The sequence below is a fragment of the Pagrus pagrus genome (genome assembly GCF_965226575.1).
Source record: "Pagrus pagrus genome assembly, chromosome: 10".
Taxonomy (NCBI): domain Eukaryota; kingdom Metazoa; phylum Chordata; class Actinopteri; order Spariformes; family Sparidae; genus Pagrus; species Pagrus pagrus.
The window spans coordinates 24,872,524-25,010,182 of NC_140194.1; the positions used below are offsets into that span (position 1 = coordinate 24,872,524).

The 137,659-nt window shown below is 40.5% G+C and overlaps 12 protein-coding genes and 3 long non-coding RNA genes across 19 annotated transcripts in view; 6 read left to right on the plus strand and 9 right to left on the minus strand.

The window, feature by feature from the left end:
- aars1 (alanyl-tRNA synthetase 1) overlaps positions 1-7,786 on the minus strand; it is a 16,622-nt gene extending 8,836 nt beyond the window's left edge. The window contains exons 1-9 of the mRNA XM_084364258.1: positions 7,699-7,786; positions 5,289-5,444; positions 4,920-5,108; positions 4,077-4,222; positions 3,455-3,646; positions 2,167-2,311; positions 1,032-1,177; positions 754-862; positions 389-539 (exon numbers count right to left, since the gene is read on the minus strand). Coding sequence (XP_084220384.1) covers positions 389-539; positions 754-862; positions 1,032-1,177; positions 2,167-2,311; positions 3,455-3,646; positions 4,077-4,222; positions 4,920-5,108; positions 5,289-5,432 — 1,222 coding nt within the window. The 5' untranslated portion in view covers positions 5,433-5,444; positions 7,699-7,786. The remainder of the gene's footprint in view (positions 1-388; positions 540-753; positions 863-1,031; positions 1,178-2,166; positions 2,312-3,454; positions 3,647-4,076; positions 4,223-4,919; positions 5,109-5,288; positions 5,445-7,698) is intronic.
- A 480-nt stretch (positions 7,787-8,266) lies between these two features.
- exosc6 (exosome component 6) lies at positions 8,267-9,946 on the plus strand. Its single transcript, XM_084363507.1, has 2 exons — positions 8,267-8,609; positions 9,239-9,946. Exons 1-2 carry the CDS (start codon positions 8,332-8,334, stop codon positions 9,783-9,785), a joined length of 825 nt encoding a protein of 274 aa, XP_084219633.1. The 5' UTR covers positions 8,267-8,331; the 3' UTR covers positions 9,786-9,946.
- Positions 9,947-16,862: 6,916 nt separating this feature from the next.
- Positions 16,863-25,082, plus strand: LOC311263688 (protein-glutamine gamma-glutamyltransferase 2). Its single transcript, XM_084363950.1, has 15 exons — positions 16,863-16,947; positions 18,109-18,279; positions 19,436-19,666; positions 19,774-19,892; positions 20,253-20,381; positions 20,528-20,705; positions 20,959-21,100; positions 21,216-21,319; positions 21,579-21,721; positions 21,809-21,908; positions 22,043-22,188; positions 22,317-22,446; positions 22,571-22,731; positions 23,987-24,123; positions 24,237-25,082. The coding sequence occupies exons 1-15, from the start codon at positions 16,932-16,934 to the stop codon at positions 24,415-24,417; spliced, it is 2,088 nt and encodes a 695-aa protein (XP_084220076.1). The 5' UTR covers positions 16,863-16,931; the 3' UTR covers positions 24,418-25,082.
- Positions 25,083-26,193: 1,111 nt separating this feature from the next.
- Positions 26,194-36,659, minus strand: LOC311264377 (cyclic nucleotide-gated channel beta-1). Of its 3 annotated transcripts, XM_084365209.1 has the most exons (20): positions 36,257-36,659; positions 35,298-35,478; positions 35,128-35,142; positions 34,206-34,241; positions 33,754-33,852; positions 33,488-33,642; positions 32,294-32,536; positions 31,405-31,613; positions 31,127-31,177; positions 30,926-31,012; positions 30,578-30,642; positions 30,310-30,432; positions 29,952-30,093; positions 29,693-29,852; positions 29,498-29,595; positions 29,211-29,294; positions 28,979-29,097; positions 28,643-28,789; positions 28,201-28,399; positions 26,194-28,051 (listed from the first exon to the last, which is right to left on the minus strand). In XM_084365209.1, the coding sequence occupies exons 1-20, from the start codon at positions 36,573-36,575 to the stop codon at positions 27,779-27,781; spliced, it is 2,805 nt and encodes a 934-aa protein (XP_084221335.1). In that variant the 5' UTR covers positions 36,576-36,659; the 3' UTR covers positions 26,194-27,778. The 3 variants fall into 3 exon arrangements, with proteins under 3 accessions (XP_084221335.1, XP_084221336.1, XP_084221337.1); XM_084365210.1 differs by lacking the exon at positions 34,206-34,241; XM_084365211.1 differs by lacking the exons at positions 34,206-34,241; positions 35,128-35,142.
- A 1,442-nt stretch (positions 36,660-38,101) lies between these two features.
- On the minus strand, positions 38,102-39,744 carry LOC311264378. Its single transcript, XR_014623457.1, has 3 exons — positions 39,509-39,744; positions 38,431-38,498; positions 38,102-38,123 (listed from the first exon to the last, which is right to left on the minus strand). It is a non-coding gene; the product is annotated as an uncharacterized lncRNA (long non-coding RNA).
- A 13,773-nt stretch (positions 39,745-53,517) lies between these two features.
- Positions 53,518-71,112, minus strand: LOC311264039 (matrix metalloproteinase-16-like). The gene is made up of 10 exons (XM_084364570.1): positions 70,208-71,112; positions 67,454-67,602; positions 65,295-65,417; positions 64,883-65,205; positions 64,012-64,173; positions 60,535-60,956; positions 60,195-60,333; positions 58,262-58,412; positions 58,025-58,140; positions 53,518-56,299 (listed from the first exon to the last, which is right to left on the minus strand). Exons 1-10 carry the CDS (start codon positions 70,322-70,324, stop codon positions 55,824-55,826), a joined length of 2,178 nt encoding a protein of 725 aa, XP_084220696.1. The 5' UTR covers positions 70,325-71,112; the 3' UTR covers positions 53,518-55,823.
- Positions 71,113-72,116: 1,004 nt separating this feature from the next.
- Positions 72,117-75,926, minus strand: zpd (zona pellucida glycoprotein d). The gene is made up of 10 exons (XM_084363295.1): positions 75,771-75,926; positions 75,526-75,574; positions 75,341-75,448; positions 74,394-74,602; positions 74,106-74,263; positions 73,724-73,838; positions 73,477-73,604; positions 73,196-73,379; positions 72,385-72,490; positions 72,117-72,291 (listed from the first exon to the last, which is right to left on the minus strand). The coding sequence occupies exons 1-10, from the start codon at positions 75,789-75,791 to the stop codon at positions 72,170-72,172; spliced, it is 1,200 nt and encodes a 399-aa protein (XP_084219421.1). The 5' UTR covers positions 75,792-75,926; the 3' UTR covers positions 72,117-72,169.
- A 3,061-nt stretch (positions 75,927-78,987) lies between these two features.
- On the minus strand, positions 78,988-110,287 carry nup93 (nucleoporin 93). Its single transcript, XM_084365005.1, has 22 exons — positions 110,235-110,287; positions 108,435-108,617; positions 107,583-107,700; positions 95,569-95,631; positions 93,488-93,616; positions 92,501-92,575; positions 91,514-91,606; positions 91,218-91,357; positions 90,911-91,043; positions 90,050-90,207; positions 89,750-89,915; positions 89,467-89,560; positions 85,061-85,252; positions 84,846-84,972; positions 84,636-84,708; positions 84,338-84,382; positions 82,802-82,918; positions 82,556-82,674; positions 82,335-82,452; positions 82,055-82,138; positions 81,810-81,938; positions 78,988-81,357 (listed from the first exon to the last, which is right to left on the minus strand). Exons 2-22 carry the CDS (start codon positions 108,611-108,613, stop codon positions 81,247-81,249), a joined length of 2,463 nt encoding a protein of 820 aa, XP_084221131.1. The 5' UTR covers positions 108,614-108,617; positions 110,235-110,287; the 3' UTR covers positions 78,988-81,246.
- On the plus strand, positions 101,836-105,163 carry LOC311263608. Its single transcript, XR_014623368.1, has 3 exons — positions 101,836-102,244; positions 102,422-102,476; positions 103,432-105,163. It is a non-coding gene; the product is annotated as an uncharacterized lncRNA (long non-coding RNA).
- Positions 110,288-113,863: 3,576 nt separating the features above from the next.
- steep1 (STING1 ER exit protein 1) lies at positions 113,864-114,989 on the minus strand. The gene has a single exon (XM_084364003.1). The coding sequence runs from the start codon at positions 114,834-114,836 to the stop codon at positions 114,159-114,161; it is 678 nt and encodes a 225-aa protein (XP_084220129.1). The 5' UTR covers positions 114,837-114,989; the 3' UTR covers positions 113,864-114,158.
- Positions 114,990-115,817: 828 nt separating this feature from the next.
- On the minus strand, positions 115,818-117,012 carry mt2 (metallothionein 2). Its single transcript, XM_084363762.1, has 3 exons — positions 116,865-117,012; positions 116,680-116,745; positions 115,818-116,058 (listed from the first exon to the last, which is right to left on the minus strand). The coding sequence occupies exons 1-3, from the start codon at positions 116,887-116,889 to the stop codon at positions 115,967-115,969; spliced, it is 183 nt and encodes a 60-aa protein (XP_084219888.1). The 5' UTR covers positions 116,890-117,012; the 3' UTR covers positions 115,818-115,966.
- A 6,297-nt stretch (positions 117,013-123,309) lies between these two features.
- On the plus strand, positions 123,310-128,196 carry LOC311263262 (lathosterol oxidase-like). The gene is made up of 6 exons (XM_084363203.1): positions 123,310-123,531; positions 124,978-125,195; positions 125,829-125,961; positions 126,113-126,213; positions 126,716-126,844; positions 127,079-128,196. The coding sequence occupies exons 2-6, from the start codon at positions 124,986-124,988 to the stop codon at positions 127,346-127,348; spliced, it is 843 nt and encodes a 280-aa protein (XP_084219329.1). The 5' UTR covers positions 123,310-123,531; positions 124,978-124,985; the 3' UTR covers positions 127,349-128,196.
- Positions 128,197-128,296: 100 nt separating this feature from the next.
- Positions 128,297-132,366, minus strand: anapc13 (anaphase promoting complex subunit 13). Of its 2 annotated transcripts, none has more exons than XM_084363204.1 (3): positions 132,286-132,366; positions 129,076-129,256; positions 128,297-128,702 (listed from the first exon to the last, which is right to left on the minus strand). In XM_084363204.1, exons 2-3 carry the CDS (start codon positions 129,172-129,174, stop codon positions 128,577-128,579), a joined length of 225 nt encoding a protein of 74 aa, XP_084219330.1. In that variant the 5' UTR covers positions 129,175-129,256; positions 132,286-132,366; the 3' UTR covers positions 128,297-128,576. The 2 variants fall into 2 exon arrangements, with proteins under 2 accessions (XP_084219330.1, XP_084219331.1); XM_084363205.1 differs by lacking the exon at positions 132,286-132,366 and having other exon boundaries at positions 128,297-128,466; positions 128,555-128,702; positions 129,076-129,453.
- On the plus strand, positions 129,519-130,238 carry LOC311263264. The gene is made up of 3 exons (XR_014623330.1): positions 129,519-129,609; positions 129,715-129,783; positions 130,208-130,238. It is a non-coding gene; the product is annotated as an uncharacterized lncRNA (long non-coding RNA).
- A 20-nt stretch (positions 132,367-132,386) lies between the features above and the next one.
- The window catches only part of rspry1 (ring finger and SPRY domain containing 1), a 15,500-nt gene continuing 10,227 nt past the window's right edge, over positions 132,387-137,659 (plus strand). The window contains exons 1-3 of one of the 2 annotated variants that reach the window (XM_084363202.1): positions 132,387-132,474; positions 133,240-133,864; positions 136,916-136,968. In XM_084363202.1, the coding sequence (XP_084219328.1) occupies positions 133,467-133,864; positions 136,916-136,968 (451 nt within the window). In that variant the 5' untranslated portion in view covers positions 132,387-132,474; positions 133,240-133,466. Of the gene's footprint in view, positions 132,475-132,594; positions 132,734-133,239; positions 133,865-136,915; positions 136,969-137,659 lie in introns of those variants that run through there. The other variant, XM_084363201.1, reaches the window with a different exon arrangement.

A 137,659-nucleotide genomic window follows, 5' to 3' on the forward strand; every position in this document is an offset into this window, starting at 1 on the left:
AACTGAAAAGAGTAAGTGCTGTGGGTGGTGAGCAGTGAAATGAAGTAGAGTAAGGTTTAGAGGATGACTTTTAGATAACTTAATATGCAGATTGATATTTAAATACATATGAAAAACAAAGGTAAAGGTGTTAGCTCGACATGTAAACGGTAAGCAGACTTGCATTTCTATAGCACTTTTCCAGTCTACTGACCGCTCAAAGCGCTTAACAACACTCGTCACCCAGTCACACACACATTCATACACTGATGCAAGGTGCCAACTGCACATCCTGCTCAATCATGCTTCGACATGCAGCCAGGGATTCGAACCAACGACCTTCCGATTGCTGGACGACCCACTCTCACCCAGTGGTGAGTGGTAACGCTTCACACCAAGCGTGTCTCACCTGGGATGATCTTGCAGTCTCCCAGACTCATGATCTTCCTATCGAGGATACGGCGTCCCCTGCTGAGGGTTTTGAGGAATTGCACTTCCTCCTCGTTAATAATGTCTTTCACCATTTCTGGGTCTTTCTTCAACTCTGGGAAGGCATCACCCTGAAGAGTGAGAGTGAAAGAAGACAGGGTGAGAGAAGGATGGGAAGGAGAAGCAGAGAGATGAGATGGGAGAATAGAAAAGTCAAAAGAAGAATAGTAGAGAGGAGATGGAGTGAGAAAGAAACTCAGATGTCACCATTTAAATCACTTGTTGTGAAGTAGATGTAAGAACTTATTATTGTGTTCATTTTTTAAGATTTTTTTTAAATCTCACCAGGGACTCGACCACCACATCCACCAGAGTGGCGAAAAAGCCTTTCTGAGCTTCAAGCTTCTCATGGGAATAACGGACAGCACGACGCAGGATCCTCCTCAACACATAGCTAAACATGGTGGAAACAACAAAACATTATGATGTAGTATAGAACAGTTCAGTGTTGCTCATACACAAAAATTACAGCATTGTGTGCTCCACTGGCTACAGATAGTGTCTACGCTTATATTATTTTAGCTTTGTAATTCCCTCTTTTTTCTTGCTCTAACATGTCTCACCCTCTTCCTGTGTTGTCAGGCCGACCGCCATCTGATAGGGCAATGGTGATGGTGCGGGCGTGGTCAGCGAGCACACGGTAGGCCATGTCAATACCGTCAGCGTCCTCAGCACCTACTTTACCGGTGTAGGGTCGAGCACCTGTACCCTGAAATTAAATAATATTTTAAATGTTTATTAGATCAGTGGCTCCCAACCTTTATTTTTTTCTGATGTATGCCCCCAGCCTTTCATCACCACCACCACCCACCATGCCCAAAATGGTTCAACTGGGTGGTGTTTAAAGGTCTCACTTCAGCAGATATTGTACAGACATTTTTTATACGTGGTAAGGTGATCTTAGAATTATTTTTTGTTAAGGGTAGGTCTCTTTCTGCAGTTGCAGAAATGGTTAATGTTTAAACCATGCATCTAGCTTGCTTGACTTCATGATCATCTGAAATCTGATGATCTTACTCAAGCACATGTTGTTAATATATTATAACAGACTCGGGTCAGTGGGAGGTGTGTCCTACAGTATGCAGAAGACCTACCTAGGCTTAGTCTATTGGATATTGTGACAGTAAATATACTAAAGATCATCCTCACCCATTTCTAATCTTTTTTTCTGTTTATTATCCTCCTAAACACAAAGTGAAGTAGTTATTCTTACTGAATCACAATTTGTTTCTTATTATATTTTTGACACATACGCTTGGTTAGGAATCACAGCATTATATTTATTATGTTTCTTACACCACCTCAGGAGGGGATTTGGACCGCATTGCTGCTGCATAAGTCCATTATGAATATAGCTTTTACCAATACAGCATTTTAACACACAAGTACAATCACACAGCAGAGACCATTGTGGTTACCTTGAACCGTACGATAAAACAGCAAATGATTGGATGGCTGGGTGTTCTACTTCTCTACCAGCAAGAATTATTACAGCTAAAAAATGCAAATTGTCTAATGGCAAAAAACAGACATTGACAAAAAATTGTCAAGGAACCAGATGCTTCAGGCTCTTAAGTAAATTAGTCTGTGACCTCATCAGACCTGCGATATTCTGCATTAAAGTGTACCGGCTTGAAAGTGCAGGAGCTGAAAAGTATGACTTCCATTCAGTTACACAAATCTGGGGTATTTCCGTACCTTCTGAATGGCTTCAAAGTACGGGATGAAGAGGTCAGTGTCATAGTTGGACATCTTGTTCTGCAGGACGGACACCAGGCGCTCCAGACCCATCCCTGTGTCAATGCTCTTCTTAGGCAGAGGCTTCAGCTCAGTCTCAGACTCTCTGCAAAAACAGGATCACATGTTAACTGATCAGTATATGAATGTATGGACTTTTGACAGGTAGACTTGCAGATGGAGCTGGAGTGCATGTGCTGGAAACATGATTTGTTTAGGAGTTTGCCTCTTCAGTTTGTTAAAGGAGGATCGAACAGTTTTGTTTGGTTCAAGTCAAATTTTGGATTATTTTGGATATTCTATTTTTATCACAACATTATTTCTGTCCTGGTCTTCTGCCAATCAAATACAAACATGTCAAACCAGATTAAGGTTTTACACATCCTAGTAAACAGGTTTCTTGTTTCTATTGTAGAGCTCAGATGATGATAAGGTGTGTCCAAATTCCATCAGCTGATCAAAATTTATGGGCAGGCTCATGTCATCACAAAGCCAGTGATCATTTGAACATTCTTTATATAGTCCACTGACCAGGTTACAGGCCTGTATGCAGAGCAAGTTTGTGAGTGTTTTGTTCACCTAACTGATGATCAGAAATAGCAGCAGAAAAATAACTATTCAGTTTCCTTGTAAGAAACATGAGCAAAAACATTTCGAGCAATCGCCTGCATGGAGGCTAAAATCAACTCTATGAACACTTGATTTAGTTTGGTTTTAGGTTTGTCTGTTTGGTTTGAATTGGTTGAGCTGTTGTGTTCCTGCTTCAACTAATAATCACTTATTCCTAATGAGTTCTTCGTGATATCAGAGAACATAAATAGACGCATAAACAGCCAGTAAAACTGCCTGACTTGCCGTGAGTCAGCAGGTCCATGTGACGCTGATGTTGCAGGAAGACAAGAACTGTCCATTGAATTCATTAGCCGTCACTCCATATGCTTTAATGCTTACAGCTCTTTGTTCTTTTGTTTTTAATGACTTGTTTTGCCTCAAAACCATGACCATGAGTTGTTAGCATGAAGGTACAGACAAACACAATGAACCACAAAGATTTAACATTTTACCGACAATGTGGCTGGAGAAATAAATTAACTTCTTTGTTTATTCTGTTACAAATGGTCCACACAATGCTAGAAACAGAGATACAGTAGAAACATCTACCTCAAAAATCGATTAATTAGTGCAGACAGACTGTAGATATAAAATCTTTTAACAGACCCTCATTAGTGTCTCTGTGTTTGTCTGTTACCTGTTGAACTGGATGAACACCAGGTTCCAGATTTCCAGAACATTGGGATCGTCCATGTTCACCAAGTGAGAGGCGTCCCTTCCTCCAATGCGGTCGTAGTGGATCTCACTGCAGGGGCCACAGGGACCGGTGTCTCCCATCTCCCAGAAGTTATCCTTCATGCTGCCGGGGAGGATACGAGCCTCCTCCATCCTAAAGAACGACACATGAGCAGATAGAGAGGATCGAATTACAATCAATTCTATTGGAAGGTAACAATGAGGTTGTGTGAAACTTTGTTTCATGTATGAGGTCTAAAAAGAGGTGGAGTCATGGTGAGGGAGAGAATCTTCTAGGCCGTTGTTGTAGGCAGTGAGGTGGCTCAGTGGGACTGGGGGAGGAGTACGCAGTTCCACAGGAAATGATCACACAACATCACCCAGTTACTTCAAACAGGCCCACACAAACAGTAGACATTCTGCAGCATTCATGCAGAGCTAAAAATACAAGATCTATGACAAAGAGCTGTAAATGATTTGTAAAGGAGGGATCGGGTCCTCCCAGGAGATAAAAAAAAAAAGGAAATCCCAGCGGGCAGTCATTATTAAAAGTTGCTTAGAGAATCCCTTAAGGAAATGCTCACCCTAGGTCGATCCAGATCTGTTTGCACTCCAGGTCGGGCTCCAGGCCTGCTTCAGCGCTACCCCCGAAGTAAGTCACATAAAGACGCTCTATGGGAATTCCAAACTCCTGGGTCAGCAGATCCAAGGCCATCTTACAGGCCAGTTGCTGCAGAGCGAGGTGGGAAGATGAAAAGAGACAGAGAGGACAACAAGCCAGAAGCGTAAGAGAAAGTATCTCCAGTGTGGTGAAGAAAAATAATTGTTTATGATTCTAAATCAATACACAAATCAATTATTGAACATAAATGATGCTAGTTTCTGAATGGTTTCTCCAAACTGAATCAACGTGTCGAACAGGTCAGAAAACACAGACCTACAAACATACATAGCCATCACGTGTGGCTGCCATGTTAGAGGAAAAATAATCCACAGTTAGGATGCATTTCAGATGTAATATTTTCCTGGGGAAGAGATGGCCATTACTTTCAGGCTCCTACTGATAGTTTTTAATTACGATTTTTTTAGTTGATCTGTGACCGCAGAAGTCATATCTGAGTTGTAAAAAAACAAAACAACACACGTAACGTTCTGTATCACCTCAGCACAAAGAAAGTCATCATTTTTAATCACACTAGATCAAGCTTTAACTAACAAAACAACTCACTCAACCACAGTAAGGACAAAAGATTATTGGGGTTTAAGCATCAATCGGATCATTCTGTATATAGATTACCACTTTCTCTTCATATCAAAATAAAGAGCACTACAGCAGATGAAGTAGGGCTAGAACAATAAATCTGCCAGGCCAAAATATCGACCAATATATATATATAAAATTTAGGAAGACAAAAACAGCGTAACACCTTGAAGTAGTCCCCAAAGGACCAGGAGCCCAGCATCTCGAAGAAGGTGTGGTGGTAGACATCTTTACCCACGTCGTCCAGGTCGTTGTGTTTGCCTCCTGCACGAATACACTTTTGGGTGTTGGCAGCACGCTGCAGCCTGGCCATGGGGTGGGACGGATCGATGGTATTGAGGAAGATGGGCTTGAACTAAATGGGATGCACAAGAAGCAAATTTATGAGTTGTGTTCTATTAAAAGTTTGCAACAAGAACCTCATAATTTCAACAGAGTCCAGATGTTGTGAATGTTGGGTATGTCTAAAAGAGCCAGCCTGAAGGACAGAGGTACAGATAGTAGTTGAAGACTTGGAGACACATAGATAGTGTACCTGGTTCATGCCAGCATTGGCGAAAAGCAGTGTGGGGTCATCCAGTGGGATGGTGGCTGACGAGTGGACATACTGGTGCTCATGGCGACGGAAGAAGTCAATGAACTTCTCGCGGATTTGAGCTGCACTCAAAGAGGAGTCCATTCTGAATCAGCTCTTCGAACAAAAACACACAACAGAGGAAATTATAGACTTTAACCATCAAGCATGTTGAAAAGGGCAACTCTAGTGGGTAGTTATGGACATGGAGCGTTTAATTATGCTCCGTGTCCAGTAAAATTGTTGTGACCGTGTCCCAAAGTGACAACATCAACACTGCTATGTAACTTACTAGTACAGCTAACAGCATGGCAAATAAAAAGACAGAGACTAATCTGAACATGGGGTAGCAAGGCCTAGGTATAGGGGCAACATACGGAAGACATACAATTTGGTCTGGTTAAAGAAAACCGTTCTAAAAATTGATTAAAACATCCAAAAAGTTACACTGTTGTTGAAATTTCTTTTATTAAAACCAAAAATGTTGCTTTTTCTCTGTTTGAGTTTATTGTATGTTAATAACTGCAAAGACAAAAGCATATCGAGTGTGGGCTCCCACTGTGCACTTCTTCCTAAATGTGATTCTGAATCTAATGTCAAGATTGGACTGAGCCAGCGCTTACTTCAAGGGATGGGATTTCTGCAGAGCACAGCCTAGGGGAGTTAAAGACTTAGTTGCCTTGTCAAACCAGTCATGTCAGTCAAACCTGGTTGAACTTCCATGTGATAAACAATGACATGAACATGAACATTGGTTGGTGCTCTTCTGTCACAGTGTGGCTTCTGCACCTCCCAGGTTATCTAACAAGGTTACCAGTGGCACTACAAAACAGTTTTTAGATTACCACAGTGAGGAACATTACTACTTAAGTAATTTGGTCTTGTTTTTTTTTTCTCATTTCCATATCCCTTTGTAGCCACCACTCAAGTCAGTTGGTAGGGGGCGTGTCCTGACAAGCTGCCTTCGCAGAGATGCTCTACTCTGTAATTTCCCTTCAACAAATTGGCCGTTGGCTCTTCTCATAAAGCAACACCAACTCAGGAATCCTGTGAGGCAGCTAATGTAAGTCGTGTCACGCTGCAGGGCACTGCTTTTAACGGATTCTGATGGAGCAGTTTCAGAGCTGAATGTGTTCCAACACAGCACTGGTATATTACTTCAGTGCGTCCTCACTGGAACATTCAACCTACAGATGATTTCACTTTTGTCAGGTTCTTTGTATCATTTTATAACACAAAATACAACTTAACAACAGCCATAAGACTTGATAAGCAATCACTTTTTGATGTCACCTGACATTGCATGAAGCAAAATTTAAGCCTTTACATACCCAATTGAGAATAATTTAGGACTTGGTTTGGATAACCATGTGCCATAACTTGGTATCAACGGTAAGTCTTTACCAAAAGGCAGCACAGTTTGATTCCCATCAGTGAATTCATTGTGTTAACTAGCAAAGGAAACCACACAGCTGATGCCTTCAGCTCTCCGGGGCTCAGGAAGCAGACGGTAAACAACCACTGTCCCTATCCTGACTACCAAACCACCCAACTGACAACCAGAGAAAGCAGACTCATGTGGGTAATGGGATGGAAATTTTTAGCCTCTGTGAAGAGTTAAAATAAATAACAGTGTGTCAGAGGAGACTTCATCAGCAAGACAGAAAACAGGATACAATAGCGGCTAGAGTGACAAAGGGGAAATTGTGGGCGAATTGTGCAAATGTAAGGCTGCAAATAAGGACACAAATAAGGAGGACAAGTTGGTCCTTACTTGTTATCACTAAGCTAAGGTGGGTGATAAATGCTGAGATTTATGTCCACTGTATCTAACTGTAAGTTAGTCCGTGGAGCAGGCTGTGTTTTGTCTCCAAAGCTTGGCTAAGTGATTTCTATCATTTGGGGGACTTTTAGTGAGCACAAATAAAGACTTAAATGAGATATATCCGCAGGTCTTAACACTAATGTTACAGTAATTCTCAGAGGGTTAATTTACTTCTCTCATGCTGATTAAAACCAGTTGTCCCATGCCACCTTTAAACCTCTGCTGTAAACAAGCGCACAGGGTATTGGACCATAAAATAGTGGCATTTACATCAACATAGACGACACCATTACTCTCAGCCTGTTTCTAAAAAACAGCTTGTTGCATTATCAGATCGTCAGCTGAGTGTAAACTGCTATGTTGGGCAAAGGCATTAGCTTGACAAGCTGACGTTAGCAAGCTAAATCTTAGCTAGACAGGCTACCTCTATATAGTCAACCTGAGAGAGACATTTTAACACACAGCTCTAACCAAAAGTCTACTTTACTGAATGGTACATTAAACGTTGTTTAGTCTACTATAACCTGAGAAAGTGATAATACTCACAGAAGTCGCTATTCTCGCAGAATGAATCAGTAACAGCTCCCAAACACACTGCTTTAGCCCACGCCGCTCGACCAGAAAGACAGTGCAGAGCTACTGGACACGCCCACGGCAGCCGCCCATTGGTCAGGCCACACCGGTACGTCGACAAATCTTTATCTCTATTGGACAAGCCTACTGTCAATCTTAGCCGAGCCCGCCACATCAGTGGTACCAACTTCCCTGACTCGGCTGATGCAATTGAAAAGACACCGGTGTCACTAGAGATACTTGCCCTGCTTGTTAAAGAAATGTGGTGGAAACATATTCGTCAATAAAAATAAAATTAGATCTTATGTTAATAATAATTTATAGTTGTTATTTGTATTAGTTTGTGTCTTTAGGTTTTAGCCCATTCATTATGAGACGTACAACCAAGTTTGCGATATTTTGTGATTTTGTGACATAATAATCATGATTAAATATTATTGCTCATTACTGCAGCCACACACATATGAGATTTTCTATCTGATGTAGTTTCATGTAATGCCACGCAATAGCGGAATCATTTTCTCTTGTTGTTGTGTTTCCGGCGGACATATTCAGCGGCGGACTAGTTCACACGCTGCTGTTTGGTTCATTACATTTCACTGCACCATGCCGACTGACACCAAACGTGTTCGCGGCCCAGAAGTGTCTCAGAGCCCGTCTCTGTTTCTGTGCGCGCCGGCGGGTGCTCTCCCGTCGCACTGCCCCAGAGCGGACGGTCGGCAGCGGGATCAGGTGGACGTCCGGCCCGTCTTTGTCCGCTGCGGGCTGGTGAGCCAGGCTAAAGGGTCCGCGTACATCGAGGCTGGAAACACCAAGCTGATGTGCTGCGTTTACGGCCCCAGAGAAACCGAGAGGAAAGATGAGACCGACATGAAATGTGGAAGGTATGTAGTGATTTTTTAAATCTATTCATTCAATTTATTTGACTCGTGATTTATTGACAAATGACTGTGTAATTTATGTGACCAGCAGCATGTTAACTCATATTAGCAGGCTTCAGATGGACAACTGTCAGTTGAGTGATCTTCAACTTATTATCAAGATGTGTCAAGACAAACTGAAACATGTAACATAAAACTAAACAACAGGGGTTGAATGGCCAAAATTACATCAGTGGAAACTAGACCAAGTAATAATTATTCACATATTACACATAAATAAACCCTGGTCTGACCAAAGTACTTTTGTTTCTGTCAACTTTAAAGGCCGGTAAGAGCTTCTGGCTGCATTATATTCCAGGTGACATCTTGTCACCACCATTTAAATAAAATAATTGAAAAAACGAATAGAAATATTTTCATTTAAAAGTGGTTATAACCTGTAGCATCTTTACCATGTACTGTTATTTATTATCATTTTGAATCATGTGAGTCTGAACTGGGTTTAGCTGGGTTTGCCCTCAAGTGTCCACATCCCTTCTTCATGTTATCCCCTTGAAGTGAACAATGATGTTTATGTTGCTGTGATGGATACTGTAGAAAGAATACAAAACTGTCTTTCTCTGTCTGTCCAGGTTGACGACTGACATGCGTTTCGCCCCATTTTCCTGCCTGGAGAGGGGCTCCTGGATTCAGGGAAGCCAGGACAAAGATTTCTCCCTGATGCTGCACGAGAGTCTGCAGCCAGCCGTGTGCCTCCACAAATATCCCCGCTCCCAGATCGAGGTCAACGTGATGGTTCTTGAGAACAGCGGCTCAGTTCTGGCCCACGCCGTCACGTGCGCTTCTCTCGCTCTAGCAGATGCAGGGATCGAAATGTATGATCTGGTACTTGGTTGTTCCATTCGCCAGGATGGCACCTCTTACGTGGTTGACCCTACTTACAGAGAGGAAAACAGCTGCAGCTCAGTCAGCAGCGAGAACCAGGGCGGTCTGACTGTGGCGTTCCTCCCCAGCCTGAACCAGATTTCTGGGCTGCAGTCAGATGGAGAAATGGCAGAAGAGACTCTGACAGCTGGGGTTCGGACCTGCATTGAGGGATGCTATAAACTGTACCCAGTCATTCAACAAGCTCTGGCCAGAGCGGTGCGCAAGGCTGCCCCCCCGCCATCAGAGAGCTGAGAGACTCATTAGCCAAAAACTGTTTTTTCATAGTTTTCTAGTTCTGTTTCCAATCCTTACTTTCACAACAAGACCTATTTTTCTATGTTGGCTATAATGTGCTGTAAGTGAAACTTGATAACACAGACTTCTGAATTTTCTTATTAAATAATTTAACAGTGTGCTTTGGGCTTGAAGCTTTTTCTTGACATTGGAGAATTTTACTAACATTGGAAAGGGAAATCAGATTTCTTAGCTGGTATAGTTCCTGAATGTATTGTCATGATGCAACCTACTAAATGCAAAAAAACAAAATAAATTCACTCTTTTTCAAATGGTCAGACTTTATACGAACATCCCAGTTAGATGTACTAACAGGAGGTCTCAACACAGTCGTGCTGTTGCTCTGTCATTAGCTTTGCTGCAGGTTAAGGTTGAAAGCCAGGCCACATTGTCCTGCTGGTTGGGCCAATGCCATCGGGGAGTGCCAGTGCCATGAGGGGGTGTACTTGGTCCACAGCAGTGTGTGGATGGGTGGTGTGTGTCAAGTGGCATCCACATGACTGCCAGGACCCACGGTTACCCTGCAGAACATTGCATTGTAACGAGATAATCAGTGTTATTTGTCCAGTGGTTTTATTGTTTTAGTTGATCAGTGTATGTTGCATCATCATGCTATCACCTCTGATCACACACTGGGCAGGAAAATATCACATAAACAACATTTTGTTTCTATATCTTAATTGATTTTCTCCTAAACATGCTCACATACAACAGACAATATACAGTCGATCATAAATGACCAAAATGGAAGGAGAGGAGCCAGGGAGGATTAGGTTAGGTTAGGTTCCTACTAATGTGCCCTTTAATCTAGAGTTTGAGATACTGAAGTACAAACTTTCGGCCACAGGGTGGCAGTAAATGAAAGATCCTGTTGGTGGCCACAGGATGGCCGCTGTCTGAACATTTTGGTGACCTCGGTGGTGACCTCGGTGGTGACATCCACTGGTGCCCGAGAGTGGATTGATGACCTCATAAGAGTATTTTAGGATACTTTATTCTTATATATCAACTTTCAACTTCACTAAACTTTTCTGTTTTTAATGATCCAACTGTATGATGAATGACATTTGTGTTATATCCGACCTGTTTTTACAGACAGTGTATCCAACACATGTTTATAAAAGAAAGCAGTTGGTTTAATTTGCTTTAAGGTCATGACACTCAAGTGTGTCTTTGGAGCAGGACATGGGAGAAAAGTTTAAACTCAGGGTGAAACACAAACATAAAGCCTGAATGTTCAAGGCTAAAAGCCAATCTTTTATTTGGCTTTATTCCAGTTGAATCCAATGAATCTTGAACTGATTCTGAACTTGCTTGTGTTGCAAGGAAACTAGATACCCCGAAGGAAACTGACGTAGACAGGGCCAAAAGTGCCTTTGTGAGTCATGCTGTTCTTAAAGATGAGGAACAGGAAGACAAGTGGGCAGGAGGAATGGTGGGAGGGGGTATCTATGGATTGTCACGTTGAATCAGACTTCGATGTGTGCCACTCCCAAACAAAATTTGCAAAATTTCCCTAAGGTCATCTTCTGGATTTGTAGTGATAGAAGGACCACAGGAAGCTGTATATTCAGCTGCACCTGGTACTAACGTTTTATTGTAGGAATCTCTACACATAGTCATTACCTTCAGATTCTGCTTCTGGGTGGTACATAATTAAGTATTTAAACTTTAGCACAGTTAGTTGCTGTGAAAGTAATGAAGAGAGTTGCCAGTAATACAATGAAAACTTACATTTTAATGAAGACACGGTCAAACCCAATGTGTGGAAGAATCCAAGACCTCACCATGTGAAGTGACCCTCGGCCAAGTTGTACATGACCCAACATCAACTGCAGTTTAGGATAATGGAGCATTAACCTTTGTTGGCTCTAATAGTGTAAGTTCTGCTTTAGCTTCTGGTTCAGAGAGGGCTCTGAAGTTAAGACCAAAAGGGCAACAACCGAATTTGTCCTTTCTGTCCCTCATCGTGTGTGTGTGCGTGCGTGCGTGCCTGTGTGTGTTAGGAGAAGATGCAGAAAGAGACAAATGAGGTTTATTGCACTTTTAGTCCTTGTTTCATATCGTGTCACTCTTCTGACACTTTGGTGTGATCGGGAGGCTGAGGTCAGCCAAAGACCTCGTTTTCCCGAAACATGACCATCCCAGCATTCCACAGTTCAGTATGATACTGATACACACACTGATTCCAGTCAGACAGATTCACTTCTCCAGAACACATATTTACTCAGCAAAGTGCTCTTCTGCTTTTAATCAGTCAGGGGTTTGTAACAGGACTTGTTTTAACTGGCGTTGCGAGCACAGTTGCATACAGTTGGTGTGGCACACATGGAAAGAAAGACTGTCAAAGATGTGGTCTAACCTGATCCTACACTGTGACAACAGTTGTATAATGTCCTTTGTCTGAGAAAATAAATTCAAATGACTTTACTCTGGCTGGCCTTCCAAGAATCCAAGTCTGAGGTCACGAAGTGGATATCGACAGAAGTGAGAGTTGACTACACGGAGAGGAACATTTAGTTGCCTCTGCTGCATCATATTTGACCCTTATTCTTATGTAAATACAATTCTGAATTGCTGTAATATCAAATGTCCATGCCTAGATGGCCATGGATTGAATTACTGTCAGTGAGAGAATCTAGCTAGCTGACATTTAAATAGAAAATTTGATGTCTGTTCTATGAATGCTGCTTTCACAAAACGTCCACATGACGAGGACCACTGAACGCCTCAGCGAGCACATAAAGGCAGCAGGGTGCAGATGTCGTCTTGATGTGTCTCCTGTTCACAGCAGAAGCAGAAGAGAAGAGACTAAACACGTGAAGGATGTCCTGTAGATGATACAGACATGTCTCATTCACTCAGGACTAAGTTTTCACTGAGCAACCATAATGAAGTCATGTGGATGTGTGTCTTCGGCTTAGTCACTAAGGTATGTATATAGTACTTTATCACTTTATGAGTCTCAGTGAAAGTGTGTGAGTGTGTGTAAATAAAAAAGCTGTCAGTGTACGTCACCATTATAGCACAGTACTGACAATCCTCTGGGCTAATAAATGCCTGTTTACGTGCAGACTGGGTGCTTGGGTGTTTATCATCTGTGCTGTTTATTGTACTGTGCCCATTGTGTGTGTGTCATAGACCTCATTATCATCCTGCTCTGAGCCAGACAATACAGCTGCCATCAACAGCTATCTGTGGGTACTGAGACATGTAACACGATGCAGTCAGCTCTCGAGTCGATCCAAAAGGCCCTATCACCCTCGGCCTACAATCACGCAGTCCAATTCTCAAAAACTCCATGCCTGAATAAACAAGCTGTTCTCAGAGGAAAATACGTTCCCCAGAACACTGTTTGAAGCTAGAAAGGTGGCAGGGTCCGCCACATATAAACAAAGTAAAACAGTATGAAACTGTGTTTTCCTAAATATTCTTTATATATGTTTACTTTCATGTATAATTCTGTCATCCTGATTTTCCATACTTTAATTTTAACATAATCTATTTATACATTGCTTGTATGGTCCAGAGTTTTGGCTTATTTTTGAATGTGGGTCTAAGAGCAGAGCGTGTCATGCTGTACAGATAGTAAAGCTCTTTGTGGCAAATTTGTGATTTGTGATTCTAGGGTATGTAAATCAAATCGACTTGACTAGACTTGGGAAGTACCGGGCACACCAGCAGCCAAACGCTCGCCTGTTCGCCAGGTTGTCGTTACCTTTGTTTGTCTGGCGTTTGGTGTTGGGGAGATGGTGTTGAGAAAGGAAATGGCAGAGTCTGAAATGACATGAGATGTTATTGACTGGAAGGCATGAAAGTCCAGAAGATTATGAGGTTGTTCACATTCTAACAAATCAAAATGTCAATGCTGGAAACCCCTTTTTACAGTATATGTAGACTGAACTTCACATTTTCAGTGTTCTGACTATTGACCTGTATTGTTTATGTAGACATAGAAATGTTGTCACAAACATTTATATCCAAAGTGTAAAAGAATAAATAAAAAATCTCTTAATACCAACACTAAACAGCCTTATGCAATCAATTCAATTCAATTCATCAACATAGTTCTTAACAGGTTAAATGTGAACCAAAACATCCATCTTTTTAAGAATAAAGCCACGAAAAGACACCTGAAGTAAGATCAATAATCATTTGTAAATCTATAAATACAGGAACTTACAGCTACTGACCCTAAAATCACCTTCCCATCTGACTAATCACTCAACTTCCAGCTAAGGCTGGATGAGATGTCATGTCCACTAGAACATTTTAATGCTACGACGTTGTGAAATACCTATTTAACACGCATAAGACCTTACAGCCATTCCAGTGGCCTTGTGAGACTACGGCAGTGCATTGAGCAACACGCCAAAGGTCAGCATACTCACATGCTCACAATGACACTGCCAACATGCTGACATGTACTGTTTGTAAGCATGCTTTCATTTGCTAATTAACACTAAATACAGTACAGCCAAGGTTAGATTTATTTTGTAGAACTGAAAGAGTCCAAATAGACAACAATGCACGGAATGGCTGAGGTTGATGACTGCGACAGCTTCCTTTTATAGTAGAACCATAATTTCTGTTTCGTTTTTTGTGTTTTTCTAGAGTGGAGCCTTGACAAAAGAAGGCTGTTGTACGACAATGGATCAGTAATTTGCACATTTTAAAGATGCTACCCTACGTGGTATGTCTGTTGTTTTTTATTTTTATTTTATTTTTTCTTCTCATTTATTTATGTAAATGTACAGGTATCATTTATTTTGTATATGACGAAAATGAAAAAGAAATTTAAAGGGGCTCTGTGGAACTCAGTGTCCCTAAGCCAGTCATTAGTCGATGTTAGCGGACTCCATTTCTAAACTAACGCAACAGAGAGAGGAACTGTGACGAGGCAATCAAGAACATGCATCACATCCTTTGGACTGTCGTGGAGTCTTTCACATCGAAATCCACAGCAGCATTAAACGATTTAAACTAATCGTCCACAGGCTTGTATAGGCAACCGAGAGACAGGGAAGGTCTTACATTTCATGCCACGTTCCAATCTGCTCACACATGGCCAATAAAAAGTGATTATTACATTTAAATTGCCACATATTATTACATTGAGCCCCTTTAAATGAGAAAAAAAGGTAAAGATGAGGCTGATGTATGGAATGTATTTAATTTTGCAGGTCCAAAGTATTACACTAATTGTAATTATAAACAGTTCATTAAAATCATTAGGATTTATTGATTTGATTTATTTGAGCACCTTCAATGTCTGTACCACATTTTCTGCCAATTTATCCAATAGAAATGAACTTTAAATGACATGCACTGTCTTGGTTCAAAAACAAAAATAAGATCAGATTTGATTAAAAAAGAGGAAACTGTATAGGGCCTGTAATTAAAGAAAACATTGGAATAAGAACTAATAATAAATTGTGGTTATTGTTCATTTTGGCTCTACACTGTGAGTGAAAATTGACTGATGAGCCCATACATGAAAAAAAAGAAAAGAAAGACAGTTGAAAAAAAAAGTCCTTAAACCAGGTAAAGAGGGGATGGTTAAAAAAAGATAGGAATCCATATACCTTTCATTTAACCTCATTCAAACAAACAAAAAAAAAACATTGTTGAGGAGATGAAAATACCTCTCCAGGAGTCATGATGGGTTTCATATGAAACATAGACAGGAGAAATGTACTCCATAAATATGACTGCATACAAAATACCACAAACACATGAACACACTATGAAACACCTACAGGAAAAAAGGACGGAATCATGTATATATTGTATGTTGAATATGCTTTATCTCATCTGCCTTGCTGACCTCTCATGATGAGCATGTTACTGAGTTTTAACAGTTAAGCAATGATGTGAGAAGCTGTTGGAAGTTTGCTAGTTGCTCAAATTTCTCTGGTGTATCAACTTTAACCCACAATTACACAATCACTTTCACAGGAATCCGATAAGAGATAGAGTGACTGGATGTAACTCCACTCCTGACTTCACTCAGTGTCACAACCCTTACAGAAATATGATGACTTCCTAACATACGCAGGAACAGACAGACGCAGTGGCAGCTGGTCAACAGAGGGCGCTAGGGCGAATAAGACTTAGTTTATGATATATTTAAAAGTGTCGCACAAAATGCCAATTTCTAGATAATATTGCTATAACAAGTAGTCTTGGTTAAATGTTTTATTTTGCTCTCCCTGCCTCCTTTTCAAACCAACAGAATCAGACCCAGCTTGAATTCAGACGGGTATGATTGATTTAAAGCATTTACAGAAACGTTTGATGCTAAGGCTGTTTTCAGTCCCAAGGCTTAGTTTGCAACTTGGTTTCAATTTTTAATTTTATCTTGTTGTAATGTTGTGCTTATGGTCTGGTTACGTTTTTACACACACACAAAAAAAATTAAAATATCTGGTTTGTTGCCATAAACACAGCTGGACATACCCCAAGGTCTCCTTAAAAAAATTCCAGTGGTGTCATACGCACAAATGTTGGCCATGTCGTATGTACCCTGCCTTCCCCTCCGCCTCCGGATGTGAAAGTCAGGTAATAAACAATGTGAACTTGATATGACACATTTTGTAGAAAAGTAGAAATAAGGTGCGTAGCACGACAAATACAAATGTGATAGTATCATTGTTTTGCAGAAACCTTAACTGATAACACGTTTTCCTGGCAACTTGGCTATTGTTACTAAAACCAAATCTAGATTTTAAAAAATGCCACCAGCCGCCAGACGTACATGCATGTACACCCTCAACATCCTCCCTTCAACATAAACAGAAACAAAGACCCGAGTGTCTCAGAAGGGATGAGGAACTCACTTTAAACTATCACTCACACTGCAAACACACACACACATGCATACACCCACAAGGTTTTTGGTAAGTGATGTCAGAGGTCACCCAGGGAGGTGAGCTAGAGTGGAGTGTTTTGGGGTGAGTGTGTGTCAGAGAGGTGGGAGGGACAGTGATGTGCTGTATAAATACAGCAGACTGTGATGAACACTGAGCGTGAAGAGAAGTGTACAGACACTTAAGGACACTGGGAGCAACACTTTAACAGACTTTGATAGGAAGAAGATCTGCGATGGCCAGCTACAAGGGTAAGTGATCTATCTATCTATCTATCTATCTATCTATCTATCTATCTATGGATCTATCTATCTATCTATCTATCTGTCTATCTGTCTGTCTGTCTGTCCGTCTGTCTATATGTGTATTATCTACATCTCTTGTCTCCCTTTCTTTCTGTATCCCATATTACAGTCTATATGGGAGATTATGATCTGTGTAAAAAATATGCTGATGTACGACTCGACACTTGGGTGTGATATGACCCATCCTGATTCCAGCAACAAGCACAAGCTGCAAGCAACCAGCTAAAACAGGGATCAGGCAGGCCAGAGGAGGCTACATTAGAACACAAAGGAGTTGAATCATTCCTTTTTTTTCTTTTCAAAAACATTTAGATTCACTACCTTAGCATATTTATTAAATGTAATTTTAAGTTTTCACTTTCATGCACATCATTTTGTAGGGAGTTAGATGAGAAGGTGCCTCATGTCCAGTGTTGTAAAAAGTACCCAAAAGTCATACTTAAAATACTTTAAAAAAGTAAAGATATCGTGTTAAAATGATATTCAGCATTTTTCTGATGTCCATAATCAGTGTTGTTGTTTTTGTTTTTTTATCTGAATGCCGCTAAAATAATCAAAAAAGATGCTACTTTGGCTCAAGTTAAATATAGTGGCTGAAAATGGACAAAATTACTACAAATAGTAAAGTACAAGTACCTCAAAATTGTCCTTACATTCCATCAATGTTCATGTCTGAATGGTAAATATAAAGTTACAGTAAGGAAGCAGTTAGCTTAGCTTAGCATAATGACCAGAAACAAAGGGAAACACCAACCGTCCAACAGTAACAAAATCTGACTAATGACTACAGCAACTCTGAAGCTCTCTTAACACTAAGCTAAGCTAAGCTAACTGTCTCCTAGCTTTATATTTACTGTGCAAAGAAGTTCTTGATCTTCTCATCTAACTCAAGGCAAGAAAGCAAATAAGAGCATTTCCCAAGATCTTAAACCCTTCCTTCAAAGAGCGCTATGTATTGAAGACAACAACTTACTCAAGTTCATCTTGTGACTTGTGATCACAATACAACTCTGTCCAAATGTTATGACGCAGGTGAAACTCCATCATCATTGACGATAGATTTCTTGCAGACTGATTGTTGAACGTTGTCTCTGCTGATCCTGACAGGTTTGATTGTTGATGTGAATGGGAGAAGTCATGAAAACAACTTGGCTCACCGCACCAGGGAGATTGATCGGGAGCGCCTGATCGTCCGCAGAGGTCAACCCTTCTCCATCACTTTGCAGTGCTCTGACTCTCTGCCGCCCAAACACCACCTGGAGCTGGTCCTGCACCTCGGTGAGTACAGACTGACTTGGAATATATGTGCAGCGTCAAGTATTTAGCCCGATAGTGCTCTGATGCAATTTTGCTATGCTAATGCAATGTTAATGTTTTCACCATTGTGTACCATTACACACTGCTCAATTTTGTCTATGTGCTCATTCACAAAATGACTAAAGTCTGTTGGTCCTGGAAAGTCCTGTAGTGCCTCCCAGAGGTGAGGAGGGCAAACAGTCTATGGCCAGTGGACACTGCCTGCACTGGTCACCCTCAATGGCAGGGAGTGTAAAATGGGTGATATATTTAGCAGTTTTTACCACCCTCTGCAGTGCTTTCTGTTCCGACACTAGCTATTTTTTACAAGGTTTACAAGCTAATAAGGCTGCAACCAACACTTCTACACAGGGAATATGTAGCCTATATGTTCTCGCTCGCAAGTACAATACATGGCCAACAAGCTGTCTTGGTTGTGTGCTATATTCAGAGTTAAACTGTGGATATGCTACATCGTTGCCTTCGTTCATCATATTGAAGGAACATCTCTCCCAGTACAATGGTGTGGCTCACTGATGTCTTTTCATTTGTTTTTTGGACAACACTGAAGATCTATGGCACACAGGAATAAGATATAGAAGTAGAATAGATAGAAAAAAAACTTTATTGTCTACCTTTTGTGTGCAAAAGGCAAAACTTTGTCTTTGCTTGCATGAACGTATCACATTCAAAACATTACACATTAAAACACACAGAAACACACATACTGATTAAGAGATATTATTGCAACAAGGACAAGCAATTTTCTATTTTCTATTGTTTTGATTTCATGTTCAAGTTTGATTGCTTGGTAGTTACTTGCCACTTGTTAAAAGGATCCGTTGGGATTTGCTGACAGAAATAATATACTGTCACCGGCCTTCTTTAATGATTTAATGATGAAAAACAACAACAGATTTTGCAAGACAACCATCTACCTGGCTAAGACTCTCAAGGGTGTAGACAGATATACTGAGCCCCATAAAAATAACATTGTTTCTCCGTTCGCAAGCTGGTAAAAAATCTTTTCACAGCGGCACTTACCTTTTCTTTATTCTAAGACATCATAGTGATTTCAACTATATTTTGTGATGCTGACTCGATGTATTGATATTCAAACCTTTTTATGTTTCTTCAGGTAAGAGAGACGAGGTGGTGATCAAGGTTCAGAAGGAACATGGGGCCAGAGACAAGTGGTGGTTTAACCAGCAGGGAGCGCAGGATGAAATACTGCTGACTCTGCACAGCCCAGCGGACACTGTCATTGGCCACTACCGTCTGGCTGTGTTGGTGATGTCACCAGATGGTCACATCGTAGAGAGGGCAGACAAAATTAGCTTTCACATGCTCTTCAACCCGTGGTGCAGAGGTAAAACAAAAAGCCAGCTGGATACACTCCATGCTTCTGCTTCCTGTGAATGTGTCACTCAGTGTTCTGTGTGTTTGTCTCTGTGTGTGTGTGTGTGTGTGTACCAGATGATATGGTTTACCTCCCTGATGAGAGTAAGCTCCAGGAGTATGTCATGAATGAAGATGGAGTGATTTACATGGGGACCTGGGATTACATCAGAAATATACCCTGGAATTATGGACAGGTAACTCTCTCACACACATACACACACAAACACACACACAAATTGTGTGAACCTGTTGAGTATGTCGGTGTCTGTCAGGCCAGTAGGTGGCCTGTGTGAATAGTCACAGCAGTGTGACGGTGGAGACTCGAGGGCTTCAGCTGATTGTCGGACGGAGGAAACTTGTGGACGTGAGGTGTCAGAATGTAACCAACCACACAAACAAGGGCTTGTTCCTTCACAGCTCGCTGAGAGAGCAGAGGGGAAGACAAACAGAGATATGGCAGCAGATAGACACACACACATCCACACTGCCTCTCCAACCTTTTGTCTTCCTTGTTCCTGTCTCATGTGTCCTCTCCCTGTGTGTCTCTCCCTCAGTTTGAGGACTATGTGATGGACATCTGTTTTGAAGTCTTGGACAACTCCCCGGCTGCCTTGAAAAACTCAGAGATGGACATTGAGCACAGATCAGACCCTGTCTATGTCGGCAGGACAATCACTGCAATGGTGACGAGCTCTTCTACGCTCTGCTATTTTTCTCATTCAAATGTCACAAACAAATTATGCCAACATACAATCCTGCACATACACATGTCATGCAATGATTCACAGCTGGGAAGATGCGTCCTTGACTTGTCTTCTCCATCTTCTAGGTGAACTCTAACGGTGACAGGGGTGTGTTGACTGGTCGCTGGCAGGAGCCGTACACTGATGGGGTCGCACCGTATCGATGGACCGGCAGCGTGCCGATCCTCCAACAGTGGAGCAAGGCCGGGGCGAGGCCGGTCAAATATGGCCAGTGCTGGGTGTTTGCTGCCGTCGCCTGCACAGGTTAGTATAATAGTATAGTATAATAGTTCATAGGATAAGGAAAAACTGTACAAGGCATGTTTTTAAAGGAATAGCTCAACATTTTGGGACCTTATGGTGGGCCAACTTCGGGCCACAGGGTTGGGTGGCCCTGCTCTTAAACCTTAGGATCAGCAGACTAAAGCCAAAGCCACATTTTAAAAAGGAAAGGAAGGAAGAAAGGAACGGAAACACAGGGATGATTGTGTCAGTCTGATGAGTGTTATCTACACAGTGCTGCGCTGCCTGGGAATCCCAACACGCACCATCACCAACTTCGCTTCAGCCCACGATGTCGATGGCAACCTCTCAATAGACATCCTGGTGAATGAGAGACTGGAGAGCTTGGACACTAGACAGAGAAGTGACAGTAGCTGGTATGAACACACACAAAGACACACACACACACACACAGATTAAGAATGAGATTAAGTAGAAGACATTACACCACCTAATGTAATGAGATATATCTTCCTCTCCCCATGATTATAGGAACTTCCACTGTTGGGTTGAATCCTGGATGAGCAGAGAGGATCTCCCTGAAGGAAATGATGGCTGGCAGGTTTTGGATCCCACCCCTCAAGAACTGAGTGATGGTACATTCTTAATTTTTAAATCTCTTTAGCCACCTCTCTCAAGACAAGACTCACTCCATCCATTGATTGTCATCTTTCATTACTATAAGCTGTTCTGAGGACAGCCATTGGAATCATATTATCGTGACATATTAGATTCAAAGCTTGGTGTTTCCTATCAGCCTGATATTTAAACTGAATTCAAACATCAGCTTCTTATTTCTGTGTCACCGCTTTAATGATATTTTAAAGAAGATGACAATACATTTTTGCTCTCCAGGTGAGTTTTGCTGTGGTCCGTGTCCAGTGGCGGCCATCAAGGAGGGAAATCTGGGCGTGAAGTACGACGCCCCCTTTGTATTCGCTGAGGTGAACGCTGACACCATCTACTGGATGGTCCAAAAAGATGGCCAACGACGGAAGGTGAACAACCTATTTTTTTAAAGGACTTTCATGTTTGCTGAAGTGAAACAGCAGTGGTGACAATGACAATTGCTGTTATTGTCACAGATCACAGAGGACCATGCTAGTGTGGGGAAGAACATCAGCACAAAAAGCGTTTACGGCAACAGCAGAGAAGATGTCACTCTGCACTACAAATATCCTGAAGGTAAGTTCAAGGAGTAGAAAGAATATGAAAGATTAATTCACAAGAAATCATACGGCTGTATAATATCTGCTCATGGTCATCTGTTCGGACTCGTGCTGAGGGTAAGTTGTCATGGAACTACTTCTTCTCCACAGGCTCCGAGAAGGAGCGGGAAGTGTACAAGAAGGCGGGACGCCGGGTCACAGAGCCATCCAACGAGATCGCAGAACAAGGAAAACTTCAGCTGTCAATCAAGCATGCGCAGCCTGTATTTGGGACAGACTTTGATGTGATTGTTGAGGTATGTATTCACACAGAGTGTAGACTGCTGTTGCGTGGGTGTAGATTGATTTTTTTATTTTGTATTTTGCTTGGTTTGAATATATTCAGTGAATTGAGGTATGAATGATGAATCCATTCTGTCCACAGGTGAAGAATGAAGGAGGCAGAGACACTCATGCTCAGCTGACCATGCTGGCCATGGCAGTAACTTACAACTCTCTCCATCGGGGGGAGTGCCAGAGAAAAACAATCAGTGTGACTGTGCCCGCTCACAAAGGTTAGTGACTCAAATAGCAGCAGGACTTATCTATTATGATGTACCATTTTTCCTGTTTAATACTGTGTGTGTGTGTGTGTGTGTGTGTGTGTGTGTGTGTGTGTGTGTGTGTGTGTGTGTTCAGCCCACAAGGAGGTTATGCGTCTGCACTACGACGACTATGTCAGGTGTGTCTCTGAGCATCATCTGATCAGGGTGAAAGCACTCTTAGACGCTCCAGGGGAGAACGAGCCCATCATGACCGTGGCCAACATCCCCCTGAGCACGCCTGAACTCCTCGTACAGGTGAGTGCTCACTGAGCAGAGTCACATACTTCGATAGTGGGACAGCTTTGGTTCATTTGGGCTGTCTAAGGCAGGTGACTGATTGGAAAGGAAACTATGAACAGGTTGATGCCAGTTAAAATGAGGTGTTACTGGAGCTCAATAGGAGACTAGCACACAACTGCTGCCAAGAATTTGACTGCAGCAGAAACATCCCAAACATCATTCTTGGAGATTGTTGCCCCAGAATTTAAAGGACCTGTGTGTAGGATTTAGGAGAATCAGCAGAAATTGTGTTTTCAATAGTGTATATTCACCTCCAACTTAGAAAAGCTGTCTTTGTCAAGACTAGAGAAACCAAACACCGGCTTTATATAAGGCCTTTCGCATTTTTTAAGCAGTTTTAAGCAGCCACCACAGGGGATGGTGACGCAAGGGGTTGCAATCTGCAATCACACCACTAGATGCCACATCCTTCACACTGAATCATTAAGAAACTCACAGACTCAACAGTCAAAGAAAAATTAAACCTGCAATTAAAAATCACCACAGTGTCCTGTTTTGATATAAATGATCCGAATTTTGTTTTCTAAAATACGGAAGCCTTGCATTCATACATTTTATTTCCTCTGTTTTCCCGTGATAACGAGTTAATTTCATTTGTTTTCTCGAGATCTCGAGTTATTATCTCGAAATAACAACTGCTGTTTTCCCAGGATAACGGGATAATTTTCTCGAGATCCTGAGAAAACAAAACTTTGTTTTCCCGAGATAACGGGATAATTTTCTCGAGATCTTTTCTCAAGGACTTTTTAGTCCTAAGAACTTATTTTCAAGACGCTAAATGTTTCCTTTAGCCTCTTGTTGTGCGGGCTTCCACCACGGTCCAAAGACTGGTGAAGATAAGGCGAATTAGTCCGCTGACATATGAAAAGGGATGGCTGTTTTTATACCACATGACTATAAAACAGAGATGACACCATAAAATGAGCAGTTGAAGCAAAGCAGATTCAAAACCCTCAAAATGCTGGACTTTATTGCAGAGATTGACTGTGAAATGACGATGATGCAGATTTTTAAGAATGGTGGCTGAATTAAAATGCTCAACCAATCAGAGAATATCAGCACTGCAAGCCGCACCCCCCAAATCTGCCTACTTTGGGAAAGTTCTTCCCCCAAGCAGGGACTTTTTGTTTTGGGTCTCGAGCTGTCCTTTACTGTGATTAGTACCCTTATATAGTCCAGTCATACAAAGAGTTGTCTCCTCTTTCTCCAGGTGCCTGGGAAGGCTGTTATATGGGAACCACTGACAGCCTACGTCTCCTTCACCAATCCTCTGCCAGTTCCTCTGAAGGATGGCGTTTTCACTTTGGAGGGTGCTGGCCTGCTGTCCGCCACTCAGATCCATGTTAAGTAAGTAATGAGTCAGTTAGAAGCCCTGAAGCTTGATGGATCAGAGGTCGGTTTATGGTGGGACTTCAACAACACAATGTAATAAAACTCTGTCTCTCTCTCCTTCTCTTCAGTGGTGCTGTAGCTCCAGGTGGGAAAGTGTCTGCCAAGCTCTCTTTCTCCCCCATGCGCACCGGAGTGAGGAAGCTCCTGGTGGACTTTGACTCTGACAGACTGAAGGACGTGAAGGGAGTTGCCACCATGGTTGTACACAAGAAATACAGATCTCTAATTACTGGACTTCACACAGACTAAAATAGACATATCTTATATTATGTGATTTTGTGACATTTCCTAGATGTGAGGTGGAGGTGGATGTATGAGGTAGATGATATCAACCGCTCAGTGTTATAACAGTTTATAATGCAAATAAGTTCCACTTAAATGATACTGTAGCTATGTCCACGGAGAAAATTCTTGACACAGTATTAGTTTGATTACCTTAAAGCCTTAAAGCCACTGTATGTCAGATGTGAACTTGTTTGTCTTTGCATTAAAACCTGACACATGTTGCTCACATAGAAATGCACAGAAGCACAACAGGTGACGGCCTCTAGATGGAAAATATGTGTGTTTTGTTTCTCTGTTTTATTGCCAAATTCAAGATGCTTCCTTCTGTCTTCATTCCAAATGACTGCTGGTTTTTATACCCTGATTATTAAATGAAAGCCACCCAGGCCCTGGTTCATGAGGTGCACGTTTAAAAACATTATACTTTATGCTGTACCTGCTGATGTATGTTTCGTGACTTTGTGACCTTTTTGCACTGTTTTGGATCCCATTTAAGTCCAAATGTGATTGGAGGAAACTATTTTTTCATTCTATTTAATCCTTATATTTATGCATTTATATGATAATTCTGTATTTGAGCTAATATGAAACATATGTATGGTATGCTTTCAATAAAAATATTTTTTTCACAAGTATTTATTTGATCTGACATGTTATTAACACTGATGTCTGTGCTAGGCTGTTGGTTGGCTATCAGCAACATTATTTCATATTGTACAGAGCAAAGTATCCTACTGAGGCATTCATACTTTCGGTTAAACAAAAGAAAATGAAAATGAGCTGTCAACAAACATAAGATTTCTTGAGTATGCTGGTCCTCAGTGGACTTCCACGATGGTTGAAAGGACATTTATTGCCTTTGCAGAGACTGAAAGCGACATACAGAGCTATGCTGACTTTATAGTGGGAAATGAAGACCTCAATGTCTTCATCACATATTGTCAGACCCCATGATTTATTACAGTTTTGTAATAAAGATGAAGATGTGCACAGCTGAATTGGAAAAGTCAAATATCTGAAAGCTGAAAACAATTTCCTGAATAACTGGAAAATAATTGGAAAAAAATCTGAAGCAACTTTGATCTGAATCACTTGTGTGGAGACCTGATGAGTGAACTCCATCACACATTGAGCTCAGCAGTGATTCAGTGGCTGGGCTCCCAAACTACGACAGAGAAAACATGAGAGAGAAACAAAAATAAGAAAGGATTGATTTCTATTCACGTTCGCTTCCCACTGGTCACTGTGTGTATGTGTCTGTTACACCACCTCCTGCTTGAGTGTCTGCCATCTCTCTGTCTTCCACTCTGCCCTCTCAGCGAGCTGTGAAGGGACAAGCCCTTGTTTGTGTGGTTTAGTTACATTCTGACACCTCCCGTCCACAAGTTTCCTCCATCCAACATACAGATTTCCTGATGCAGCCGAAGCCCTCGAGTCTCCGTTGTCACACTGCTGTGACAATTCGCACAGGCCACTTACTGGCCTGACAGACACTGACATACTCAACCCATTCACATACTGCGTGTGTGTGGATGTGTCTGTTTGTTTTTGACACAGGCTACTTTCGTGGACAAATTTCAGATTTGTCCAATTGGGGGATTGGGGTCCGAAGTTATGTTAAAGGTTAGGGTATATCTGCGTGCTTTCTGGTTTGGTTTTTGCTGTTTTGATTTGTGGTTTACACTTTGTAGTTTGTCATGTTGTTTGTCAGGCTTTTTGTACTTAAATAGTCGTTTCAGGTCAGACATGACAGTCATTTATTCAAACAAAATCCACAAAAGACAGCTACATCAGTGACAAACTCCAATTTAAGGACATTATTTTACACATTCATTTGTTTAGGGTCTCCATCATAAACACTCATCTCTCTGCCCTTACTACACACACACACACACACGCAAACACACACACACACACAGACACACACACACACACACACACACACACACACACACACACACACACACACACAGACACACAGACACAAACAACATTGATAATCCTTTCTACAGATTGTCTGGCAGTATGGTTAGCTGGTATATGGGTCAATCATCTGAGGCTGTATTAATAAATAAAACGTCTATACAAAAAATTATAATTATTACATCATAGCTGAGTCTTAAACACATTTACAGTACAAATTAAACAGTAAGCATTATTATATTGTATTCACATGTCATAATGGTATACATTAATAGGAAAATGAAAATGTGATTCTTCTAAAAAAACAAAACAAATATATTTACATTGTTGTACAAAACAAACATACAAGAAAACATAATCATGAAACATGTCAACTATAGCTGTAAAATATGTAAAGCAATGGTTTCACACATATTGAAGGATAAATAATTAAGATAGTGATGAGCGATAAATTGATCGATGATGTATACAGTATGTATTAGCATGTAAAATGCAGTATTGAGGTAATAAGAGGCTAGATGATGTTTGAGCTTGCTATGCTTAAAGTTATGATGGTCAAAGACAGACTGAAAATCTATATAAAGTAATCTCAGATGACCTGCCAACATTTATTTGTAACACAAAGTCTGTACTGTTTTTCAAACATCAGCAATGCAAGATCACACCAACACAAGACAATGGTAAATGACAAAACTTATAAGGCAAATTGTGGTTTTAAGTTTTACAAAAGAATCTGCACAGAGTTAGCAGACAACAACAGCAAAAACATGTTTGTATGTTTTAGAAAGACAAGAAGTTCAGTTTTGTAGAAATGACTATGTGCCATCCCACGCAGAATTCAATCATCATCACAGCTACACTGAATTCAGTCATGTGAACTCAGTGTAGATGATGTAAAAATGAATTCTGAAGAGGTAACCAGGTGAGGGATGGCTTGCTCCTACATAAGATTATCTAATATTGAGAATAATAAAGATGGGTGGAGGCTGAGAGAACACTGCAAAGCAATGGGAGAACATAATGAACAGAATGAGTCTGTACTTGTACTTACGACTCCATATTGAGAAAAAACAGGGACAGAGAGGGACGCCCACAAGGTGTAAAGGTTCTAATGCAAAACACAGCTCATCCTACAGCAGCTAATGCACCATCGACGACATTTGACACCAAAGTGACAAAATACACCGGGTTTTTATATTACGACTGCACAGCATAATGTAGACGTCATGGGTCAGATTGTAATACAGTACTAACTTGATATTTTTGCATTGAAGCCATTCCACACACTTTTTGTAAATGTTCAATTACAGCACCTCCTCTCTCTTTCACTCCACCATTCTGTCAATTTACAGCAGATATACTCGTCATTTTTTTCCTCCTTCCCTTGTCCTTTAAAGACTTATCACAACGTCTTCTCCTTCCTATTCCCACCTTTGCTTCCATCCACCTCACTGGCACCCTCCTCGCTTCGGTTTATGGCGAGAATCTCGTCTTCGTCGCCATGGCACTGCGAAGGAGAGTGAGGCCTCACTGAGTTGTTGTTGTTGTTGCGGCAATGGGAAGCAGAGCGAAACGTCGCAGAGCTGGCAGACATGGGTGACGGCGTGTCTGCGTCTCTGTCAGGTCCGGAGCTGGAGGTGGGAGATGGAGGAGGCAGGGAGGAGGAGATGGAGGGCTGGAAGAGAAGAGAAGAGAAGAGAAGAGAAGAGAAGAGAAGAGAAGAGAAGAGAAGAGAAGAGAAGAGAAGATATTAACCGTTTTTTTGTCACTGCCACATGTGCACCTGTTTCTTCTTTAGTTTGCTCAGGTTTTCACTCTGTTTACCTGTAACGAGATACTGGACTTGTTGGTCTTCTCTTTGACTTTAGCCAGAGCTCCTTTAAGTCCAGACGATCTCTCTGTCATCTCCAGGGCTGCTCTCAGCAGTCTCGGGGTCTCCGCCCTAACAGGGGCTGGCGGGACCTGAGGGGGATTTTTAGCCTCTTCTTTGGGTTCAGGTTTCTTTCCCTTAGCAAGCATCTTTCTGTGGTGGAGACAGTAACTTCTATCAGCCTCAAGCAAGAATGACAGGCAGACAAAGCAGCAAAGCTATTGTATAAGTTAATTTTTCATCCGTATTTTTACTGTCCCACAGCAGAGAAATAGTTTGGAAAGTCGTACATCACTTATACAGTGCAGATACAGAGCAGAGAGTACAGTGACGGTCAGAGTGTTGTTATGGTTCCAATATAATGATTTTTGATGTGTAGTGCCAGTGATGTCCAACCTGGCCTTCTTGCGGAGCAGTTTCTTGGACTCGGGATAGTGGACCAGGATCTCATTCAGGTCTTTCTTGTCCAGGATGAAGAGATTGGCAAAGCCATGCGCAATCACATTTGCTGTGCGCCTGTTAACCCCGCCTACTGCAAGCAAACTGCCAATCAGAGAGATCAGTCAGTCAGGATGCTTAATGCAAAATTACAATAAGACATGGTAAACTTGCAGCTCCTTTAATTGTCGCTAATTTTTCTTTTTTTTTAAACTTTTCTTTTTTTTGGCTTTATAACTGAAAGAAGTATAACCTATGACAGAAATACTTTACATTGTTACAGAGACTCTTTACCTGATCTCTCCAAAGACTGATCCTGCTCTGAGAGTGACAAACACCGTCTTTCCATCAGGTCCTCCAACCACCTGCACCTCCCCTGCCTTTATGATGTACATCTCCCGACCCACCTCGCCCTGAGAAAGACAGAAGAGGCAGGTAACGAGAGGGAGCAGGGTGGGAAAAACTGAAAGCACGCACAGTTGTCTTTTACGAATAAGATACAGGCAAGTTTGCATATGGTATATACCTTTTTGCAGACATAATCCCCGGGCAGGTAAACAACAGAGCGTAGGCTTTTCAGCATGTCAAAGATCATCTGTCTGTCACAACCCTGTCAAGAGGGAGGACAAAAAAATACTAGAAAGCAGTGTTTCTAAAACTGTTGATCTCTTATTGATCTCTATATGGTTTTAATTCAGATCAGATACTCATTGAACAGTGTCAGACTTCCTGCACTGTATGTTTAAGAATACTGTATCAGTCTCTATCATGTAAACTGTGCTATTATTTTCATGTGTTTTAAGGAATCCCTACCTGAAAGAGAGGGACTTTGCTGACAATGGAGTAGTTGACATCTATAGCAATGTCCAGACGCATTTTATCTGGCAACTGAGTCAGCAGCTCCTGCTCATCTGGAAGTCAAACAATATGAGGTACAGTGTGAGTAGAAGGTCAGATGTGTAATACATATGGTATTAACATGCACACGTCACAGAATGCTCTCCTTACCCAGCATGCCTTGTGATTGCCAGGTGTAGTTGTACCAGGTTTTGACACGGTTCTGGACGTCTTTGGGGATTCGATAGGAGGACATGTATTTAATCGTGTTGTCCATACATGTGCGGTAGTAAGTCTGACCAGCTGTGGCTGCACCGACCACGTCACGCATCTGAGAGACAGTAAAACATTACGTTTGTTAATCCAAACACCATCTTTACACAAAGAGATGTGGAAAGCATGAATGTCAGAATTACATTTATATACATACCTGTCCAATCATGATAGAGAAGGCAAAGACTCCAACAAAGTAGTTGATAAGTTGGAAGACAATCTCAAACAGGGTGGTGGGGTCCGGCAGACCACCAATGGTGATGAGGGTCTTCACCGCAAAGTAGTAACAGCGAATGTAACTAAGCAGAGACAAAGTAAGGAGGCATGAGAAAAAAGCAGACCAAGGAAACTGCTCTAAAGTTTAGTGTGACGGAAGGAGTAGAAAATAATAATAAATACAAAAATAAATTACAAAAACATTATTTTAACTGCTGTGTACAAGTCAGCCACCTTTAAACTCGGTCCTTTTTTTTGAAAACTAAAAAAAATAGCGTTTGTGTGTTTATCACACCAACCTGTTGCCCTCGCCATTGTACACCCATTTTGTTGATCCTAGTCCATTGAAGGCAGAGCCCCAGTAGTACAAACAGGCGTTGCAGTGGAGACAGTAAAGAAGATAGGTGGTCGTACGTATCACCCTGAGAGACAGAGTGACACATTTGCATACATTTTTGTCATAGTGTAGCGTCTCAAAGAAGGAAGACAAAGTGAGAAGAAGGACAAAAGGAGACAGAAGAGAGAATTCTATGCAGCACAGGAAGATGCCATCAAGTTGTAGCTGACCTGTAGATGTAGGCTTTGGTTAAGATGGCCTCGAGACGGTCGTTGAACTCAAAGAAGGAGTTGATCTGCGGAGGCATTGAAAGAGAACAAATAAAATCATTCTAATATCTCAATAATTGACATCTGAATTTTCTAAATTGATACATGGAGCTTTGGAAATTAAGTTATCTTGTACAAGCATCATGCTTTGTGATGCTGTATTCGATATTGTCAGTGTAACTTTGTTTGTGGCTCATTAAATTTGACACACATTCTTGCTAAAAAAAAAAGTGGAAGGATTAATAGTGTGTTGGTTGCCAGAATGCTGATACTGTAACAAGCTGTAATGGATTAAGTAGTTAACCTCACCTTCAGTAGTCTGGGTAAGCGAAGCAGAGGGTTGACGCCAGTTTTAAAATAGAAGAGCTCCAGGGGAACAAGGCTGGCTACATCAAACTGAAAACCAGAAAGGGACCACCTCAATGACAAAATTGCTTAGATGATTGACTCAATGATTAAGATTTGATGCCCAGGAAAGAAGAATATACTTAATCATCTCTAGCTACTTACTCTGAAGCGTTTGGTTTTCATGTAGTTCTTTCTCATTTCTTTTTTGTCACACTGTAATAAAAACAAAACAACTGTAGCTATGACACATGAGCCTGGCAAGTAGATCTTAACATACAGTATACTAATGTAATAAATGTCATTTCAGCTGATAATAATTACAGTATAAAACAGTGTTTCCTGTGATTTCAGCAGCCTACATCCCATGACAAAAGAATTTCTGTGATTCCTACCACAAGATAGAGCTCAATCACACTAATGGCTTCCAGTGTCCCACTCACCACTATGTCCCCTCCGCGGATAAACTGCAGCCGCGGCTGGAAGATGCTGATGTCCAGGATGTAAATGAGGTCGCACAGGTAGTCGATCAGCAGCCAGTAGTAAATATTGTCTGGAGTCTGGTAGGGAAAGGCCCAGCGCACTGGGATGAACCACACGTTCCAGTTCCATGCCAGAGAGACCAATAACATCCACAGCACGTACATCAAGTCTGGGGAAAGACACAAAGGTGAGAGGGTGAAGGGAGATGAAGAAATGAAGTGAGCTGAGTAGAAAGTAAGACGGGACTGAAATCAATTAGTATTTACAGATCAAGTGATGACAGCTAAGCACAAACTACCATTATATGCTGTTAGCTAGAGAATGGATTAATGGATTAAGCAGGATCTAATCTGTATTATTGAGCAAAATTTGCATCATTTGGAACACAGTTTTGTGCTAAAGGAGAAAGAATGCATGCCAGAAAATGGACTTGCTCACAAAATCCTCATGAATGTGAAGTGAAGGGAAGAGAAAAGGGTAATGACACATAATCAGGAGACAGGTAACTGTATTGTGACAGGTTAGTACAGTAGATTCACCATTACCTAAACCTCCCAATTCCACATCGCATTCTTATCACATATAAACACAATAAGTCAAATTTATTTCTTCAGTGTTAAGTATCCCTGCAGGAGAGTATTAAACAGCTCATTAAAAGAGTTTCTCATGCAGCCAAAATCTGTTTTAATTTTCAAAATGTGGTCAGAACTATGGCTGAAAAATTAAGAGCCTTCAGATAAGACTCATGCTGATTGCCATTAATTGCTGAGAAGTTTAAGTAAAGCAGATTCTACTGTTCAGTATGGGAATATTGTTGGAGGCAGTGGGTGTACTCGGCTGGGTTCTCACTGGTGAAGGGGTCGATGCTGGCAGGGAAGCGGTAGTGCATACAGGCTCGTATCCATCGGGGAGTTTTCACCTTGCTGTGGCGTCCAGACTGCTCCTCCTCTGCCCCACTTTCCATTCCTCCTCCTCCTCCTCCTCCTCCTCCTCCACCTCCTCCTGCTCCTCCTGATGGACCTGCTTGTGCTTCTCCCTCGTCCACTGGCTGAGCTGCAGGAGCGGGCTGAGGAGCTGAAGCCTGAGGAGGAGCTGAAGGGCAGCGAGAGGAGAAGCAGCAGAAGGTCAGAAGAACACATTTTGAAAACACACCAGCCCAAATTTACTAAAGGTTAAGAAAATGTGCTATAAAGGGTACAATGGTGTTAGCCTTGGCAGGTTAGTCCTATAGCTGAATAATGCAGTTAGTCCTTGTAGTAGGTGGGTGGTGGTGTGTAGTGGTCTTTTGAAGAACTTTTCTGTGCCACAAATGAATTCATTTGCAGACATTTCTTGATGATATCAACAAAATCTCTTGGCTCAATGTATTAAAACAGCACAGTTCTTGTGAAATTAGAATATAGGTTTTTATCCCAAAAAGTCACTAACAATAAATGTGCTGAGGGTCTTGATGTACTAATGTAGAGGAAGTGCCAAACACTTTCTACACTGCATCTAACCTTGTGCTGAACGCATCAATGATTTTTTATGGATCACTTCAATACATTTTCAGGAGCTTGTAAACTTCAGCGTGCAGACAACCATACTTCCCTTTTTAAACAGTATGGTGCTGATTTGTTCTGCATCCATACCCAATTTGGATGTGCACACTGTGGAAAACTAAATGCGTATGTGTGAATGAGGGACGCTGGTGGTACATCTATAGGGACGAAGGTAGGATAGTTGGGAGGCTGAACCCTAGAGAGAAGCTACTACTACTACCTCTCACCTCTCAGTGGGCAGTTTCATGTTTCATGTGTCATCTAGCTTTTTGTGTGTAGATGGCACACAGGGTGTGGGTATGACTTTAATGAGTAGACCATGAGTTAGACCAGTAGACATTTTCTTGACTGGACAAGGCTGATTCTTAATCTGAAAATAAAAAATATACTAAAACACACAGCTACTACAATCTACAAAGACTATCGTTCATTTATTTCTGACAGGTTTCAGGCTGATGTACCAGCTCAGTGTCTGTTTGTGTGTGTATGTGTAGAGACTCACAAGGAATAACGCTGTCTTCATCTGAGCTGTCAGGGTCAATGAGTTTCTCCTTAGCCTTCTCGGTTCTCTCTTTAAACATCCGGACCAGCTCCTGAAGACGCTCGTTGACCACTGTACTGGTCTGACTAGCTGAAGACGCTGGACGCTCTTTAAGTCTTTGAAAAAATGCCAGTGTATTATTACATGCCAACAGCTAAATAACAGTACTCAAACTTTCTTTCACTTCATTTGGTGTGTGTTTGTTTGTGTGTGTGTACAGTGCTCACATGTCATCGGTGCTGTGCAGGCTGGACTGGCTGGGCCAGGCTCTGACAGGGATGTTTGCTTCATCATCATCATCCTCACTTTGGGAGTGCAGCCTTCTACTGTTAAAGTTAAGTAGACACAGCAACGTCAATGGTTCAAATTTCAGACGGTGCACACAGTTCTTCTAAAATCCACTGTGATGTGGCTTAACTGTACATCTTGTACGTCAGTTTTTAGTTATTCCTTAAAAATGACAAATGTTTTAATGTATTTATGATTGTGATTAATGAGCACTGAAAATTATGTTTTAATGAGTGAATGAGCAAAGACTGGTGAATTCAAATGGGTTAATGAATGGTGAAGGATATTATGAATGAAAGGAAATATTGACTCGTCAGCACGATGTGTGGATACGGAGATAGATGTATATTAGATGAGTCAATACAGTATTAATAAAGGTCAGATATCTTACATCTTTGTCCAGATAGTCCTACGGTTCCTTCCACTACTGTTGTGGATGGTGAGAGCAGGGTTTAAAGTGTGTGTTGGTGTGTGTTTATGTGAGAGGGACAGGGAGAGACAGGGTTTACGTGTGTGCCAGGAAAAGCAAGATATTAATCCAAGAAACTGATAACAAGTGAAGATAGGCGAGAAGTGCAAGATTGCGATGCATCTGTTTATTGACTTTTGCCACGTTATGACAATATCCATACAGCAGCCAAAAGCAATAAAAAAGCCATGCAAAAGTGAACAGTTCGTTCAAAACAGAACACCACAACACAGAAGAAGAATCACTCAACAACTATTCATACAACAAACTGTCTGTGTTCTGCATAAGCACTATGTGCTGGTTTGCTTGTGTGGGTCATTTTGGCAGCAAATTGGATGGAAATTAACATTTTTCTAAGCAGCACAGTCTTTGCAGGACACTGAAATACAGACAGACCAACATATTGCTTCTACTAACTGTGATGTACAGCAGACAGCAGAGGGCAGCAGATCCATTTCAAACAGCACAAAACAGAGGTTTGTGAAGAGTTTCACTCCAAAATGATACATTTAATGATCCACTAAAAACCATTAAACAAAACTCTGTCAATGTAATTTATTGCATATTATTAAGAAAAGTTTTGAAATTTATAATCAATATATATTGTGTTTTGCTAGCTGTCAACGTTAAATTTGATCTCATTTTGGAAGAAACCACTCCACCAACAACTTGCACCTTGACCTAACCCACATACTGCATCGTAATATTACTTTCTCTCTTGTGAAATGCTTTACCATGGGTGCATATAAGCTGTGCATATGTACCGTTTCACCAGAGAGAAAGAATAATCATTGTTGACAGAAAATTTAAAGCACAACCCAAACGATCCATGCAGCTTCCTTACTCTTTATCTCCTTTACTGTAGATGAAAAGCATGAGTGGAGAGAAACAGACATAAAAAAAATTTAATGGACACCCAGTTAAACTGGAGTTTTTACTTATTTTAATAATTAATTAATACCACTACTTATTCAATGGCAGAATACATAAACTAATCGTGCTAGTATTTCTCACCTTTGACGACCTCCTGAAGGGGTCACAGGGACAGTTAGGGTTGTAAGTTTGGGGTCCTGTGGGGTTAGGATTTGGGGAACATTGCTCTGTCCCTCCCCTCCACCTCCTCTCCCTCCTTTCTCATGATCTGAGTCGACATCCTCTACATTGACGGCCGGACGAAGGCTTAGGCTTGAGCTGTCTGGAGACGTAAAAAGGCACAAAATATCTGTTGATTAATGAAGAACATCACAGATGATGTGGATGTGTTGGGACAAATGGAGCTGCAGTACAACACACAGCAAGGGGCAAAGCAGGTCACAGATAAGTTAAGCAGGGCAGGACATTGAGAGGGGGAAGAAGATTTGGCGGCATGTGCATCGGGCTAATGCAGGAGGATGCACAAGTAAACCAGGCCATGTATATGAGTGCCCTGAAAGCTGAGAGGACTGGCCTTCTCATCTGGCAAGCTGGTCAGTCTGGCTAAACTGGTGCACTGACATACTTACATACATTAGAGTATCTTCCAGTAACTTTTATCTTTTAAAAAACTTCCTTAATCATGTTTTTCCTTGACAAATTATCAGAATAGTTTGAGAATGTGTATTTACTGCTTTTTCTTACTCGGTAAACGAATGAGCTGTCTGTATCTGAACTTATATCTGAGCTTATATGAGAAATTACAGAAGAGACAACACATACACAGAAATCTACGGTCACAACACTGAACTGCTACTGTTTTTTCCTGACAGTGTGCTCAGGATCCTGAACATACTGTCAGATGTTTGGCAATGACATCTGAACTCAGTTGATTATTTACTGCTTGAAAATGTCTTTATCTATGATTATTTGTTTGCAATCAGCTGCTCTTTTATTTTAGTTTATCCTGATGCCACACATTATGAGACAACTGTCTAATCAATTTGACTGAGTTCAGGTTTCTGCAATGAATTTCACAATCTCCACCGCTGCAAATTCACCTGCCCGTCTTATTGCTGGAATGTCTGAGTCGTCTTCAATGAAGAACGCCGGGTTAGAGAGACCTGACAGCTGGCGGGAAAGTGAGTTGAGCTGCTTTGAAGGGGGGCTGACAATAGGCGGCAGGCGTGGATAGGATGGCACATTTGGCAGTTCGAGGGCGCTGCCGTTGGGGGAGGATGGAGACGGGGAGCGGGACCGGAGCTGAGGATGGTGAGCAGGAGGGAGAGGGGAGTGTCGGATGAGCCGATTGAGCTCTAAATCTTGCTGATTCTTGTCTTTCTGCTGTTTTTGCTGTTGTTGTTGTTGTTTCTTAGGCATCTTGAGGCATAAGGCTGTTGAGGCGGTTCTGGACGTTAAGGAAGTACTGCTGCGTCCGGCTGGGAAACTGGGAGAGCTTCTGTGGGATGTTTGAAAAGCTCTGGGAAAGACTGGACAGACTGGGGCCAACTGATCCGTCAGAGCTTTTGGGCAGCAACTCAGTCAGAGTTTGGGCGATATTTCGTGGGACCTGCGTGAGTCTGATCTGGGAGAGCTCTTGGCGCAATTCAGGTGGTAGGGAGGGTAGGTACTTGGTAACGTCAGAGAGCTGGGTGGGTAGCTTAGGCATGGAGGGTATTTTGGGAGTGGAGATGCCGTTTTCTTTGAAGAATGCGTTGATGTTGCCGAAGCACTCTGAGGTGTGCGGAATGCGCATCAGGCAGCTCTTTAATGCATCACAGCTGACTGGAGCTATAGAGGAGACAGATGTATAGGCAGATTCACAGTCAGGCAGAATATAAGCAAGGTGGGAGATGGCTTCAGTAGATAGTCAAACAGCAGTGTGATCAGTCTGAATGGTGATTGAACTTCTTGATCAAGGACTTCAGCCACCAGGAAACATAGTAGGAGACATTTCAGTGCAAATCATGTCAATATATAATTTAAATATGTACTGCTTAGTATTTCTGGTGCCAACTAATGAGGGTAGTTGACTGGCACCTGGTTGACTAATCATTCACACCCCTCGATGACAGACAGTGACTCTAATAGACATAAATTATTAGATTTAAATCAAACATAGTTGCAGTTGTCTGCATGTCAATGTAACTGGCACATAGAATCTGTAATGAAATATTTACCTGTGGAAAAAAAACAAACATAACAAATGGAATATTACATACTTCCACAGTCGTCCCCAGTGGCTTCCTCCTCCTACAAAAAACACAAATAATATGTATCAGTGGCCAGGGGTTGGTGAGGATAGGATATGGCATACTATGTAGATTGGGTTAGAAATTAGTCATTAATTGATTAGTTGTCAGCTATTAAATTAATCACCCACTAATATGATAATGGATTAATTGGTTTAAGTAATTTTTTTTAATTACTCAGATCAAAATTCTCTGATTCAAGCTTAATAAATGGGAATATTTCCTAGTTTCTGTACTTCCCTATGACAGTAAACTAAACATCATTGAGTTTGGGACAGAACAACATTTAAATACATCATCTTGGGATCTTGGAAACACTGATCAACATTTTTGACAGACCTAACAACTAATCAATTAATCAAGAAAATAATCCACAGATAATTAGTTGCAGCCCTATGTGAAACTTTCATCACAGTGTATGTTCAACCCATGGACATTACTTTTTCAGATGTTTTGTCAGCGTTGGGGCTTTGACCGTCTTTCTCAGATTTCTGTGGCTGCTGGGTTATAGGCTCTGCTTCTGGACTGGCTTCCTTGGTCTCCGGCTCTGGCTCTGGCTCTGGCTCTGGCTCTGGCTCAGGTTCTGATTCAGGCTCTGGCTCCGCTGGCTTAACTGGTTCAGGACTTGGAGGTGGAGAGGGCGAGGTCTGCTGTGGCTCTGCTTCCTCCTTTGCATCTAGATTTTTTTTAAATTATACGTTTCATGAAATTTAAACATTAGCATACCCAAAAGTCATAAACATATATTTGCCTGATATGGATGATACAGATGTTACAGAAATATATGACAATGGATAAGATTGAGTGGTTTAAAAAACTAGAAATATTACAAAGAGTTTGCTCTTGGGCTATACTGTAGCATGTTATGCCATCTACTTTTGGTACCTTTTCCAGCTACAATCTCTTTCTAGGGGATGGTACTGTCAATTCAAAAGAAATGAAAAACTGCAACATGTGTGCATTGGTGTTGTCTTGATCTCTACCTGGTTCCTCAACAATAGATTCCTCAGTCACGACCTTCACTTCCTCCTCAGCAAGACTCTGTTCCTCTCTGCAGGACAGAACAGGTCACAAAACAATTCATGTATCCGACTGAGTAGCGGTGTGTGGGTCTCCACATAAGGCACACTGTTTGGTTGGCTCAATATTACTTGGTCCATATTAAAAGAATACAACAGTTAGGATAGACATGCTGGTATTTTTAGAGAAAATTACCCTAATACAGGGCTTACATTGTACCCTTCAAGGATTTTGGAATGTAAAGTCAATATTTACAAATACAGACATTTTCTTAGGCATTTAGACAGGACTAATGAGTGTCTATGTGTGCGTGGGCTTATCAGATGTAGTTTGCACCCTCTGGAAATTGTGATTTGACTGTATTTGTTCAGGCTAGAAACACATTAATGCTGTTTTGAGAGTAAAGATGGTAACAGGATATGGCTAACTTTTAAAAGTGTATTTAAACTGCCAGCTAAAAACTATGATACAGGTGATAATGTAAAGTTGGGCTGCAAGGCCTGTGGTGGCTGCACATTAAATAATATGAGAATTATTTACATTTAATTTTAAGGTAGAATTTCCTTGGTTTTTAGCGCTGTGTATCTGCGATATGGTAATGCAGCACACAGGTTTATGTCCCTGTGTGGATACACAGATATGATGTCAATGACACTGTATTATATAGACTGCACGAGAAACGTTATAGAATGAAAATTAGGACTATTTTTTGATAAAAAAATTCCTCTCTCGCATATTATTAACTGAATGAAAACAAAACACAGGTTAAATTACTCTAGACATATTTCACTTCATACTGGAAATTGTGGAAGCATGAACTTTACTCAGTGTTGGCTAACGAGCTTAGCAGTGTTTTCTCTCTGCTTTTAGCATAAAACTACTCTTTCGGACGGTGACCACCTGTAGCTGACAAGCTTATGTAACACTCTGTTTACACCAGAATAGTAATTAAGATAGGGTTAAATAAAAGACAAAAACCTCATCCATTCATGACATGTATTAGTCTGTTACCTAACCATGATGTGTACACAACATACTCACTTTCTCTGCGTGCGTTAACCGTTAACAGCCCCGACAGAAAATGTCCACGAGCGTCGAGACACGACAACTAACACGAACTCGGGCTGTGAGGTCGTTTAAAAGCCAAATTATGACAATATGTTAATTGTAGAAAAACAGCTGGGAAAATATTCCATTACATCTCCGTCCATCATTTTCCCTGCGAAACAGCAGCAGGTGCTCACTGTTTAGGGAAACGGTTAAGGAGGAGGGGGAGGGGGGAGGCTGTTTCCAAGGCAAGCTGTGGTTGCTATGGCACAGCAGTGATGCTGAGGCAGCGCGCGGCGAAGATCACATAACGAGACCCCGCGGGATTTGGGACCTGACAACCCGGACCAGCACGAGACCGTCTCCTCAGTGATGGCAAGTAACTATGGACATTTTCCTGAGTAGCCTACTGTCCTGTAAGTTAAGTTACTTTTACTTTACTTCTGCTTTCCAGTCTACTGTAATAGTTATACTCCATCACATTTCAGGTAAATAGCCTAAAAAATACTGTACTTTTTACTCCTTTGGATTAATCTGATGAAGTTACTTTGCATATTCGGATTTAACCTTTGATGAAAAGAGTTCATCAAAGGTGACACATTATTAAAGATTAAACTACCACACTCCAATACAGCTCCAATACAACAATAATATGATTCTGTGTGTATGTATGGGTGTGTATGTAAATATATTTATATATAATATGTGATGATTTATTAATTTTACAAATAGTATATCGAATTTTTTGTAGTTAGATGGGAGCGTACAAAGGTACACAGGTTCAGGAATGGAAGTAAATTGATTATGATTAATTACTGAGTTGTGGAGAAAGGATAGGATTAAATAAGTGTATACTTCCTGCTCCTCTTCGAGCATGTCAATGCTTGTTAATGGAATATACTGTAACATGCTTTTCATCTTATTATGCCTATTTGTGTAACTAATTTAACTTTTTGTTTTGTTTTGTTTTCACATGAATTTGCATTCATTCATTCATTCATTCATTCATTCATTCATTCTCTGAAAAGGGCCATATTGCTGACAATAGTTTTTATAATGATTAATGGTTTGTTTTTTTCTTTTGCTTGTAATTAAGCATATTTTGCATTGTGATATTGCTGCACTGTAAAATAATTTCCATCCAATCTTTCATCACCTGGTATTTCATTAACATTTGATTATCAGTTCAACACAGTGCTTGAGACAGTGACAATTTGGAAATGTAATCTTGAAATAGATCAGTAATTATAGTTTGTTAGTTAAGTTTTAAAAAAAATCAATATAAACACCATTGGCACAGAAATGGAGCAGTGTAGAGTAGCACCCATTTTTGCATTCTTACTGTGTGACTTCACTTTGGTCCACCACTTGGCTCTCATCTTCTTGTGGTGCCGGCAGCCTGGTTCATAGTGAACACGCAGTGTCACATCACTTGGTAGTGATGCTCCCATTGCCAAAATGCCAAAACACACGCACACACACATACACACACGCACACACACACACACACTTTCTGTCTCTAACTCTGATTGAACACAAGGTCTTACTCTGCTACAGGCTCCTCCAGCAGTTCTTGACTCCCCAGTGAGAGTTTGATGGACTGTCCCTCACTCGCCATCTGTCTAATGGCCATCTCAGCTGTCTGCCTGGCCACCTCCTCAGCCATACGGGCCATCTCCAGGCGCTCCTGCATGAGACTGAAGAGAGACAGGACACACTGATATCACTGTGCTGTGAGGTAATTGTTTGTAATTTCTGGATGTGACAGGAGTCTTCTTCCTTTCGATTACAATGCTAAAACAAGTCAATTTAGCCTTGTCACTATGTTTGGACCACTGTGTATACTAACCCTAACCCAACTGAGTAAACTCAGATTGCTCTTTAATAAAACTGCATAGACAGAAAAACTATAAGGTCATAATGTCAGACTTTGATGTTTTAACTAAGACTTATTTTGGACTCTGGTCAACTTATTCCATAAGTTGCATAGGATGAATATAACTGATGATGCTTTGAGAGAGCTCTTAAATATTTTAATGTGGATATTTTACAATTGTATATGTTTGCATCATTTGTTATTGAAATGCATGTCTGTTGGCTTCACTGGAAAAAATAGTATGGTTAGTCAGAGTCAAAGTGTTGTGGACGTTTTCAAATTAATTTAATAAATACTCTAAACTGACTTGCATATTTGAATTACTATTTGATATGATAGGGAGTATTTACATCCATTTTCTTCAAATGGAAGTGACTTTAGGGAGAAATATTACTGTATGCTCATTTTCAAGTTCGTAATTTTATTTTGGGTTACTACTAGTATAGGTTTACATGCTCTGATGCTCAAAAAACACATCAGTTTTCTCATACTTTCCAGCACTGCAGCACTGTATTTCCCCTTTGTCTGAAAGACGTCTTTCAGATGGAGGCGGAATACCCAGTCTCCTCTGATTGGTCAGCCCACACATGCCTGAGCCAGCACCGCTAACAACAACAGAGCAGCTGTGCTAAATCAATTCTTACGTGCCAAACAAGCCGCAAGAATTATGCAAATGTAGACATGGTGATGTAGTGTGATGTCATAAAGTCACAGAATTAAAGGCGGGACTATTGATAAGGTGATTCAGGAGCAGTGTTTTCTGTGGGAGAGAGGAGCTTCTGTTGGTGCAGACTTTGACCTTGTTAACCTTTCAAAATCTTTTCATGCACAAGAACCTACAGTATATGAAACAGTGAAGGAAAGGGAAAAAAACAAAAAATATGTCTCCTTTAAAAGTGGCTAATAATTGAGCCTCTGACCTCCTCCATCCTCTTGTTTCCTCTTACCGTTCCTCCATGGTAGCCAAAGCTACATCTTCTGCCTCCCTTTTGATGCTCTCAATGAATGGCGTCCAGCGGCCCGTCTGGGTCTCAGCATCCTCTTGAGACATTTTTGTCCCACTGTCTGACTGTTCTGCTTGTGGGTTGGTATCACTGCACGTCTCAGACTGCAGTGAATTAAACTGCTGTGAGGCTTCCTGCTGTTGGTTTGCTGTTGGTGGAGTCGGTGGTGGGGATGGTGGTGCTGCTTTAGATTGATGTTCATGCTTCCTCGTGCCCTCGTTGTCTGAGTCCACGTCTTCTAGTACCATGTCAGGTTTGAGTTTGACTGAAACTACAAGGGGTGATATGTGTGTTAGATGCAAGAGATGTGGTTGACCTTGGACATGTTGGTGATATGTAAACAGGTATACAGCTTTGACACAAGTTTCTTCATCAGAGGTTTGTCTCATGTCGAAGATTTTTGAGAAGTGGAAATCATCCACAACAGTTTTCAGTTATTAAATGGAACTTTATGTGAAAGATGTATGCAGATAATGGAAGGTGTCCCAAATGGGAAAGGATGCTTTCAGATCTGAAGGGTCTTGCGGAGCACTTCTACATATGTGAAAAACTTAGTATAAAGCTGTTTGTGTCTCCTCCAGTGATGTGACTCAGTTGCTAAGATGTATTGTGGGTAATGTAGGCACCAGGTTTTGAAAAGGAAGAAGAATGTGTTTATTAAAAAAAAAGTGATATCTGGCTCTGTTGTATTGATTTTGATAATTTGTTTTCAAACTGCCCATAATGAGGCTAACAATGTGTGCAATGCAAACCAGTGGACTGCCTTTCAAAACCTGGTGCCTACATTATCCACAATGCATTTTAGACCTCACTAGAGGCGATTTATCAGATTACATACAGCTTCCTCTGGAGCCACAAAAGGGATTATACTACTTTTTTCACATATTCAGTCGTACACCCCAAGACCCGTAAACAGAAACGTGGGTATTGGGTAGGTTATTGATAAGAACACCACATAAATAATTTCACACAGAATCTTTATTATTCCTGCAGTATCCTCACATTACAGTATGAAATGATATGTTCTACCATCTTGTCTCTGTGACAGTCAACATGTTTTTAATATGAGCAAAGTATTTGGTTGTTTCAAATCAAGTCAAACCCTCTGAAACAACAGTACACCACATCCCTGGGCCACATTTCACAGTTCAAGGCTCTAAACATAGATCAAGTGGATCAAAACAAGCCTTAGAGTGCACTAAATTGAGGTTAAACAAACAAAATGCGAAAGGAATAATCTTGCATTTGTGTTGTTAAACCTCAATTAAACCTGTGGAAAAGCTTTCACCAACTGGAACATGATCAAGACCCAAAATGACCTCAACTTAACAGATTCTTAAAGAGTAGGACCTATGCATGAAAAATAATAGACTGCTTTTATTAAGTACAGATAGAGTTTTACTTTATCCGTAAACAATTCAGTAATGAACGAGCATAGCTGCCATTTAATTATCATTTCCAGATTTCTGTGAATTGGGACACAAAGATTTGACATTTTATGCTAAAATGCTTATAAACAGAGACAGTTGTGTTTATATGAAACTCCTTTCTTTATATCTCCTTCTGCTCTTTTTCTGGATATGAAAATGGCAACATGAATATGAAGTATACATTGCCATAGGTTAAAGCACAATAGTGTAACAGAATAACATCCTGTCTGCAAATATTTATGTCTCGCACCTACAGGAATTTCAAATAAATGGCAATTACTGTGTCACACAGGAAATGTGCAAATTAATATCACAAATACTGAAGACAAAACACATCTAATTAGCTTTATGATATACAGTACATCTTTTAGTTGTATTTCAGTGCACACATCATAAGTTGCAATACATTCATATGAAACTGTATTGAGTACAGTACGGTGAGCTTATATCTACATTCTTGTAGTATTTTAGAGCTGCCTGATTTCTGTGCTGAGCTGCAGGTTGCACAGCACCTGTAGTACAATATGTCTGTTGGTATCTCTCTCTCTGTCTGCCTGTTTGTGTGTGTGTGGGAATCGGAGCGTCCCCCAGTCGTCTCCTCCTGCTGTTTAAGGGGCTCGCAGCGCCTTCCCCCCTGAAACAGAAGGAGAAGAGGGACTGAGTTAGGCTCCGACCGTCCGACCAAAACACCTCTTCAAAAACTATGGGGGGAAGAACAAGAGGGTGCTTCAACAGAAAACACATAGACAGCACTTTTCAAATATTACACAGATCCACTGGAGTTATCCATTGTTATTAAAGAGGTGTTTTTTGTTATTTGAAGGCTTTACTCTCTGGTGACTTAACACTTATGATGTACTATAGGTCCACTTGATTGAACTGTGAATTGTGGCACTCAGGAACAATGGTACTGTCAAGGAAACAGCACGTAGAGGGTTTTCTTTAACTACACGAAGGTATAATTAAATGAATAACACCTAAACTCACCTTTCTTTAGAACTTCAGCTGCAGCCTGAGAGCAAAAATAAAGAAAGGAAGGAAGAAAGAAAGAACAGTTGTATAAGTTGCATTGCTCTCACTATAGTCATGGAAAAGTTATACTGGCAATACTAGAAAAGATGGATGGTAAAGGAAAGGTTGACAAATTTAAAGACCAGAAGAGGGGAGGGAAGAAAGAAACATTCATTTATTCCCAAAAGTTACCTCAGCATCATCTTTGGGTGGGATGGCTGGCTGAGGAACCTTCAGGCCCAGTCCTGACATGAACCAGCCGACCACACTGTCAACAGACAAAATAATGAACTGTTTGCTCTGAAGACCTTAGATACAAGTACTTGTGCTTACAATTATAAATGTAATTTCAATAAAAAATCTAAAGTGTTGAAGACATCTTGGTTGTCAATGTACAGTTAAAAGATGGATGGAGGTAATCTTAAGCCGATTAAGACTCATTGGGTATACTGTGTGGATCAGTTCCTTTTCATGGAAGATATTTCATCACAATATGAAAAGAACAGATGTAAATAACTGGATTAAACATTGCTGAATCCTGAATCCAACTCGTGTATGCGGTTTACTGGCACATAAAATTCATATTTTTCCCATAGAGATTATTAAAGTGTCGTTTTACCTTTTAGCTTGTCTTGGTAAAAGCGAATGACTTGCTCTAATTGAAAAGGACAGTGATTGAAAACGTACCCTGAGGCCTTGCTGTCAGTATCCAGTGAGATGCCACTGAGAGATTCAGGTGGTGGAGACAAAACTGGAAAGAAAGACGTGAAGTTCAGCGTAAAAAAGTATTCATCCAAGAAAGTCAAAATATGTCCTCGCAGTAATGGGGACTTTAAGTCTTAAAGGTTTCAAAGTGGTAATTTATGAGTTGTGACTGTTGATGCCAGTGTATGTAGGTTCGTGCTCCTGCCCACTGGTGTGGACAAAGACACTTTTGTGTGTGTGTGTTCATACTTTTGTCCAGAGAGGAGCGGGAGGACTTGGGTGATGGTTCTATTGGTACGGCACCAGGGGGGACCGGCTGAGGGACCATATGCTTTAGCCAGTTCACCACGCTGCAGCAGGAAAAAAAAGAAAGGTCAGCCCCTCACATGTTTATAGGTGTTTTAACTACCCGTGCTGATGTGTGTGTAGTCATGTGTGGTTCATACTCACTTGGGAGGAAATTGATGGGACGCACTCTCTACCTCCGACACCTCATCTTCTGATTCCAGCTCCACCACAGGGATGTGTGGGAGGGGATCATAATCTGGACAGACCAATCAGAGAAAGATCAGCTAAACTGCTCATATTTAATCATTAATTGAAACATAATTTCTTGTGAAAAGGCAAAGCATACCCGGCATTGTTGCAACTTCATATACCTACAGGAGAAAATACATAAAAGGGCATTTAAAGTCAAGCAAACAGAGGATGGCTATAAGTTTCTTACTTAAGTAGTGTAACAAATCAGGGAATTATAGTTGTATCATCAATGAATGAGTATTCAGGATATGTGATATCTGAAACTTTGTATCCATTATGTCAACGTGAGCCCCATGGAGGTTAATGATTTGTTTGTCCATCAGCTCCACACCATATAGGCCACATGTGTGTCTCTCCATGTAAGACATTACTGAGGTCAGGGGGGATATAAATGAGTCTCACTGGAGCAATAAACCTCACATCCCACATGGGCCCCTTTTATGTCCATGCCTACAGTACGGCATGCAGACTAAAAGTTCAGACAACGAGGGCTTCAAGTGGGGCCATTATGGGCAAATGTTCATTTCATACAATAATGTATGGACTGAAAATTGATCAATCCTTAAAGGTGCAACATGTAAGAATTTTTTTAAAACATTCAAAACTTGTGTTGCAGATATTCCTTGAAGTTAGCATGCTAACCAGCTAGCCCCTAGCCAGTTTGTACCTCAAGACTTGATAGTCTGATAGTAATCAATGGCAACTTTCTCCGAGCTTCAGCCAATATGATGTCTACCTAAACCGAGCTAACTAGCTAATGAAAGAGACATTAAGCAGCATTCAGCAGTTACTCTGGTGATATGCTGCCCCCTATTTGTTTGGAGTATGAATTGAACAGGTGGCCAATTCTTACATATAGCACCTTTTGATATAAATATTTTAATATATTACTTTTGGTAATGTGACAGTGATGTTACAGTGAGCTTCATGCGTTGCGTGCAGAAATCACAGAGTATTTCAATCATCTTGTGTATCGCTGCAGCCGTGAGGCCTCCAAGAGGGTTGAATAGCAACAAAGCTATTGGAGGGCTTTAACCTGGCTAAGCCCCCTGTAGGTTCCTTTATAAGCTTAATCCTTACACATGATTAGTATTATAAACCTGCGGGGCAGTATTAAGTTGTTTGAGTCAAATGTCACCTAATAACATAAACCATGGTTTCGATTACCTGTGGCTGACTGAAGACCCTGCTTTGATCATATTGGAGATGCTGTTCCTCGATGTTTACATATAATAGGATTATTTATATGTCAAATAAGTTTTAGCTTTTGTTCTGATGCACTAATTTTGTGGATGTTGTTCATCTGTATGACTAAATGTCCTTGTGTCTCACCTCAGTGTGTTCCTCAACGTCGTTAGACTCTTTGTACTTATCATCGGGCTGAGGCAACACCTTGGTCAGACCCTGAGTGACCCAGCCTATCACTCCAGAACTAGGGGAGAAAAACATTGAATTTGACTTTGAGGAATGCATTTAGCAATATCTATTTTTATCTTTATCTTTTTTTATACTGTACCTTTCTCCATCCTCCCCTGACTGCTGGACGGAAAAGAAAAGAAGCAAGAACGTTGAGAGGCCAAAAAAGTCTACTGCAAACTTGGTAAAGCTGCTTTTAAATTCATCGAGACAAAACAACAGTTAAAAGTTTATACAAGCCAAATATTATTTAGTTTATCAGTCTGATCCCTTGATTGAGCAGGCTGCGTGTCTACTCGAACACTGATACACTCACCCTGGTGTCAGCCCTGCTAAGGCGAGGGGAGCCAGCAGGTTGAGGCATGGCGCTGACAAACCCATTAGACAGCCAGCCTAGAACTCCAGTCTGGGCCTGACTGTAGAGGAGGTGAAAAAAAGATGGTAAGATGTCAGTATGTCGACACACACACACTACTTGTACTTAGAAACTAGTGGACAGAGAGGTTTACCTGTCCTCTGAAGCCTCATCTGTGTTTTTCAGCGGAGGACTCTTCACTGTGGGATGAGACAAAAACCAAAAACACCCATGTTTTACATGAATTCTCACACAGACAACTGGTATAAAACAAGTAGAAATTAATCCTCACCGTCTCTGCTTTTGTTGTGGTCCTATAAGGTCAGAAAGACAAGAGACAGAAAAGAGTGAGGAAAACATCAGAAATGACACTGTATGTGTGCTGGTGTATGTGTGTTTTTGTGTTTTTGTGTTTTTGTGTTTGTTGTCGTACAGTAGCAGAGGCCTTCCCAGCTCCATCTGTCCCAGAGGTTTCAGGGGGTTGGGGGACCACTTTCACCACCCAGTTAAACATCCTGCTGAACAAACACACAAACATAATCGTCAGCCTCTGAAAAAGCCCTTCATCAAACATTGTTGGTAATATTGATGATAATGATGGTAACTCGTAATAATGCAGCCACTTCATCTGTCGGACAGAGAGTCCTCAACTGGAGCCAACGAGGCTGATTAAGCTTTCTTGCCTGACCAAAATTGACTATTTTTTCCTGTAGATCTTCAAAGCTGTCTATAGACACACTTACAAACTTTTATAGAGGCAGGTAGTGCTTGAAATATGGATTAGAAAATCTTTGTGTCATTAATTTAAACATCAGTCAGGTTGTTGTTGAGGATCTTATTAATTTGTTTCCAGTGCGTAACGTGGACAAACCCTTTTAAATCCACCAATTAACCTAAAGAAGAGATAGAAATCAGGTTCCTGTCTTTAACGCAAGCTCTCGCTCAGGAGTCAAAAGTCAGAGGAGACTCAAAAGGCAAAGGGCCGGAGGTTAACCTCATTCAGGCTGCAGTGCACCATAAGCTGCTTTACCAACAGCTTCCTCAGGTGACAGAAGGTTAAATCAGTGAAATCAGTCACAAATGTGCAGAAAGAGGACATTTTGCCTGGTCCAGCACACTGGTTCGAGACTGAGTTTTAGAGAGCCAGCAGGAGGGCCACCTAATCTCAGATGTGCGTTATATCCGTCATGACAGACAGTTTATCAGCCTGTTGAGATAATCCACTTCGGTTCAGTAACAGGGGGAAAAGTGGCTCACTGAACCTGCAAGATGTCCCGCTAATTGACCGCAGCAGACAAGTCGGGGGCAACCAGGACGGCTGTCCTAGCTGTCGTGACAGGTGATTTCTACATGTTAAAATCCCCTGAGAGCATAATCACTTTCAGTCAAGAGTTTCTTTTCCTAAAAAGTTCAGTGTCTTTCATTTTATGCACTGCTTCCTGGAACATTATAAAACCTATCTGGGCATGAAAAAAAGTTTTCCATATCTTTGTTGACTTCCCCATGGCAACAAGTAAGGTCTGCATCGTGGATCTACTGTATGACAAGAGCGAAGGTGACATCTACTGGATATAAAATCCACACCCCTTTTATCCCTTCCATCCCTCTTCTCTCACATAATCTCAGTTTTGTAGTTTTGGATTAAATCGTGAAGCTCTACCATGTAACTAATCCACAGCCTTCCTCGCTGCGTAAGGGCCCAGATCAACTCCTGACATTTGCCCTCATCACACCAGAGCATTCTCAGCCATCAGAAGAGCAGAAATCAGAGGAGGATACCCCATAGATGTTCTTCTTTGTCGACTGATTGTGTTTGTAATTCAGACTCTGCAGTGCGGGCTTTGATAAAAGCAAACCAGAAGCTCTAAAGAAACATCTAATTACAGCAACACCAATGTTTCAGCTCACTCACCTCTAATCAGCAGTTTGACCAACCAAGTTATTTGTATGTTAAATAATGCATCTTTCTACCCCTGTGCAAAATAACTAAAACATATTTCCCTTACCTGCGTGTCTACAGGTGGCTCTGCATGCCGGTGGCGTAGAGGTATCCAGAGTGCGGCACGGCCAGCACAGGTCTGCTGGGATTGCCACAGCGGCTGCCTCGGGCTAACTGGATTAACAAGCACCACCTGAAGGTCAAGGCACAATCCTGGACCGTGAGCCACCACAGATTAGCAGCAAAGAAACGTATCATCAGGTGATCATCCCTTTGTAACCTATAAACTAATATGACCCCCCAAAAGCAACAAGCAACAGGGGGTGATTTTCACCTCACAGAACTACAGCCTTCAGGGGTTCGTGATAGAAAGTGCACTTTTTTCACCAGTTGCAGACTACAACTATTAAGATATAGTATGAGATGAAAAAATACTATTAAACATATTTGCACATCTGGATAATGAATTTGGGTTTGTATTAAACACGTAAAACATATTTTCTGAAAGAATAGAACTTTTTTCACCTCAAAAGGGAGATCATTTGTTTTTACAATTCAAGTAAAGTAAAAAAAAAAAAATGCATATTTTCAAAGCATTTATCTCTTTTGCACTATATTCACAATGCATTTGGTGTATGGTACAGCTAGAGACCCCTACTCTCTCCTCCACCTTGTCATCTCTGTCCTTATTATCTCCTATCCCATCCTCATTACAGTTTTATCCCCAGCAAGTGACGCAGGGCCTCTACTGACTAACCAGCGATGAGCTATATAAAGTCCAAAGTCAACCTTTTGACTGTATGGTCATGGACAGTCAGGGGGAGATGGTAAAGCTTATTAGTCAGCCTCAGGGTCTGGCCAGGAGTCTGACAATCTACTTCCTGTCTTGTTCCTACAGCTGCACGAAGGCCACAGCTCTAAAAAAAAAAAAAGAAAAGAAAAGAAAAATGTCCTGTTCTGGGCGGTTTTATTCACTTGCTGTAGAGCCTTCCTGTCCTGGGCCGTGCACGGACCATGCCAGTTTGTGATGTTTCCAGTCAGGATGATTTCTATTGCTATTTTTCTATTTTCAATTTCTTTTTGAATCAGGAGGATATCATTGTTGTACAGTTAGAACAGGAGGGGGCTGAGCACACAGCCCTGGAGGCCTCCGATGTTGAATCATTAAGACTAGACACAGCAGATTCAAGCCCAGGACCTTCTTGCTGTGAGGCAGCACACTGTTGCATATTTTACTTGATGATGGCATTGGATCCAAAGATAAGGAATCAACAATGTTCTTACAATTACAGTCAATACAATCGATGGCGATAGACCGACCATTAATCATCTTCTTACATTTCTTTCTCTTCTCACCCTTTGGAGGGGCATGATCTATAGGTTGGGAACCACTGGACTAAACTATCAAACTGTATTTAAAAAAGTGGTCAAAACTCAACTTTGGCCAGCTACAATAATATCTGTGCACAATCTAATAATGTAATAAAATAATGTGTCAGTCACAGGGTACATTTTCCCACATAATCAGTACTTTTGATATTTAATATAAGTATTTTACTTATGTAGGAATTTGAGTACAGAGCTTTTTCTTGTAACAGAGTATTCCTACATTGTTATTGGCTATTTATAATTCAGAATTCTTCTTCCACAACATTTTAACAGTGAACATGGAGGAAGAGAGGTGATAGGTTGGATTAAAGATAGACAATCAGTATGGGAAAAAAAGAAAGGAGAACACAAGATCAGGATGGTTAGAGGAGAGAAAACATGGCATGATGCCTGAGAGTGATTAGCAAAGGACTGTCCTCGTTAACTGACCGACTGGTAAACAGGACGTGGCACATTTGTTGCTATGGGTTGTACTGTAACAATGACATAGCAACTGTGGTGGATTTTCATGGGAATCCAACCTGTGAAAGCATCAGTCATGATAAATTGTACATGTGGACATACGTTTGACAGACAGCAGGTTCTCAGTGAGCCACAAACAGGAAGACAGAAAATTCAGGTGAGGAGATCACACCACATCAAGTGAGGCCTGTTGTTGTTTTAAAGAAAGGGAACAACAGAACAATTTATGGTGCTGACGAACCAGGAGGCATTCGGCAGATCCCATTATCAGCTCAGTAGGGGATAAGCTGGGAGAACAGGCTGATGACACAGATCCTTGCCTCTTGGCTGGAATATGGCAGCATCATAGTGGCCTCAATCCTAATTGAACATCTGGATAATGACACATGGGACAGTTTGGGCAAAGGGGAGATGAGCAAACTGACAAGGGTCTTTCATTTTGGGGAAACTTTGTAGGAAATCATCTTTTTGGTCATACAATCCATTTTTGGTTGAGTGAATTCATATTTAATTTAATTTCAAAGAACAATTGGTTTAATTGGTGTAAGGAGAAAGAGATTGAGGAAAAAGGAAGAAAAACAGAGAGAGACGATGAAAGAGGTGAAAGAGAAAGCGGCTGCAGAGGTAAAGCCAGTGGATGATCTGTGATGGAAGATAATCCTGATTAACTCTGACATAAAGACGTGCAGCAAGGTGCTCACACTCACTCACTGAGGACCTCGTGTGCACACATTAACACACTCTTACATACATTATCTGTTTATCTGGTGGGAAAAGTACCCAGATTCTTTACTTAAGTAAAAGCACTACCTGTAATACTACAATGTAAAAGTGATCCATTACAAGTAAAGTTGTTTTTAATCAAACTTTTACTTGCTTTACTTTAGTTTATCATTAGTGCATTGGTGTCATTTACACCGGGGGCACTGGGGACATGTCTCCACCACCTTTGCCAATTTTGTCCCCATCCCTTTTTAAAATCAGAATCAGAAGCATAATTTGTTTGAGGATGTACTAAAAAGTAGCTTGCACCAAGAAATGTTAACCAATGACAATGCTTTGCTCTCCATCAGCACCTACTGAAACTAGCTGCTGCTGATTCTGGTGCCAAATTATGGCAAAAATTGAACCCAGGATCTAACATGTACAGTACACCATGAACTAAATACACGTTTCTAAATATATGAATTAATTGTGTGGAATTTTAACTTAAAAAAATAATATCAATGAATTGAGTTTGTTTCATAGATAGGAATAATCTCATCTAACCTGCTCATGTCCTCACATGTGAATATTTACATATTGGCTCATTAACTCTGGTGGCAGCAGAAAACAGCATCGAAACAACAAGGCAGTTTAACGAAACATCTAAAGATAAGATTTATTATCTTTAACTGGCGTTTTTAATGATATATTGTTTCTACAGTGATGTTGGTCTGGTTTGATTGCCATGGTGTTGCAACTATGGATGTGATGCATATGGATGACTGCTATTAACGTTGTTGTGTACGTTTATATTGCTAACATGCACAGTGTTAGCAATATAACAGTACTTTCATAATGTCTACTCTATAGTAGGCGAGGCCCTTTTGATGTACCATTATTCCCAATTTAATTTTCAATGGTGATGTCATATGATCCCCTCATTACATTGCAAGTCACATATGTTAAAGACTATTTAAACAATATTGTTTCATCTGAGCTGATGTCTCCATATTTTTCATATTGTGCTGTGTAGTATATTACTTTTTAACATTTTAGAAGCAATGATTCCCTCTTGTGGCCAAAGGTAGAATAATCTCCTTGAACTCATGTTCACTCATGTGCAGCAGGTTAAAACTGTAAAGTCACAAACTGCAGCAAAGAAGACTTGTGTTGCTTTTACCTGTGAGTTTTATTGTGAAATCCTTAACGTACTCTACACAGGAGTGCAAAGGCCTTACAGAACATGCCCTGCATGCATCAACATCATCATAAAAATCTACTGCTGTTGTTACAGAAAACCTGAAGAAACAAAATTTACAAAACTACAAATGATAAGAAGTGTAAAAAAGAAGAAAAGAAACACATTTTTAAGAACGTTCCCTCATGCTATTTATACTAAAAAAAACAATGCCCCCCAAATATTCACAGAAAAAAGGCACAAGGAAAAGGCACATACCTAAAACAAATGGTAATGGTTGCAGCATGTGAATAGTGGTTTTACACAGACAGATGGACACAAAGACAGGATCATTTTCTGCATATGTTTCTCTGTGTTAAGCATCTTTTACACGCTTGAGCTAACTTTCCAGAGGAGTGGAGAGGAAAATTAATACATTTGGGAGCACAGATGTGGGGTAAATACAGCAATGAAACAAAAAAAACAACAGAAAGACAGACTAGGAATGTAAAAACAAAGGGAAAAGAGAAGAGAAAGATAGAGGAGGGAGGGAGGAAAGAGGGGGTCGCAGAGGAAGTCATCTCCAGCTCATGACAATGAGCTGAGGGAAAACAAGAAAACTTGAAAAGGAAGAGTGGACTTATCCTGATCTAGGTCAGTAGGCACAACGCCAGCGTTGCCCCTCCCCGAAATCCTTCCCCTCTCTTTCCCTCGCTCCTCCTTTCCAACAGAAAACTGGAGAGGAAAAGCAGGCAGAGCCCTCCCCTCCTCAATCTGTGCCTACCCCGGTTTCTTTCTCTTTCTCCCCCTCTTCATCTCATTTCCCCTCTCTCCTTACTCTCCAGTTTTTTATTCCTCCTCCTTTTTGCATTTTTTCCCCAACTCCCCTCCTCCCCCCTCCTCATGCCTGACACTACTAAATCAGCAGCATGTGGGCTTAATGGAAACCAGACCCTGACCCATTCCTCTCTCGCCTGCAGGATTCTCCCCTCGTACACTTAATTAGCTTTCTTTAGCTTTAGCATGAGAAAAGAAGAGGAGACAGAGAAAGACACTGCTGCTATAGTTTTAGTCTTAACAAGCTGAGTTTAGATGGACAGGATTTGTAAAATGTCACCCTTTTTCTCAAGTTAAATGTGAATAAATCCCCCTCCCTCTTCTTGTATTTCATCCCAGCCCTGGCACCAGTCGTATATCAATATGTCTCCAATGGGACTGTGTTTTTAGTGGTGCAGTCTGAACAGTTTATCGTGGCTGCGGTGGGAGGAGGGGAGGCTGGAGCCCGTGTGTCTGTGTGCAAAAACTCTATGTGCCTTTGTTTGGGTAAGTGGTCTCTATGCGTTGGTGTGTGTGGACATGCACAAATGAATCCAGCTAGGTTTTTTCTTTTTCTTTTTTTTAGATCATGTGACGGTGCATGCGTGTGTGAGAAGGGGCAAGACATAATAGGCTCGGTGGGAGACTGGTGGTCATGGACGCACACAGCTGTCTGACATTCCTGCGCTGGTCGGAGGACGAGCTTCTTCTGCTAGTGTGTGTTTTAAAAGCAGAGGGAGTTGTGCTTTATATGACTACACACACACACACACACACACACACACACGCACACACAAGCACACGCACAAACACACACAGACATCTGCAGTGAAGCCACCTCAGCAAAACTGAGACAACAATAAACAATCAAAAGTGCAAATTATCTGTTCTAAACAACGGAAAATGATTGGTTAAGGCACCGTAGTCAAACATATGGAAGACTTCATATTTATGTATTTCTATATTTGTTTTCATAGCTATAAGCACTCATGTTTGTGTCTATCTACAATGTGTGTGCTACTGTATCATGTATGTGCATTATCGACTTTTCTGCATTTCTACTACAAATAAATCACCTGTCCCTCCTTAGTACAATTAGAATTGATAGAAACGGTCATTCCTAGTGTCTTCAACACAACACATTTGGTGGCTGAAGGATCTTTTTTTTTAAATGTGATTGAATTAATGTGATTCTTTGAGGAAAAAGAGGTACTTTTTCAGACATTTGGAAGGCACAAAACGAGGCACAGGAGAGGGAAACTGTAGCTCCACAGGCACCGGCTTTACCACTTTTGCATTATTTCACATGAGCAATAAAAGTTCTCACAATGAACAGGGGCCAAAAACGGTGACTCATCCTCGACTTTCTCAGACTAGTGCTGTGTCGAAGCTTCTTTCCACCGCGCCATAAGTAAAATTTGTGACGCCAACGACTATACCAGACAAACGATGAATACCCGTTCTATCTCTTCTAATTCTGCGCCTCACACCCAGTCCTGCAACGAACGTTTGCAGTGCACCAAGGCCCTCGGTGTCTCTTTGTTCTGCAGAGTCCTGAGGATGGCGTAGATTAGGACGAGGATGCACAGGATGAGCACCAGAGGGACGGTCACCATTATCAGGGTCATGACCTTTGATTCATTGTCGGCCACCGTCACCACCACGTTCACCTCTTTGTCGTCCTCCTCGTCCTCTGTGCTGTCAGGCTTAGAGCTTGGGTCCTCTGCTGGGTTTTTGTCCTGGCCCCTGTCCGGCTCTTTGTGCTCATCTTCGCCTCGGTCTGAAGGATTCACTGGTTTGTCTTTTGGTTCCTGGTCAATGTCTGGGTCAGGTTTAGGGTCAGGGACTCCCACACAGCCCATGAAGTCCTTCAGGATGGAGCGAGGATAGCCTTTGTCTGCCTCTGTCCTGTGGTTGTCAAACCTCCAGTAACTTTTGCCCTTGTAGAAATAGGTGTAGGCTGCATGAGAGGAAGATAAGAGAGATTTAAGTCAGCCAGCTCATGTGAAATGGATTTTCAGCACAGTACGCACAGTGTTGATATTTGGTGGCTAAGCTCTGACCTTGTCACAGGACATTTCAAGCTTTTGGGAATCTACTTGTTCACTTTCTTGCTGAAAGTCAGATGAGAGCACTGATACCACTCTCATATTTGTGCAGTAAATGTGACGCTGCAGGCAAGCAGCAGGCTAACTTAGCTTAGCATAAAGACTGGAAACGGGGAAGCACCTAGCCAAGCTCTGCCTACAGGTAACAACACAATCCATACTGGTCTGTTTTTACACTTCGGTAATGTAGGTGAAGCTGAATTAACATTTAGTGTCTCTTTGGTTTAATTCATACAAACACCGATGGATGGAGCCGATCTAGCTGTTTCCCCTGTGTCTGGACATGATGCTTACCTGATATGCAACTGGCTGTTGCCTTTAAAGTAATAGTTGAACATTTTGGGAACTACACTCATTAACTTTATAGCTAAGAGCTATGATGAGAAGACTGATATCACTCTCATACGCATCAGGAAACAACTAGCCTGGCTCTGCCTGAAGACAACAACAAAATACTGTTCTGTTGATACATTTCGGTTTTTGTACAAATCAAACAAACAAGCCTAGCTGTTCCCCCTGTTTCCAGTCTTAATGTTAACCTAACATGCAGCTGGCTGTAGTCAATAGTAATAGTTCAACATTTTGGGAACTGGGCTTATTCACTTTCTTGAATTAACTGTACAGACATGAGAGCGGTATAGATCTTCTCATCTAAATCTCGGCAAGAAAGTGAAAAAAATGTATTGCCCAATGTCGAACTAGTTGTTCGAAGCTTTTGGAGAGGTAGCGTTAGTCTAACACAGCAAAGATTGGCTGCCTTCAGTTAATGATTCTTTCAGTGCTTCAGCCAAATTCGATTAACATACGTACAATTAATCTACAACTTGTCATTTCATTGTAAATGCTGCCTCATCAACTTCATCATTTGTCTCGACAAGGTGAATCTCAGTTTAATTTTTGTGCAAACAGAAAGCAGACTCAGGAATGTTTCTTAAGGGACCAGTCTAGCCTCTCTCCAACACTTTTCAGGGCCAGGGCTGACCCTGATAATACCAGACTGCACATAAAATGTGTCAATATCTTCATAAAAAGTAATAAATCAACAAGACATGTTGCTTACATGCACTAAGATTTGGCAATGGGATGTGAATATAACCACATGCAGTCGTCCTGGGGTAAAATTCTGGGTGCAAATGCAGCTTTGGAGAGGAAACCAGGCTTGCAGAGACATTAGAGCAGTTTGGGTGGAGATGAGAATGGACTGTTAGAGTGCATTTAGAGCTGCTCTGCCACAAATCTAATTTCCAAAGGAAGGACGGGCCAACCCTCAAACCAGAGCTCTCATTCCTCCCTCCTCTCCCTCTCTCCCTCTCATCCCCTCACCCTTCTCTGCTCTACTTGTTCCAGCCTAACCAGTCTCAAATGCATTTTTTTCCCTCCCTGTCTCTTACACACCCCATTTCACCCATCTAACCTTTCGTTCTTTCTGTCCCTCCACCTCTCCTCTCTCATGCTGTTCTCCTGCTTTCAACACTGTATGTACAGCTTTGGGTGTCTGTTCTGATTCCAGTTTAACAGGAGCTGCTCCCTTGCTCCAAATAAAGGCTGTATTTACTCTATTTAAGGTCATTATTTACCTCCATCATCACTGAGGAAGGCTCCTTTGGGTGAGTCAGGGATCCTGCCCCATCTTGTGTTCGGCTTTGGGAAGTCGCGGTCTGTAGTGCGGGTCTCCTCGCTGTATCGCCAGTATCTGCACAAAGACAATCAGATGTATAATGATGTGAAAACACCTTCATTTATATATTGACAATATTTTTAACGTGTGCAAATTTTGCAGAATGTATCTCTGTGTTTGTTTGGATATATGGTACCTGTCTCCAGAGAAGAAGTATGTATATCCATTGGGCTCCCACCAGATTGCTGTGTCAATCTTATGTGCAGGGACTCCGTGTCCATACTCATGTAAGGGCTGTGGGTATCCCGGCAGGACATCAGCCTCCCTGAACACCCAGTATCTATCATCTGCAGGGACAAAAGGATATGCATTTTTCTAGTGAGATAGTGCCTTACAGAAAAACAACATGAATTTCTCATGTTTTCCATATGTATCCATATGCATCATATAGAGCACATGTAGAAATGATGGTAACATGTGGTACCATAATTTCACATGCATTCCCATAGGCTTCACATGTGGTCTCATAGGTTTCACATAGGACTACATGGGTTTCACATTAAATCCCGGTTTCAGATGTGGTCAAAAAGGCTTCACATTGGCATTTGTATGGATTTAACATGGGAATTTACACATGATTCACATATCGTACCATAAAAAAGTTTAAATACAATATGTGCAAAGTACATATTTCACATGTGATTTTAACATGTTTTCATGCGTGCAGAATCACATGCACAGGTGAAATGTGGTTTTCTGTATGGGGTTACACCTACAACACAATCTTCAAGCGTAGGTATGGTTTGTTACTAGGCTAAGAGAGAGGAAATGTAAGCGAAAACTAATGAGTGAGAGAAGGGAGAAAAAGCTGTGGCATACAGAGAAAAAGGGGATGGCCAGAACATATGGCAAATGTCATTGAGTTTATTCTCTCAAGAAGAAAAGTGGAAAGGACAGGCAAGGTAGAAATGGTAGGCATGACACTTATTTTCCAAGATTTCCTCATGTGAGAGCCAATTTCTTCTCTAACCCTAACCTTTGGGCACACTTTTCAAACACTTTCCACCGCGACTGCCAGGGACTGCTGCATTGTGACATACTAGACCGAACTGTAACAGCTAAGTTGGTGCACTGGGGCGTTTAATAATCAGTGCACACTTTGAAATTCAAATATTTTCACCAATTGTTTTGTCTCCTGCAGCAGTTAAATCATTTCGGATTCATATGGCCAACATTTTGGCAGGTTTAAATGCATACAGAACGCTTTACTGTGCAGCTCGTCTTACAGCCATCACTCTCAGTGACGTGAACACAAAGCAGGAATAATGACAACAGACATCAACAAATAACAGGAATCTTCTGTGTATGTGAATTCGAGTTAATCTATGATCACAAGCTCTGAAAATCCTGAAAATGCACAACAAATCACCACAGGGCCTGCTTGTAAAAGTGAAACCTCTGCAGCTGTGTAAATCTGGAGCAGTGCACTGCAGAGAAGGCTGATGCAATCCTCCACCTCTCTCATGAGGCCTTTTGGGGCTCAGCTGGAGCTGAGTCTTACTGGGCCAGCAACAGCTGCCTCATTCAAGACACTCAATGAACTCAGCAACACACTCAAACTCTGTGATGCAGTTATACATACATGCAATGACACAGAAAATCAATTCTCTCAACAGACGAGTCAGAAAGTTTTAACAGTGAATCATTTGGCTGGAGGAGTTTCTTTCTTGTTCACATTACTTCTAGTGTTTCAAATATTTATGTGCGTGAGTGTGTCTGCCAGATTCGGAGAGTTATAGCTGTGTTGAATTATTACCATATCCTTGTAAATCACATCGTGTGGAGGGAAAACGCGCTGAGTTTGCACGGTTTCTTTTCATTCTGACCAGTTCGAATCGGATTCCTTTTGCATTTGGATTACACTCAACAGCTCCACGTTGGGAAAAATAGAAGAAAGAAACCCTGTGGAAACGAGCCAGCCTTTTGTTGTGCCCTTAAGTAAGTACAAAAGCTCTGCTCAGCATTCAACAAGGTTTTGACATGACACAGTGCGCAGCCTGCTCAGCATGTGGACACTGCGTTAGCAAACATCTACCGGTTTTTATTGGTCATAAATGGCCTTGACATACCTTTAAAGAAGACAAATTTGCCATCGTGGCGCTCGTAGGCTGCATCGATGTCACTGGGCAGGCCGATCCAGAAGACGGATATCGGCATGGGGTAGTTGTCCAAGACCCGGTTCCTCCGCACACGCCAGAACCAGCGACCCTGCACAAGCAAGCAAAATAATGTTTATCTTTGATCTAAATTATTTATTGTTCACTTCCCCCTGCATGACTCAAATGTTTTTTTGACTAACATTGCTGTAAAAACACCAGTGACACACTCCTTGATTTACAACATGAAGAGTTCACAGATGTCCAATCCAAAGTAAACCCTTGAATTAAACACTGTGTCTTTACTTCTCACCTTGAAAACAAACATCTCCCCCCTCAGCATTGTCACCGTGTCAAAGTCCCCGTCACAGATATTTGGGGGCTGGTTGTGGGGCACCTTAGGAGGTCGGGGAGGAGCAGGGGGCTTAGGGGGAGGCGGAGGAGGGGGCGCCTCTTTCCTGATGTGCGGGGTGACAGGTTCTGGTTCAGGCTTGGAGTTGGTGGTAGTCGAGGTGGGGAGGACGGGAGGTGATGTAGGGCTGGGGTTTGGCTCCGGCTGAGCTGGGGGATGCAGGTCACTGTCGGTTGGGTTGGGTGATTCGGGCGGGGGGTCGGTGGGAGAAGTGGAGGTGGGTTCAACTTCAGGATGAGAAGCGGAGGTTGGGGAGTCATCGTCGGGTTCGTTGTCAGGGGCGAGAGGAGGAGTTGGTGAAGCCTCAGTGATGAGAGGAGGACCTGAGAAGGAAAAGATGAAGCATTCGGCTTTAGAACAAAACAAAGAGAAATTTTCCTGAACTGAAATAAATTCCTATTTTCTGCCTGTGTGGCATTACACATCAATAACCTCCTTTATACTCTCCTCCTCCTTTCCCCTCACAATGTCTTCTCTAATTCTCCCTCACACAAAGAAATGCAATTTTCCATTTTGACCAGCAGCTATAAGCTCATTTGCTGTACAGCTCTCTGGAAATAAAATCAGCCCTGCTGGTTGCTAAGAGGACAAAACACACAGATACAGCAATTATGTAACATGTATGACAGCTGATGGCCTTGAAGACATATTGAGTTACACTGAGCCAGAAATACTCCCAGGAAATCATGCAGGCTGATGTTGGCCAGTGAATCAGCTATCTGTATGTGGGGAAATTCAGCATCTGCAGCATTTTAACCTGCATAGTCTACAGACAGTGACGGTAAACAAGTCTTTGTTTGCTTCCCAGGCTCTGCATTTTGTGCATTGTCTTGAAAAATTACCACTGTCCTGACTTTCATGGTGTCTCTGATACTGTTTAAAGTTTTGTAACCAGTTTATCAGGCAGTTTCTCAAATCTGTATTTGATTGTGTGTCTTACTTTGTTTTCACACATGCTTTCACTCTTCTTAGTTTACTGTGTACTGTGTTTTAGCCTTGGAAAGCTCACTAGCTGATGCCTGTTATTCAGCTATTTTTATCACAAGACAAAAAGGGGACTGTTACCAGCTGCTCAGAGTCGAATTGTATCCGTGAAAGGGACACCCTTTCAAAATTAAAGCCCCCGTACTTTGGCAGGCAGTTCTGTTAATATAACAAAATTACAGTCCGAGCTTAAAGCTGCATTAATCGATTCGTTTTTGTCACTTGGAGGCAGCAGAACAAGTTGTAAACACGACACTGTTATACAGTATTATCAACTTATGAAGTCATGACATGTTAGCCAATGGTTGACTTTTTACATCACCAACAGACATGGAGCAATATCAGCATTCATTTAGAGACGTGTTTCTGGCCACATATTGACTGTAAGTGCAATAATCACTCTAATCTCTTTAGAGCTCTGTTTTGGTCTCCACCAACTCCTGAGGAAAAATATGTGACTATATAGTTGCTAACGGTTTACTTGGCTAATGAGCAGGTAGCATATAGTGGAGTATTAGAGCTTGTTAGCTGAAAACAGCTGCTTCATATGGCCAAAAAAAAGGTTGATGAGCTTAAAACAAAACAGTAAAGTTGCTGGCTGTAAAACCAAAACAAAGTGACACCTTTCACACTATTAGTCATTTGATGTGCTCATATAAAATATTGATTAGCGCAGCTTTAAAGTAAAGTGGTTTATATCTTTAAATCCTTTAAAATCTTCCTTTTTGTTAGATGCTTAAGGTAATATTGTACTTACATATCAAGTATTCAGACACTAGGAATTACTTATATATACTTATATATCATTTCACAGGTTAGTTAAGTTTGTAATACAACAAATTGCCTTTTACAGCAAATTTCTAAGTAAGTCATAAATGCTCCACTTGGCAGGAATTGAGCCTGTTGATGTTACTGGTAAGACTCTGCAGCTAAATAACTGAGTGATAAGTCAACAGATGAGTAGCTGATGAGGACAAATTGAGCTGAGAGACTGCCGGTCTCTTGCATAAATCCTCTACTAAGGAACCCAAATGTTTATTCCAACCAATACAGTTTATGCCGTGTTCGTCTCTATTTAAACTCTTCAGGTCCTTTTCCTCATCTAATCAGAGCTTTTGTCGAACACAATCCTTCAGATCTGTTTAATTAAGCAAACTACTGTATATTTCCAGTCAAACATTTACCTTACAGTATATACGGCAGAAAACTGACTCGATTTTTTGCATCTGGTTTGCCAAAACTGTAGTCTTGCTCTGGTGCAGAGGTCTAGTGTAGGCGTATCAATAGGCCAGAGTTGTGTGGGTATGGAAAGATTTGGGGTTTGCTGGGAGAGCTCAAACCATGGACGACATTCTCAAACTGAATCTGATTTTTTATTGGTGCCATGATGTGACCAGGACAAAACAATGGACAGTAAAGAGATGCATGAAGAAAGGAAAACTGGAGCCTTTTGTCTAAAGCAAAATAAAAACATAAATCATTCATATAATGTAAATAACGTCTATAGTAATTCTAGGTCTGCAGTTTAAGAGACAACTGAGTGTTTTGTGCTGTAATTAGTTCACCACAGTAGAAACACACCAGCACGTACATGCAATACTCTAATACACACACGAGCTCTTTCACTTATCAACATGCGCACACACACACATACACAAACAAAGATGTCATCTGTCAATTAACAATGCCGTCCATTCATGCATGAATGGACGGCATCCTGCAGTTTTGAGCGAGGTCTCACTGGTGTGTGTGCGTGGTTGGATGTGCATGTGTCAGTGCACATGCACAAAGCTTTTTTTACAAGGCTTTCTTGTCTTCTTCGATGCAGCTCCAGATAGGATATGAGTGTGATATTCAAACTCCAAATTTTGGTTGACATTCTGCACTTTAGCCGCAGTGATTTCAGAGCCAACGTAGTCTGATATAACAAGCCAAAACATGCAAAATATGAAGATCACTGTTTGGTTTGTGTCCTCTTGGTTGTAGATCCAGTTCAGATGTTAATCATATAGACAAAGCCAAGTATAGACATTGGCTAAAGACAAATCTGCTGTTTTTCAGTATCAGTCTTTCATCTTAACCGAAGCTTAGCTTAGCTTGCTTTGTTAGCAGTGTTCAAAGTGAAAAGTGTAATTTGAAGGTAGCTCCAAAACTATACGGAGCAGCATCACTATTTACTGCTGTTCACCACAAGTTTCCCCACAATGTATTTGGAAAGTGCTGTTTCATTAGAGAATACAGTTAACATAAAACCTGTCTGTGCAAACTCATTCCAGTTCTACCATTTAGTTTGCATCATGGCTTTTTCACATATTTTCGCATTTACACGGACCTATGACACAGATAATTAGCAGATCATTGCAATTAAATGAGTCACAGAGTCTCAAGCCTTACCATATATGTACTGAATTCCTTTGATGTCATCCTCATGTAGTGAGAAGTTGTGTGTGTGGATGTACTGGTAGAAGGGAGCCATTATGGCACTGGGGTTATCCGAGTGCTCCAGGCCCAAAGCATGACCAAGCTCATGGACCGCAACCAGGAAGAGGTCCACACCTGCAACACAGACAGAGATACACATACAGTAGGTATAGCAAAATATTCAACTTCCATCATACATTTGTGTGAAACAGCAAGCAACAAAGAAACGTTATGGTCATACATATACGATTAATTGCAATTTACATTAAAAATACATGTTTATTTGAGGAAGTGCAAACTGAAAAAAGAAGCATAAAAACACAGTCAACTATCTTCAGCAGCGGCAACTGAAACACCACTCAACGAATTCTCTTTCATCTGTGGCTTCTGTGCAGCTACCAGCATCAGTGGCTTCCTCCTCAAGACATTGTTAATTAAAACTTGAGAAAAGTAGTCCCTAAACTCAGACAAACATTACAAGTGATCACACAGTTCTTGATACATACTACATTAACCATGCAACACTCGCCTAAATGGATCAAAGAGGCATCATGTAGCGTTATCAATTAATAATTTATGTCCAGTGTGATACTGATAATGTTGCTGTACAACTTGAAACATTACTGAAACACACGATGTAAGTTGTTCCATTTTTCAAATCATGATGACAACACAACGATGGTGTTTACTGAGCCCAAGCAGAGGAAAACATTTTAATTAATTCAAGCTAATAAATTATTTCAACAAGCTAATCAGCTGTTTGATTTATTATCTAGCTTGCTGTGACACTAATAGATCTAAAGGGCTCAATTCCCAGTAGAATAAGAATAATTAACCCACAAACCTGCTGGGTTATGGTTCTCCAGTGTCCATGGCTCATCAGCATCAAAGTGTGTATCCCCACCTATTCCTGGGCCGGGGTAGTATGCGTGGGCCAGCGACCCCCCCTCGCCATCAAACAGTGACATATCACCATGGAAGCCGGAGGCAAACAACAGCAGGATGTCAGCGAGCTCGGCCTGGCTGCTGTTGATGTTGACATTGTTTACAGCAGGTAACTCCTCAAAGGTGAGCGGCGTGACCCGTCTCCACACATCAAAGGCCTGGCGGATGGCATCGAACGTCAACTCCTCACCCAGCGATGAGGGGATGTGTTGGTTCATTATGCTGGAGCCAGAAAAGAAAGTGTATCAGAGCTGGTTTGTTAAACATTCTGCTCTACTGTTGTCCTGTTTTTACATGTCAGTGCTGTAAACCTGTAGGTGATGTGGTCTTTGTCCCACTGCTGTCCAGTGAGAGCGTAGCGTTTCTTCCTCACGCCATCCTCCATGTCCATCGGTTTCCTGTCTGGGAGGCCACAGCGAGGTCGACGCATGGCCCTACACACACACACGCACATGGCACACACATACAGCACATTATGCACTGTGACTTCTATTCTTTAGTCTTGTCTCTTTTAAACCTATTCTATTTTAGCTTTTTTTTGTATTGTATGTATTTTGTATGCCCCTGTAAAGCACTTTGAGTTGCCTTGTGTCTGAATTGTGCTACACAAATACATACAATACAAATAAACTTGCCTTGCATTGCCTTGCCTATAAACCGTTAGCTGTAAAAATGGCCCCATAATTCTACAAAATGCAGCTTGCACAGGTTGGTTAATGATTTCATGACCATCAACACAACCTATATAATGTCGTTTCTTTGTGTTTTGTTTGGAGAGACTCAAACCATGCAGCATATAGTACTCAACACCCTTTTCCTGGACCAATCCCTGAAAACTGAAAAGGATTAAACCACAAAGAAACTTAAGTTACTGCATCACGGTTGTATGCCTCCATGCACCAGTCAAGTGTTGTTCCAGAGCCGTTGAATAATGGCCAGAACATTGTTGCAGAATATTATGATGTCATAGTGCAATTAACCTCTGACCTTTTGGATATCAAATATAATAACTTCATCATTTGACATTAGTATGTCAATGGCCAAAAATGTGTTTTGTGAGGTCGCAGTGACCTTGACCTCTGACCTTTGGTCACCAAATTCTTATCAGTTCATCCCTGAGTCATAGTGGACATTTGTACCAAATTTGAAGCAATTCTCTCATTGTGTTTCTGAGATATCATGTTCACAAAAAAGGGATGGATAGAAATAAATACACGCGATTGATATCACTCTCAGATCTACCGTGAATTCATCATCAGCCACATCATTAAACCCGCCTGCCTAACCCTGAATATTGTGTAGGTCCCGCTCGTGGCACCACAACAGCTCTGACCTGTCGAGGCATGGGCACTGGACCTCCAGGGCTGTCCTGAGGCGTTAGTGGATCCTTTGAATCCTGTGGGTTGTCAGTAGGCCCTCCATGGACCAGATTTGTTCTGGCACATCTCATGGATGATTAACCGTAAAGGGATCTGGGTAGTTTGGAGGCCAGATCCATGGCTTGAGCTCTTTGCTCAGGAATGGCCGAAGAAATGTGTTTTTTTTCAGTGTGGCAGTGTGCAGTGTCCTGGGATGTACGTGGTCTGCAGCAGTGTTTGGGTGGGTGGTGTGTGTCAAGTGGCATCCACATTAATGCCAGCAGAACATTGCATTGTAACGAGATGATCGATGTTATTCATTTCACCTGTTTCATTGTTGTGGCTGATCTGTGTATGAGGCTGCAGCCAGAAGCTGCTCATCTTAGCACAACTGCTGGAAACAAGGGGAAAAAAGCTAGCATGGCTCTGTCCAAAGTCTGTCAAAGTGTCATTTTTGAAAGATTTTACCTGTTAATTAGTGAGAAGTTAGTGAGCAGATTTAGCAAAAAAGCCAGGCTAGCTGTTTGTTTCCCCCTTTTTCCTGGCTTAATGCTGAGCAAAGCAAATTGGCACACTAAACTGGTATCAAACTTCAGCAAGAGAGGGTATTTCCCAAACTGTTCCATTAACCTTAATACATATGGTATATTCTGAAAACAAAGGCCTAAAACAATGAATCAAGGTCATAGCTGAATATAAGGATATGACGGAATATCCTGACTGGCCTCATTAGTAAGGATGTGATATAAGCAAATGAAACTGTAATTCAAACCATATTGCCATAAAACACTAAGATTTCAGTTTCAGAAGCCACTGGTAATATTATTGTGTGATGGGGAAAACCCAGTCCTGTGGGACAAATTGCTTCATGATGCTCGGGTGTTGCGGTTTATTACCCAGAATTCTCACATGACAGAATTTTGTGGCCATCTGTAATTCCCTCTCTACCATAAAATGCATAAACATAAACTTAAACAAAAGAAAAAAAAAATCCTTACATGCTTTATAACATCCCACAACATCCCTGGATTCAGTCTGTGGTCACTGCACACAAATACTATGTACTGCTGCACGTCTGTGAGACAACCGTCCCGCTAAACAATAGAGCTTACGTGACAGTGGCAGGGTCCATCTCTCCAGTCACTTCCAGGCCGTAGAAGCGCTGCATGTCACTGATGGCTTTGGACAGAATCTGAGACGACTGCATGGTGGACATCTGCCTGCTCGCCTGAGACAGGTAGCCGAACTTGCGGAGCCATGCCTGTCGAGGACAAGTCAGCTTTGCTTAGTCTACCTTGCTGAACACATGTTTTTGTGTGTGTAATGCATGGTGCACATATGTGTATGACAGATAAAACTGAGAGAGGCACAGTCATACTAATCCGGGAACAAGCCACTGTCTAATGATTAGAGAGAGCATCTGAGGAGTTAAAAGAAAAGAGAAAGTAGAGATAGAAACCAGATGGCTTCCATTAACATTACGACATTCCTGCTCTCTCATTCCTGCGCCTTCTCCCCACTGACAGCCAGGATGAGGAGAGGAGAGGAAGAACTGCAAACAGGAACACTTTAAAGGACAATAATTAAACTGAACACCACTACTGTTGTACACAAGATAAACAGAAAACTCTCCATATGTGTACTTCAAATGATAGTAAATGGCCATCTGGCTCACGGTCTGGTGACACATGGCGAATTCCCCGTCTTTGTTTCATGTTTACTGACAGTGAAATTGAGCATGTGGAGCCACGTAGCCAGGCAAACAGGCCGAAAGATCCTGGGGGAAAAAACTCTGTTAACTTTGAAGTTCTGCCCTTTAAAAAGCCTTAGTGGTTCAAAAACAACACCACAGGGCCCCCCCTCACACAGCTGGATCATGGGACTTATACCTTCATGCATGTACAGAATGAACACAGGCCAGGGGCAAAACACACACACACACACACACACATACTCATCATGTGTGCACACACTCAGAGAAAAGAGATTCTTAGAGATAATTTCTGCATAGCATGACAAGTCTCAACTAATGTAATGTTAGAGTGGGCTTATACACATCAGTGCCTAAAGAGCATGAAAGAAGAGAAACAAAATGTCTTACACGACAGGGCTGTAGGATGAAGCTGATAATCAGTAACATGATATTCTGACATCATTATATATATCAAGATATGGAAAATGTGCTAAAATTACTTAAGAAGAATAACACTGGTGCTTAATATGATTAACTGTGTTCCACTATTATGTAGTGAAACTGACAAGGCTCTTCACACATGTACATGAAAACCTTCAGTGTGCCATATATAAGAGTTTTAGTGATAGAAATTTAAAATCAACTAAAATTGTCACCGTGAAGAAAGAACAGTTTTGACATTATGACGTCTCTATATTGTGTAGCAGAGCTACCTATTGAAGCAAGCATGCTAACTAGCTAGCCCCGCTCCACAGTCTCCCAGTGCTCCACGCACCCACTCAGGACTTCTAGCTAATGTTAGCTACAGTTGCCACCTATTTGTTCTGAGAACGAATTGGACAGGTGATCAATTCTTACATATTGGACCTTTAAAAATGTTATTTTGTTAATTCTTTGAAGACAGTCAGCTCATAATAATGATAACTTCCCTATTAAGCATTAGCAAGCAGATAATAGACACTTAATAACACACTATAATGCAGTTTAAAGCATTTTATGTGGTAATTGTATTTGTCAACCGTTATCACTTCCATCTCTCTGTAATAAGTGTATACACAGTTAATGAATGACTATCAAATTTTATGATATCCACGTTAACAAATCCTTACGGTATAGTATTAAGCATTAATTAAAGCTGCTGTAGGCCTTATTTTCATATTAAAGTGTTTGGTCAGTAACCAATGTCTCCCAAAAAGACTTTTTCTCATATCCCTGCCCACGTTGTCCAATCAGGACTGAGAACTCCACACGGAGCGTAGAAAAACCCTTGAAGAAAAGAAAGAGGCAAATTGAGCCGCCTTGAAACAAAGAAAAGAGTCATGAAAGTGTGGTGAAGTAGTGAAGAGGGAGGGGAACAGACAGAAAGTTAGCCAAAATGACAACGATGCTTACAGCAGCTTTAACTGTACATGTACAATCAGTCACAGGCTTTAAGCAAGTGTTTATTATACAGTTGCAGCTGTTTATAACACTTTACAACTAAAATTTCAGCAAATTGAATTTGCTCCGTTATCAAGAGTGAATAACAAGTATTGAAGCTGTTATAAACTATAAGTACATATGTTATATTGTTTGCTATATGTTGTCGATCAGTCATTATGTTTATAGCCCAGTTATTGATGACGCATAATTACAATTAACACATTAAAAATACTCAAAATGTCCTTATATCAGCTTACAACTATGTTGTTCTGTATCATAAACAGCTTATTCATTGTTTTTATTCTGCTTATAAATTATACTCTATCAATGTGTAACACAACTATGAAAGGTGTGTAAAGTGTACATAATTAAAGTTATCATACGATCACATAAGTCCATAAACACAAATTATTTTTCAACCCGATAGATAGATAGATAGATAGATAGATAGATAGATGTCCCATGTGTGCAGCACGTGTGCAGGGTTGTTGTTATTTGGAAAAAGGTCAAAGGGTCACATGACATCCTTGCAGTATAAACAGCCCACCTGATGCTTTGATGTCTCAACAAAACAAATATGAAGATTTTAACTTATAACGTGCTTATAAAGAGCATAATCTCTACAATGAGGAAAATCCTGTTTGCAGTCTGGACAATTTTAAATCAATATTAAGACAGTTATGACAACTGTACATTCATAGTATTCAAAGTATTTAAGAAACACCTAAATGGAAGACAGACGTGACTGTACCTCAGCACTGAAGCTTTCTTCCTCTGGGACATCTGTGCTGCACAGGATGAGGGAGAATAAGGACGATACAGTGATGATGATGTGAGTCCAGAGTTGTTTAGATGCCTTCTTCTTCATGATGTGCGGCTGCTTGTGGTCCCCAGTTGGGAGCAATGGAGTTAATAGAGTGATGAAGAGGACAGAAAACAACCAAACAAGTTCCTCCAGCAGGCAGGACAACAGGACAAAGTGCTGTAAGATTTATCCTCTTCTGCTCCGCTGTCATTCAATCACAAACCTCCGCAACAAGTGAGCTATCTGCTCTTTTTTGGAGTTGGCGCTTCAGAAACATCGAAACAACAACAAAGTATATCACGCAAATAAAAAGGTGCGTTTACGAACCTCGGAAAAAACACGGATCAATAGGAAACTAGTCCATTCCTGGTGGCAGGCAGTCCGATTCGACCAGACAAAGCAGCCTCATGGCTCATCCAAGTGTTCATGCAGCAGAGTTTCTTTCATGCACACAGCTAACACTGTAGCCAGCAGGCACATGAACTAGACCTTGCCCCCTTCACGACGTCCACAATGGCTGATCAGCAGCACAGTAACAAGACCCGCAACAAGTCTGCTGACACTTTCTGCAAACACAGCGTGCGTGCACGGGAATTAACGCATTAAAAAGTGCCTCCAAGTTTGTCAACTCACTGCAAAAATATTGCTCACGAAAAACTAACTGTTTAAAACTCAAGTGCGAGGCTATCACATTTCACCTGAGCTGCTTTTCCCCCAGTGGACCTCTTTTAGCTTTTAACTCGCACTGGAAACGCGCTGTGCAAATATTTGTAAAGCCGCCATCAAGCAGCTGTGTATCTGATAAAAGATTTCTAATGATTTCTTATGAAAGACAGAGGCCCTCCTCCTCCCTCCTCATCCAGCAGACCTACATCAGAGGGTCAGGAGAGGCAGCGGTCAGTGCGCCACCTGCTGTTTATACACGAAAACTACAGTTTGAGCTGCTGGTCCTCATGGGGATTGTGGCAGGTAGTGGCACTCCTGTGGTAGCCTGCAGACAGGGCCACCAGGAGGATCCATGCTTTGCTGAATTGCTGGTCTAGTTTCATTTCTAAAGCCTGTAAAATTTTGAAAATAAATATTGATTTGAGGCTCACATCTCCATCTAAATTGAATTTAAAAGTCTGTCTTGTAAGCCTGTCTGGGCTGAGTATCTATTGAGCTTAGATATTACATTACTATCAGGAAACATGCCGCCCTCAGAGTAGATTTTTGTTGTTGCACATTGTTTAGTCCATCTAAAGGACATTACGTTTTAGCAGTATTTGGTTGTGTGTGTTTTCCAGTATTACATCGTGAAGGTCAATTTGGTAATTAAAAAATTTAAAGTAATCTCTGTTTGAAGTTGAAATTAGCTACGCGGTCTCCTTTAGGTTTAATCTCAGTGTTCAGGAATGGGGTTACTTTCATTATTGTGCGATAGAGTACCATTTCTAGTAGCAAATAAAACACAGTGAAGAAGTTAACATTCAGACCTCCACAGAATTTTTAGTGGCGGATACAACTTTAACCTTTGCAGTGTTTTCATCCTTTTCCTGGGGGCCCCGCCCTGCACGTTTTAGATGTTTCCCTGCCCCAACACGAGGCCCCCGGGACCAGGATTGAAGAAAACTGACCCAAACCATGATCTTTGAATCTTTAAACATCCTGAAGAAAATGTTTTGAGTTATTTGCTGAACAAATGTAGCTAGAATTTCAAGGAATAGCATTATTATGTTTGACATAAAACTTGAATTCTGCACTAACCTTAACTCTGTTGGTCACATTTTTGCCCAGTTTCAAACTTATTAATCTTGCTCTGACACAAAACTTGTTTAGGGAATCATTTATCAGGACAGGAATAAAAAAAGATGGATGCTTTTTAAAGTTTTATTAAAGCTGCCATTGCCAACAGCAGCAATATTACTGTCAATGTTCCTCGGTGTGTGTGAGCCTCCTGCTGCCTGCCTTGGCCACAGTGATGAGGATGATGAGGAAGAAGCACACGGTCCAGACGGCTGCTACAGGCAACACCACCGCCGTCAGCATGCCTGAAACAAAGGCCAAACACATAATCATGGTATTCGCATTCAATACAAGGGAAAACTATCGCTTCCAACAGTGATAGAGAAACAGGAGCTTACTGGATTGAGGTCTGTCGGGCATTTCGATCCTGATGGGTCCGTACGAAAGGAGGCCCTGGGCGGGGTATGCTCTCACTGCTTCTCTCTTACTGATTGAATTACAGTTCTGTACATAACATGAAAGTCAAGACAATAAGACAATTCATCTTATAAAAGATATGGGTAAGTAGGTATTTTGTTCACTTTCATTGTATTTTCTTGGGTTACTGCTAAAATAAGTAATAACTTTAATGCCCAGAAAACACAGTTTTCTCATACTGTCCAGTGCAGCAGCACTGTATTCCCCCTTTGTCTGAAATGCTCTATTTTAGCTCCTGTCTCTTTAAGCCCCCACCCTCCTGAATACCCAGTCTGCTCTAATTGGTCAGCTCACTCATGCCTGAGCCAGTACCACTTACAAAAAACAGAGCAGCTGTGCAGAATGAATTGTAAAGTGCCAAACTAGCTGCTAGGTATAAATTGTGCAAACGTGTGACACAGTGATGTATTGTGATGTCATAAAGTCACAGAATTAAAGGCGGGACTACTGACAAGGTTTTTCAGGAGTAGCTTTTTTTGTGGGAGAGAGGAGGTTTTGTTTGTTGGGACTTGATGGAGAAAAAGGCCAAACACCTATATAAAACACTGAAGGTGTGTGTGTGTGTGTGTGTGTGTGTGTGTGTGTGTGTGTGTGTGTCTGTGTGTCTGTGTGTGTGTGTGTAAGTGTGTAAAGGCATAATAGGTCTCCTTTAAGACCAACATATAATCAAATATGAGACCTAATCTCATTAGCTTTTTAAGACTATCAAGTATGGCAGTAAGATGAGCTCACCGGCGTGCAGGACTGGTGGTCGTCTGGCTCACACAGCTGCACAGTGCAGTGCAGATAGAGGTGGTTAGGCTCTGCTGTGAAGCGAAACATTTCAAAGCTGTAGCGAATGGTGGAACTTTCTCCGTTACGGCCAGACTGTCCTGCGCTCACATTAAGAAAAGAAACAGTTTGGTCCTTCACACACCTGGATAAAGAGATTAAAATGAGGAATAGGAATGAAAAGAGTGGAGATTAAATCTAAAAAAGGACAAAACTATCGAGATAACGAGAGCAGTTCTGACCCGTTCTGAAGCAGAGTGTGAGACGATACGTCCGTAGTGTTCGGCTGAGAGGTCTGCGTGGCCCAACACTCATTAATGCGGAGCAGGAAGAAATCTGCTGGCTCTGTGACCGTCACCTCCACATACACCTGGACACATTTTCAACAAGCTATTTTTTTAACTTTTTTTTACAGTGTTTGACAAGATACAAACCAAAGTACTAATTTCATCCATATTTGGTGAAACCCGTCAATGAATGTTGGCCTACCATGTTTCGGAGTTCAATGGTGGGGGCAGTACTGTAGGCTTCGGTGTAGGATCGATCTGTGTACAACATCATCTGTATCTCTGCCTCAAGGTCATCCACACGCATCACAGTCTCGCTGTCCATGAACACAGAAGAGCCAAGAGCACATTTTAAACACCATTTAAAGCAGCAATTTCAATCCGTACTAAATACTAAATGTTTTCAGATTGCAGCATACAGTAAAATTCAAGTGTCAGGAGGCCTAAAGGGTTTAGGAAAAACCCCTCAAAAGAAACTCATTTGGGAATCCTTGTCATAGAAACCAGTACATTTTTTACATACATTACATGAAATGCTGTTAAAATACAGGTGATATTCTTTAAGTATCTAGGCCAGTGCTTACCTGGAAAAGGGGACGACTGGGAAAGGCAAGCTGACTCTCCTGATGTATGGAAAGACGCATGTGTAGTCCAGCCTAATGACTGGATTTCTGATGATGTTTCCAGTAACCTGAGGGTCTGACAGTAGACTCAGGGAGTATTTGATGTGGGTAAAGTTTTTCTAATGAAGGGGGGAAAAAAACAAAACACTGTTGACAAGGATAGCTGTTAAAATGTCTGTCCCTTTCTGCACTGAACAACAGTAACAGGTTTGTGCTGGGCCTTTCAAGTACATAGTGCTCCTCTTGTACCTCCAGTGGCTTGCCTCCACATGTTAGGTATCGGTCTTTAGATGTTCTGGAAACGTAGTACGGCACACCGCTGAAGACCGCTCTCTGAGCACGGCATGATTTGTTGGGCAAGTGTAGGGACTCCAGCGGCACATGGTGATACTTGAAGAAATCTTCTAGCACTGTAATTGCTATGTAGTTTCTGTCGCACACAACTTTGATGTCTGCATCTGTAAAGAACAAAAAAAATAAGCAAGCACTGGAACTGAACCGACACTCGAGTTTTAGCTGATAACATACACATGAACCCTTTAGACCTCAAAAATAGGGATGAGTACTTGGAACCAAAGCTGGGAGTGGGGGTCCTCCCCAAGAACAATCTAAGTTTCAGTCTTTGTTTCCTGCATTCTGGGGATTTTTAAAGAATGAACACTGAAACAGCATGTTCATATTAAATACTTTTGATTGTATTCATCATTTATTTATTTTTTGCCCCTGCCCTTTACAGTCTGTGCACGCCACTTCCCTCTGTAAACTTGAGGATTTCTTTCTCTTCTCCAACTGTTTGTCTGTTTGTCACTCACTGAGGAGGATGAGGCACAACTAATAAAAAATAACCCTGATGATGTCATCATGGTTACGTATCATCTTATTTCTTGGGTTGGGGGATTAAAGTGTACAGTATGACAGAAAGCCTATGTTACAAACTGAGGGCAAGAACTTTTAAAAATGTGAACATTGAGGTTCAAATAAAACAATGCTACTGGTTGAATTATGGGAAGTGTAGGATGTACAGTAATGTTTCTGGAGCCTGAAAAAAATCACATATCTGGACGCATCAATTTTGACCATTCAATTAGATGAATGGTGATTCACAACCCTTATTGTGACAGATAAATACTTAAAAACAACAGGCAGAGTGAATTATAAGAGATAAAAAGATAATACTGAATGAAAAATGTGCCTACTTTTGTCACATTGGTCACCATAATATCCCATGGTACACTTGCAGCTCCTGTGGTGTTTAGCCAGGAGACATGTTGTGCTGTTAGTGCAGTGCTCCACACTGCAGATTCCTACAGTGAAGAAATGACTCGTAAAACTTCAAAAAGCCACAACGTGTAACATTTTTATACCAAGTGGACATCTTTACCCTCAACACGGTGCCATGAGAAGCCCAGGAGAAGCAGGACGACGCTCAGCTGGTTTGAAGAATGAACATTTTTACTTAAACTGTTGTTACAACAAGTCTTCATATATTTATTTACAGCCTAGCCTAGCTCACGGACCTATGACCTAGCTAGGCTACATCTTCAGTTTAGCCTGGCCTCTCTGAACTACCGGGGCTGTCTCACATTAAGGATAAATAATGCTCTTTAAATCTTTATCCACACCCACCTTGAAGTCGATTAAGTTCATTGCTGCACTTGTTTTACGTCAAACAACAACATATAAATGTAGTTATAATTGTATTTTCAGTCAGACAGGATGCTCTCCTCTGTTGTCGTCGTTTTCAACACCTGCTGCTTTGATTATGAACACCTGTCGTCTGGGCCCGTGTTGACCATTTTCTCCAAGAGGACTTTTAAGGTCATTTATATGGTTTATATAAAAGTTTATTTTTTATATCAACCAACAGTTAATGGTTTTTATTGGTGAATTTAAACTATTTCAGCTATATACGAAAAACTATTGTAAAAGTCATCACATTGACACTGTGCAGTACGATTAAATGGGAGGACATTGAATGTCTCTAATACAGCCTTTACTGAATTGATGACAGTGGTGAGTTCACTGACCTTTTTTCCCCCCCCAATCCTCTCACCTAAATGTTTTCTTTCTTTTTTGTTAAACTTTTATTGAAAAGAGAATAGTTTACAAAGAATTCAGGTAAATTAAACAGCGACATAAGGACACCAAACAAGGAGAATACAAATAAATATATGTATAAAACATAAGATGAAAAGATGACGATTAAAAAGAGAAAAAAGAAGTAAGGAGGCAGACAGATGGGTAAAATATACAGATCAATATAGACATCATCAGACGGAGGTTTCAGGGTGAAAGGTTTCACGTATTCATAATTAAATGTAATATATTAATTTAAGGGATTGAAGTTGTGAGTTTGGTTCTGAAAGAAAAAGTGAATGTTTGGGAAGTGATCTAGAGAATTTCTGTTAGTGAATAAAAATGTTGCATTCAGAATGATGAAGGTGCCATGTTGCCATGTTACATCACTAGGTTTTACTTAGAATAAAAAATAAAATGTCATGGGGTCTCCACCAGGTGTCACTATTGTCAACACAAAGGGCATTCAGTGCTTTTGAAAGTTTACTCCATCACCACTTAACAGTATGTGAATCAGCACTACAGTCAAACCTGAGTACCAGGAATTGTGAAGCTTACATCGACAAATCAATACCCAACCTGATTGGAAAATATCTAAGATGACTCCTTTTGGATCGCACATCAAATAAAGAAAGATTTTGGTATAAAAGAAAAAAAGAAATCAGATTTTCAGTGTCAGCAGGTCAAAACAGTGGGATGCTCTGCCATAATGCGTCTGTGGTAGGAATCTAGTGTCTCAAGGGAAAGTCATAAATGGGTCACTGCGTTTCCTACGGTGAGAACTCGGCACACCCGCAGGCCGGACCCCATATTCTCAGACGATTGGGTGCAGACCATCTGTTTGTGATGGGAGAAATCACAGCCAGAACGAGTTGTTGATGAGGGAGGCTCCATGATTGATGGGGCAGGTTTGCAGCACTTCATCTCTGGTGGCAGATCAGATTGCCTGAGAATATAATGAATGTTGTAAATGTTTCTTTTCTGTCTATGATGCCTCCTCTCTCAAGTCAGCAGCCTCCTTATATGATGGTTGTTCATGGTAAAAAATTAAAATGGTCTAAATGTTAACAACAGGGTGTCTGTAGTTAACCTGAACAAATGCATCACCTACAGGATAACAGTTTAACAATAACAGTTTTTCAATGATCTCCTTGACTGAATAAATTATTTCACAAAAAATAATTTATAAATTTAATGAAAAGTCAAACTACAGAGCATTTTAGGCTTGTATGAAAGCTCTACACTGTACCAAGGTTAACATGTTGGCTGATATAAATTGGACTTTAAGCACCATTTAAATGGCATCTCAACGTTTGTTGCACTGAAAGCATTAATATGTGAGGATGGGATCTGAAAGGCAACAGCCTCAAGGACACTGCAGTGCACAAACCATCCAACCGCAGTCCTCCTACACTGGACAGCATCGCAATGCGTATCTTGTATAGATGATGATTTTAACATGAATCTACATTGGCCTTTAGAGACAATTATTCAGATCATCAAAACTGGGACTTAGCTGTTTTTCCTATAGAAGGAAGTACATTCAGATATGATGTTCTACTAATGAGAAGAGTCACAAATCATGGTTTCTCTCTGTTTTTACAAAGTATTTGTTTCGCACAGTCTTTTAACAATGTCTTTTAACAAAGACAGGAAGTTTAGTGAACTTAAAGGTCCAGAATTTAGTATTTAGGAATCTGTCACTACCTGATGTGAGTAGCTGCCTGATCTGAGTATGCACAAACGTGTTACGTATGTTCAGTTGAAATGAATTGAATTGAATTGAAATCAATTCAATTCAATTCAATTCAGTGGGGCCATATTGACAGGGGAATTATAGGAATATTGCAGAGGCATAGAAGTACAATTTGTCCAGATATTTTATCAGCACACAATATATGAAGATAGAAGAATATGCTTTGCTATAACAGGCAACCAGGCACCACCATCCAAAATAATAATTCGCAAATATAATCATAATAATAAACTAATTTTACAAGATTTGTTTTTACTGCGGGTCGGGTATTAACAGGATCTATTAATTATGAATAAAATATTCATAATAATAGGTTTTATTAGCATATAATCCCCTGAAACGTTCTGTTTACGTTACCCCTTTTATACCTACAGAGGGGCAGGTCGTCCTTGACAGAATCCGCCATGTTTCTACCACAGCCCTGAATGGAGAAAACTAAACAGACTGTAGAGGGGGCCTTTCGTGTTTTCAACAATGCCAGATGCACTAAAACCTACACACTAGACCTTTAAGAGAGATCATTTTTATCAAGCATTTAAAATGCATGTAACATGACAACATAATGATATGTTAGAGCCTGATGGTTGCTCCACCGTACTGGATGTTGCAGTTGTTATATTTCGTACCAGTCAGCTCTAGATTAGAATTTAAAATGCAATATTTCAATTTGCTTAAAATCTACCGTCTGTTTGAAAGCATCCCATTATTGACAACAAATGCATGTGGTGAAGAGGGTCTCTGTTCATACACCCCACATGGAGACTCCACTATCTGTGGATTTAGTGGATTAGCATATCAAACAGTTAAATCAAACAATCGAAACCTCAAGACACATTTTTTTGGCCTTGCTCTTACCCAGTGAGTTTTACTTTACTGATCGTGAAGTTCAATTTCTTTTGATGCCTAAGTGTTTCTCTTTGAAATTAAAATAAGATGTACATTATTATTTCACTGTGCTGCTACAACCTCAAGTTCACACAACCAAACAACAGAACAAATCTAAAGAGCAAATATTGGTAATATTATTTATTAACAGAGAAAGCGTAAGAAAGATTTTAGAAGTCTGTAGAGGCAGGTTTATAAAATGCATCAGTGTTTACACTGTAAATGTTTGCTTGAACAGGAAAAATGCATTTAATTCAGTCTACATACAGTGTGTGGAGGTGACATCTGAGTAAACTTACATGAGTCCAAATCATGAAATGGGGGAGGGAATGAAATTGATGTTATGAAAGGATGGAAAACCATAAAGTCATCACAGAACAGATTCACATTCATGTTAAATACAATTCTTGCATCATGTCCCTCAGCAGCATCATGATCTTGTTTTTTGTCTCGTCGGCAGTGGTGCGGTGCCACCCTGGTGTTGTGAAATAGCCGGGTAATAGGAGGTGTCTGTCATCGGCCTGATTCACAACACCAGCTGCAGCACACACACCTGAGAGGAACGTCTTCTGTTGCTCGATGTATTAAAACACACAAACACAAAAAACCAATAGAGATGTAAAGACAGATAATATCATTTACTAAAGCCTGCAGACTTGCTCACCAAATTGTGAGTGGTCTATTAGCATCTGATTTTATCTAATCTGATATAATTTATATGCCAGGTGATTCTCAGATCGCCAGGCATATTATTTAGTGTTGGAGAGCAGTTGTGTGTCTCTGCTCCCAACACTGGGTAGGAGTACAACAGCATGGATCCCATAGTACTTGGCTCAGCTCTGTCCGTGGCCGTGGATGAACCCAACATCTCTGCAGTTATGTGGAGCAGCCAAGACAGAATGAGCCTCCATCTGTGTTCTCTCAGGCCAGACTGAAGGACAGAGAGTGTGGGCCACAAATTTAGCAGAGGGGATGGTGGGTGATCGTTGCTGAAGATTTGCATGTGCTCGGCGGCAAGCAAACCTCAGCTGAAGTCAGTTTTTTGCCGCTAAAACAAGATTTTCTCTCACTCCTTTAAACAGCAAATGGCGAAATAGGATTAGGATGAATAGGATTTTAACAAGAGGAATGTGTTGTAGTTTAGGTTGAAAAAACATCTCCCTTCCGTTACCCAAGAAATCAACCCTCTGATACAGACAGAAATATCCCTCCAGTCCTGTAGTCGGGTGCAAGCCAACCGACCATCTGCCAGGGGACAAGACGTGTCACAGATACTGCACTACAGCCTGTGGAAACAACATGGCTACTTCCTGGATCAGTAGTAGTAGACAGTAATTTGTCCATTTTAAACCAAGGGGAATTGAAATATCTAAAACTGACCATCCTCAATTACATTTCATCAAGACAATATTGACAGTTTGCTGCGTGCACTATATTGAACCCGATGTTCCAGCTAGCCTGCAGCTTCTCTTTAAAAAATGATATGCCCAGTGGCTCACTCCTCTGATCTAACAATTAAACTGCTCACTGTCCCTGTGCACATGTTTATGAATAATCAAACAGTTTTTTTTTTCAAACCAGCTGTACTCTCATTATTGTGTCAGTTGTGATTTGATTATCATTTCACATCATAAATTAAGACAGACATTATGGGGGACAGTGTTGCTGTAAAGTTCAAATCTATTAGTTCATATGATGTATTGGAAGGTATGACCAAGTCAAAATGTAACACCTTGTTATGAGAGCATTCATAAGAAGCTCACTCTGAGGACTCCAGTGTGAAGCAGCACATCATCCTTCTAGTTCGTTAATGACTAATAAGTTCAAAGGGTGGAATACCTTTAACCAACAATGCAACAACCTGGACTGAAAAAACAAGCTCGAAAAGCTGCAGGAAAATGTGATTAAAAGTAAAACTGACGCTATCACTTTCCAAATTAAAATTGGAAATTGACAGAACATTGAACTGAAGTTTCATAGCAGATGGAGGCCTGCTGTGTTGTCCTGTCACTTTTGTCTTATAATTAAAATCAAAGGATCTGCACATGCAACAATAACCATGAAAACATAATGGATTTTTTAAAGTGAGGCTAAATGAAAAAGTAATGAACATTAAATGATTCAAAATAAAAAGACAACTGAAAAGTAAACTTATTTTTTTATTCCAAATCATCAAAGATACAAATATGAAACAACAAAATGGAGAAAAAACAAAACAGAACAAAAACAACAGACTGACAATGAAGGGAAACTCAAATGTATGAGGATGTATCTGTTAACGCAATGATGAACGTATTCTATACACAACAAAACAGTAAGTGTGTGAGAATATGACTGTGTGTGTGTGTGTGTGTGTGTGTGTGTGTGTGTGTGTGTGCTGGCGTCTCAGTTCATTAGTAATTCCATCTGCACCAGTCTTGCGTTAGTATCCCCGGCCATGTTGTAGGGAATCATACCAGCGAAGGTGATGAGGGCTCTGGCCTGGCTGCGGAGTTGCTGTTCAAAGAAGGAGAAGAAGACGTGTACAGCATTTACATTTGTTGCAGTGTTTTTAATATTCTTAGTTAAATAAAATCAAACCACTACAACTGAATTGTAATGTGTGTAATCAGCATGTGTGATATTATGATTTAAGCTTATAACACATATACTTATATCAGTGTCCTGTATGTTTGCCAAAAAAATTGCAGCGAATAATGTGAAAAATGTGTCACATTACATGTTTTCTCCTTCATATTACACTGTCAAGCTAATTTTTCAGTTTAACATCGCGCATTTTATACAAATTATGCGTACAATTCTTGAATAACTAAACTGAAGTGATCTTTATCAAAATTCTTTGTTATGCAATGTCAGGGTTAGAGGTTACATTGCGAGTAACTCAAAAAAAGTATCACTATAGGTATCATGACATTCCAGTAGCTATTGTTCTGTAAATCACTTCTCACCATGTCTCTGTCTTCTATGGTCCTCTGCGGTCGCCCTGGTGTCCCTGCTGGTGCCCCCTTCAGGCGTTTGTGCTGGGTGAACAGGATGTTCATGGTTGCCAACAGCACTTCAGATAGGTTGTGGCGCACCTGGGGACACAGAGGAGATTTACTACATCTACACTTTTAGAAAGATTTCAAGAATAACACCTCGTACATTGAGATAGAGTGAAAGCCCCCTCTGAGTGTTCAGATCTTAATCTTACCTCATCACTGAAGTTTCTGAAAGCAGCCACTCTCTCCTCCACGCTGTCCTGACTAAGAGGAAGAAGCTTCAAACGCTCCATCACCTGATAGAGAAACACAGAGGGACGACATTAACAGAGGAGCTTCACTCCAAAAAAGTAATTGTATTTTCACAAAATATGACTTTCTATAGATTTATTCTTGACGAGTCAAGGACATTTAAATTACTGCACTACACGTACAACACTGCGGAACAATTTCACACATCACCCCTGTCTCTATTATCAGAGCTGTACTCACATCGTAGGCTCTGTCAACGTGACCTGCATGATACTCATCAAAGAATGTTGTCAGGTCTAACAGCAGGTAGAAAGTACTATCGACTGACTTCTCTCCTGCTATGCCATGAGAGCGATACCTGCAGTGGGAAAAGGAAATGATTCGGTTTAAAGCATTTATATGATGCTTGTGATTAGATTTTAAATTGTGCATGGTTTGTGTGCGTGTGTGTGTGTCCTTACCTCTCAGCAATAGCCACTGCAGTGTTTTTTAGCCTCTCCTTGTTGGACTGAGGAGCGCTGGCCTGGGCAATGACTGGACTTAAAAGCCTGTTCATCAACTCCAACACCTTATCTGGGTTCTACACAGACAAATAGATATGAAGAGGCAGAAAACTGAATACCAACAGCTTTGCACAAATACCGTAATGAAATAAATGCATGTAATGAAATATGGATGCAGAGATCACTAAGGAAAGGGTTGCTCACCTTGGCAAGCTCATAGAGTTTGACTGCCTCCTCAAACAGGCCTTTGTTCTCTGCTTCAAGAGCCACTTTACTTATGATAGCTCTGGTGTCCCCGGCAAACTTGTCTATGACTCCAGGCTAAAGGTAGGAGAAAGAGAGGGGATCAGAGTGAGACTTGTGCAGTTGAGCAGTTGTGATGGGAGAGCAAAGGGTGACTATCAAAACATGAGCAATGTCAAGCGATGTGAGGAACCCTGGTTTAAGTTCCCAGGTTTGATTTCAGCTGAAGATGCCATCCCCGTCACTGTCTCCTCATGTTTCCTGTCTGTATCTCTACTGTTAAATATCACATAAGAGCTAAAAGCTAAATAAGTTAAAGAAAATCCAGACACCTGAGTTCTCATTATCAATGAAAATTAATCTGCTGTATATAAGGCCTGAACGATTAGAAAGTTAAAACTAACATCACTTTGATGTCCAGAAATGGTCGTGGAAATTCTGCATTACCAAAGCAGTAATAATGTGTACCTTTAGGCTCCAAAGGCCAACAAAAAACACCAATTAAACAAACAAAAAAGTAGCACTGCTACATTTAATCTTACGTAAAGTAGCAGCACCAGAATGGCCTGTGTGAAATTTTTGGCTAATCAAAACCTCTCAGGGGCTGGCCTAAATTGCTCTTGCTTGATTACAGACTCTTTTCAGATTTCTCTTATCAGATGATTTTGCAATTATGCTTTATTCTCTCCTTAGAACTTTAATTCTTACACACCCATCACAGCACAGAGACCTGTATTACCAATATTCTTCTGATTCTGACCAAATGTGAATGCTGGTATTGTAAAACTGGGTTGGACTTCCCAGTCAGGTTCTGATTAGTTTCAAGTCTGAACTACATGCCCTTTGGTATGAGCACACAGAAAGGTCTCCTGTACAGTATATTTCTTGTAGGAAATGATGTTTGAGTTGACAGCTAACTGCTGTGTGTTGTGTAGTGTAATGTAGTGTAGTGTTGTACATAACAATCTTGTACTGTAATATGTAATCCCCTCAAATAGTCAGTATGTAAAGCAAGATAAACCTTGAATGCAATATATTAATTAAACGTGTCATTAGCTCGGTAGTTAATAAAGTGCAGTGCAACCCACAGTCGGATTCTGACAACACAGTTAGCACAGTGGGTGGGATGAAACATACAGTGATGAGAATGTGAGGGGGATAAAAGACCCTCAAACATCACATCGTTCAGAGTGCTGCAGGCACTGTAAAAATTGTCAAGAAACTTTGGAAGCAAAGGCAACAATGAAGAAGAGTAAAGAGCTTTTTGATACATGACAGTGGAACAATGTCAAAACATGTAGAAGATGTTTCTGTCCTTGTCTGACTGACTGAAACTCCCACATAGACCAAAAAAACGAGTGACAGAAGAAAAATGTAAAGCAGAGAAGGAAGAAGAGAGGCATGGCAAGAGAGCAGGTGAGAGGCAAAAGCGTGTAACAGAAACACAACAAGCACAGAGGAGATAAGAGGGGGAGATCAAAGACACAATCTTCCCACCTTCCTACTGCCGTCCTTCTCTAATCTCCCCAGCAGCATGTCGAACTGGAAAAGAGACAAAAAACCATCCTCAAAAAACATGTTAAGGATACACTGTAATAGCAGTGGAGTAGGTACACCGGTATTGCATGTCATGCAAACCAGGATGACAGCCCTAAAATAGATCCTTCATTATGAAATCATCATATTCAGTTTTATCTTTCTTTTGTGGTGATGTTTAACTACATTGTATTATATAATGAACTCTGTTAAGGCATTGTATATGTATTGTATTTCTGTATAAATGTGGGTCACTCACCTCTCGACTCTCAATAACCAGTTCACTGACACAACGCATGAACATGTTTTCTCCCTGGCTGTCTTTCTCATTGCTGCATTAAAAACAAACAGTGGGAATTAAAGACGGATGCATTATGGTGAATATCACTTAATATTAACAATAGCTGAATCTGAATCATCATATTTCTCACACATGCTCCTATCTGTATTACCGTTTGAATGTACTTACCGTAGGAAGTAGAAGTACTGCAGGGCTTCCCGAGGGTCAGTTGACTCAAACTTGCGAGTGTACAACATGAGCAGACGGATAAAGTTAAGACGACGCACCATGGGAGGGTCACCAGGCTCCTGACTCACTACAGAGAACAGATGAAGACATTTTGTTACACTAATTTTTTTTTTTTTTTAAGTGTCTGCACCAAACTATAAAATTATCAGACTCACAGAGTTGAGCGCTTTGGCCAGACGACTTCAGCAACAGCCGTAGCTCGTACAGGACCAACGCCACGTGCACAGCATGACTCCGAAGTCTCTCGACACGAAACAGGAACGCCACCGCTGCCTCAAACTGAGCTGTCAGGAACAACACCTGGAAATACAGGAAGGGCTGCTGACTCGCAGAGAAGTGGGACTCTCCTGTGGGGAAGAAAGGGAGAGAGGGTAATGGTTAAAAATGTCTATTAACACTTAAGGTTTTGAAGTATTTTGATATAACTTAAAGGTCCCTTATTATGCTAATTTTTAGGTTAATTCTTTTATTTTCGATGTCGACTTGAAAATGCTTGAATGCTTTAATGTTCAAAATAACATTTTGTTCTAGTGCCTGTCCCTTCAAGGCCCCCATTCAAGAAAAGCCCAGCTCGCCCTGATCGGTCAGCACTCACAGACCTGAGCAGGCACCACCCACCATGTTTTCATATCAGCTCTGCCAGTGTCTTTTCAAACATGGCTTGGCTGGGGGCATGGCTGAAGGCTAAAACATTATAGAAGTCGTGATGGCTTGTTGAAAAGCACGGAATCTGAATATGGACTATTTTAATACTTACACAGTATTTATATAGTACCTAGACTTGGTTTCTTTAAAGAAAAAAGACATGGAAATCTCACTTTCAACAACATGAGACCTTTAAACCTGCATGTAATGTCAAGAGGAAAGAAGTAACACCTCTAGTGTCAGATGTGTTCCCACACATTTCACTTGTGAGAGTCATTTGAGACTCTGATGTCCCATCTTGCTCCTCTTTGACTACCAGTTTAAAGATTTATCATGTTCTTTTGAATAATTGAGAAACTGAAACTGCAGTTTTAAATGTTACTGTCAGAAAGTAACTAACAACAGAACTCCCCTTTCTGTATGAAAGAGAAAGGAAAGAGTTTGATTAGTCACAGGGAAAAAAGAACTGACACTGAAAATTAGTTTTCTGCATTCAACTCTTTCCTTACTTAGTGCAGCCAAAACTGCACTCTGCAACAAATTTGATATTCATTTCTGTAAATATTCAATACTTTGCCTAAAGGATAGTTGACACATTTTTGCATGTATCTTTTAATAGGGCGAGTGGAGGGGTGACAGGAAATAAGTCGTGGGGGAGAAAGGCTGACTTTCAAGAAGGGTCATCAGCTGGACTCAAACTTGGGACATTGCCTTAACATGATCAGCATCTTACAACCAGCATCAAGAGAAATCTTTCTACGCTGTGACAATCATCAAGCTCTAATGTCTGTGTGAAACACTAATATGTTGACTAACATTCCCACCATACATATAACTATACAGTCTTTATTTCAGTGTTAAAATTAGGCTGTGTTAATTCAGGTTTTCCTTTAGTACAAATACATCTGTACAGAGTCAAAAAAGCAAATAACAACATGCCAACAACATAAAGGAGCTCACCAAACACCAGCTCCTCCTAAATTGATTAACAAATCTTATGGCAGCAGGCCAATATTCAAGTGTTGCACCGACAGAGCAGACAAACTGAGACACTAAACTAAAATACTAAAACATCCTCAAAACAATCTAGGAAATTAAAAACTTGAACAACTCACTTAAAGTGTTACTGTTGTATGAACATGAACAGCACATTAGACACACAGCACTAGTTGGGTTGTGGTTTGTAATAAAACTCATTTAAAATGGCCCTACACACCCACATGGCGTTTTCAGTGTACTAATGTAATTTCTCTCACCATCAAAGTCACAAAACAAAGTTCAAAGGAGGGCGAGAAAGAGAGAGAGAGGAGGAAGCTGTCAATCAAGCGCAGTCTGTACACAATACACAATCCTGAGCTGACGCCTAATTAAGGAAAATAACTGAAATCACCTGTGTGGGTGTTTGACTATCTGACAGTTACTATAGAAACCCTTCTTATGTCATAATGGAATTGATTTTAATTTATTACACGGTAACAGCCAGTTTAACTCTGGGCCTTGACCTGCCACGTCAACGTTTGACAGTTGCTTTGTAACCTAATATTTAACAATTTTGAAACAATTTTGTCAAGTGCAGGTACTTAGTCATCAAGTTTACTTTTTAATTATGTTCCTTAATCCTCTTGCTTGCTGAAAGTTTGAAGAGTAGAACAGAGTGGACCATGTCAGCCATTTTATAGCCTTATCTCAGACTTACAGCACTTTAGTTCAAAAAGCGTAAGCGCATGAGAGATGAATAGAGAGGGAGCGAGCGATGAAGAGAAGAAAAAGGACGAAGGAGGAGAGATAAGAGTGTGGGTGTGAGGGATGAGGGCTGCAGCAGAGTGTGCAAACAAGAAATGAGAAAGAACAAAATGCACATACAAGGAGACAAATCAGTGGGAGGAAAGAGGAAAAACAGCGGTGCAGGTGTAAGGAAGAAGAGGATAACAGGAGAGGACAGAGATGCAGCCAGTGAAGGACAGAGAAACAGAGAACAGACGAGGCCGGCAAGCGCTGGCAGTATGTGAGGGAAATGAAGAGAGGGCTTTGGGCTTTACGTCCCGCTGTGAAGCAAGATGGAGGACAACAAGGAACACTTTGCCAGACAACCGAGGGAGCCGAGTGGCATGGAGAAAACAGAATGAGGCTTCAGGCTGTACTTCCCACCAAGCAGAGGGAGTGGGAAATGGGAGAGGGTGAGGGCTACTGAGAGAGGAAAGGAGTTCAGTCTTATCTGAGTGGAGCAGGATCGGCCCGTGGAGAAGGCAGCACCCAGGGGAGCAAACTGCACTTTGCCTAATGCCCTTACACTCCCCCCTTTTTTTTTTTTTTTTTAAATCAAGTGGCGTGTGGTTGTTTGAGAAGGTTGTTTTATTTTGAAACGATTTTGGGGGAGAAATCAAAGTCAAAGTCTGATGGATCATGGCTTCAATTGTGTTATTTGTGATTTAGAGGACTGCAATGACATGTTTCTTCTAATGTGGCAGGGCTGTTTTTGGCAATTTTTTAAAATGCAGTGATCAACACGGTGTGCAGAAGTAAAAACATTGAGTGCAGGATTTGAACCTCTTCCTCAAGCTCTTTTTTTCCAGCTTCCACAAACCTACTTCTGTCACTTTTCTTCTGCACAACTCCATGTCCAACACCAGAAATACCTTCAAGGAGAGACTATTCAAAAGTAAGCTTCTTGTCCCCTCTTGTAATTTGACTGCTTTGAGAAATCAGGCACAATGAATTCTTGAAGAGCGATCACGGAAGCAGGAGGACGTGTGGTCTGATGACGCACCGGACGACCTAGTTTGTTTCAAGCATGCTGAACTCGTACGTTTTTTATTCATTCTCCATAACCAGAGTTTGGGCTGCAGCTGTTGCATTTTACTTCATTGAAGGTCATTGGAGACCATGTTGGAAGCGTTATCCAATTTTCTGCAGAGGCAGCAGGTGACAGACAGTTGTTACACTTCCAAGCAAATCAACTCTCTTGGCAGAATCATAAGGACAAAAGATGAGACGCTGTGTTGCTTTTCTACAGAGTTAAAAATACATTTTTAAACAAATTCTGGCTCAATTTTCAAGAACTTTTGTTTATTGACTTCTATGACAAAGTGTCATGAATTTGCTAGTGCTTTTGGCTGGCTTGTTGTCCATAGCAAACGTTGCAGAGGCTCAAGGGTACTGTAGTGATGGAGCTGTTCACTGCTGTGAAGGCAAAAAAGTGATCATAGCGGTTTGCTATAGTAGTTGAATAATTCTTGTCTATTAAGGAAAATTGAGATTATCATCCAAAGTAAACTTCAGTCGGGAAAATGACCTTCAGATGCTGAACGCTCCTTTTCCTATTACATTCTCAATTTAATCATTTATTAAATTTTTTAAAAGGAGGCTTATCATACATCTTTTATCTGCAGCCTCCTTTGAGTCTGACGTTTCACACTTTTAGCAATATCAGGAGAACAAGAGTTTTGTATGGATATTGATAGCATAGTTAAATAGACAACAAGTTTACAGTGTACAGCTGAGAATGTCTAACACTGGGAATAGGGTAAAAGTTTAAATATAGAAGAAGAATAAAAGTTAGAAAACATGATGCAAGCAAATCAGGTTATGAGCCATAATGCCGCTGATCTACATGAAAAACTGTTTCTCCGTCACTGTCCATATAAAACTCAGCGTTTCAGTTGCATAAGAGTATTGGTAGACTAATGCCATATACACACGCAGAAGGTCACTGTTTCTTTAAAGACAAAAGCTAATAAAAACTTAGTGATGCACTGCTCTCATTCCCAAACAATGTACAGATATGGTCGTAGTCCTATTGCAGTCAATGGCACATGAGGCAGTGAGCCAAATGTTACCCAAAGAAAGTCTGTTCCAAAGGGTTTGCACATAGCACAGCGGCTTCTCAAGTATGACGGAGGAAAGGCTAGTTTCATACCATAGTCCTCCAGCAGCTGTTTCTGTAGCTGTGGCAGGGTCAGTCTGTCCTGAGGAGAGCTGCTGCCGTCATCATCAAAACACACCTGGTTCAACTGTAGGGACAAAACACAGCGCACACAACAAACAAACAAAGTTGGTTCAAACGAAGACTGCTTTATAAAAACAACATAAGACAGTTAATGGCATGTACAAATCCACAGATGACCTTTGGTCAGTAAGCTAATGCTTGCACTTCACAAAATAAAGCAAAAAGAAAAACAGCAAAATGAAGCAGTTTGTACCTTAAGCCAGAGATAGTCTTCAGTCTTGTCTGCCACCTCTCCATGGTTATCGCTGATGTCACATTTCCCGATCAGGCAGTAGACGGCTCTCTTGTAGGGGTCGGCGCTGTTCCGCAGCACTCTGCGGTAGTGGAGGCGAAGCTTGTTCTCTGAAGTAGGAGAAAGGCTGCAGTGCAGGGATCAACACAGATGGAAGGAGAAAGGAGAATAGAGAAAGCTTACAATACAGTTTGAAATTCCTTCACCTATGTAGTTATCTCAACATATAGCTGAGGGTTAGCTGAGCTGAGCTGGTCTCACCGTCTGTCAGGGCTGTTCATGTATTCCTGAAACCAGGTCTTGAAGTCTCCCAGCTGATGTTGCACCCTGTTCACAACCTGCATGGCTGCATTCAGATCTCCACAACGCAGACAGTAGTATATCACAGCCCAAACCGGGTGGCCCTCTATCTCACCATCCTGTACCACACAGACATTTGTTACAGTGGTGACTATCTTTCATTTACTCATTTCTTAGTTTTCAGCATGAATTTTAAATAAAGATTCTGTCCACATAGTGTGCTCTGGGCTGTGCGTGACCAGGATTATGATGTCGGTTACACAATTTACACAATTACCGGCCTCAACAGGGGTTCAGCAAGAAAATGCAAGCAACTATGCTTTGGTAAACCACATGACCATGTCATAAAAAAACCTTCCATTCAATCTGACTTTTCCAGCAGCTGTAAATCAGTCACTGAGGTTTTCAACATGGTGGATCAAAAACTGTGCTACAGTCTGCTGTTGATTTCTGTTCTTTGCCCATTGTAATGTTCTCTGTAATCTGTGTACACGTGTCTGTTGATAACACAATGATCAGCCTATAAATAAGCCCTGAGCAGAGTTTTCTTAGATTAAGGTAGAGGAAAATATTGTCTCATTGTTTTTTTACCTGAACATAACTGAAACCTTTTCGAATAAACTCATCATGTAACAGTCCCTGGTAGCAAATATCAGTGAGCTGGATATGAATGTAGATTATGATACTGATATTTGGCAGCCTCGGGCATGTTCACAATCTGACATCTGGTAGCTTTCTATTGGCAGGTTTATCAAAAATGAGATAAAAGACATTCTGTATACTTGTAATAAGAAAAGCATTCAAAATGTGTGTGAGTATTACCTGCATGCCAGGCAGAGGCCCTGGTAGTTTAATGTTGAGGAAGCTGCGGACTAGTTGGTACGTTCCCGGCACTCCTCCTAGTTGGGCCTGATGGAGGTTCCCAAACACCGTCACCATGGTGTAGTTTTTATAACTGGGAGAGAGGTGATAAACAAACACACATACAAATTGAGTCCAACATCATGCTGCAGTTCAGCTTAAATTTAGACAGTGGGTCCACTGCTAACTTAGGTACACTAAAAGCTTGACCTATCCACAAACAGGGCTGACCACGGTACTTAAGAAAAACAAAAACGAGCAGACTCACCTGTTCTCAAGGAAGCTGAGTGCCTGGCGCACAAAGGCCATTTGCATTTCAACAGAGGTGCGACTTTTGAGAGTGTCTTTGGCGGGAACGAGCAACACATCTGTCATCTGCTTCACCATCAGCCACATGTCCGAAACATTCTGGAGAAGAGAGGGAAGGTAACAGCCAGTTACATTTAGATGCGTCAAGAGAAAACAGAATCATACTATCTGTGGAAGTAAAGCCAACCTATATGCTTGCAGAGGACAAAATGATTAAATGAGGATAGCAGAATTTAAAAAAAACAATGTTCTTACCTTGTCATCCAGGCTTTCTGCTACAGAAGCACACAAGTCTCCTAGATTGGGCTGAATGTGACCATTTACTATCTTCTCATTGAAAATGTAAATCTGGAGGAGGTGTTAAAAGGTGGGAAAGACAAAAAAGAAAAAATATTACATTTGTAAATTGTCAAATGCTCAATTTCCTATAGATGCAAATGAATGTTAATAAGGAAACTGAACTCTGCCTACATCTCCATCCTCAGTTTTAAAAGTAGAATAAATTGTTATGACCATCGAGTGAAGTGGTTCACAACAAAAAACAAGAAAAAAAGAATCAAAATGTTCAAAAGGTCATCAAAGAGAATGACAAAAACAAGACAAATGACACCACACGCAATGTGTCGACACATGGTCTAAGGAGAAAGCCACGTTTGAAGCACTGCGTCATGTAGCAGATCAGAGACTCACAAACAGACAAAGAGAAGGTCAGACAGGATGAGGAGGGATGGTAGAGAGACATAGGGGCAGAGTGAGAGAGAGAATTACCCAGAATACCCCTCTACCACCCAATCAATCAATATGTTTGATCTGCCACTTCCTGCCTTGCTGTGACCCCATTTCAACTGAATGATCTTAACAAGCGCATCACAAACAGAATCTGACTGCAGTCCAGTCAAAGTTTAGACATCTGTGTTCAACTCATTTTAACTAAGGTCAATTCAAGAGGTTTTCTTTAGATTTACTGTAACTATCAACAAAAGAAGTGACAAAAAACAATACAGATATGTTTGCAGTAATTGAGAAACAATAAAATACAATTGGCAAATATACCAATATCAGATTTCAGAACTACATGTCTGACTTTGCTCCCCAGAGGTAGAAAAAAAGAAAAAAGACACTGAGACGAATGGGCTGAACGATCTTTTAATATAAAAGATATAAATTAAAAACGAATGTATCTGTGTGCCATTAGCTGGAGTTTCTATGTACATCAAAATGATTGGACTGATGGTGACTCACCTGTCGTCCATAGGCCACCTCCACACTGTCCAACGCACTTCTTCCTGGAGCTGTCACCTCACTCACAAAGCTGGGCTACAATAAAGAAAGAGGACATAATAAATGCACTACATAGAAGAAGCAACTTCTAATGGGAACTTTAGGAAGAAACAACAGGCACGCCAATCATGTGTCAATTGTCACCAATCTGACATCATCAATAAGCATATTCAATGAATCCTCTTTTTCAAACAGAATATTTCAAACCCAGAGAGAAGGACAACCTGTCCAGTGTTCACATGCCTGTTGCCCAATGCATGCTGGGACAGGCTCCCACAGGATGACACACAGGATGAAAGTCTTTCCCTTTACTCAGGGAGAAGATAAAAATAGTACCTATGAGTCTCAGATGAAACAGTTATTCTGGTTAGTTTAGAAGTAGACGACCACAAGTACACAGTGTCAGGAAAATCAGCTTGAGAATTTTGAGACTTGCTTTTATGTAGACATATTGAGTCCAAGAAGTTAAAATATCTTACAATATAGACATTTTTGTGTGATGGTGTGACCAAATTAAGTGGAGAAGAAATGGTGCTGTTGCTGGACTATTTAATATCAAGGTCAATATTATTTGTTAAATTCACTATGCTGTAGACACACAGACAAGGATGTAGGCTTGTAAACCAGTAAAAAAAAAAAAAAAAAAGACCAAAATTAAACATTGCACACACTGCTGTACTGTTGTCTAACAGTAGTAGTAAAACATAAGGAGGACTTGAGCAGGGCTAAATCGACGAGGAGGTGAATTCTACCACCTCAAATTAGCCAACGTACTGATATAACACACTCTCAACAACGTCCATTAAATCAATCTCGAGCATTAAACCTCAATATATCCAGAATATAAGTATACTCAAAATGAGCTTTCCTGTAAGATAAACATGTTGTCTAATGTGTTTAGAAGCCTGATACAGTTTGTCTTACTCGATAAAGACACAAGGCCCGTACCTCCACATCTTGACTGAAGTCCAGTGCGTCCTCTCCTGCTCCGAGTAGCGTATGCAAAACTCTCTGCTTCACCTGCTCCCACTGGACCAGCATGGACTCACGGTGGTACTCTTCAGCTAACAGGAATGTCTGAAACATAAAATTGGAATACATAATTCTACTCATCATATTACAGCACATAGATTAGGACATCCTTTACATTTTGCATGTGTGAATATAGCATGCAAATAACTCACGACAGACTAAGAATGATATTTTAAATGCTGTGCCTTGATGACAGCAGCAGGTTTGACTCTGAAGACACACTAACGACTCACATTCTAGATGGTACTACATGTACTTTCTATGTTTTTGGAGGTACTGAAATGTCCCTTTCTCTGTGCCCTAGACACACACATACACACACACACATACACACAGAATATTTTGACAGATATAGAGATTGCGATATGATTCACAATTAGTGATATTACCATTTTTGCATCACAATTTTTATTTTCAGAGAAAATATACTAATAAATCATGATAATGTGACATTAGTTGGGGTTTTTACTAAACAAACATGTTCTCTTACATCTGGAGAACAAGAGTTGCAGGCCAGGGCATCTCTGCATTACTATAGTGCTTCATTATAAAGCTGTTGTGTCACACATTTTACCTTCAAAAAAATTGCAGTTTCAGTATTTGGATATTGCAACTAGCCATACTGCGATGATGATTATATTCCGAATTCAGCTCTACAGCATGCAGAAACTTTAAAGTACATTATGTAAATTGGCCTTACCTAGGACACACACACACACGCAAACACCGGATTTAGCAGCAGAACCCTGTCAAGATTGTACTGCTCTGCCAGGACACAGTGCAGTCTATTTTAACTCTCCACAGAGACTTAAAGTGAGATAATGGGAACGTGAGATAATTGAATCTTCCACTCTCCAGCTCAGGGAGATACGAATGTGGACTAGAGGCAGAACTAGAGCTACAACTGGGTTTACTTGACTTGGTTAACTTGGTCACTGCCAGAATGTCGAAGTGTTTACATTTAACATTTCTGAGTTGCATTGTTGCAACTGGATAACAACTATGATAGATTCGAGACAGTGCTGTACAGAAATAAGTCCCAAAGATAAATTTGAGTTCATATTTAAAACGGTGTCTGCACTACATGCATAGTTTGTCTACCAGAGAGAGCTGAACTGGTTTATTCTTGTAACCGTAAAATTCACGCTCAATACTCTTTACCACCATTCTTGAACAATCATATTTATGGGTTTCCTATCAACAGTCTTTGAATGTTATGAGTTTATCACATAACATTTCATTTGTCTCTCTCTCAAATAACAGTATCAGAATCTGCCTTAAAAATCCAGAGTTGACAGTGGTAAACAGGTTTTAAATCTAAATGAGATCATATTCATGTCAAGTGATGGCTGTGAGACCGAAGAGCTCAGACTAAATGTCATTTAACAGCCCAATAGCACACATTTCATGCAATTTAAAAAGTATAGCAGTCAGACAGAAATCTAAAGAACATCTCTAACATCCGCTTTCTTTTTAATCTTCAGTGCATTTGAGTTTTTTCCACCCTTGCACGCAGGTCCTTTTTTCCCTCTCTCAGGGAGCAGAGATAGATAATGGGACCGGCAGCTAATTAAACGCAGGGCCTATTAGCTGCGCACATCAGGGAAGCCATTTCAAAACCATTCCCTAAAGGTTCACACCAGAAGGACTTTTAGATCACAGCAAGTAGAAATTAAGAAAAAAAAAAAGGTTTTTAAGTGTTCCTGTATTGTGATGGGCTTATGCTCATACACTGTGCAGTGCTGAAACTCCTCTGATTCTGTAAAAGAAAAAATGAGGCAAACAAAGAACCACCACCACTGTCTGTGATTATGGAGTCTAACTAATAACTGCATCTTGCCCTTTTAAAAAGAATGAAAAATTATGAAAATATTACTGCCATGTGAGTTTTGTAAGCCTGTCTGAATCTAGGGGTGCCTTTGTACTGGTTTGGTATGTCATCCATCTGTAACTCTTCCTAGACCCGGGAAGCAATCAGACACTGGACAGATACTGACCCTGCGGCGAGACTCCTCAATGGCTGACAGGAGGGCGTTGTCCCTCTCGTTCTTCAAGAAGCCCTGTGGACAGGGAAGAGACAGACGGACAACAAACAGAGGGAGAGGATGAGACACAGAGAGAAAAACAAGAACAGAAAGCAGGAGATATTAGCTCAAAATAAAAGCTCAAAACAAAATGAGGAAGAGATAAACTGTATGCAGAGAGTTCTAGGAGGACAGATTTAGCAGCCGCGCCATAATGTCCTCTATGGGAGATAGAGGCTGCTTCTCAATTTTCCATTTAATTTGTTCTGCCCTTCCTAGACATGTGAAGTTCCATACACCGTCAGGATTAGTCAAACCTATAGTCGCTGTTTCAAACAGGCATATAGGCAGGCCAGAGGGGTGACCATGCTTTTCATGCGCCATTTTGAGACAGCTGTCGGCTTAGCCTCCATTTTGGTCTCATCTCAAGATGGCTGCCCGTGCATACATACATACATCCCCCTCCTCTGACCCTTGCTATGAAAGTGGTAATTATTCACATCCTACTCAACTTACAGTAAAACTACTTATGTTATACACGAGATCTGAGCTATGAAATGAGTAAGTGGTGCTTATGTAACAGCTGGAGTGTGCAGGAGAGAACACGACAGCACGCTTCAGAAGGAAAGTGAGCGAACGCAGACGTGCATAGGAGACAGACATCTTGAGGAAAAATCAAAATGGCGGCAACGCTGTAGTCACTTTGGTACTGTCCTCTTAAAGCAAACACAAGAGCTTTACAGTGCCATAAAAACTGTCTAAACAAACTGATCGATTGACCTTTTTTACTTGATCATCAAGACCACAACATATCAAACAAAACTGCCAAGTAGCCATTACAATTTTTAAGAGACCTTGTTTATGTTTTAATTACTTATTTAGTTTCATCAACAGGACTGCAACTAATGACTACTGTAATTATTAAAGGATCTGCTCACTCTTTTTCAATTAATCAAATTAAGACAATATGTACAATAAAAATGAGCAACACAATTTCTGTACATCTAGGTCTTCAAATGGCTTGCTTTGTCCGACCAACATGATAAAATAATAGTTTATCAGTCAACAATCATCAAAATTTTCATTTCCTCACTATCATCTTATAGTTTAATATTTCAGAGCTAACTAACCACATATAGATGTTAACAACTGAAAACCAAAAAACTTAAAAAACATTACCAGAAAATGTTGCTTTAAAAAAGTTCATTAGTTAGCTGTTAGAAAAAGGAAATGTACTATAAATTATTTAACAGATCATAAAATAATCTGTAAAATGGGTAAATGCCACGACTTTTACAACGACTTTTATGACATATTGCAAAATTGAGGAGATAAACTGAACACACATCTACAATAGCTTTGATCTTTGTCAGCTTTGTTTACTTGACTTGAAAATATATCTGCTTCTTGTTATGCAAGAAACCCCAGAGGTAGGCTTCTAAAATTTTATACAACAGCCCTTCTAACTCTGACATCATAGTCTCTTAAGTTACTGGAAAGTTGTTCCCCCTGTCATATAATAGCAATTTAGTTCATCGATGACATTCTGGCAGCATCTGTCTTCATTTGAGTTCATTCTCCCCTTTGCTTCTCTACTCCACCCATCTCTCCTCTCTCATCTCCTGTCTTATGTCCCTATTGCTGCACCTGCACACTGCTTCTCCTACTTCAGTCTCATTTTCTCTCCTCCCTCACTTTCTGAGCTCTGCCTGTCACTGCATTCATTGTGTCTTGTGACAAATAAGAGCAAAATTGGATATGTTGAAACCAAAACACAACTGAGTAACTGATAATTTACACTGCATTGAAAACTAAACGTTACCAATGCTATAAAATTGTAAAGACCATCTATGATCTGTCTGGGCCAACTGACCTGGCCTTTATTTTTTATCACATCAATATGCAGCTAGGAGCTATTCTTAAACTGGAGTTCCAGCTGAAGCTGATGGAATAATGAAGCTTTTATAGATGCTGATCTAAAAACCATGGTGCTTTCCAGGGAAATAATATTTTGCAATAGCAGGACTGATGAACAGAATATTGATAATGAGTGATGTGTTGTTCTGTGTTTTAATTCACTTGAATCCTCACATGAATAGACAAGCTGGCTAGCAATGTGTTTTTAATTCTGTCTTTATAAAATGTGATCTGATGATTTTCTTTCTCAGCAATGAATTCATCAGTCAAAGTATAGTAGCCTGGATGTGACATACAAAACCAACTCTGATATTCCACTGTGGAAAATGGGGTTGCGGTGTATTCTGCTGCTGCAAGGTGTGTGGCTTTACATAGAGAATAACTGATGGTTGATCTGATCTCATACTGCACTGTATTGTGGGTTTTAATTTAAATTCCCAGCTGCAGCAAAAACTGTTTCTTTCATGAAAAACTTCTTGTCCGAACACAACGTTAGTTTATTTGGGAACTGCTGACATCATGGCAGAAATCAGAAGTGTCTTAATGTTTTTCAGTCGGATGGCGTGACATTATCTGGCATTATGAAGGCTCAAACTAAAAGGTCCAACTTGGTCTTGGTAAAATATTTAGTACTATTAGTCAATTTGAATCAATTAAGGATGGAAGTTTCTCTCTCCCCCTTTAACCCTCTCATCCAATCCTCATTCCTAGTTTCTCTCAGCCCACTCCCTCCCTCTCTTTTTCTTTCTCCATCTCACTTTTTGTTCCCAGGAGAGGCTGAGAATAGGTCTATATTTAACCACTCTAACCAGAGGAGAGCTCAGGTCAACGCTCACTGGAGAGCTGCACTGGAAAAGCAAGAGAATAGAGTAAAAAGTTGTAACAGAGGCTTATGGTATATATCTCAACAAGAGAACATTACTGATGAATAGTTATTCAGTAAACTGGAGGAGAAAAAGATTAGACTTGACCAGATGATACTGAAACATGCACTTTCCACAAAGCATCTAAAGCAATGGTGGCACATTGGGTAACTCTAGATAACTCGCCTCAGCATTTTTGCTTCAAATGAAGTCCAACAGTAGTCAAAGATTTTTCATTGCTGTCATTTTGTTGCCTGTTGCCAGCTGCACTTGTACTGCCAACGGCTTTGCCGATACAACATTTTTTGTGCCAAATGTAAATTGACAAGTAAGCCAACAGCTGTGGCCAAAATTCCCATTTGTCTGAGATTTGAATGCTTTTCACTTTCACAAGAACTAGCATTTTTGCTTCAAAATGTTTGCTGGATCTTACATTTAGCAAAAATGAACAAAAAATTTTTTGTCACTTCGTCACAAAAAAAAAAACAACAACTTAATTTTATTGTCTTTTTTGCCTGTTACAAACCCTTAAAGATTGTGGTAAATGAGGAATAAGTAAAACAATGAAGAAGCTAACCGGTTTTAATAAATTCTAGGAAGATTTAGAAGCTTTAATCAAAGAAAGGTGCAACATCATTGCTGCTAACGTCACAATTGCTGTGTAATTTTGAGAAGCACTAAACAGCTGATGTTTAGTCTGAGACACTCTGTACCCAACCTCTCAGACGATGCTTCAATTCCTCCTTGCATTCATTACCAAATGGTAAAAATAAACATAGAATAACGAAAATGCGTCATAAGAGCCATGATGACAAATTCAGACCATCAAAAAAGGACATTTTAGCAGAAGTCAAATGTAGTCTTATCACTTTCAACGATGAATTCAGTGCTGGGCAGCAGGTCTATCATCTAAAGATGTACATTTTCCGTTGCCCCACCCCTGTATTGTGTGTACTGTGTAGTATTGTGTCTCCTCTGAGATCTGCAACCCACTGCGAACACCCACAGCTCACTGGCCAGACAGCCCAGAAGCTTCTATAGAAACAGGAACACAGCCACAGACAAGAATTTCATAATTACAGATCAATCAGGAAATACTCTATTACTAATATGTGCGTCGAGAAATAAAAGCTGAACTGGTTAAAAGAAGGTAGAACCGAGGGCTATTCTACCTTCAACTGAAAATATAACTGTGGAAGTTTCAATCTTTGTCTCTCATATCTGCTAAAATGTGCATATTACGAAACATAAGCGGACAGCTGACTGCGTCTATAAAAACACACTGCAAGTCATCAGACAAGCATGACCAAATTGTAGGATCTCGCATCAAGCAATCCTTTAGATCTAATGTATTTGGTGAGTGTGTGTGTCTCTCTCTCTTTGAATACGCATGTTAACATGCACGCATGTGCTCATTCTCTGTGCCGGCACACACAGGCCCTCATTCTATTAGCCTTGGTCAAGATAGTCACACTGTCTGCACCTGAATGCAGTTTTACAGTATGTTCGGGGAGATTAGCAAGTCTGATTTTTCACTCTTTTGATCCGGCTTCATGCTTATTACACACACGCTATTAGATGTGGTGTAGGGATAGATAGTCTGGAGGAATTTAAAGGCTAAATAAGGACACAGTAAAAGAGCAGTTAGAGGGGAGATAAAGAGCGAGAGCCTTGCTTGCTGTGCCAGTCATCGTGGATGGAAGAGAGGGAGGCTTTCTGTCCTCATTTGCCATGACACAATGAGCGGACCAGTGCCTGTGTGGTGTGTGTGTGTGTGTGTGTGTGTGTGTGTGTGTGTGTGTGTGTGTGTGTGTGTGTGTGTGTGTGTGTGTGTGTGTGAGAAACCCCACCCTTCACTCCTCCACTTCCTGTATAGCAAGAGTATATATGTAAAGTATTACAGCATATACACACATACATGTGAATATATTATGTTGAAAGTGATGTTTGCATCTATTCATTAACAAAAATTCTATTAAGTCGTCATCATCATCATCATCTCCATAGGCGCCATACAGTCACAAACAATGTAGCACAATCAGACAAGAGATGGAGAGAGACAGAGAGGTGACAAAAAAGTGTGGCAGACAAAGCACATGCCTGTCTGTGAGTGTGTGAATGTGTGTGTATTAGTGCATAGGTAATACTCACTCATGCTGTGCGCCTGTCTGCCTGCTTGGCAGATGGACTGACAGATGAAAAAGACAAGAAAGAGTAAAAAATTGCTTTTCATTTCTTTGTCTGTGCCCAGGTATCTGGGCAGTGACAGCCCAGGAGACAGGCATCAGCCCTCCGCCTCTCCATCCCTCTGTATCGCTGTGCCAGGGCAGCAGCAGTGGCCGCCATGCTGGGGCGTGTTCCCTGTGCCCTTTTCGAGCCGGCATGGCGGTGTACTTGCAGCCTTTCCCCGTTCGAAAGCAGGCCAGTGACTCTTGTGCATGAGCTGGAGTACGAAGTGGAAGTGCCACATCAAGACTCATTGGAGGTGGTTTTATTGTCGGAGGGCCGTACCAACTGAGCACTCAGACACAGGGGGGATCCACGAGAAGGAACTATGGATTCATATAGAATATCAGTTCCTACCATCAGCTGACACCCCCCCTCCCTCAGCCCTCATCCTCTCTCTCTCTCTCTCTCTCTCTCTCTCTCCCTCCTTCACTTCATCCCAGCATCTCTGGCGCCCTCCTCCTCCTCCCTCAGCCAGTCCCACTCATTTTCTTCCTTTTTTATCCATCTATGCATCCTTCCTTTCTTCCCTCCCTCTCTCCTCCCTCCCTCAGCTCAATGCAATTATACTAATGGATTTTTTCCCCCTCGGTTGATGGCTTCCGACATCCTGTCTTGAAATGAGGCTAATCATGCTCTTAAGGGTCATGTTTAGTTAATGAAGGGTTTGGGAGGCACATGTGGGTGGAGGAGGAGGCAGGGGGGGCATTCCTATATGCTGTCTGACTATCACAGTACACACAAAGCAGGCGTGTAAAAGCACACACCTACACTTCTAGTCTTGTGCACATGGCACACACTCATTCACACACAGGCACATGATCGCTGCATTCATAAGAGCAGGCCAACACAGACAGGATGAAAATGCATGCACCCACGTGCAGCCAAATCTACGCTAGACACACACATTCATTCATAAGCACACGGAGAGACACTGCATACGCCAGCAATCGATCGCGACTGACACAGATACAGGCGTGCAAACATAGCACAAGGAGCCTGTGCACGACACACATACACACACATCGTGTGAAGCTATGTCAGTAGTGTTCGTCTATCTCAGCAGATGCTCTGGGCTTAGCCAACTGCATCCACTGAACGCATGCCATCACTGCTGAGGGATGTGTGTGTGTGTGTGTGTGTGTGTGTGTGTGTGTGTGTGTGTGTGTGTGTGTGTGTGTCTATGTATGTAAGGAGTTGGGGAGGGCAGAAGAAGAGAAAGGTAGGGGGAAAGAGGATGTAAATGGGAGAGCAAGGAAAAGAGGAAAAATCAGAGGAAAGAGAGGAATGAAGGTAAAGTGAAAGAGAAAAGAGGAGTAAGCATAAGGACCAGCTGAAAAAGGGTGAGGTGAGGAGAGAGAGAGAGCCAGAGCTCTGGCAGAGAAAGACAGTGAAAAGTGATACGAGGACACGGACAGAAAAAATTGCAGCCGGTCGCCATTTTTCTACCAGCACTGCTCTCCGCCTTCCACTTCTACAGTTACATTTTTCCTCTCCATTTTTTACATTTGATTGCTCTTTTCTCTATATTTTTATTTGGCATGCTCCTTTGTTCAACACTGAAAAAAATGGATAACCCTGAAGCGCTGAACACCGACTGACTGTGATTCATCCCTGACGATTACCAACACACAGAACATACGGTACAAATGCAAAAAACGACAAGTGCATTGAACAATGATTTAGCCTATTTGTAAAGACATATAATATGTGGCAACAGCTGTGAGCAATCCTTTACACAGATGTCTTGGTAGCAAACAGATTTTTTGTTGAATCGCAGAGAGATTTGTTAAGATACTTGCTTTTTATTACATTTTCAGATTCCTGCTGGGACTTGGTGTACTTCAGTCTAAACCCCCATTTCCATCCAAGGAGGCAAGTGTACTGCAGATAAGAACCATCTATCAATCACATCCAAATGAAACCCAACCCTATATGGCATACTGTCAAACAGTAGTGCAAAGACGATGAGGGAGAAGAGCCTGATAATCATATCAGTATATGCAAAAATACTGACTAGTTGTTGTCTATCCATTTATACTACTTTGTAATGTTAATTAATACAACATAAATCGGCACCATCCATCATATTTACAAAAATCCCATAACATTAAGTCATAATGTAACACTAAGCATCATAATCATTCTGGCTAGCCACAGGGGTGCACAATTAAATATACAATTGTATCACAGTACTGAGGGAACAAATGATAATATACATTTTCTAAAGTATTGGCTGAAAGAAATCATCATGGAATTTACTCATCTTCTCCGTCTACATTTGTGTAGAAAATTTAAATATCTGAAGGGGTGAGACATCACTGGATCCGCGTTCAACTGTGCACTCAGTAAAATAAGATGAAAACCTAAATTAGCAAAGCAAATCCATGGTTAAACTGAAGACACTGCCCTCTGGACATGCAGTCAGTACATAACTAGCTACTCCCACATCCATAAAGCCATAAATCTAGGGCTCTTTGTCTATATAGCCTTCTATACTAAGATCCCCACTAATTTGCGTTCAGCTATACATACAGACACATCATTTACACACCAATTACCACAGTATGTGTGAGTGTGTGTTACACACAGAAACCGCAGAGGCGCGCATCAGCTCACTCATGCGAAACACATACACACATACTGACAGCATGTTTGCATTTTCACTGCGCCCTGTCTGTCAACCTCCAGTAGTCCCATGGCCTTGCATCATTTAAAGCACAATTCAGCCATTAAAATATTTTTTGCATTATTCCAATGAATTTAGGCAGTTCGATAATACTGCTGCATTTCATAAAGCTGAGAGTCCCTGCTGTCATTTCCTCAACAGACATACCCTGGAGCTGCAACATACTGATGTCAAGGCTTTCTGTAGTCCAGTTTAAATGGGGAGACAGTGACACATATGGAGCTCAGGGAAATGCAGCAACTTCCCTGAACCAGGGAAGAAGAAGGAGATGAGAGAGAGCAATAAAGGGAAGCAGTACAAGGTGGAAGAAAAAGGTAAAGACAGGATACAGATCCTTGTTGAATCATTACAAAGTGAAGAAATGTTATGGATTATGCATTGTTATTTATATGAACATCACCAATTAATAAATGCTTAAACCACATCAGTAAAGAGTAACTTAATGTTACAGAGAGTACTGTACTGATTAAGCATTGCACATCTGTTATATTGTCAGACTCATGATGGACTCATTATAAAAAAATAGTTATAATCGATGCAACAGATCCTGAGATATTGTGTTTTTAATTCCACAATTCGCCTTCCTTGTCGATACCTGGCACCCACAAGAGATTTAGGTGTGTCATGCTAATGGAGGCTTATGTAGCCTCGAGCTGCTAGCCTCAAGCAGAGATAAAGAGCAGGCTGCTGAGGTCTAGTAATATAAACTCACTTTCTAACTCCACAAGCTCCACATTTTTTCATTTTCTATTATGAATAGTCTTTACCTTCAGAATTACACACTCTGTAATATAAGAAATTGTACAGTAGACATGAACTGATATCACTCCTGAACACAGAAAAGGTTCAAGAATCTGTACTACTGCTTCATGAAATACAAGGGTTTGATTCAAGACTTCTGGAGAACACTTTTGCAGTTTTTCATTTTTATCTGGGTACCATCCAACTAATGTTTATCTGTAAGATACAGGAGGTCAATTCCCTTTGAAATCTTACATTTAACCACTGGGCCAATGCCTATACAGTGCTATAAATCTTGCAGCATGTAAGGCAGAGTATCCAACAGCGCCTCTTTTTACTGAAAATGAGGCTGCCATCTGACCTACACGTCAAACCCTGTATTTTGTTGCTGTCTTGTAATAGCTCAGCACCACTTAACATCTTTTCTCCTAGTGTACTTGTTGACGTAAAGTGACGGCAACTCTCCCAACAGGATGCTAAATGGAGACCTGTAGGAGGAATAAAGTGGGTTGCATTGTGTCTCGTTGTTGATCAGAACTTGGCTTGCTTTTCTTTTAGTGGTCTTACTTTCAAACAGAATTCACCACAAGCTACGGGCCTCCCGAGTCTGATTCATTTTTTGGTTCCATGTCAACACCCAATTAGCTTAAAGTCACAATTAGTCACAGTTTGAGTCAACTGTTTGTATATGATCTCATGATCTTCATTAAAAAAGAATTCCCAAAGTGCCAGCAGCGAGCTCATTCAAGGACTTACTCACCTCTGTTTTGGCCAGCTTGGTTCAACTCCAGTGTTATTTTTGAGGACATAGTTTGTGATGTTGCAAGTCATTTTGAATATTTTTGTTCTTCCAGAAAAAACTGGAAATAATCTTTAGTATAATTCAGTCCAAGTACAGCATCACAACATGTTAACTTTGTCTAAGGTTCAAGATATGGTTAGGACAAACAGTGGATTTTATTAATGAAATGCAGATGTGCTGGAGATGTTGGAAGCTTTGTCATATTATGCAATTAGTCAATGACCCTGTTTGTATCAGAACTACATTTTGGTTCACCAGACAATTTTCTCGTGTTTGTGGCTGAATGAAAAAGCCAATAAGAAGGCAATGCTGTTGTCTTTTAATTTTCATTCAAATAAAATATATTGTATATGGGCTTTAAGATAAATGCCAATGCAATGCTAGTTTCTCAGCTGACTTTCCTTTTATTCTGACCACCTTCCTGGAATGTGTTTGTTCAAATGGAGCTGTGGTTTTGTCTGAGAAAGAGCAGAGGAATTTTTCTAAAATGTTTGTAATGTGCTGTCTTCTTTGAAACCAATAAGGAGAAAGCGCAAGAGCGGAGAGGGAGTGTATGAGTGTGTATTCACGAGAGAGAGAAGCTAAGTGCTCTTCCAGTCATTCAATCAATCAGTCAAACCCACCCAGCCCAGCATACATCCGGCTGACCAAGAAGAATGAAAGAGAGTATAATTTGTTAATGTCAAATAATGGAAGGTGGACAGCAATAGAGGAAGCAAAAGAGAAATGTATAAATAGATACATAGAATATCAGGAGATATATAAGAAAGAGTAAAAGAAGGTGTGGACACCAGCATTAAGCTGGTGTCCCATCTATGGCCCTATCCTATAAGGGACTTAAGGCAGAGTGTTGTATGCTTTACAGACTGTGAAGCCCCTTGAGGTGAATTAGTGATTTGTGACACTGGGCTATGTAAATAAAATTGAATTGACTTCACTTGGCTGAATAGGTCCGAGAGAACAGAGGGAAGAGATGATTGAAGAGATATTAACAGGGGATTAAGCAGGGTCAAAAAGAGGGATAATTGACAGAGAAAGAGATGGATTTCAGTCAACTGCAGCAACTTCTCTGAATCAGAGAAAGAGGTGGAGTAGGTAGAAGCGGAGATAGGGTAAAGAAAAGCAGTATCAAGTGGAAGGAAAAGGTAAAGCTGGGATACGGATTAGAGTTTGACCGATTAATTGGTTTGGCTGATTAATTGGCAATGAAAGGACCTTTTACAAACTGTTGGTATTGACAAAGCCTGGCTCCAGTAGTGGCTGCAAAGCCTCTACCAGTTACACAGGGACATACATCACTGTTTCGCATGGAGGCACCATACACAAGTTTCATTGTTTACCTGAGATTATTTATCTTTAAATGAGAGTTAACTTTATATAAGATAGCTTTAATTGTAAATTATAAGCGGGATAATGTTGTTGGTTACAGTATAGCATTATAATGCATTAGACTGAAGGTAACCGCAACTCTGCCAAAAGCATGCACTCCCTTTTTTTTCTCATTTCTTAAATGCAAGCCAACAACACAACTATGAGCCAACTGCCAGAAGTGTTCATTTGGGGGTCAGTTTTTTCTGAAGCTTTATGTAGGCATGTGATACACTCCTGATAACTGTCTTAACAACTGTTGAAGATCACATTAAATGGTACTCTCTAACCCTTCCTGTTTCCACAGAAGCTATCAGCTGTTTCCTGCTCGCTATTATATCAGCCTTTACAAATCCACTATGAGTCTACCTCTAATATAGATCCTTGTTGACTTGTTACCAAGAGGAGCATTGTAAGGGATTACGCAGTGTTAGACAAATTAATGAAGGCTTTAACCATTTCAGTAACACAATGTTTAAAGAGTACTGCACTGAACTTCTATAACATTGTTGGGTCGAGTTTGTTAAAAAGGCATCAGATTCAATGCAGAAGAAACAGAGATATCATCTTTAATTCCATTATTTCTTATTGCAGAAACCTAGTGCCCATTTTACTCACAATGCAACTTTGCTGCCAACAGTTCAGTTAATGGGTCTTTTATACCACTGGCAGCTAACATAGCCTCAAGCTACTAGCCTGAAGCAGAGATGAGGAATGGGATACAGAGGTCTAGTTGGTATAACTGTACAGCTACAGCTCAGCATGACAAACTGAACTGAACTGAACTGAACTGAACTGAACTGAAGCAGAGTGAAAGGGGGTCACTGTGACCTGCTCATCAGTACATCTTCCTTTCTAACCTTTCTTCATGGTCAACAAATCAACTGCTGTTATTTTTCCATAGGACCAATTAACTCGCTGAGGTGTTTGTGAGTATGTCTGTTACCGCTTGAACCTCCAACGCTGCCAGCCCCTTGTGACAAACTTCAGACTTTTAGACATTTTTTTGAGAACTCTTTGCAGGGAACTTTCATCATCCAGATTTTATCAGCAGAATTTATCATCTGAAGCTAATTTGCATTACTGTGCGCTGGTCTAAGAAATTATTTTACTTCTTCATTGTTATCTGGTTAAAGTAATCTTTCTGCAAGCCAATCTTTAAACTATGACTGTTCAGCCAAACACAGTTTGAACACAGAGAAAAACTGATCACTTTCAAATGTTATAATACCTGAAACTATATAATTTGGACTCTTTTTTTGGGGGGATTTCAAACAAAACACACACTGATGAATCCAATGTGCTGAAACAACCTATGTAAGCGCCCGGGACTGCAAAACTAGCAACTCGCCGGACTCACAGCTCAGTAGGTCATTCATACCTGTATGTCAGTATCCTTGACCGGCTCCAGCGGCTCAAAAGTGGTGGCAGCACTTAGACTTTCCAACCGCTGAGAAATGTGGAAGATGTCTAAACCTCTGGAACCAAGGAGGATTGACCTAAGAGAAAGACGGAGAGGGGGTGAGAATGAATGAATATAACTGAGACTGATAATGAACTGTAGTTTTTTTTATCAAGCACTAGAGGGCACAAGAGGCTTTGCTACTATATCTTTCCACTGGTTAAAGATCACATCAAGTAGGCTCCAAACAAATTACACGGCTTCACGTCAAGACATTTATAAAGAAAAATAAACAAATAATTAAAAAAATGTTTGAGAGTTATAAAAAACTGAATCTGTAAAAATGACTTCCCAAACAACATTCACACTTTTATTCAGTGCTGTTGCATTTTACATTTCATCAACAATTTGGATAGTCGATTGTTCTAAATACAACATTATCCATGTCTGCTTTAAGATTATAAATATTATCTGTTAAATGTTATAATAAAAAGGTGTGATTTTCAGACATGCTCAAAAGAAGCCAGGACAACTATGTACAGGTGTCACAAATATTTGGGTTTTGAGGGTTAGAAGAGGGTTACTCATTCAGGAAAGCATCCTTTCAGCTGGCCTTGAATAACAACCCTTGATCAAAAGCAAATATTAACATAACTATCAGTTATTTCCAGAAAAAAGGGGCAAATCAAAGGGTCAGGTAAGGAGAATGTAAAATGACTTTACATCTTAAAGAAGCAGATGGATTTGTATTACAGTCTGTATAGGTTCTGTATCGGGCACTATACAGGAACATACTGGAGTAACAAATTCTTCATTAGACATATTCCTTACGCTTTAACATCAGCAGCATCTTGAGAGGTGCGGGTCAGGGTGCGGGATCGAAGCCTTTCCCCCGCCTGCTGGATCTCCTGGAGGTTCCTCTCAACATGCGGCAGCTCTGACACTGCTTCCGTCTCAGCAGCTAGCTGCTCTGCCTGCTGCAGCAGCTCCCCGAAGCCCTCTGCATCCATACCTCTAGACAAGGAGAGGAAGAGTGTTTAAAGGAGTAAAAACAGGCAATGTATTGGGATAACATACAGCTGGGAGATATGGCAAACAGTACAAGTGAGGTCTGTACATGGTTGGACAGTGATGCAGTCTTTGTGTTCCACCACATTCAATTTACCATGAAACAATTACTATGAGATTAAAACACAACCTTTTAGCTTCAATTTGAGGGCAGTCATGGTCATAATTGTGATAAACATTGTTTATGGATACTACCCCAAACTCTAAGGGACTGTAGGGAGTAATTGGATGATTGGCTTAGCAAAAGGTCCAACAGTAGATAGGTTTGATAATTGTATTTAGAGAAGAAATAAATGTGAGACAAAGCCAGAATATTACGCAAAACTATAACTATAAACACCCTGCCACAACAGAAATTTGCTGCCATCACTTCTCCCACGTCAGCTTTTTCTTTAATACTTCATAATTAAAGATGGCTGCTGTACAGGCCTGGCAGAGCATCACCATGGAATATACTGAGTGTCAGCTGATGTATGTGGGTTGTACATTTCAATAAAGGATTGGGCAATATATCGATATTATATCGTCACTGCGATATGAAACTACATATTGTCATATCATTATGTTGTGATATGGCATAAGTGTTGTCTTTTCGTGGTGTTAAAGGCTGCAATACAGTAAAAGTGATGTCATTTTCTAAACCTTCCAGGCTGTTCTTCTTGTTTTAATACTTGCCCTTACCCATTTATTCATTACATCTCAATCATTCTCATTATGTTAATATTTTGTGGAAGCACCAATAGTCATCCCTATAATATTGCCCCAATTTCAATAGAGAGGTATTTGGTCAAAAATACCAGGACCTTTGATATTGTCGCCCAGTTCTAGATTTTACAAAGTGCTTTTGAGGAGATTTCAACATATCATATTTATAATGTGTATTGCAATATACAAAAAAATCACAATCACAGAGCCCTACATTAATCAGTCATTAACTGAATAACTCAGCAGCAAGGATCTATAACCATGTAAACAACCTCATATTCAAACTACAAGGCAGTACTTTAACCATGGTCACAGCTGAATTTCAAATCAAGTTTTACATCTTTATACAGTCTATGACTTGACCACTGCCATGAACCTTCACATTTGAAAGTATAGTGTAGGAAACATCCAAACTGTGAAGAAACTATATGTAGCCTCGAGTTTGAAGGACATACAGGTACCAAAACATCTTTTGACAGATCACATAAACAAAGTGACACCTGCAGCGCGCGCATGGACTTTGGTGGTTGTCATTTAGCTTAGCGTTAGCACAATGCTAGCACCTAGGCTAACTAGTTTAGAAACTCGCTTTACTCGTGTTAACAACAACAGTCAGGTAATTTCAGTTGTTGAGAAGAGCCAACCAGATTTCAAAGCTACAAATATGATGACAAACTCGTGTTTAGAAAGTTAAAGCTTTGTTAGTATGCTACCTTAGTTAGCTTTATGTCAAAATGAATGGCGCTCAACTGTTAGCCAGCAGGCTAAGCGGCTAACGGTCTCGCATGCAGCCAGTTGTGTCGTCTTAATCATCCTAATATTTGATTGAACACTGTTGCAGGCTGACACGTTTCATACCTGTTGTGTGGGACAGATGAAAGTAGGGTCCTGTCTGTATTCTGTATGTCTGTTTACAGTTACTGTCTCTTATTAATTTTTTCTCAGCAGTGGTACAACATGCAGGAAAGTATATTATTTGCCCCGGCACTTCTGGAGTCGATGCTGATTGGACGATACCCGGAAATCACACTTCTTCGCCTTCTTCAAGATGAGACTAACCCCGCTGCTCTGTCAGCTGGACTGGAGGACTTTGACAACAGCAAGCTGTGAACTTGCTTAAAGGGTAACTCCACCAATTTTACACATTAAAGTGTGTTTACAGTTAACTGCATATATGAAAAGGGAAGTGTGAAGCCCTTGGTGGCTCCAAAAGAAGCTGCATGTAATCAGTGATGTCACTCTAGTTGCATTCTGGGTAACAAAGGTACCAGAATTTGAAAAGCAGTCCACTGCTCAATATTGCACTCCTATAAGACTGTTGAACAACATGGACGGTTTAAAAACAGATGATCCAAAATGGTGATACAGCAGAACCAGAGGTATCACCATTTTTATGCCACGCATTATTATTCTCAGAACCGGGTTCCTTCATTACCTACAGTTTAGCCACTGAGTCACATCACTGGAAGCACTTTATCAGAATCCTTTCTGTTTCCCCTGAAGCCACAAAATGCTTTACAGGCAGTTACTCATGATACAGTCTAGGCTACTTAAACGCTGACATGGGACAAAGAATTTCTTGTTTCATTTTCTTTTTATTGTTAATGGGCCTTTAGTATGTGATAGTTGTAAATGGGAAAAAGAGATGACAGGTTCTTAGATTAGCGTTAGGAAATCAACGCCACTTTTTCAGATAAAATAGGTCTTACCTTCAATAATGAGGCTTGGCAGCAGCATGACTTAAAGCACAGGACTAATATTTGTAATCATGTAACACAATTCCTCCCACCTCTATGCCTGCTCAATATGCACAGGGCTGAAGGCAGGAAAAATCACTTCATTTGCAAGGTTGAAATATGCATTCATATTCACAGTTTTTTTTTTTTTTTTGCAAGGGTATCTAACATGTTGTGAATTGTATAACAGTTAATAGTTGTATTGTTTATTGTTACTATTTAACTGTAAGAAAAAAATAAAGAGAACACATGTAACACATGATGTAACACATCACAGCAGCCTAAAGTTGAACCCGTTTACCCTTTAAATGTTCAGGGCCGTCATGTGAAGCAACACTTTATTACTTCTTTGGGGTTATCTACTGTAGGTCATGGAAAACAACAGCTTTGTAGATTGCAGTCAAAAACACCAGATATGGGTCAAGGGAGTTTAGTGCAATACACGCTAGTAAATTAGTAAACTGACCTTATCTCATTTAGCTTGCATCCGGAAACATGTCTCACAAGAGTCATGTATCATGATTGTCATGATTGCTGTCAGCTCTGCAAACCCAATATGTAAAATTCAGCACTGAGCTAGTGAAAAGTAGCAAAAATGTCATTTGTTGCTACTGCTGCTGCTGTTGCAATTTATGTGCAAATTCTTTCCAATGAACATTTTCATTTATTTTCCCCAAATATAGCAAACTACACTTTAAAACTATTTTTCTTTGGTCACAAAGATTTTTGTTGCGACTGATGTTGGTTATATTAAGCAGTAAAAAATCCTATTAAACAGCCATTTTTCTCTAAAAATTGTATTAGCTTTGGAAAATACATATTGTATTCCTGGTTTTCTTTAATGAAATTGTTATACTGCTTAAATCTCCAAATATTTCTCATATTAATGATCATCATCATTTCAAAATGATCATTTTTACCAATAGAAATGATTTGACACAGGAGAGTTAAATAACAAAAAACTCAGATGACTAAACTACCCCAACTAGGCTTGTTTTTACTTTAACTGTATAAAGCAGCAATACACAATTAACTCTATGACTTGTTGGTCTTTATAAAACATATTTAACGCCGTTGTCAGCTCTAAAGTCATTGCATCACTCCTGATAACAACAGTCTCTAGATCAGGCTCGGTGTTGTTTCTGAGCAACTGTCTGCCGAGTCCCCACATGGAGATTGGGCTCATCATATAAATTAAAAAAGCACTGACATCCTTTGCTGTTTTACTTGAGCCTTTGTTGTTTCCTCATGAGAGGAAACCACTGGCTGTAGCTAAATCACAAAGCCCAGATGGCTGCTTCCAGGCGACAGTCTGTTGCTTCATGAGGACAGAGCTGGTCATGTGGAGTAAAAACTCCCAGAGATACTTCATTATATAATACAGAATGATAGCCTACAACTGTTTTCTGTTATACAACAGACAGCAGACACAGGCAGGGTATCAGAGCCATGCTTGTACTCCTGTCATACAGAAATCTTGAAGCTTTTACCTGACCTGTACTTATACATTCACTAAGTGCATGGATGAAATACAAGCAGCAAATTATTTGCTCCAAAAGAACAAATATGTTGATCTGTTTGTCACAATAAAATTAAATTATCAATAATTTTGCTCCTTTTTCACAGCAGACATTTTGATAAGTCACTGGAGGAAAAGCACACATGAGATTAATAATATCTTTGCTGCATTTATTTTAGGCCACTATTGTTTTGAGTCACTGGTCACCTGACATTTAAAAGGAACTGAGCCATTGATAATTATTTTCAACCGGTGCGTTTACCTGTCTTGTCAATTTATAACCTAAAGACATTTTATAAAAGTAATACTTTCAGGGCCACTGGCCTTTAAAACAGAGTGTACTCATGGGTTTGAAGTTGAGGAAGACCATTTAATATATACTGTATATTTTTTGCTTGTTAGTGTTTCTCTATGATCTACAGTAATCTGTGGAGATTGCATTTTGTAGTTGCATTTGTTTATAACAATTTAACATTTTATTCAAAGTTCTCACCCTAACCAAGAAAAAGAAAAAAACAGTCCTACATCTGCAGCCCTAAATACTTTGAATTGTTTATGAGCTGTGGTGTTTGATCCAGTCCACAACACACATTGTTCTCCTAATTTGTTCTCTATTTTTGTGACCCACATTAAGGAGCTGATGGGGAAATGTAGGCCAGCTAGATGCTAGCCTACATTTTCCCATGTTTGGGATCATGAATCACTGTCTGACTCAGAAACCCTCAAAAATATGTCTTATACTGTAGATATTATAAATATTACAAATTTTAATAACAAATGATGAAAACGTAATGTACTCATAACAATTCTGTCGTATTGTTAACTGTTAAGTTCACATACAAGAGTTAAAGAGTTTGACTTATTGATTAAAAATCTGAATTTTTTGCTTTCACTTCTGATCATAATTGAAAATATTTCAATCTCTTTGACAAAGTAATGGATGTTAACGGTCCTTCGGGAAACAGAAACAAGCTGCAAATCTTCAAAGTTGAGGATGGAACCAGATAAAGTTTGCATTTTTTCTTGATAAATGGCCTAAATGATTAATTGATTGTCACTTCATCTTTAGTAAGAGTACATACCAATACCCTTTACAATATTGTTTCATTGATTCATTGAACCTTTAGAGCCATATTTAAAAAGTGGGCACCTACACTTGTTTTGTCAATACCGTTACACACTATTTGACAGTATTTTAGATCAGCAACCCTGAACTCTGAAGAACAGAAGCATTAAAAAATACCAAAACATGTTTATTTTGTCTTAATTTATGTACAAATGAATATTTTGAACAAAATTAAAAAGGTGTGCAGCCTCAACTCAAGATCAAAATCTTAATATACAACACCTATATATTAAAAAAAAGAGTCCTGTACTGATCAAAGTCATGTCCAAGTATTGCCCTCTCTATGCACTGGACTGCTGGGTCGCCCAGACAAACAACTGGACAGTACTGGGCAGATCATAAATGGATCTTCTGTGGATGAGAATAACTTTTCTCACAGTCTGTTCCTCTTTAACAATTTTCTACTTGAACTGATTATCAATAAGGGTTCCCTTCATCTTCGCCTTCTTGGCCTCCAGCTCAGCCAGCTCCTGCAGCCTCCTCTTGCTCATGCCCTTCCTCTCAAGCTGCTTCTCAATCACTTTGGCGTTTTGTGCGTAGGAGTCCGCCACCTCTCTGGCCTCGATCTCCTCCTCCTCCTCGTCAATGGTAGAAACTGTGACAGAGCTGAACTTGCCCATGTCTTTGGTCCTCTTGGTCATCATCACACGGACTTTCTTGGGAGCCTCCGGCTGTTTCTGGCTGTAGACGCTCGTGTTGCCGAAGCCCTGACCGAACTTGACCACGGCTCCGTCCACGATGAAAGTGGCCGGGTTGTTCTTCTCCTGGTGCTGGTAGAAGAGACGCAGGCCGCACTTGCCGCACTTCTTGCGGTACTGCCTCTCGATGCCCTCTGCTCTCTTGATGTACGCGTTTTCGTCCACCTCCACGTTGCAGAACTTGTGGGCATGTTTGGCCGCATCGATGACCCTGGCTTTGTCCCTCGGCCTCATGGGCAGCTTCTCCAGCTGGCAGTCCAACACCAGAACCATCTGACCGCACAGGCAGTAGTAGACATGAAGGGGCTTTTCTCCGTCGTCGTACTCCTCTCTGTCTCTGGTGTCCGAGCACACGACACTTCGAGACACGACCTTCGGCATGTTTAGGCACTTAAATGTACTATTATACCAGTATTTTCTAAATAACTAGGAGTAAAACTCCAGGACGACGAGAACACTGGTTAAAATTTCGCCCCGAACACAGAAACAACGCCACACTTCCGGTGTACGCCACTGTCACTCTTCCTACCGGAAACCGCGTGATTAGAACGTTCCGTGTAGGTCAAGGTCCCTGCCTTTTGAGTTAAAATTGTTTAATCTTCCCCTAAAAGTAAGAAATAAAATTCCGTGCGGGACCCGTAGGATAGTCCAAGAAAACTCTGTGGTCCTCGGATGATGGGAATATGAGAAGCACAGACATTTGCTCACAACCTGAGTGTTCTAAAATGTTTGCATGTGTTCTAAAATGTTTTCAGGCCTGTAAATCCTTCATACAAAGAGTTTTGGTTGATATACTCATGTGTTAACTTTCTGGACAAACCCCCGACTTGAACCAGACCTTGGATGCTTTAAAGGAAAAGCTCCCCCAAAGATTAAGTCATTATCTACTGATGACTATGCTGATGGAAAGGCAAGTGCACAGTCCACAAAACATTTCAGGAGCTTCCAAGCATTCTCCTAAACAACTGAAGCAGATGGGGACTCTTTCTAAACATCAACTGGGGGAAGGGAAAAAAAAAAAAAAAGGCCCAAACTACTGTGTAAGTCTCTGGAAGCAGAGATTTTAAAAAAGATGCTGATGCCTTTAGCTTTCAGCTTATAGAATAGTGTAAACATCTTTGAGATCTCAGGGTTTCTGGACAATGAAACTTCCTTCAGCATGGGTTGAATAGAGTGACATTTTAATTTGGGGTTAATGAGCTTCAGCTTGTATACTGCTGCAGCTGCGTGTGACCTTGAGTAGACAACTTCACACTGCAACAGCACACCTGAGTCGCATCAGCTCATTTTATGCCAAGGCTTGAAACCCTATACACACACACACACACAATGCTGACAGCATGAAGCAAAACCGAGACAAACTTATGCGTTAAGGAATCATGTTTATTTCAACACTGAAGACAAGTACAAAAGACATCACTGTCACTGGACATTTGCTACTGCAATAAATCCCAAATGGGGTCACACAGGTCCCATCACAAGGCCAACAAGCAGCCGATGTTGCGGCCGCCTCACTGACAGCAGCTTGTGTCGCAAGTCTTCCCTTTGCACACGCAGCCAGAGGCGCACTTGGTGCAGCCGGATGGGCAGCATGAGCAGCAGCCTGCAATGAGAAACCATAACAGCAGTCAATTAGAGAACAGACAGCCACAGCTGATGCCAACCCTTAAAAGAAGAGGACACCCAAAAATGTCAAACTCACGCCATCATTTCTGATAAGTAAAGTTGTCATTTACACCCTCAAGTAGATGGCTTCACTGTAGCTGGTGAGCTAGAAGCGTTAGTGCACACCCCATTGGAATTTAGTGCACTAGTTCATCAAGGGTGTAAACAATCTTTTGGGCAAGTCCCCATTTCCATTGTCATGAGGCCAAGTAGACCGACTACATTTTTATGTTGGGGGAACTTATCAATTCCAGGGCATTGTATCAAATACATTTAGTAGCCTACATAGTTGTTATTTACAACTTTTACTGCCAATTAGAACCACCTGGGCAGCCAGCTACATTTATGTAGAAGCTGATTTCAGATGAAAGTCAGCAGAAATCGAGTGCCCAATTCTTCAGTCATTATGAGTAAGCTTACACAGTGCTAGAGAAATACAATTATATGCTTGGATAAAGAGCTAAATTAAATTATTCAGATATTCCCTCCAGTGGTCCCTGGCTCAAGACTAAATAAATTACTCTCAACATGTCATCGATGTGAGGATGTTAGGACTTACTCTTCTTGCACGTGGTGCAGGAGCAGTTTGTGCATGTGCAGGATCCTCCGCAGTTGCAGGTTCCAGCTGGAAAACAAAATTCAGCCACATCAGTTTCATATATATCCATCTATGACCAAAAGTGGTTCTATAAACACTACAGGCATGAGATGGATCAGATGAAATCATAACATGAGAACACTTACTCTTAGAGCACTCGCAAGGGTCCATTTTTCAGGTGATGTCGAGGTTTCTTCGTGAGAGGTGATTGATTCTTCAGTCTCAGTTGAGTCAGTGTTGTGAATGTCAGGGAACGGGTGTCTCTTTTTATAGCATCCTGGGAACAACAGCACCGGGTGCAAAAATGCGCTTGTCACGCTGCACGCAGGCACGTAATAAATGATTGCAAAGAGGTTTGTGCACACGGCTTGGTTAACCACACAGAAGCGGGACAAAAGGGAAGACAAACTTGCAGACTGTCTGTCGATTACGTAAGACCTCGTTTCTGCCCCTGGGGACAATAAAGACTGGAATAATTAATGTGTTTACACGGATGAAAACAGGGGGAAAGGGGGAAAGAAAACAGACTACGAAAGATCACCAATATGTCTCATTTCCAGGTACAGGGACACAGAATATGTTTAAATTAGGCTCATAAGTTCCTCTTTCATGTGTGTGGTCAGTAGTCAGCAGACCCCGGGGGTTATATGGGAGAAAATGTTACCTTGAATGTGGAAATCCGTGAGCACATATTGCAGTGTGCACAGATCATGCGCTTAGTTTGCGCACGGATTTCCGAAAATGAAAGAAAAATGTGGAACAGAGCCAAGATGCTTTCACGTCTAACATTAGACTTCCAGTGTGTGAACTCGAAATAAAAGTTTTGTGGGATGGGGGGCACAATATTTCAACTGATGGATTCAAGTATTGACTCACTTTATGAATAATAACTTGTGCCAAAGAAATTAAATAATTCAGATCAGGGACAATCAGCCAGTAAAAGCCACGTCTTTATTTGAAGCCTGAATCCTTTTTGTCTTCTTTTTTATTTTAGGTAGAATTATATTTAAATATAACTTCTGCTTTATGATTTAGAGTCAAAGAGGAGTTTAACATTTCTAGTATTAATGATTGGTCTTTACTTTCAGCACTTAACAATCCAATACTTAATGAAATTACTTACTTTTTTTTTTAACTTTTCTTTTTTATTGTTTTACTCCGGAGGTGTATTGTATTTCCGGAATTCTTGCTTTAAAATACTAACTAATACCTACTGTGTAAGTGTTTACAACTTTTTAAAAAATAAACACCCCCTTCCAATTTACTACTATTATATTAATATCAATACTAACGCTCTTACTCTACCATGTGACCTGCAGTGGCGCAGTAAATGAATACTGTCCTTTTTTTGTTATTTTGTCTCGATAATGGTGTTCAACACTTTAAGATAAACATTGCGGACGTGTAGTGTCATCTTATTGTTGTTATTTTCCCATGTTCTATATAAATCTTGTGTATTGTCTGTCCTTGTTTTCGGGTGTGTGCACACGGTACAGACAGAGCCGTGTGTGCTGTGTCTCCTCTCCCTCCTGCTGCTCTGCACCCGGCCACTTCAGCCAGCGCTCGTGAGCAGAGCTCAGTAAATGGCTTGTTGTAGTGTGCTGCCTTTACGTACCGCGTGCAGCAGGAAATATCTAATTCACGCCGCAAGCGCACAAGATAACTGTGGCGTATTTGTTTCTTGTTGTTGAAAAGAAGCTCAAGAGGCCATAGCCTACATAGCGATTGTTTATTAAATCGTCGAAGCGTCTATAAATCTGTGCAAGGATTATGACAGCTGCATCATATACCAGGCTGTCCTGCGATGAGGAAGTGATTGATAGCTACTAGAATATTCCCTGTTGTTTTGAATCTTCTGGAGATTATCAGCACACTCACTTCAAGCAGTGAATGCCGATACGCTTTATGTTTTCTATGTTTGTCACATTTAGCCGGCACTCATTACACAGGTAGACGTCTGTTTACATCCACTGCCTCAGATGTAGGGCATTATAGTGGGAGCCTGAAGGCAACATGGGCTCTGTTTTGCACTCGGAGTCGCCACCGCCCGGCTGTGTTTTTCCACAGAAGTGACTGTGTGTTTTCATGTGAGTGACCGTAATGAGCTGAGTCATAGTCTATGTTGTGAAATATGTAAATCACTGCGTAATGATGAGTGCAACTTAGAGCGGAGTGCAACTGTCTAGAAACAACTAGAATGTCAATCAATAGCAAATAATCACAACACATATATCTGGTGTAACATTCACTGTGTTTCAACATAAAGTAGGCTATAGTCATTTGTCCAAAACAATGATTTAGTATTTTACTTTTAGTAAACAATCTGATTAAACTGAAAGCAGGCTTGTATATAAACCTTATGTTTTTGTTACATTATTTCAGATAAAATCAAGGGATATTTCCACATAAATATAATGTGTTTACTAGTCACATATTATACATAAAAATGATGTATTCCAAGTTGGTTATTCTCTCTCCTGTAAGAAATTACACACATAGTTATTGAAGGTTTTCAATTGACTCAACATGATGACTTTGCATTAAATGTGACACTTTACATCAGACTTAAGTAATGGAATTGGTTGGAAAATGGCCATAGGGCGAATTAACAAGGACGAATAACTATGGCTGGACGATATGGCCTTGAAATGATACTGATTTTGAAATCTGCTTGGACTGGGTGACAAAATCAAATATCACAATTTTTTTTTTTTTATCAAATATCTGTATATAGATATTGCAACAATATTGTAGGGTTGACTTTGGTACTTTCACAAAATAAAAATACAATTATATTTTTAATAATCATCAGTAATGTGGATATAATGACTAAGTGAGTAAAGGAAAGTATTAGAACAAGTAGAACAGTCTGGTAAGTTCAGAAAATGACATCAGTTTACTGTTACGCAGCCTTTAAAACCAGGAAAAGACAACAGGTATGCTGTATCAGGATATAATGATATCTAAAATCCTGTCATTGTGACTTATACTCAAGTCGACTCGTGTCACTTGTTTTAATGACTTGCAACTTGAATTGACAGTAAAAAAATGACTTGTCCGTGTTCATTTTCTGTTTTCAGTTTAGTTTTATTTTTGTATTTTTAGTCTGGCTGTCAGTATATGTAAGTAGAGAATATTTTGAATTAATCCCTTGATTTTAAGATTTTACTCAATTAAAGTGCGGTTCATAGAATCCTATCTAACTTTGAGGACGATGAAAGTCAAATGTTGAAATAAAAGGTGTCCATGACGTTACAACATTGTTAGGAACAATGAGTAAGAGAGAATGTGACTTTCCTGTGAAAGCCTGAACTCAATAACTGTCATTTCTGGTTGCACAATTTGATTTGCAAACAGACTCAATAACACACAGTTATATTGTTCACCGAGATTCATCTGCTGTGATTACAATGATTTATTTAAACAAGTGTGTTGGAGAGTACAGGTGATAAGTAAAGTATTATAAGTATAATGAATGCAAAAACACTTCAGAACATTAATTAAGCCCAGTGAGCCCTGACTCCTCGTCTGTCTGCTAAAACTTGTCGTGGAAATTCTCTGAAAAGCAATCTGAACACATTAACACACAAAGACGCTGAAATCACAAGTAGATTATATATTGTAATCACATTATTGGAGACAAACAAATCCTATCATATGAAGTCAGAAGGAGTGTCTCCAAGGATGAAGAAGAAGTCATCATTCAACACACACAGAAACCAGACCTGATCGGCCTTCTACTCCTTTGCAACAGTTACATTTCACATCAACATGAACTTAATGGACCCACGAGTTCATCATAAGCTTGTCAGAGAACAATGGGCTTTACATATCCAAACAACATCCTGACCATCTCATGATATTTACATCCACAATAACAAAGCATAAGCAGTACAGTAGAAATACAGACAAAACCAGAAGGGCACTCAGTAGAGTGCATACCTCCGCCAAGGCCCAACAGTCCCCTTTTGTATTCACTCATAGATACCAGTCACCTAAATACAAGTGATATTTTCATCATGATTCAGGCATAATTCCCTGAGAAATTACTGAATATGTAAAAATAAACGTACTATCTCACAATGTTGAAGAAAGTGAGAAGAAAATCCTGGATGTGTCTTTTTATCCAGCTCTGCACCAAAAGTTAATGGGGTCTATTATGGGCAAAAACCCGTCCTCCATCCTAGTTTGGTAGGAATCCATTCAGTAGTTTTAATCCTGCTGACAAACCAAACAACTAACAAACAAATGGACACAGATGAAAACACAACCTCCTTGGCGCAGGTAATAAATGATAAAGTTCAACAGTTTACCTTTACAGAAACTTACACAAAGGTGTTCAATCTATATCTTCTATAACTGGTTGGTTAAGACATTTAAAAATGTGGTTTTGATGTGAAAGCAAACAAAGTTGTCCAGTTTTGTCATTCTTAGACAACCATGAAAAGGCAAAGATGTAGGCAAATATGTCTGCATGTAGAGAAAGACATGAGGAGAGTACACACTTCACAGAAAGGTGCTGTTTGTGTCAGAGAGCGCTAGGGGGAGACATACCCACATTTATATGTAGAGAACGCTTTCCTTACGGGAGAGTTTTAGACTGTTTGGTTTTATCACACCTACAAGTAGTGCTAAACAATGTCTGTTACTGCTGCTCTGTGGCAGAGTGGATAGAGCTCATAACTCATGATCTCATGGTCAGAAGTTTGAATTCCTCATCTTCTTATTTTAAGAAAAAATCCAAACTTCATACATACATACATTCATATGGTTGTTTGGATGATTGATTAGACCTATAGCAGTGTAAATGTGTTGAGTAATTAGATCCTCTATTGTTAATGCCTTCACTTGTGCCATGGGTGTACCTAGTCAAGTACTTGGGTTCAGGTCACAAGTTAACTGCTGGAAAAACTATGAAACTTTGTCAGACTCTCTTTGCCAGTTCGACAGACACTAGATGATGCATTATTCCACATCTCGAGAGTGGCCCAGTAGCTATAGTTAAAGCATGTCCCCCGATAACAGATAATGTGTTCTTGATTTAGTGACCCAGGGTTCAAATTAAGAGTCGACATATGTGCATGTTTTTTTCAGGGCCAATACCGATACAGATTATCAGAAATCAATGAGAATGAAAAGTGGTATTTGGGAGCAATATTCATTTGCAGTGAAGATGAAACTCTTTGTGTCAAAATTTAGAACCAGTGATAGAATAAACCTAAGTACAATTTACTCAAGTACTGTCTTTAAGTACAATTTTCAGGTATGTTACTTGTGTGTTTCCATTTTCTGCTACTTTATACTTCCTCTCCACTACATTTATTTGTTATATTTAATTAATAGTTGTTTTGCAGATTCAGATTATTCAGTGTTAATAGGCTATTAATTGTGACGTATTACCAGTCAGATAGGGCTGTGGGTGTTGAGAGCGTGCTGCATCAGAGCCAAAGTAGCACATTTTTAAATTAGTTTATTTTATCAGCAATCTGACAGAAAAATCACAGATACTATCGGAAAAATGCTGAATATCGGCCCACGATAACTGGCAAGGCCGATAATCGCTCTACTCCTAGTTCAAATACACCCAATGGGTATTTGCTGCTGCCTCACATTATAACTTTTATCTAACTTCTCTACATACATTAACATTGCTGTCTAGCTCAGTGGCCAGGAGGTTAGACCATAGAGCTCATGTCCATGCACAGGATCGCTTTTATTTCTTGCTCGGTGACACCAGTTTAAATCCTGGCTGTTGCAAAGACAGTGTGATGCATTTCATTTCACATTTGCTTTTTCCTGTACTTGTTGCAATCTTGAGCTTTTGTAACAAGTGAATTTCCCTGTTGTGGGATAAATAAAGCCTATAAAGTCTAATTTCCAGCAAAGGGCATCTCAGCATTCAGTCTGCATTTTCAGGAAGAAATGCAAATTATGTTAATGGACCGAAAAGTGGATGTAATAATGTGATAAACATCAACACACACAGTGTATTGTCAACTGTTAACAAATTACTGAACTACACAGTGCATTCACCCTCTTGTTCAGATTCTCTGTGCAGGTGTGGTCCACCTTAGTCTGAGGAGAAGAGACCACATCACATCGTCCTCTTGTATTTCTCGCTCAGTGACAGTCTGCACGTCGTTGCCACCAAGATGGTTGTGTGTCACAGATTGGAAGTGTTGACCCACAGGCAGACATGCCACAAGACAGGTCTGATGGGATGTTTTAAGATCTCTTGCTCAGACTGGGTGCGTGCATGTGTGGAAATGGCAGACAGTTCAGGGTTCAGGGAAGGAATCTGATCTTGAAGCCCAGCATGGGGCAGGGTACATGTACTGCAAAAAATTGAGAGGCTTACCCTTGCAAGTGATTTTATTTTGCGTTAAAACAGATCTAGGGTCGTAAAAATAGAGAACGCAAGGTTTTATTGCTATCGTGCCATTTCAGATTATTTAAAAAGTCAGATATGTTGTCTAAAGACATCAGTTATGCTGTTACTGAGCTTCTTGTTATTTGCTGAGCCTGCTGGGATCTTGTTCCACCAGGGCTGACGTGTCTCTGGATCCCCTCAGCACACTCTGCCACAATAAAATGACACAAAGAAAAGTTTCTTGAGAGAGCTTCTTGAGAAAACATTTGAGAAACATTTGAAGAAAACTTCTCGGAACACATGACAACAGTATTTTATTCATTCGACATTAAACACTTTGCTGCATTAGGCCACGTGCTTTCTGTCACAAATCTTTTGCTGGAGGAGGAGGAAGACTTGTCCACTGTCTAGGAAGGCTCACCCACTTCTGGTGTCTGAAGCAGGTCAGTTCAGTAGCAATAGCATGACACAGCTTTTTGGAATTTCTTAAGAGTGACCGCAGAGATAAACACCGAAACAATATCAGTTTAATAAAGCTGACAACAAGGTGAAAATGCTTTTAGTGCATGTGATTTGTTTAGTTTTCAGTGAAGGCAACTTTCCTGCAGCGGGTGTGCAAAGTCATGCTTCTGCTGCTCCTACTTGTTTTCAGTTTATTCCAGTAATATTTGTAGGCTGTTATATATGCTAATGGTAATTATTCTGGAGTCAAGCATTTGGATTACGCTAAATTAAGTTAGCATTAGTAAGTATAAATACAGTTGTGAAGAATTTCTGGAACCACACCACATGTTGAAAAAAGTGTTTGGTAATGCTACGGCAGAGGTGTGTGGGGAAATCACTACTGAAGAATCTGATTGGGTCTGAGAAAAGTTAATCAGTCAGGTTAAACAGTTAAAAATCAGATAAAGCTTTTGATCACCAATCATCAGCAAAGTGACGTGGTCACTTAGAGTCAGTTATCATTAGTGGAGGACCACAGCAGCCAGGGTGAAGGGGTGCTGGTGTCATTTGCATGAGGACAGTGGTCGTTTGTACAGGTAGGATTCTTGAAAATTGATTCTCTTGTGACTATGTTTTTTAATCCTTTGGTGATGCTGTTAGTGTGTTGCGTGTTAAACATAATGTAAACATAAAATGTGAAGAGAATATTTTAAATGTATATTTGATGTATATAAATCTTAAAGGACAATTTCACCCAAAATTTAAAATTCAGTCATGCCTATGGAAAGTCGGGTGAAGTTTCGTGGTCTCCAGAACTCTTTTCTAAACTGGAATCTTCACTGTAGCTGCTAAGCTAAATTTGTTACCGTGCACCCCATCTGTTGTGGGTGCATGAACTTAACCAGCTGTCAAGCGTGTAAGTGACATCGGTTCAAATCTTCCAGGGACTTGCATTACACTGGACAAGCGGGGGGTTTCCGTTGTGTCCCCATCTACTTCAGTTGTTTAGGATGATGCAACACTGTTTTACAGTGATGCCCCAGAAATGTTTTGTGGACTGTGAAACTTCTCATGCCTTTCCAAAGACATAAGGGTGGGAGGATAATGACTGACTTTCATGTTTGGGTGAATTCGTCCTTAAAGCTCCGGCTAAAGCAGATCCAATTTACAAAAAGTGTGCTCAGAGTGGAAAGCCATTCAGTTCTGATCGGGATTTACAAGCCTTTCAAATAGTCTTCACAAAGAAACAGATGGATAATCACTAAAGCACAATACTTACTACATTTACTCATACATATATACCTTTGAAGTTTTTGACATAACTTCATCCAGTTCTTTTCCTTCATACTGCCAGTGATTTGTTTTCTTCTCTTAGCTGAATCATGATGGTTAAGCACAAGGCTGATCTTATATATATATATATATATATTTCACCCTCTGCACAGACTGAGCCATGGATCATGTGCTGAACAATGCAGACAAATACATCCTCACTCCGTATGTTTACCCGGCCTCATGGCCCGAGGACGGGGCTCTGCGTCAGATAATCAGCCTGTGGGTGTTGACCAACCTGGGGGCAGAGCTGATTTACCTGGGCTTTGGTGCGCTTAGCTTCTACTATGTATTTGACCATAAGCTCATGAAACATCCACTCTTTCTCAAGGTAAGCTGTCTGATCAGGGATTTGACTGTGATTTTCTTTGTTTTTAGGATTAAAACATATTGCAGGGAACTTTAAGGTGGTTATGAAACTCAATTTAATACTGATTCCTCTTTATGACCTACATTTGCAAATGAGACCATCAGTGAGAAGATTGGCTATTTCTAGGGTCAAATTCTGACTTATTCAGGTCAGATTAGTCATAAAATGAAGACTTATTTATGGAAGAGTTCTGAGGATGAATTGAGGATACTCACAGCCTGAGAGAAGCTGCTCTGTAGTCTGTTGGTTCAGTACTGCATTAAAATAAAGTTTACTTTGTTTCAACATCATCATATGACCTTTATTAATCTTACGCAGCCAAAAATAGATACATAACCTCATCGCCATCTACCCTGCAAACAGCTGTGTTTAAAAAAGAAAAGTAGTATTAAAAATATGCTGCTTCTTTCTTTTACTCACTAGCCAGATCAAATTCTTTACCATAGGACAGGGTGGTGCTCATACCACTTTTCTTTGCAGGGGGCGCCAGAGTCAACAAATTTAAGTTCCTTGTAGTCGCTTTACAAAACATCATAAAAATTCCAAAGCAAACTTCTCCCAAAGCCTAACTTTGTGTCTTTGATCTGGCAACAGAACCAGATAAAAAAAGAGATTCAACTCGCAACTTCCTCCATCTTCTGGATGAGCTTCCCCACAGTGGTCCTGTTCTTCTTTGAGGTCAAGGGTCACAGCAAACTTTTTGACAACATAAGTGAATGTCCTCTGGGTAAGACCTGAAAACCCAGGCCAGGGTTCATCTACACTTAAGCCAACTCAAAATTTAAGTTGAATCAATGAAAGACTGCTCATTTGGTAAAACAGGCTCTAAAATAATTAGTCCTAATGAGACCCATTAACCTCCTCTGTTTCTGTTCCAGGCTGGCCGGGGGTGTTCCTGAGCATTGCTGGTTTCTTGCTCTTTACTGACATGTGTATCTACTGGATACACCGGTTGTTGCACCATAAGAGCATTTACAAGGTGAGCTTTAGCATATTTTTATTTCTAGCTTAAAGCTGCTCTAAACAATATTTCTAAATTAACTATGAACCGAATGACAATGTGGTGTCAGTATCAGTATCAATAGAGTGATAATATGTCAATGTTTTGTTTACATTTTCACCACATGGCCATAATATCCAACTATCACAGGATAGGTTTACAAAAAATAACATCAGTATTGAATATGACTCACTCAGTGGCGGGGTTAGTTGTGAAAATGCCACCTTCTTTGATTTTTGGTCAGTCACGGCTTAACAACTGAACTACAGCTCAGTATATGAAATCAATAACTGCACATTTGTATCACATCTATTTGTTAGATGGGTCACGTAGTTTGTTTGAAATTAGAAAGAGTAACAGAACTTATGCGGCTGGCTTCTGGCTGAAATTCACTGAGGAGCTTTGTTGACCTTGTTTGCCTGGTGTATTCTTCACTCAGAACAGTCACTGTATTCAGACCACTGGTGTTTCTCCCCCTCAGCACTTACATAAGAAGCACCATATATTCAAGATCCCTACGCCTTTTGCCAGCCATGCTTTCCACCCACTCGACGGCTTCCTGACCAGCTTACCTTATCATATCTACCCTTTCATCTTCCCCCTCCACAAGGTGCTGTCTTTTTGCAATGCTTTACTTAATATTGTATACTTAGATCTGAGGAGTATTTTATGTTTCCCAATGCTACAAATTTACTTGAATCATTTTTAGGTCCAGCTGTATGTAGACAAATTCTGATGACGTTTGCTTGGAAAGTAGTGTTAAATAGCAATACATTACAAAAAGTACATTATTAACATGATGTCACTTACCTGTGAAATGACATCTGGCATATTTACATTACAGGGGGTCTACCTCTCACTCTTTGTCTTTGTCAACATCTGGACTATTTCTATACATGATGGAAACTACTGCATCCCTGGCCCTCTTATTTGTCTGATCAATGGAGCTGCTCACCATGTGGACCATCACCTCTTCTTCAACTACAACTACGGACAATACTTCACACTCTGGGATCATCTTGGGGGCTCCTACCGACACCCCTCAGCCCTGCTGGGGAAGGGGCCGCATGACTACATTCGCAGGCTCACGGCAAAGGCTGAACAAACACAGTGATGATGGAGCTACAGTCAGGATTTTATTTCTGGTTTAAACCACTTGGAGGTTTCTAAAGAGACGCTCAGCCTGCGTCATAATGGACGAGACAATTGCATTCGATGCAAAACCATCCATTAAGAGCAGAAATTAGAGACGATGAAAAGACAATTGATTGTTTTTCCAAACGGAGTTGTGTGTTTTTAAAATGGTTAAATGCACTGCCTACAACTCAGCTGAAAAAAAAAAGACTGCACCGCTGTGAATACAAATGAGCTCAGTTGAGGTCTAAGTGATCTAAATATAGATCGAGTACAGGACATTATATAAATGAGGGAGTCTTTCAATATAACTCAACAGCACCACAAACGACAGCCTCCAAAATGATAACAAAGTTTGATGAACGTAATAGTTTTGACAAAGAATGATCATTTTAACCTTCATGGAAGTGGGATTTTGGCAACTGATTATTACTCTGAAAAACATTCCACATTTAAAAACCATTATTAGTTATGTATCCAATTCTATCTGCAGTCTGCCCTCTTGCATATCAGTGACTTGGAAGAGCATTTCTTCTGGTATTTCAGTAGGTTTAACCATGTCTTTGGTGAAATTTATTTTTTGCGTGCGTCTGTGTTTGGATCTTATCCAATATCTTGTTTAAAATGTACAGAAAGTACTATATATATATATATAAATACTATATATATATATATAATATATAAATATAATATAATATATATATATATATATATATACATATATATATAATGTTATACTATACATATTAACAGGTAGTCTTTCACAAAAAATCTTTGTGACCGTCCACAATCCTCCTGACTTTTTGGATTCAATTTAAAATAAAAAACAGGTTTAAGATGAAGAAGTGTTTTTGTTAACACATACGAGGACTGCCCAGCATTGACTAGAATTGACGCCATCAAGATTAAAGTGAAAAAGTCTCAAGAATGTGTTATACAACAAAGCTGATATTTAATATTTATATATACTACAATATAAACCCAATGCCGTTGCAAAAAACATTTTTGCATAATTTCTGCTTAGCTGGAACATACTGCAAATCCTTCAAAAGACACAATGTGAAAAGATGGTGGATTACATGTGTCTGGAGCCGCTATCTGCAATTAAGATGAAGAAGTGTTATTGTTAACGCATACAAGGACTGCCCAGTATCCTGCCCCACATCCTTGTATGTTTTTGTCCTACAGTCAGATTCCAGATCAGTCCCTCAGCTCCCGGTGCTCGGTGTGTTCTCATGCAGGCTCTGCAGAGCGAGGTCTGTCCACTTCATCTCTTGTTCTTTCACAGACTCTGTGGATCCTCCGTTGTCCTGCTCAGCCTCAGGCAGTTCACTCTGATAGAGGACAGAGGAGACATGACTAAAGGGGCAGATCATCATTCAGTCTGACTGTATCAAGACAAAAGCTGCTTCTGAATGTGCTTGTGTAAAAATACTGTACTGTATCCTGTTAAATGACAACCGATTACATTCACTTCTCAGCAACTGTCACACCTTCTGAGAAACAATATCTAGATCCCTGTACTCAGCACCTGTTATTTACAAACCGATAAATGATCGGGTTTGTTTTCAGCTCACATAACATCATTGCAATTAATCACCTTACACACAAGCTGAATAACAGTAGTCTTCTGTACCTCACAGTAAACAAATCTATTAAAGCTGGCTACTGATAATGCTAACATGAATCTGTTTGAACAGCATTTACCAGAGGGATGGTGACATCTTCATACGGCAGTCTGTCCTCCCTCCAGGCATCATCAGTGAGGTCCAGGACTCTCCCATCTCGTTGGATTTCACTGTCCATCCTCTGAGCACGACTCCAGGCCAAGCTGCTCAGATCTTCTCCTCTGGTCGGACTGCGGGTTAGCCTCAAGCTAGCTGCAACGCTTAACACAAGGTGGCAGAAGGTGGAGAAAGTCCGCCAAAGTCCACTGATAGACTTATAAATATATCAGCCAGCCTACTAAACAATAGGAAAGGAACAACGACACACGGTTTACCAACGTTTATGAATAATACGGTGTAAGTATGGAATTGGTTTCAGTGTTTAGTTTGTAGTCGTTCAGGCACAGTGGACGCGACAATTGTACGTGACAACTGACGCTTGGTGATGATGTAACCAATGATGCCTTCACGTGCTGGGCAAAGAACTGCATTATAAAAAAAAATGTTAAACGACTGAATAAACTGTCCGCTGATAAAGGCTGTGCGACGCGGTCGAAAATTCAAGAGAAAGCTAGTAAGTTGACCTTTGTTACGACTATTTGCTTAAAGTACTGTTCCCAGTGTTGAGGCTGAATGTAACCCGACCTACCGCTTGTTTCATGGTTTCCATGGCAACCAGTCGTCCTCTTGCCAACAGAGCCAGATAAAGACTTCATCAACTGTTGTGTTGGTTTTACTCCACGAGAAGGTAATTATAATGTGTGGATAACAATTTTGGAAGAATTAAAATAGTTTTCAGTCAGTGGAACATTTGGAGATCTAACACCACTTCATGATGTTTCTTTAGCAGGTTATACAGCCGAGAATTAGCTTAAATAGCTTAACTAGCGTAGCTTGCCACAACTTCACTCACGTAGTATCTACAGAGAGAAAATATCCCAACTTAAATTTTAAATTGTGTTTCAATTGGAAACTGTGTCCTTGTTTCCCTGACATAGCTGAGAAGCAAATGTGCTTGTAAATCTTAGCTTTGTTTTTAACGTCAAAGGAGGTAATGGGGTTAACAAGATGAGAGAGAACCTCTGCATCATTCAGTTTACTGTGGACATCTACCAAAATGTAATTTTGTGTAATCTTGTACTAAAACTGATGTTTGTGAATTCTGATTTCAGTTTTTTTTTATAGGCACTGCAATGATGTCAGCCTCTCAGGAACAGCCAGTTGAAAATGGGAAAACATGTGCCAACCCTGGAAACCCAGTTTTCTCCTGCACGATGACTCCAGAAGTTAAAGATGTACGACTACCGCAGGGGTCAAAGCCCCAGAATCTATTGTACAGGACCACTTCCAGTGCCTACGGTCGTCTCCCTCCAACCATTGAAAGCTCACCATGTACCTTCCACCCTAAATCACAAAGATTCTCTGAAGACCTCCGCAAGAGTGGGATGTATTGCGACAACACGTTCAATACAGCCCTAGATCGGAGCAGGGTGTCTGACTGTCCCAATTTACAGCATACTATCTGAATGCCTGGTTGACTTAATGTAAGACCACTGGTTCTATGACATTTCATTCTTGTCAAGTCTAAGTTTAGTATAGACCACTTTAAGTAAAATGGTGTAAATAGAAAAGAATACCTTTTCAATTAATGCACAACATTCCTCTCTGATAATAAACTAAGACCATTTATTACAGTAATAAGTAATTTGACGCAATTCATTGCTTAAGCTTAAAGATATTTTATCTATATCAGCCACTTTCTAAACCGAACATATAACTGTAAGGACAGAATGAACGAGATTTTATTTTGCTCCAGTCAGTCGCATTTGTTACACTGGATACTATGGATGCTTAAGTTTACCCAAAAATGTCTTTTAAGTAATAATATTACTTATATATCTTCACATATGTGACTAGGAGTTCAGATGACCAAATCCTGAGACATCAAACTGGCCCAGGACCCTGCTGTATGGATGGAGTTGAGCAGCTACCTTCAATCCCTCTCTGTTGTATTGGCCTTATTCCCTCACCTAAAGGACAATAGACATATATAAATGATAAATGTTAACTGTTGGATGAAAAATAAACTGATTCTCAAAGCATTTTTTTTTTTACCATCATTGGTGTGGCACATTGCAGATTCACATGAGAAACTGAACCCTTGATCTGAAGTTCTCCCCAAAATGTCCCTAAAGTATCTGTAAAGTTATTATCACATTATTATTCTAGCACGACAGTGGGACTATGATTCGTATACACTCGGGTAATATTTAACCTCTTAAGACCTGGCGTCCACATGCGTGGACATCACATTTTGGGTTGTCTATACCATAATACTTAATTCTGCTTAACGTGTGACATGCAAGGTGTTCCTGTGCTTGCAAGCGGATCGCAACTGTTACACAGCCTTTCACAAATAGGTGTGAACATGTTCCTTCAGAAAAAAAGGGCATTCCTAGTTTGAAGTAGTAGTAGTATAAATAACTGTGATGTTCAAAACATGTTCAAAAACATGTTCATATGTGTTATGAATAAATGTAAAAGCAGTCAGGAGAAACACTGCTGTGTTCTGGTTGGAAATTACACTATGGTGACTTTATTGTGTTCTATGGAAATTAGTGTCACCGTATGTGGACATCATTTTTCTCAAAAACTACATCATGTCAAAAGATGATGCTTAGTTCTTATACTTATCAGGTCCCAATAAGCCCAAATAGCAAAGAGAAATTAAAAATGCATACCAGAAAAGAGCTCAGGTCTTAGGAGGTTAAAATGGAAACATTATCCTTGTCTTGTGCATCATTTTCTACGAACAGACGCACTGAGGTTTTTTGTTTTGAAAATCTTGTGACTTGTGTTGCTTGCGTTCAAGTACCATGGGAAAGTTTGGCTTCAGGGTATGTAGTCGCCTTTTGGCTTGCTGGTATTCTCTCTCTGTAAATACATTTTAAATAAACATTTGTGATAGCACACCTGTTTGACGTGTTCGTGTTGGTACTGTAGTCTAATGTAGCTCTGCGCAGCTTACATCGATTTTTCATGCGATGTAATTTCACAGTTGAAACTTGTTGCTTTTATTCTCGCTTCTCACTGTCTTTCTCTGTCATAAACCAATATATACACGGTGCAGAAATACACAAAACAATGATCTCCCAACAGCCTATATAGTGTTCACAATACATCGTAGGTAATAACAGAAAGAGAGAAAGAAAGATGTTGTATATATAAAAAAGGAAAACACAGTTTTTACCGTATGTTGACGTTGTATTTCACAGAAATCCTCCTCCCTCCTCCGTCAGCCGCGCCTCCACAGCCACAGCTGATGGGCAACCTTTTTTAGCTGCCAACGCTACGGAACTTAGCAAGCGGCTAGCGGTGTAGCGTCGTTAAAATGTGTTTGCGTACCGTCATATGTATGTGCTGTTCGACTTCAACAAAGGTGTGTTGGGGAATATAGACGGGTCTTGTAAACGTGCCTCCATTACTCCGCTGGTGTTTGAGTACCACGCAGAGTTCGTTCCTTCTCACGTTAGCTAACTTGTGTAGTTTGACAGTAGGATCAAAGGAGCTGCTAACCGGGCTAACATATAGCTGGTTAGCTACAACACAGCGTTGCTAGCTAGGTATCTGTCTGTTTGTTAACAACTTCGGTCTGGCTCGACTGCGTTCGAATACTGATGTGGTTCAAGAAATAGCACGTAAGTATGGATTTAGGTAAAAGCTGAGCCATTATATCTCACTTACGAAATGATAAGTGCGAGTTTGTGAGACTTGGTTTTCATTTGGAACTGCTAACGTTGCAATGCTTGCTTAGTGGGTGGCTAGCTTGTTAGCCAGCTAACTGAAAAGCCCCTGAAATGTCAACAATACTAAATGTCTCAATAAGTCAATGCGCGATGAGCTCATTTTTAACAGACTGTGACTGTCTTCACTAAACAACACAGCTCTATATTGAAACAGTTACATATTGTGTAGTAGCTACTATGTTTGAGATGGACAGTTAAATGGTTATTGCTGAATGTCTTTCTGTTTTCACTAACTTATGTTATTTCGTCCAGATTTGACACTTATCTCATTGGATGCGTGTCACTGAAGCTAGTGTTTATCCTCGCTTTGGGCAGAATATGATCAGCACACATCTCTGACAGACTAAACTTGGGGGCAGAGTGTCACTGTTTCTTTTCTGTTTGTGTTGCTTCCACAGCTATGTGAGCCTTGGATGAGAACTGGACCTGAGGCTGGGACTGTCTGTGATGTTCAGAGCATTTCTCCTTGCTTCATCTGACCCCATCTGTTCTCTTTAACCAGTCGTATATTATTACTCCCCAAAACAAATCCCATATCTCTGCTTGGCAACAGTATGATCATTTACGCTGATCCCACCCAGCCCACTGGGAGAAGAATCCCCCCAAACCAAGCTCTCCAAATGATATGATAGTAGCCGCCTGGATCACTTACTGTGCCTGCAGGAGCCTTGCACAGGTTCTGCTCTTCCTTTCCACCTCAAACTCCCTTCCTCCATTCTGGCAGACCCTTGCCACTGTGGTCTCTGGCACTGGAACCATGGGTAACAGCTGTGTGTGCCGGGAGGACAGTGACTTGGAGGACCATCACCATGGGTCGACAAGGGCAACCCGAGGACAAGTTAGACGGGTGGATCACGCTACAGCCGCAGGTGTTGATGCTGGAGAGGCTCGGAGCAGTCGGCCCAGGGACCCGGTCAGACCACCGCGCCGAGGGCGAGGGCCTCATGAACCAAGACGGAAGAAGCAGAATGTGGATGGCCTGGTGCTGGACACGTTGGCTGTCATCAGGACACTTGTAGACAAGTAAGTGTAAGAGTAAGATAATTAAAAAGATAAAGATGGTTTGAGGAGGAAGGGTCAGAGTGGACTGTAAACATTTAAAATGAATATACTTTTAGTAATGTTTGTTGTAAGTTCGGACAATGTTTCAGCCAGCTAAAAAACTTGAACTTGAACCTGTGTCATGAGGATATGCTTCATCAGACATGTAACCATCCTGATCTTTAGTTAAAGAAGTTTTAACTCTAAAATACTCTTCTCTTTTATGGTTTTTGTACTCAAAGTAGTGGTGATTAGTTGTTAGTTAGTTGTAGCTAGAAAAGTAATCAAGGTGCACTAGCATATTTACTAGATGTGCTGCCACAGCCTATTTGGACCTTGTTGATCCCATAGTCCATTTTCGTACAGTGAGATATACTGTATATTTACATGAAGGTTGCAGTTTTGTCAAATGTAGCAATTGTGGTGAAATGCCAGGATCACTAGTCCTGCACTAAGTGCCCATGAAACTTGAGCTCAGTCAGAAATGAATAATAAAAAAGGAGAGGTTGATGTCTTTAGTGGAAGCATCACACAAGGTTGTTCTGTTGTCACAAACACTCGAACACAGCCTGCAAACTTTGACAAGGATGTTTGAAGCAGTAGTGGGTACAAAGTAAAGTCACGCCTTTGAGATGAGAAGTTCTGTCTTTTTATGTTTTATGCAGAAATCCCAGTAACAATAATAACAATACAGTTGTAATAATATAAAATGTTTCTTCAAAGGCGAGACTTTTGTTGACACACATGGTTCTATAATAAGCACTTAAAAATGTCTTACAGCTGCTTACAATTACATTATAGTGTTATAAAAACATTTATTGAATATTTGTTAACTGTTCATAAACCAGTTTCACAGATCTGTGGTTGAAAGACTGTAATGAATGTTAATAGAGACGCTCTCCGTACTGTGCCTAAAGGTTAATTGCTTGGGCTTGGTCACACCTGTTTGGTTGACAGTGCCAAAGCCGCCAACCCTTGCAGTTCATCAAAAGAAACATCAGCGTTCATATCACTTTCTCACGCTTTGACATTTTTATTTCACATCACTAGCAACGAGATGAAACGGCTTCAGAAATCACACCTTTCCCGTCTTTACCTAACATAATCTGTGTAGTCTGACCGAGGGTAGTATGTTTTCTTGAGGTTCAAAAAGTATAACTCAGATTTTATTGTTCTATTCCAGGAAACCAGGATGTGTCACCATAAATAAAAGCCAATATTAAAATGCAAAACTGCAGACAGTTCATGAATAACAAAACAGTTTCCCACAAATTTACCTGCCTTAAACACAGCAGCATTGTTCTTATAAGAGGACTTAATTTTATTATTAAATTATTTTTCAAAAACGTGCAATATAGAGCTCTGTATATTGGTGATATACTGTCAGCAGGCCAAAAAATCTCACTCATTCTCCACAGAGGTTACTTGAATGGTATGAGGTGGTTAAAGTAGCTGCAGCGGTTATTTGGTCATTTACCGGTGCCTTCAAACTCTTAAAAGAGGCATTAGTCAGTTTCTTAACGACCGTGTTTCCCCTCTTGGTTTAATGATGACTTGCTGCAATGATGTAGCAAGATTTTAATATCCTGCGTAGATGCTGAAGCACTTTGTTCCTTATCCTCATCTTCCACTCAGTTATCACTCTTCAGAGAACAGTCGCTCCGCTTGGCCCTTTGGGGTTTTGCTCAGCACGAGTTAAGTTTGCAAGGAGAACAAAAAGTGGGCACAATGACTTGAGTGTGGCACTGTTCAGGAGATAACTCATTCCCAAGTATGAATGTTGACAGAGGTCCACATGCGTTACAGGCAGGTCTGGTTATTGGTCATGTCCTAATAGCAGCAGAAGCAGCAACCCAGCAGTATCTCTTCTATCTACACATGGTGTGGAGTTGCATATCTTCAGTAAGTTCATGCAGTAAATGTAAAAGTCCATCCTGCAAAGAGATTCATCCATACCAGCTTTATGCATAAAAGAAAGAAGTAATTCATTCAGTGGTCTTCAGTGAAGACACAAGCATGCTAGCAGAGGTGTGCTGCAAACACTGCAATTCTGTAGCTGAATTTCTTTGGGGAAAAGGAGAAGTGTTTAAACACATATCATGCTAAGTGCTAACACCTCAAGTCTAGGGCTCCAACTTCAGTGTGAACTAAGAAAAAGTTACAAACTACAGCTTTGAAACTTTGAATTTAGCTAATTAGTGTGTTTAAGCTTCATAGTACTGTGTATTTTGTCTTGTGGAAGTATTAAGATATCATTGTCTTGCTAATAATTGGATTGTATTATTTGGAAGGTAGACAAGAAATGACAAGAAGATAAGGATTGTGCTGTAGGGCTGTGCAATTTTGGAAAAACTGACGTTAAATAATTTTGTTTTTCTGCGATCTGTATTGCGATATGAAAAAATACAGAAACCTACCAGATACCTTGATAAGCTATAGTTGGAATTGATTTATCATTATGGAATGATTGATTGATTAATTTGTCTTTTGAACATGTATGCAACCCTATGTCCAACATCCAAGAATTTGTTCATAGTTTGACTTATAAATTAAACTAAGTTCAGTTACAGTACAACTTATTTATGTTAGGAAATCTGAGGATCAAGCTGCCTGGAGTTGACTGTCAAAATGAAAGCACTCTTCAGCTTGGGATGAGCCGTGACAAGCAGCAGTAATGTCAGCATTGTCAAAAACAACACCCACTGAACCAAGTCCATCACAATTATACGCTTGCCTTAACGTTTCCATGGGGCAGCATTACCGTCTGTGGCCATTACTGTGTTCACAGAAACACACAAAGGCATGAGTCATTTGTTGATATTTGTTGATGCAGTGACCACAGGGTCACAAACACTTGAGATGTATTAGCTGGTTGAATGCTCTTACTTTGATGCACCACCTCCATTTGTGTAAAGCATGCTCTCATTAATGAACACGTATCACAAATTATGGAGCAGAGTTTGTGAAAAAATGTGAAAAATACTCCTAAACCATCCCATTATCACATTCTGTGCAAACTGTTCTGTTTTTCAGTGACCAAGAGCCCCCTTACTCCATGATCACTTTGCACGAGATGGCAGAGACGGGTAAGAAAAAAATGAGAACACATTAAAACAATCATTCACACTGTGTAGCAGATCAAATGGTGGGACAGAATACACGAAGCAATGTGAAGTAATTGACACAAGAGCACTTTTCATGTGTTTAAAATGAAAGCATGAGAGGTTACAAGCTGAGGAAAAGGTAGAAACATTAGCTCCTCTCAGAACGGATCAGCAAAGACAAAACCATCTCTTTGTTAGCTTTTAGTCATGTGCAAAACTCCTCAGATGTGGAGTCAAGATTTATCCTTTCTTCTGACTGGTGAGGAGTCCCAGGAATTTAAACAGGTCTCTTCTGAATATGCTGCCAGTGTCCCATCCCCCTCGGGTCGAGCTAGTGGGTTGTTTGTGAGAACTGCTGAGGCAGTGATATTACAGTAGCTTTGTAAGCAGCAGACAGTCGCAGTCCTCTTCCTCTGTTTTGTGACAGTTTTTTCCAGTTTGACATCATTGATTCTTTGACACCTCATGCAAACTACTCTGCCCACAGTGTGAACAAATAATTTAATATTGTTTAAATAGTGTTCAAAAGCATGTCTCGCAGTAAGCGTATTTGGTTTATGTTGTGTTCTGTTGTTAATTAGAAACACGATATTGAGGGCCAACATATTTAAATCCTAAATCCAAAGAAGATGGTTTAAATGAGGTGTAAAAGAGGCTATTTATGTCAAACCGG

What these genes read in the sequence shown, in the direction of transcription:
- exosc6 (XM_084363507.1), top strand. Translation starts at nt 8,332, where the DNA reads ATGCCGACTGACACCAAACGTGTTCGCGGCCCAGAAGTGTCTCAGAGC. An exon ending in ACCGACATGAAATGTGGAAG is followed by an intron (nt 8,610 to 9,238) that starts GTATGTAGTGAT and finishes CTGTCTGTCCAG; the next exon opens with GTTGACGACTGACATGCGTT.
- LOC311263688 (XM_084363950.1), top strand. An exon ending in CAGAGAAGTGACAGTAGCTG is followed by an intron (nt 21,101 to 21,215) that starts GTATGAACACAC and finishes CCATGATTATAG; the next exon opens with GAACTTCCACTGTTGGGTTG. An exon ending in CGCCTGAACTCCTCGTACAG is followed by an intron (nt 22,732 to 23,986) that starts GTGAGTGCTCAC and finishes CTCTTTCTCCAG; the next exon opens with GTGCCTGGGAAGGCTGTTAT.
- LOC311264377 (XM_084365209.1), bottom strand. Translation starts at nt 36,575, where the DNA reads ATGCCTAAGAAACAACAACAACAACAGCAAAAACAGCAGAAAGACAAG. An exon ending in TCCAGCAATAAGACGGGCAG is followed by an intron (nt 35,479 to 36,256) that starts GTGAATTTGCAG and finishes TTACGTCTCCAG; the next exon opens with ACAGCTCAAGCCTAAGCCTT. An exon ending in GCTTACCCAGACTACTGAAG is followed by an intron (nt 30,643 to 30,925) that starts GTGAGGTTAACT and finishes ATGCCTCCGCAG; the next exon opens with ATCAACTCCTTCTTTGAGTT.
- LOC311264039 (XM_084364570.1), bottom strand. Translation starts at nt 70,324, where the DNA reads ATGAAGAAGAAGGCATCTAAACAACTCTGGACTCACATCATCATCACT. An exon ending in AAGAAAGCTTCAGTGCTGAG is followed by an intron (nt 67,603 to 70,207) that starts GTACAGTCACGT and finishes TGTCCTCGACAG; the next exon opens with GCATGGCTCCGCAAGTTCGG. An exon ending in CAAATTTGTCTTCTTTAAAG is followed by an intron (nt 58,413 to 60,194) that starts GTATGTCAAGGC and finishes TTGTCCCTGCAG; the next exon opens with ATGATAGATACTGGGTGTTC.
- zpd (XM_084363295.1), bottom strand. Translation starts at nt 75,791, where the DNA reads ATGAACTTAATCGACTTCAAG. An exon ending in CTCATGGCACCGTGTTGAGG is followed by an intron (nt 75,449 to 75,525) that starts GTAAAGATGTCC and finishes TCTTCACTGTAG; the next exon opens with GAATCTGCAGTGTGGAGCAC. An exon ending in GTGGAGGCAAGCCACTGGAG is followed by an intron (nt 74,264 to 74,393) that starts GTACAAGAGGAG and finishes CCCCTTCATTAG; the next exon opens with AAAAACTTTACCCACATCAA.
- nup93 (XM_084365005.1), bottom strand. Translation starts at nt 108,613, where the DNA reads ATGGATGCAGAGGGCTTCGGGGAGCTGCTGCAGCAGGCAGAGCAGCTA. An exon ending in ATGAACAGCCCTGACAGACG is followed by an intron (nt 89,916 to 90,049) that starts GTGAGACCAGCT and finishes CCTGCACTGCAG; the next exon opens with CCTTTCTCCTACTTCAGAGA. An exon ending in AACTCTATGAGCTTGCCAAG is followed by an intron (nt 82,675 to 82,801) that starts GTGAGCAACCCT and finishes TTGTCTGTGTAG; the next exon opens with AACCCAGATAAGGTGTTGGA.
- steep1 (XM_084364003.1), bottom strand. Translation starts at nt 114,836, where the DNA reads ATGCCGAAGGTCGTGTCTCGAAGTGTCGTGTGCTCGGACACCAGAGAC.
- mt2 (XM_084363762.1), bottom strand. Translation starts at nt 116,889, where the DNA reads ATGGACCCTTGCGAGTGCTCTAAGA. An exon ending in CCCTTGCGAGTGCTCTAAGA is followed by an intron (nt 116,746 to 116,864) that starts GTAAGTGTTCTC and finishes TTTGTTTTCCAG; the next exon opens with CTGGAACCTGCAACTGCGGA. An exon ending in CTGCACCACGTGCAAGAAGA is followed by an intron (nt 116,059 to 116,679) that starts GTAAGTCCTAAC and finishes TTCTCATTGCAG; the next exon opens with GCTGCTGCTCATGCTGCCCA.
- LOC311263262 (XM_084363203.1), top strand. Translation starts at nt 124,986, where the DNA reads ATGGATCATGTGCTGAACAATGCAGACAAATACATCCTCACTCCGTAT. An exon ending in CATAAGTGAATGTCCTCTGG is followed by an intron (nt 125,962 to 126,112) that starts GTAAGACCTGAA and finishes TTTCTGTTCCAG; the next exon opens with GCTGGCCGGGGGTGTTCCTG. An exon ending in TCATCTTCCCCCTCCACAAG is followed by an intron (nt 126,845 to 127,078) that starts GTGCTGTCTTTT and finishes TTTACATTACAG; the next exon opens with GGGGTCTACCTCTCACTCTT.
- anapc13 (XM_084363204.1), bottom strand. Translation starts at nt 129,174, where the DNA reads ATGGACAGTGAAATCCAACGAGATGGGAGAGTCCTGGACCTCACTGAT. An exon ending in AAGATGTCACCATCCCTCTG is followed by an intron (nt 128,703 to 129,075) that starts GTAAATGCTGTT and finishes GTCCTCTATCAG; the next exon opens with AGTGAACTGCCTGAGGCTGA.